This window comes from Gossypium arboreum, chromosome 11, assembly GCF_025698485.1.
Source record: "Gossypium arboreum isolate Shixiya-1 chromosome 11, ASM2569848v2, whole genome shotgun sequence".
Lineage (NCBI taxonomy): Eukaryota > Viridiplantae > Streptophyta > Magnoliopsida > Malvales > Malvaceae > Gossypium > Gossypium arboreum.
Genome location: NC_069080.1, coordinates 56,391,874 through 56,536,052, shown reverse-complemented (window position 1 = coordinate 56,536,052; position 144,179 = coordinate 56,391,874). Strand labels below are relative to the sequence as shown.

Here is a 144,179-nt window from a genome sequence, read left to right as displayed (position 1 = left end):
ACTGTCAATCTTTTTATTTAAGAGTTCTACTTGGTTAGATAGCATAGTAACCGTATCGAGGTTGAAAACACCGGATGCTTTTGTCGGCTTTGTCCTCATAACTTACCACTGATAGTTATTAATGACATCTCCTCAATAAATTTGTAAGCCGCCTCAGGTGTTTTGTTATTCAAAGTTCCACCGGCGGCTGCGTCGATGAGTTGCCTCATTGAGGGGTTCACACCGTTGTAAAACGTCTGAACCTGTAGCCAAAGTGGTAACCCATGGTGAGGGCATCTTCTCAAAAGATCCTTGTATCTCTCTCATGCATCATAGAGTGTTTCTAGATCCATCTGCACAAAGGAAGAAATGTCATTCCTCAACTTAGCCATTTTAGCCGGCGAAAAATATTGAAGTAAAAGCTTTTCGGTCATTTGTTCCCAAGTAGTGATTGACCCTCATGGTAATAATGGCAACCACTGTTTAGCTTTGTTCCTCAATGAAAAGGGAAACAACCGCAGGCGAATGGCATCATCAGAAATGCCATTGATCTTAAAAGTATCGTAAAACTCCAGAAAATTTGTTAAGTGATTGCTTGGATCCTCATCCTGCAAACCATCAAACTGAACAAACTATTGTATCATTTGAATTCTGTTAGGCTTCAGTTCAAAATTATTTGCAACAATAACAGGTCTAACTATACTTGACTCAGTTCCTGTTAAATTAGGTTTAGCATAATCATACATAGTACGTGGAGCAGGATTCTGATTTACTGGATCAACAACAATCGCAGGAGGTTGCAGATTTTCTTGGTTTTTAGTCATCTCCTCAGTTGTGGTTGAAGTATCGTCCTCTTGCTCTTCCTCTGTGTATCTTAGGCTTCGCCTTATTTCTCTTCAGTTTTTACAAACTGTGCGGTTGATCTCACCGTCAAAAAGTAGTGGTCCTGACGGGTTTCTTCTGGTCATAAACTAGAAAAAAACCTGTCAGAAGAAAATAAATGAAAAAATAGAAAATAAAATAAAAATTTAAATTGCAATAAAAGTAAAATGACTAAAGTAATAAAAATCGAGTGTTCCTAATATCTTAGTTCCCCGGCAACGGCACCAAAAACTTGATACGTAATATTCATGACAGGTTTTAAATATTCATAATTAATCATTCTTGAAACTAACTATTATCACGAAGAAGACAAGTGTACCTATCGAACAATAGTATAGCTTTAGCAAGACTAGATTGTCGAACCCAAAGAAACCACAAGTACTAGTAATTACTTCCTTTTTATTATCTAGTCTAAAAATTAAAAGATTTTGTTATCTAAACTAATTACTAAACTAAGAGTGCACAGAAAGAAAATTTGGGAAAATACTTTTTAGAAAATTCAATTGATTAAGACAATACCTAAGGAAAAATCCACCTAGACTTCACTTGTTATTTGACTCTGAATCAGACAATTTATTCATTTGACTTGATCCGTAGAAATCCCAAAGTTATATTATTATATCTCTCGAGACTAATAACGTCTAACCTTAGGTTGAATAATTGAAATCTCTTTCTAATTAACACCCTAGAATTGCATTAACTAGATCTATGGATTCCCTTATTAGGTTTCACCCTAATTCAGCAAAATCTTGTCACCCTATCTTTAGGCGGGCAATCAACTCCACTTAATTATGACAATTTTACTCTTAGACAGAGTCTATTCCTCCTCTGAATAAGAGCATTAACTCGAATCAATATCCTAGAATATTAAAACAAGAATTAAGAACACATAATTAAGAACAAGTCAAATATTTATCATACAATTCAGAAAATTTTAACAAGATCTGTCTTAGGTTTCATTCCCCTTAGGTATTTAGGGGGTTTAGTTCATGATTATAAAAGAAAACATCTCAAAAGCATAAAGATAAAAAAACATAAGAAAACCGAAAACTCCTGAAGGAACTTGGATGGAGATCTTCAGTCTTGATGATGAATTCAGCTTCTGAGATGGATCAATCGGCTTTCCTTGAGTAATTCCTTGGTTTCTACTCTGCGTCCTCTTTCTAAGTGCCTCATCAGGTGTTTAAATAGGCTTTTGAATGCCTAAGAGCCCTAAAAATTGGCCTTTTCTGAATAAGACTATACTTGGGCTCAGCAGGGACAAGCCCGTGTGACACATCCGTGTGCGATTACTCTAGCCCGTGGTAAAGGCTGCTGAATAGGCACGGGCAGGTAGCCTACTCGTGTATGCCGCGCTTCGATCCTACCAAATGGACATGGCCGTGTGACACGCCCATGTGAGGAAGTCCAGGCCGTGTTGATTTCCCATGTGGGTCCATTTTCTCCGTTTTTGGCCCGTTTCACGCTCTTTTTACTCTCCTATGCTCACCTAAGTATAAAACATGAAATTAAAGAATTAGGAGCATCGAATTCACCAAATCTAAGGAGAAATCATATGTAAATGTGCTAAGCATGGGATAAAAAAATGTATAAATAACGGTTTATCAATAGAGCCCTAAAATACTTCCACGGTTATTTCTTTTATCTACATTCGGCAGTAGATAAAGGAAATTAACATTATTTTGGCTTTTATTTTATTTATTATTAACTTTAATTACCTATTTACCTTTTTACCTTTTAAAAACATTAATAATTCCACTAAATGCCACACCACTAACATCCATTATCTCATAAATGGGCTATTTACCACATAAGGACCTTCACTTTTAAGTTCTATAGCTATTTGACACCTTTAGCTTATAGAACACCACTTTTATGCTTTAGGCGATTTAGTTTTTTTTACTGAATTAAGCACTTAAACAATAAAATTTCTTTATGAAATTTTCACACATATATTCTATCATACTTTAAACCTTAATAAAATAATAAAATAAAAATTTTGACTTCAGATTGTGGTCCTGAAACTACTGTTCTAATTAACCTTAAAAACAGGTTGTTACAACTCTCCCCCCTTAGGGATTTTTGTCCCCGAAAATCTTATCAAAGAATAGATTAGTGATTTACTTTCACTAGCCTCATCAATTTTTCACATAACCTCTGATTTCTCAACTTTTCAATCTCACGAGCTAGGATTCTGACCTGTTCTTTGTTATTCGTCATATCAAGATGAATTTCAACTTCTGAAAGAGAAATTATAGACAAAGTATCTTATCTGTATCTTCACATCATATAAATATAAGAAACACATTACGAATCTTCTCAAGTTTTGATGATAATCTCATACAACCCAATGAATCAAGAACTCAAATTCTCTTTATAACTAAATTGAGGAATTCTATTTCTACTGCAATACTTTCACAAATATTTAGCTTTCTAACTAAAATTCAATGCTTTTACGTATCAAATTTTCATATATTTTCTGTTAATCTAAAACTGCTTTTAGACTGTCGAGAATTACTTTCACTTCCTCTTCAGTCTTCTAATCATATCGACCCCACAATTCCTTTAATTATAATTCGATCTAGTACAACAATGTTCAGTAATTGCCACCATACCATGCTCATACAAGGCTATCTTAATGTTTATCTCTTAACTATTATTATACGCAAACTTAACCAACAGTAAATGTCTTTCTTAGTTGCTTTCAATTTGTAAAACACAGTCGTAAAATATATTTTCAAAAATCTAAATCACTTCTCATATTAACTATCACATTGATGATAGTAAACATTGTTACAAAGCAGTTTCATACCCAAAGCTCACAGTAGTTTACTTTAGTAACACAATATAAACCTCTTGTCTCCAATTGAACAATAAAAACTGGCACTTTGTAAAAACTAACCATCTCAGGAGTGTATAACTCAATTAGTTTATCAAGAGAGAAATTCATACATACAAAGATAAAATATGCAGACTTCTTTAAATATTCAATAATAGTTCAAATAACATCCGTCTTTTTTGGTAATAAAAATAATCCCATTACCAAAATTCATAAAAATTCTATTTCATTTCTATTCAGATATCAACACATGCAGTAACAGTTCTAAAAACACTAAATAATCAGCTTTAACTATTAGACATTTGGATACAAAGTTAGAAGTATCACTTTTCATACTCATTCACTAAAACAACTGTGCTAGATAATTATACAAAGTTAGAAGTCTCAGATTATTATACATCTTAATACTCCTCGAACGGACAGATAATTACTACTGTGCTAGATGTCACAATTATTGTAAAATCTCTGGATTTCTCAGTACACAAACTCTATCTCGACACAATGAACAATTTTCGGTTCCAATCTAAAACTTTGAATCAGAAATCAATTTACGTTGTACCCCTTTTAACTTGTAATTAACTGATACACTTCTTAGTCTCACAAATTCACTGATTAAACATCAAGTTAGTTCTTAGCTTAGCCAGTAACCACTCATCATCTGATAAGATTAATCGCATGTTTATCGGTTATAAAACACACAAAGATTTCTGGCTCATAACATCTGAGACTATAATCGTTTGCCCAGGGTGATAATCAATTACTGACTCACAGTCTTTCAACAGTTCAAGCCATCTTTACTGTCTGAAATTCAGATCTTTCAAAAAAATCCAATATTTTAAACTCTTGTGTCTTCAAAAGGTTACATCACTCACCAAACAATTAATGTCGTTAACTATTCAACACAAATACAATGTCAACCATCTCTAATCCTTGTGTCGAATAACTCTTTACCTAATGCAGGCTAAACCAAAACTGATGCTTCGATTAACAATGTCTTCAACTATTTACCACTTTATTAATAAATATCATATCATGCAAACTTCACAAGCGCGGTCTACAAAAACATTTCTCAATAAAACTGTTCTGATGGATCTAATCATGTATCATGTCTTCTAGAATATGAATCCTGCATTGAGAATATTCATCTATTTACCCGTGAATGTTCAAAGTTTATTTCCACCCTGTGGATTGATTCAGATACAAGTAACTCGATTAATCCTTCAAGCAATTAATCCAATCAAACTAGACAACCAAATCGATCTTGACTGTCAAACAATAAGCTTTGAACCATATTGAAGCCCCAACCATTAGATAGATTAAAATCATAGTGCCATAATAAGGCCGATATCTCGACCGTATAGATATATAATGTTCCAGTTATTGATAATGCATTTTGAACATAAGAGAAATTAAAATATGTTTTTCAATAGCAACCAATGCAGAAACACAACCTCTATAAATCTAATAAATATACCACTGTGCTCCCAAGATCAAACCAGAAATTTTAAATCATATTAGATGTAGTCATCTCTGCCAAAAGAATATCTCTTACAGACAATCACATTGAATCATAACAAAACAGAGGTAGCCAAATCTCAAAATGTTAAGCTATACAGAATTTCTGGAAATTACAACCCATATAGAATGATAAAGATCCTGTTGATATCCTAGAAAATTTCCAGAAGGAAGAACAACACTCATAAACACAAAAATCAACAGTGACAAAAGCAATATAATCTTCATGTAAATTCAATAGAACAATAACTAGTAGAAACAGAATACTAGCAATCATATAGATTTTACCATCAACTTTTTATCAACACAATAGAATAGAATACTAGTGAAAAATAGAGCAATGCCAATCATAAACCATATAGACCATAATGCTTTCACCTAACAGAATGTTTAGTTAACGTTCTCATACGATAAGAATTCCTTATGAAATTAAACAATCACATATACTTCTGAGAATGAATGTACACATAGAATGCCCAGAAGAAACCATAGTAACTACCCGACTATAACCACTGTAGTTAGCTATCATTTCAATTCAAACATTATTTGACTATCTATTTCTGACATCACTAATCTCACATTATCTCATCACTAGCAGAAATCAATTCAGAAGAAATTCCAGTTAATACCTGAATACTTTCGTCTCATCGTATTCAACTTTTTCTTTAGCAGTGACATTGTATAATCCAAATGGCCTTCAGAACGATCCAATATCTCTTCTAATACTGTCTCTACTTGCTGACTCATTATCTTATCTGATCACAGTACTAATCCTTCAATCACGAAACTCTGTAATTCCACACTTGTAAGCTTATTTAAACTGTATAATACGGATTTCATTACAATACTTTACCCATGAGGGGGTGAGGGTTGTAAAGCCTAAAATTTTAACTCTCACTTAAACATGTACATCCCACATACTATTATGAACGACCAATTCATTACTAATTCCACATTCTCAAAACATCTAACAATCATTTACTTATGATCACTTTTGTACTAAATACATAGCTCATATGATAATTCAAACCATTAATTCACCATCAAAATATTCACATAACAATTATAGACCAAACATCCCAACTCATATACTCATATAATTATAACATTTATCAATAGCAGAATATCATGCACTCTAATTCATACCTTTATGAGTTTCACCAACACATTTTCACTCAAACATTTGAGTGTAACATTTTGTACTATCAGAATTAGCTCGGTTGGAAAGCATATCTGCCTAATTAAAACAATTCTCGTTAGAATCAAGAGATATCACACTATCACAGCTTAAATATGGCAAGTATAGCTAGACTCATACACGCTACGTTAGTCCTAGAATCGACTAAACCTGGATCTAATACCAAATAAAATGGAACGCCCCTAACCCGTATTCGTCGCCGAAATAGGGTTACGAGGCATTACTGGATAACACACCTCATGCACATACATTTAAGCATACATAATCGAAATCTAATCAAATCTTTCACATTGTCCCTTATAAGATCCTATGTGACCTTACAACATGCTTAGAAGTGCCCCGGGACTAAACTGATAACATTTGCAAACTTTGAGAAACTAAGAAAAACTTTCAATGTATAAGGGTCATGTACCCGTGTGAATAGGCCGTGTGCCTCACACGACCACCAGACACGCTCGTGCCATAGGCCATGTGAAAACAGTGTATACATATTGACTTGGCCACACACCCATATACCAGCCCGTGTGCCATACACGACCAGTAGACATTCCTGGGTGTCTAGGCCGTGCCAAACCTGTAGGGTATACTGACTTTAATTCGAAAGGGTACCCCAGGGGACACATGGCTGTGCAGCATGATCGTGTGTCGCACACGGTTGAGACACACACCCGTGTGGACAAAAATAGGCCATTTGTAAAGCCAATTTGCCACCATTTTTCTCATGCCCATAAAGTAACCAAATATACCATTTCAAATGCATATATAGGCAACCTGTGACAGCCCTAAAGTGACCTTAGTAGGAAAGCAGTTTCGGGACCGCTAAACCGAGTCACTAAATTATTTGAATATGATATTTATTGTCTAAAATAAATGTGTGAAAATTTTAAGCTTCGATTTAGTAAATTGCATGTGAATTTAGTCAATAGGACTTATGTGTGACACTTTTGAAATGTGATAGATCAAAACATAAGGACCTATTAGTGCATGTTGAAAAAGGGGGGACTTGCATGTCAATTCCCCCCCCATCTAGTAGTGGCCGGCCATGACATTAGGGTGGACAAAGGATGATGGGCAAAACATGTCATAGACATGTTGTGTTGGTGCATCATGGGAGGAAACAATAAAATAAAGTTAGTAATAAAGAAATGGAAAAAAAAAAAAGAAGGGAGAAAGAAAATGATGAAAACAAAAGAAAAAAAAAATATGTCCATTCTTTTTTCATTCTTCTTGACCGAAAATTTAAAAGAAAGGAGGGAGGAAATGTTGAAGAGATTCGGCCATGCTTGTAGCTAGGTGAAGGTAAGTTTGATGTTGTGCCATGAGATTCATGCATGTTTTTTTTTTGTTAGCTTGAGTTCTAACTAGCCCATGGTTCAAATCTTTACTATGTCATGGAGATGATATTCGGCTAAGGTGGATTTGTGTTGATGTTATTTGCATGCTAAAAGCGAAGCTTGTAATGATGCATGTGATGGTGGATTGATGACTCTTGAATCTCCTTTTTAGCATCCTTGAGTGAGACATTAAGTTCCTTGTTCAACCATGACCAAAATTGAAATGGTATGGTGTTGTAATGCATTCGGCCATGGTAGGAAGTAGAAGAGAAATATGTTGTTGTTCACGTTATTGGATGAGAAATGGTAGTAAGGTGAAGTGCAAATGCTAGTGTTTGATTTACTAGTGTATATGTATGTATTAGCCAAGTTTTGAACTTGAAACAAAATGGTGTTTAGTCAATACAAGTGACCATACTTGTAGAATGTATTAAGTGTTGCAATCGGCCCCAACATAGACATGTATGTTCGGCCACATGAATGAGTACATGAGTTGATGTGTATGTTCAGCCGTAGGTAGCCTATTGATGGCTTTAGCTTGACTTAGAAAATTCGGCTAAGGGGGAAAATATTAGCTAGTATGTTGAATTCGATTCGTGATTTTGTACATATGTGACTCTAATGTCTAATGTATATATGGGCTAAGTACCTTGAGCTTCTCTTTTGATGTTCGAATGAATTGTATTAAATTGCTTGATGTGATTAAAAATGCATATGATCATTGTGTATTTGAGCTAAAAGGTGGCCATATGACCTATCAAACTTCTTGTCATATTCGGCCATAAGCTAGCAAAATGAGACTTTAATAAGTTAAATTTGTTTGAATTAGCTCAAGAGCTTAGAGGACCACAGTTGGATAAGGGAAAGGAAAAAGTGATCGAATAGCCGTTGAAGCCGTTCGACAACATCCGAAGTAAGTTTTCGAGTAACGGAACTTAGATTATGATTTGATTAGATCATGTTTTAAGCAAATCAAAATCATGCTCTTTGTGTGTGTGGCTATTGAGCCGAAATTGCAAGTGTGATAAGTGCCTTGTGTTAGAGTTTTGCTAACGAAAATGAAATACGAATGTGTCATAATTTATTGATAAATGTGCATGGTTATTCGAATGATGTCCGGGCTAAGTCCCGAAGGCTTTGTGCTAAGTGACTAAATTCGGACTAAGATCCGAAGGCATTTGTGCGAGTTACTAATTCCAGGCTAAGCCCGAAGGCATTGTGCGAGTTACTAAATCCGAATTAAGTCCCGAAGGCATTTGTGCGAGTTGCTATAACCGGGCTATGTCCCGAAGGCATTTGAACGAGTAGCTATATCCGGTTAAATTCCGAAGGTACGTGATTCGGGAATGATTGATCTTGCTGTAAAAATTTGAGCTAATACGCTTGTAGAATCCCAACAATGAGGTATGTTTCGTATGTGCTTTGAATTAGTTGAGCCCTTACAAATAAGTATTCGCTCAGTTGATAAATGAGCTACCGGCCTTTGGCTAAGTTGATCTTTGTGTATGAATATAAGGGTTGGTAATGTGAAGTAAGTATGATATTGAGAATTTGTGCATATGAAATTATCTGTTTAGCTACATGAATGCTATACTTTGGTTGTGTCTAAATTCATAACTCAACTTACTAAGCATTAAATGCTTACTCCGTTTCTTTGATCCTCTGTTTTATAGATTTTGGTTCGTCAGCTATCGGACTCGGGATTTTGAAGTTGAAGTCGCCCACACTATCAAAGCTCCTTTTGGTATACTTTTGGTTGAACTTTGAAATGGCATGTATAGGACTACCCTTCTTGTTATTTGTAACACCCCTAACTCGTGACCGACGTCGGTGTCGGACACGAGGGGTTAACGGCCAAATCCTCTCAAGATACCAACCAATTTGACATTACCAGTCAGGCTGGAAAACTGCATCACCGTCACCTTAAAAATCATATCTCGAGTTTCAAAACTCGGAAACTGTTTTCGTAAATTTTCCCTGAATTTAGACTCATATACCCATCCATGGATTTATTTTTAGAATTTTTGGTTGGGCCAATTGGTACAGTTTATTAGTTAAAATCACCCATGTTACAGGGATCGACTGCTCTGACCTTCGTACGTTACAACTTGAATATCTCTCTGTACAGAGCTTTAATACTGGTGCCGTTTGTTTATAATGAAACTAGACTCAAAATGGAATCTGTACATATAAGGAATGACTCCTAATTCTTTCTGGATAATTTATGGTAAATTTTCAAAGTCGCGACAGGGGACCCAGAAACTGTTCTGGCCCTGTCTCACGAGAACTTTAATATTTTTCAGTATACTGCTCATATGGTCGTTTCGTTTCGTCCATATAAAAATAGATTCATCAAGGTTCAGTTCCATAATTTACTCACTATTTAATTCTACTTCTACTATTTTTAGTGATTTTCAATCTCATCTCACTGCTGCTGTCCGCAACAGTTACTGCAGTAGACTATGCCAATTTCATGAATTTTTCCTTGGCCTTAATCATCCATCATACATGACACAAATTATGGCCACCTTATCAAAATTTGAGTTTCTTAGACTCGTGGCTATAGGTTCTAGCATCCCACTCGACGACCACATAGGCCATTTTCACATGGCTTAAAGTTTACAACCCACAATTCGACAAAATATAATAGCCTATACATGCCAAATGTTCTTCAACAACAAAAACAATACCACAAGATTTCAGCCGGTGTGATGACTCCAACGACGGTCCCGATCATGCAAACAATACGAGTCCGAGAGACCTAAAATGGGTGACAAGAAAAACACCGAGTGAGTTTACAACTCAGTAAGTCATAAGCATTCATCAATCCACTGATAAAGTTACTACTACATGTACAACAAATGAGGCTAGGTACTCGTCCATATCCAATCTATACCATAATACCTCGGACCTTTCGGTCCAATCTCATACCAATTCATACATCCACATTTCATATTCTACACAACAAGATAATCGAAGCATTTTTACACATTAACTCATTTTCCAGCACAACCATACAATTTCAATCATCACATAGATTTAAGGCTTACCAAATTCAACCCCAAGCATGAACGTATTCTCTATTAGTCATGAGCTCGAGGTACTTACCCGATCCGCTGTCCATACTCAATTCAATGGAGACACACCCTCCATGTATATAGAGTACGCACACACAGTGCTTACTACTCGATTTCGCACACTTAGTGCCACGTAATTTAAGCCCGCACACACAAGTGCCATACCCTCCGAGCTCGCACACCCAAAGGTCAGATTTTTCCAGCTTGCACACTTAGTGCTATATATTTCCAGCACGCACACTTAGTGCCATATATTTCCAGCACGCACACTTAGTGCCAATCTCGTCACCATACACACGTATTGCCCAGCACACATAGTGCCGAAAGCAAACTTTCTACACATTCCACTATTTCTTTTACATTCAACAATTATCCTCATTCCATACACATACAATTTCATTTATACATATATATAGCATTCCATTAAACACAATTGCATAGATTTTCCAATCATTTAAGCAATATCAAACATATGTGCTTAATGACTTACCTTGTGTTCGTAAATAATTCCAAGTCGGCTACTCGATGATCTTCGATTTCCCTTGTTGGACGCCTCTCCTTTAGGATCTTGAGCTTAAACAAATAAATTAGCTCATTCAACCGCTTTGGTACATATATTGGTATCCACATTTTAATGATCTTATGACATACGAACGACATAGTAAAATTTTTATCTTACTACCTTACGTTCTTAGCTATTCGCTAATAGCCTTATGCAATTACCATACTATCAATAATCCAATCACATTCATTACTCAAGTATAGTATTTTCACATTCGGCAATAATATTACATACAATAGCCGATTCTTCTTACTTTGTATTTATGCATCTATTTGATCATTAGTTTAGTTCAAACACCCATACACCAAGATTTATCAAGTTTAGCATGAAACATAACCTTAATCCTCAATGACCACTATGGCCGAAAATCCTAGTCAACCCAAAATCACAATTTCTAACACATAATTGTTCATAACACAATTAAAGCATCCTCTCCATTCCAACACTTCAAGACACATACATTTCCCACAAATCTCCAACTTCATATTCGGCCTTAGTGTACATACACAAGCTGATTTTTTCTTCCTATCATCCAACCTAACTATATGAATATTTAACTAGCTCACACTTCACCCATCCACAATCACTCATTTAACACAAAGAAAATAATCAACTCCTTCACTATCTACCATGGCGAATACTTCATGCACCACCCAAATCCAAAATTTTAACATGGGCTAGTTAAAGAACTTAGTAATCAACTTTCATTAAGCTGAAATTTCAAAATCTAACATGAATTACTAACCTTGTTTTGAGCTTAAAGTTGACCAAATCTCCCTCCCCTTTCTTTCTTCAATTCGCTAAGAGAGAACCAAAGGAAATGAAGCTCTCTTTTTTTCTTTCTTTGCTCCATTCACGGCAAATTGGGGGAGGCATCCACACTTTTTTTTTTCTTATTTTATTCCCTTTCTTTTAATTCCTTTCTTTATTTTAGTTTGTCTCCCATAATCCAATTTCTTATTATAATATCTAAGGCAAACAAATATATTGCCCATCATCAATCTAACTTGGCGGCCACCATAAAGAAAATTTGGCAATTTGACATGCAAGTCCAAGCATTTTCTAATATGTATCAATAGGCCACTTTAACATTAGCCTAGCACATTTCTCAATTTCCTCACATAAGTCCTTTCTAATAAATTTCACCTACGAATGACGAAATTAAGGCACGAAATTTTCACATATGTACGTTCATGCACAATAAACATAGAAAATAATAATTAATTATTCTTGTGTCTCGGTTTTGTGGTCCCGAAACCACATCCCGACTATGGTCAATTTTGGGATGTCACAACTCTCCCCACTTAAGAAATTTTCGTCCCGAAAATCTTACCAGTAAATAGGCTCGGTATCGCTCTTTCATAGAGTCCTCAAGTTCCCAAGTGGCTTCTTCAATTCCGTGTTTATGCCACAACACCTTCACTAACGGGATTTTCTTATTGCGCAACTCTTTTACTTCACGCATCATAATGCGAACCGGTTCCTCTTTATAGCTCAAATTAGGCTGAATCTCAATCTCGGATGGAGCAATTATGTGCGATGGATCAGACCTATATCGTCGAAGCATCGAGACATGAAAAACATTGTGAATCTTTTCGAGCTCAGGGGGCAAAATCAAACGATACGCGACTGGACCGACTCGTTCGGATATCTCATATGGACCGATGAACCTCGGACTCAATTTGCCCTTACGGCCAAATCTAAGCACTTTCTTCCAGGGTGAGACTTTGAGAAATACCTTGTCTCCAACGACATTCAATATCTTTTCTTTTCAAATCCGCATACGACTTTTGGCGATCCGGCGACTTTCAAACTTTCACGAATTTCTCGAACTTTTTGCTCGGCATCCTTAACCAAATCAACCCCGAAGATTTTTCCTTCACTAAGTTTAGTCCAGAATAATGGGGTACGGCATTTACGACCGTATAAAGCCTCGTAAGGCGCCATCTTGATACTTGATTGAAAGCTATTGTTGTAAGTGAATTCAACCAAAGGTAAATACCGTTCCCATGCACCACTAAACTCAAGGATGCAACATCTCAACATATCCTCGAGTATTTGAATTATCCGTTCGGATTGACCATCGGTTTGGGGGTGAAAAGCAGTGCTAAAATGCAGTTTGGTACCCAAAGCCTCTTGCAATTTCTTCCAAAACCGCGACGTAAATCTTGGGTCTCTATCCGACACGATAGAAATAGGTACCCCATGCAATCGAACAATTTGGGAGACGTATAATTCTGCCAACTTATCGAGCGAAAAATCCGTGCGGACAGGGATAAAATGAGCAGACTTGGTCAGTCTATCAACAATGACCCAAACCGAGTCTTTCTTATTCTGAGTCAATGGTAACCCAGACACAAAGTCCATTGTTACTCGATCCCATTTCCATTCGGGTATCATGATCGGCTGAAGTAATCCCGATGGCACTTGATGTTCCGCTTTCACTTGTTGACATATCAGACACCTTGAAACAAATTCAGAAATGTCTCGTTTCATACCGGGCCACCAAAATTGGCGTTTCAGGTCATTGTACATTTTAGTACTACCCGGGTGGATTGACATTCGACTACAATGGGCTTCATTTAGAATTATTGAAATAAGTTCCGAATTCTTTGGAACACACAGACGACTTCTGAACCTCAAACAATCGTCATCATCAATTTGAAACTCGATTCCTTGTTCGAACACACTCACCCGCTTTGCAAGCAACTCCTCATCAACTTTTCGAGCTTCCCGAATTTGATGAGCCAACAATGGTTTGGCCTTTAATTCGGCTACTAACACATTGTCGGGTAGAATAGACAAATGTACATTCATCGTCAGAAGTAAACAATGATTTTCGACTTAAGGCATCCGCAACCACATTAGCCTTTCCGGGTGATAATCAATGACGAGTTCATAATCTTTTAACAACTCGAGCCATCGTCTTTGTCACAGATTTAAGTCTCTCTAAGTCATCAAATATTTGAGACTTTTGTGATCCGAATACACATGGCACTTCTCACCAAATAAGTAATGTCGCCATATCTTTAAGGCGAACACGATGGCGACCAATTCGAGATCATGGGTTGGATAATTTTTCTCATGTGGCTTTAATTGTCTCGGCGATAGGCCACAACTCGACCTTCTTGCATCAATACGCAACCTAACCCAAGTAGGGAGGCATCACTATAGATGACAAACTCTTTGCCGATTCGGTCAGTACTAGAACCGGAGCTTTCGTCAAATGGGTTTTCAATTGGTCGAAACTTTTCGACACTTTTCCGTCCATTCAAATTTGACACCTTTTCAAGCGGTTTTGTCATGGGTGTGGCTATCATCGAGAATCCTTTTACAAACCGTCGGTAGTAACCGGCAAGCCCCAAAAAGCTCCTAACTTCGGTAACATTCCTTGGAGGTTTCCAATTGACTATGGCCAAAATTTTGTTCGGGTCCACCCTGACACCCGATGCGGACACCACGTGCCCCAAAAAGCTAACCTCTTTCAACCAAAATTCACATTTACTGAACCTTGCGTACAACTGCTTATCTCGTAAGATTTGCAACACTAGCCTTAGGTGTTCAAAGATATTCGTTTCATCTCTCGAATAGACCAAAATGTCATCGATAAATACAATTACGAACCGATCCAAGTATGGCCTGAAAATTCTATTCATTAAATCCATAAACACCGTAGGGCATTAGTGAGCCCAAACGGCATCACCAAGAATTCAGAGTGACCGTACCTTGTTCTAAAAGCGGTTTTGGGTATGTCCGATTCTCGGACCCTCAACCGATAGTATCCCGACCTCAAATCTATCTTTGAAAACACCGAGGCTCCCTTTAATTGATCAAACAAATCGTCAATTCGTGGCAGCGGATATTTATTCTTTATCGTCACTTTATTGAGTTGACGGTAGTCGATGCACAACCTCATGCTTCCGTCCTTCTTTTTCACAAACAATACTGGTGCGCCCATGGAGAAAAACTCGTCGAGCGAAACCTCTATCCGTCAATTCTTGCAATTGAACCTTCAATTCCTTTAACTCCGTTAATGCCATACGATCACGGAGCTATTGAGATCGGCGTAGTGCGGTACAACCGATGCGAATTCCACTTCTCGAACCGGTGGCAATCCGGCAACTCCTCCGGAAAAACATCTCGAATACTCACAAACCAACGATACCGATTCGAGTTTCTTTTCCGTCTCTTTACTTTCCAACACATACGCAAGGTATGTTTCACACCCTTTTCACATATCTCCGAGCGGTCATAGAAGATATTATCGTGGCACTCCTTTCAAATCGAGAGACTCGACTCGGACTACCTCATTATTTGCACTCCTCAAAACAATGGTTTTCCTTTTGCGATCCACCAACGCATCATGTACGGTCACCAATCCATACCAAGAATAACATCGAATTCATCAAATGGTAGAAGCATCGATCGGTAGGAAAAGCGAGATTCTCGAATTATTAGGGGCATCTCTTGCACACTTTATCAACAGTACGTATTGACCCAAAGGGTTTGACACTCGAATTACGAACTCGAGAGACTCAACGGTAGAGTCTTCTTGGATGCTAAAGTTTCACATACATATGAATGAGTAGAGCGGGGTCAATCAATGCAATCACACTAGTATCAAAGAGAGTAAAAGTACCGGTGATAACGTCGGGGAGGATGCCTCCTCTCGTATGCGCGGATGGCATATGCTCTAGCAGAGCACGGGTCTCGGATCGACAGTACCGTATTAGAGGCTCCTCTCGATTACCACCCCTACCTCCAGAGATTCTCGGGGCCTACCTCCACCGTCGTTCCACTAGGTCTTGCACCTTGCGTCTTATTCCTCTCATCTAGCTCCGTGCAATCTCTAATGAAGTGGTCCTTGAACCGCATCCATAACAGCCTTATTAATGACTTACCCCAACATTCACCTAGGTGTCGTCTTCCACATTGGGGCATTCAGGTCTCTCTTGACGATTATTGCCCACACTAGCTACCAAGTAGCTCTGGAGTCCGTCAATGGTCGGGCTCTAATGGAAATTCTGCGATCGTCCTCGACTTCTGGTGTCCTCCCCGAACCTCTTTACAGCCGAGAACGGAGCTTTACTCGTCGATCTTTTACGGTAATCTCTTGCTTCAAATTCAGCCTTCTTCTTCTCCTTCCCAAATTCTTCCGCTTGCAGTGCTCGTTCGACTAGTGTCACGAACTCCTTTATCTCCAAAATTCCCACTAGTAACTTTAACTCTTCATTCAATCCTTCTTCAAATCTTTTGCACATCGCAACCTCATCAACCACACACTCCTAAGCATACCGACTAAGTCTTACGAACTCATGTTCAGATTCAGAGATCTGATCATCCGCCTTGCTTGAGTTCCAAGAATTCCTTACGCTTCTAATCGATGAACTGTTGACTAATGTATTTCTTTGAAATTGGATTGAAAGAAATCCCAAGTAACTCGTTCATTTGGGACTATGGAAATTAAAGTCCTCCACCAATAGTAAGTCGAGTCTCATAACAAGGATATAGCACACTTAAGACATTCATCGGTGTGCATGACAGTTCATCTAACACTCTAATGGTGTTATCGAGCGAACTTCGGCCCTTTCGGCATCATCAAGAACTATGGCCTTGAACTCCTCGCCCCACGCTTCCTAATCAAGTCCACGGTGGTTTACTCACCTCACAGGATCAAGAATCTGGAGGCATTGCGGGCTCTTGGGGTGGAGTATTTAAATTCGGGAATGGTTGGACAGCCAGATTGGTTCGGGCATATTGCGCGACCCACTCATTCATCATGGTGAAGAAGGCTTGTTTCGCCCCTTCATTTTGATTATTCGCGGATGACTGAGGCTCAACAGGCGGTGTCCCTTGCGCGGGAGCAGCCGCTACACTTTCAACGTCATCCGCCAAGGGTCTCTCTACCCCGGGTTCCATTGCTAATCAAAACAAAAATTTCAACCGTCAGAAGTCATCACATTATTAAGCACTAACAATTTGGCATGTATAGCTAGACTCACACGCGCTATGGTAGTCCTAGAACCGACTAAACCATAGCTCTGATACCAATAAAATTGTAACACCCCTAACTCGTGACCGACGCCGGTGTCGGACACGAGGGGTTAACGGCCAAATCCTCTCAAGATACCAACCAATTTGACATTACCAGTCAGGCTGGAAAACTGCGTCACCGTCGCCTTAAAAATCATATCTCGAGTTTCAAAACTTGGAAACTGTTTTCGTAAATTTTCCCTGAATTTAGACTCATATACCCATCCATGGATTTATTTTTAGAATTTTTGGTTGGGCCAATTGGTACAGTTTATTAGTTAAAGTCACCCATGTTACAGGGATCGACTGCTCTGACCTTCGCGCGTTACAACTTGAATATCTCTCTGTACAGGGCTTTAATACTGGTGCCGTTTGTTTCTAATGAAACTAGACTCAAAATGGAATCTGTACATATAAGGCATGACTCCTAATTCTTTCTGGATTATTTATGGTAAATTTTCAAATTCGCGACAGGGGACCCAGAAACCGTTCTGGCCCTGTCTCACGAGAACTTTAATATTTTTCAGTATACTGCTCATATGGTCGTTTCGTTTCGTCCATATAAAATAGATTCATCAAGGTTCAGTTCCATAATTTACTCACTATTTAATTCTACTTCTACTATTTTTAGTGATTTTTCAATCTCATCTCACTGCTGCTGTCCGCAACAGTTACTGCAGTAGACTATGCCAATTTCATGAATTTTTCCTTGGCCTTAATCATCCATCATACATGACACAAATTATGGCCACCTTATCAAAATTTGAGTTTCTTAGACTCGTGGCTATAGGTTCTAGCATCCCACTCGACGACCACATAGGCCATTTTCACATGGCTTAAAGTTTACAACCCACAATTCGACAAAATATAATAGCCTATACATGCCAAATGTTCTTCAACAACAAAAACAATACCACAAGATTTCAGCCGGTGTGATGACTCCAACGACGGTCCCGATCATGCAAACAATACGAGTCCGAGAGACCTAAAATGGGTGACAAGAAAAACACCGAGTGAGTTTACAACTCAGTAAGTCATAAGCATTCATCAATCCACTGATAAAGTTACTACTACATGTACAACAAATGAGGCTAGGTGCTCGTCCATATCGAATCTATACCATAATACCTCGGACCTTTCGGTCCAATCTCGTACCAATTCATACATCCACATTTCATATTCTACACAACAAGATAATCGAAGCATTTTTACACATTAACTCATTTTCCAGCACAACCATACAATTTCAATCATCACATAGATTTAAGGCTTACCAAATTCAACCCCAAGCATGAACGTATTCTCTATTCGTCATGAGCTCGAGGTACTTACCCGATCCGCTGTCCATACTCAATTCAATGGAGACACACCCTCCATGTATATAGAGTACGCACACACAGTGCTTACTACTCGATTTCGCACACTTAGTGCCACGTAATTTAAGCCCGCACACACAGTGCCATACCCTCCGAGCTCGCACACCCAGTGCCGTATTTTTCCAGCTTGCACACTTAGTGCTATATATTTCCAGCACGCACACTTAGTGCCATATATTTCCAGCACGCACACTTAGTGCCAATCTCGTCACCATACACACGTATTGCCCGCACACATAGTGCCGAAAGCAAACTTTCTACACATTCCACTATTTCTTTTACATTCAACAATTATCCTCATTCCATACACATACAATTTCATTTATACATATATATAGCATTCCATTAAACACAATTGCATAGATTTTCCAATCATTTAAGCAATATCAAACATATGTGCTTAATGACTTACCTTGTGTTCGGTAAATAATTCCAAGTCGGCTACTCGATGATCTTCGATTTCCCCTTGTTGGACGCCTCTCCTTTAGGATCTTGAGCTTAAACAAATAAATTAGCTCATTCAACCGCTTTGGTACATATATTGGTATCCACATTTTAATGATCTTATGACATACGGAACGACATAGTAAAATTTTTATCTTACTACCTTACGTTCTTAGCTATTCGCTAATAGCCTTATGCAATTACCATACTATCAATAATCCAATCACATTCATTACTCAAGTATAGTATTTTCACATTCGGCAATAATATTACATACAATAGCCGATTCTTCTTACTTTGTATTTATGCATCTATTTGATCATTAGTTTAGTTCAAACACCCATACACCAAGATTTATCAAGTTTAGCATGAAACATAACCTTAATCCTCAATGACCACTATGGCGAAAATCCTAGTCAACCCAAAATCACAATTTCTAACACATAATTGTTCATAACACAATTAAAGCATCCTCTCCATTCCAACACTTCAAGACACATACATTTCCCACAAATCTCCAACTTCATATTCGGCCTTAGTGTACATACACAAGCTGATTTTTTCTTCCTATCATCCAACCTAACTATATGAATATTTAACTAGCTCACACTTCACCCATCCACAATCACTCATTTAACACAAAGAAAATAATCAACTCCTTCACTATCTACCATGGCGAATACTTCATGCACCACCCAAATCCAAAATTTTAACATGGGCTAGTTAAAGAACTTAGTAATCAACTTTCGTTAAGCTGAAATTTCAAAATCTAACATGAATTACTAACCTTGTTTTGAGCTTAAAGTTGACCGAAATCTCCCTCCCCTTTCTTTCTTCAATTCGCTAAGAGAGAACCAAAGGAAATGAAGCTCTCTTTTTTTCTTTCTTTGCTCCATTCACGGCAAATTGGGGGAGGCATCCACACACTTTTTTTTCTTATTTTATTCCCCTTTCTTTTTAATTCCTTTCTTTATTTTAGTTTGTCTCCCATAATCCAATTTCTTATTATAATATCTAAGGCAAACAAATTTATTGCCCATCATCAATCTAACTTGGCCGGCCACCATAAGGAAAATTTGGCAATTTGACATGCAAGTCCAAGCATTTTCTAATATGTATCAATAGGCCACTTTAACATTAGCCTAGCACATTTCTCAATTTCCTCACATAAGTCCTTTCTAATAAATTTCATCCACGAATGACGAAATTAAGGCACGAAATTTTCACATATGTACGTTCATGCACAATAAACATAGAAAATAATAATTAATTATTCTTGTGTCTCGGTTTTGTGGTCCCGAAACCACATCCCGACTATGGTCAATTTTGGGATGTCACATTATTGGTCACATACCCCTTTGGTTTTGTATAAATTTGGATAGCCATGTGAAAATGGCTTATATACACTTTGGGCATGGTATTATAATCATTTGTATGTTGATCATTAAGAGGTATGGAAATGTTTGGAAACGGTTAGCCATTGGGATGGTTAATCATGATCATATTTTGTGCTATATATGTAAAAGGGCTAGTTGAATCATGGAAACTATGAAATAGGTAAAGCCTACCTTAAAGACAGATGCTGACAGCTGCAGTGACGTGGATGTAAAAAATCACTAAAAATAGTAGGAATAGAATTAAATAGTGAATAAATTATGTAAACGAACCTTGACGAGTCTATTTTCATAGGAAAGTAACAAAAAGATCATATGAATAGTATGTTAAGAGATATTTAAGTTTTCGTGAGATAGGGCCAGAACAGCTTCTGGAGTCCCTGTTCCGACTTTGGAAATTCATTATAAATTTACCAGAGATAATTAGATGTCATGCCATATATGTACAGATTCATTTTTGAGTCTAGTTTCTGTAGAAATAAAGGCATCAGTATTGAAGCCCTGTACAGGGAGATATCCAAGTTGTAATGCGCAAAGGTCAGTGTAGTCAATCCCTGTAACATGGGGGAATTTAACTAATAAACTGTACTAATTGGCCCAACCAAAAATTCTAGAAAAAATTTTTTATATGCATATATGAGTCTAGTTTCAGGGAAAAATCACAAAACTGATTTTCGAGTTGTGGAGCTCAAGATATGATTTTTAAGGTGACAGTGACACAGTTAGCCGGCTGTCTGGAAATTTTTAAAATGAACTGTGCAAGTAAGTGGATTAAGCCCGTTAACCCCTCGTGTCCGACTCCGGCAACAGTTTCGAGTACGGGGTGTTACAGTTTTATTGGTATCAGAGCTACGGTTTAGTCGATTCTAGGACTTCCGTAATACGTGTGGGTCTAGCTATACATGCCATTTTGTGATTATTTGATAGTGTGGTGATTTCTGACATTTGCAAATATGTTTATTTATAGTAATGGATCCCGATCCCGACCGAGCGGTAGCTGATGATCTTGAGAGTGTAGCGCCTGCTCCCACGCAAGGGACAGCGCCGGCGGACTCTCAACCTATTGCTAGCAATCCGAATGATGAGGCTAGGCAAGCTTTTTATAGTGTGATGAATGATTGGTTCAACCAATACATTCGAACTAATACGGCTGTTCCACAACCTCCATTCCCGACAAACACAGCCCCCGTACCTACAATACCTTTGGTAACTGACCAAATAAGGTCAAATAAGCCCCCAATTGACAGAATCCAAAAACATAGGGCTACCGAATTTAAGGCTACGAACAGCAATGATGCCGAGCAAGCTGAATTTTGGTTGGACAACACTATCCGGGTACTCGATGAGCTATCTTGCACACCCGATGAGTGCCTAAAGTGTACTATCTCCTTGCTACGTGATTCTGCCTACTATTGGTGGAATACGTTGACTTCTGTTGTGCCTAGAGAGCAAGTAACTTGGGAGTTTTTCCAAACCGAGTTTCGGAAAAAGTATATCAGTCAGAGATTTATGGATCAAAAATGGAAGGAATTTCTTGAACTTAAACAAGGTTCCATGTCGGTTCACCGACTATGAACGAAAATTTGTGAGGCTTAGCCATGCATGCACGAGAATGCATTTCCTCGAAGTCGTAATGTGTAAACGTTTGAGGATGGACTAAATGATGATATAAAGCTGTATGTTGGCATCTTGGAAATCGAGAATTTGTGGTACTTGTTGAGCGAGCTTGCAAAGCCGAGGAGCTCAATATGGAGAAAAGAAAAGCTGATATGGGAGCAAAGGAGTTTCAGAAGAGGTCTTGGGAGGCCCTTTCAATGACCATCGAAGAAATTTAGAGAGGATTTGGGGCGATCTAGAGACACATTGGGTTTTCTAGACGAGACCGTGATCGACCCCGTGAGTGCACGAGTCACTTGATCGCCGGTGTTGGAAATGATCGTTGAGACGAGCGAGTGTCGGTATTACTGTAAATGGCACTCGGGAGTGTAGATTCCATGACCGCTCTGTTACAAGTCTTGGTCGGTGACCACTTTATCAAAGATTGCCCGAGATTGTTTGAACAGAATGTAAATCAGAGTGGGAAACCGGGTGCTACCACTGCTCGGGGTAGACCATCTAGGAATACGGGCAATGCTAGTGGCGGTCAGAGAGGATCTAGAGATGCTACCACCAGATCTGAGGCTCGTGCTCCTGCTAGGGCTTATGCCATACGCTCACGCGAGGATGCTTCCTCGCCAGATGTTATTACCGGTACTTTTACTCTCTTTGATACTAATGTGATTGCTTTGATTAACCCTGGTTCTACTCATTCTTATATATGCGAAACCTTAGTATCCAGTAAGACTTTACCTATTGAGTCTACTGAGTTCGTAATTCGGGTGTCAAATCCTTGGGTCATTACGTGCTTGTCAACAAAGTGTGTAAGAAATGTCCCTAGTACTTGAGGTTCCTTTTCGGCGGACTTGATGTTTGTTGCCGTTTGATGAATTTGATGTTATCCTCGGTTTAGATTGGTTGACCGTGCATGATGCTTTTGTGAATTGCAAAAGCAAGACTATTGATTTGAGATGCGCAAATAACGAGATAATCCGGGTTGAGTCTACGGACTTAAAGGGTTGCCAAGCGTAATATCAGCAATGTTGGCCCAAAAATATGTAAGAAAGGGTGCGAAGCATACCTTGCATATGGACTTGATGACAAGGAATTGGAAAAGAAACCCGAATCTGTGCGGTGGTTTGTGAATACCGGATGTTTTTCGAAGAATTACTGGGTTTACCATTGCTCAGAAGTAGAGTTTGGTATTGAGCTTGTACCTAGGACTACGCCAATTTCGATAGCTCAGATCGTATGGCACCAACCGAGTTAAAAGAATTGAAAGCTTCGGTTGCAAGAGTTGACGGATAGAGGTTTCGCTCGACCAAGTTTCTCACCTTGGGTGCACCAGTATTGTTTGTGAAAAAAAGGACGGAACCATGAGGATGTGCATTGACTATCGTCGGTGAATAAAGTGACGATAAAGAATAAATATCTGTTACGCGCATTGATGATTTGTTTGATCAACTAAAGGGAGCCTCGGTGTTTTCAAAGATAGATTTGAGATCGGGTATTACCGATTCATGAATTCGAGATTCGGATATACCCAAACTGCTTTCGAGCGAGATACGACCACTACGAGTTCTTAGTGATGCCGTTTGGGCTCACTAATGCCCTGCGGTATTTATGGATTTGATGAATCGGATCTTGAGACGTATTTGGACCGGTTCGTAGTTGTGTTCATTGACGACATCTTGGTCTATTCAAGAGATGAGACCGAACATCTTTGAGCACCGAGATTAGTATTGCAAATTTTACGGGATAAGCAATTATATGCTAAGTTCATGAAGTGTGAGTTACGGTTAAGAGAGGTTAGCTTCTTGGGTCATGTGGTATCCGTGATCGGGTATTCGAGTTGACCCGAGCAAAATTTTAGCCATACTTAACTGGAAGCCTCAGAAATATTCTTGAAGTTCGACTTTTTGGGACTTGTCGGTTACTACCGACGGTTTGTAAAGGTTTCTCGATGATAGCCACACCCATGACGAAGCTACTTCAAAAGATGTTAAGTTCGAATGGACGGAAAAATGTCGAAAAGTTTTGATCAACTGAAAACTTATTTGTTGAAGCTCAATTTTAGTGCGACTGAATCGGGCAAAGAGTTTGTCATCTATAGTGACACCTCCCTACTTGGGTTAGGTTGCGTATTGATGCAAGAAGGTCGAGTTGTGGCCTATGCGTCGAGACAATTAAAGCCACATGAGAAAAATTATTCGACTCATGATCTCGAATTAGCTGCCATCGTATTCGCCTTGAAAATATGGCGACATTACTTATTTGGTGAGAAGTGCCATGTATTTTCGGATCACAAAAGTCTCAAATATTTGATGACTCAAAGAGACTTGAATCTGCGACAAAGACGTTGGCTCGAGTTGTTAAAAGATTATGAGCTTGTCATTGATTATCACCGGAAAGGCTAATGTGGTTGCGGCGCCTTAAGCCGAAATCACTTTGTTTTACGAGCGATGAATGTACACTTGTCTGTTCTACCCGACAATGTGTTAGTAGCCGAATTAAAGGCCAAACCATTATTAATTCATCAAATTCGCGAAGCTCAAAAAGTCAACGATGAGTTGGTTGCAAAACGGGCTAAATGTGTTCCGAATGTGGAATCGGAGTTTCAAATTGATGATGACGATTGTTTGAGGTACAGAAATCGGTTGTGTGTTCCAAGAAATTCAGAACTCATTTCGATGATTCTGAACGAAGCTCATTGTAGCCGGATGTCAATTCACCCGGGGAGTACGAAAATGTACCACGACCTAAGACGTCAGTTTTGGTGGCATGGTATGAAACGAGACATTTCGATTTTGTTTGAAGTGTTTAATATGTCGCAAGTGAAGGCGGAACATCAAGTGCCTACGGGTTTACTCCAACCGATCATGATACGAATGGAAATGGGATCGAGTAACGATGGATTTTGTATCCGGGTTGCCGTTGTCGGCAAGTAAGAAAGATGCGATTTGGGTCGTTGTTGATAGATTGACTAAGTCGGCTCACTTTATCCCCGTACGCACGGATTTTTCAATGGATAAATTAGCTGAATTATATGTTTCTCAGATTGTGAGATTACACGGGGTACCTATTTTTATCGTGTCGGATAGAGATTCGAGATTCACCTCACGATTTTGGAAGAAATTGCAAGAAGCTTTGGGTACCAAGCTGCATTTTAGCACCACTTTTCATCCACAAACCGATGGTCAATCTGAGCGGATAATTCAGATACTTGAGGATATGTTGAGATGTTGCATCCTCGAGTTTAGTGGTTCATGGGAACGGTATTTACCTTTGATTGAATTCGCTTACAACAATAGTTTTCAGTCAAGTATTAAGATGGCACCTTACGAGGCTTTGTATGGTCAAAAATGCTGTACGCCATTGTTTTGGACCGAGCTCGGTGAAAGTAAAATTTTTGGAGTTGATTTGATTAAAGATGCTGAACGGAAAGTAAAGGTAATCCGTGAAAGTCTCAAGGCGACCACGGATCGTCGAAATCGTATGCGGATTTGAAACGAAAAGACATTGAATATCAGATGGGAGATAAAGTGTTTCTTAAAGTTTCGCCTTGGAAAAAGATACTCGATTTGGCCGTAAGGGCAAGTTAAGCCGAGATTTATTGGGCGTCTGAAATCTCCGAACGAGTTGGTCCGATTAGCGTATAGATTGATTTTGCCCCGAACTTGAAAAGATTCACGACGTCTTTCATGTTTCGATGCTTGACGTTATAGATCCGATCCGTCACACGTGATTAATCCATCAGAAGTTGAAATTCAATCTGACTTGAGTTATGAAGAAGAACCGATTCGTATCCTAGCGCGTGAAGTGAAAGAGTTGCGAAACAAAAGGGTTCCGTTAGTAAAGGTGTTATGGCTCAAACACGGAGTCGAAGAAGCTACTTGGGAAACCGAGAATGCCATGAAAGAACGATACCCAAACTTATTTATCGGTAAGATTTTCGGGGACGAAAATTTCTTAAGTGGGGGAGAGTTGTGACAGCCCTAAAGTGACCCTAGTAGGAAAGCGATTTCGGGACCGCTAAACCGAGTCACTAAATTATTTGAATATGATATTTATTGTCTAAAATAAATGTGTGAAAATTTTAAGCTTCGATTTAGTAAATTGCATGTGAATTTAGTCAATAGGACTTATGTGTGACACTTTTGAAATGTGATAGATCAAAACATAAGGACCTATTAGTGCATGTTGAAAAAGGGGGGACTTGCATGTCAATTCCCCCCCCCCATCTAGTAGTGGCCGGCCATGACATTAGGGTGGACAAAGGATGATGGGCAAAACATGTCATAGACCTGTTGTGTTGGTGCATCATGGGAGGAAACAATAAAATAAAGTTAGTAATAAAGAAATGGAAAAAAAAAAAGGAAGGGAGAAAGAAAATGATGAAAACAAAAGAAAAAAAAAATGTGTCCATTCTTTTTTCATTCTTCTTGACCGAAAATTTAAAAGAAAGAAGGGAGGAAATGTTGAAGAGATTCGGCCATGCTTGTAGCTAGGTGAAGGTAAGTTTGATGTTGTGCCATGAGATTCATGCATGTTTTTTTTTTGTTAGCTTGAGTTCTAACTAGCCCATGGTTCAAATCTTTACTATGTCATGGAGATGATATTCGGCTAAGTGGATTTGTGTTGATGTTATTTGCATGCTAAAAGTGAAGCTTGTAATGATGCATGTGATGGTGGATTGATGACTCTTGAATCTCCTTTTTAGCATCCTTGAGTGAGACATTAAGTTCCTTGTTCAACCATGACCAAAATTGAAATGGTATGGTGTTGTAATGCATTCGGCCATGGTAGGAAGTAGAAGAGAAATATGTTGTTGTTCACGTTATTGGATGAGAAATGGTAGTAAGGTGAAGTGCAAATGCTAGTGTTTGATTTACTAGTGTATATGTGTGTATTAGCCAAGTTTTGAACTTGAAACAAAATGGTGTTTAGTCAATACAAGTGACCATACTTGTAGAATGTATTAAGTGTTGCAATCGGCCCCAACATAGACATGTATGTTCGACCACATGAATGAGTACATGAGTTGATGTGTATGTTCGGCCATAGGTAGCCTATTGATGGCTTTAGCTTGACTTAGAAAATTCGGCTAAGGGGGAAATATTAGCTAGTATGTTGAATTCGATTCGTGATTTCGTACATATGTGACTCTAATGTCTAATGTATATATGGGCTAAGTACCTTGAGCTTCTCTTTTGATGTTCGAATGAATTGTATTAAATTGCTTGATGTGATTAAAAATGCGTATGATCATTGTGTATTTGAGCTAAAAGGTGGCCATATGACCTATCAAACTTCTTGTCATATTCGGCCATAAGCTAGAAAAATGAGACTTTAATAAGTTAAATTTGTTTGAATTAGCTCAAGAGCTTAGAGGACCACAGTTGGATAAGGGAAAGGAAAAAGTGATCGAATAGCCGTTGAAGCCGTTCGACAACATCCGAAGTAAGTTTTCGAGTAACGGAACTTAGATTATGATTTGATTAGATCATGTTTTAAGCAAATCAAAATCATGCTCTTTGTGTGTGTGGCTATTGAGCCGAAATTGCAAGTGTGATAAGTGCCTTGTGTTAGAGTTTTGCTAATGAAAATGAAATACGAATGTGTCATGATTTATTGATAAATGTGCATGGTTATTTGAATGATGTCCGGGCTAAGTCCCGAAGGCTTTGTGCTAAGTGACTAAATCCGAACTAAGATCAGAAGGCATTTGTGCGAGTTACTAATTAGGGCTAAGCCGAAGGCATTGTCGAGTTACTAAATCCGGGTTAAGTCTCGAAGGCATTTGTGCGAGTTACTATAACCGGGCTATGTCCTGAAGGCATTTGAACGAGTAGCTATAACCGGTTAAATTCCGAAGGTACGTGATTCGGGAATGATTGATCTTGCCGTAAAAATTTCAGCTAATACGCTTGTAGAATCCCAACAATGAGGTATGTTTCGTATGTGCTTTGAATTAGTTGAGCCCTTACAAATAAGTATTCGCTCAGTTGATAAATGAGCTACCGGCCTTTGGCTAAGTTGATCTTTGTGTATGAATATAAGGGTTGGTAATGTGAAGTAAGTATGATATTGAGAATTTGTGCATATGAAATTATCTGTTTAGCTACATGAATGCTATACTTTGGTTGTGTCTAAATTCATAACTCAACTTACTAAGCATTAAATGCTTACTCCGTTTCTTTGATCCTCTGTTTTATAGATTTTGGTTCGTCAGCTATTGGACTCGGGATTTTGAAGTTGAAGTCGCCCACACTATCAAAGCTCCTTTTGGTATACTTTTGGTTGAACTTTGAAATGGCATGTATAGGACTACCCTTCTTGTTATTGGTCACATACCCCTTTGGTTTTGTATAAATTTGGATAGCCATGCGAAAATGGCTTATATACACTTTGGGCATGGTATTATAATCATTTGTATGTTGATCATTAAGAGGTATGGAAATGTTTGGAAACGATTAGCCATTGGGATGGTTAATCATGATCATATTTTGTGCTATATATGTAAAAGGGCTAGTTGAATCATGGAAACTATGAAATAGGTAAAGTCTACCTTAAAGACAGATGCTGACAGCTGCAGTGACATGGATGTGAAAAATCACTAAAAATAATAGGAATGGAATTAAATAGTGAATAAATTATGTAAACGAACCTTGACGAGTCTATTTTCGTAGGAAAGTAACGAAACGATCATATGAACAGTATGGTAAGAGATATTTAAGTTTTCGTGAGACAGGGCCAGAACGGCTTCTGGAGTCCCTGTTCCGACTTTGGAAATTCATTATAAATTGACCAGAGATAATTAGAAGTTCTGCTATATATGTACAGATTTCATTTCGAGTCTAGTTTCTGTAGAAACAAACGGCATCAGTATTTAAGCCCTGTACAGGGAGATATCCAAGTCGTAATGCGCAAAGGTTAGTGTAGTCGATCCCTGTAACATGGGGGACTTTAACTAATAAACTGTACTAATTGGCCCAACCAAAAATTCTAGAAAACAATTTGTAGATGCATATATGAGTCTATTTTCAGGGAAAAATCACAAAACTGATTTTTGAGTTGTGGAGCTCAAGATATGATTTTTAAGGTGACAGTGACACAGTTAGCCGGCTGTCTGGAAATTTTTAAAATGAACTGTGCAAGTAAGTGGATTAAGCCCGTTAACCCCTCGTGTCCGACTCCGGCAACGGTCTCGGGTACGGGGTGTTACACAACCAAAACATGCCAATTCATACACATATTATGCCATCTATCCTCAACCATTTGAACTGCTCAATTCCATATTCAAAGCATAACAAATCATTATGCCAAAATCACCAACCTCACTTAACTTTTAAATGTATTTTCATCACCTTACGATCAACTAAATTAGGCCTCTTAAACATGTCAATTCATTATCTATAAATCATACCATACATGCCATTTCTTAAACCATATTATTACCATATTTGCATTCCAAGCCAAAACACAAATACATAACATAAGCCAAATACACATTTTATATCAACCTAAGGCCACATTATAACCATCAACCAAAATCATTAATAAGCCATTTCAAATGACCATATACATTTCTAACAGCCATATGAAAAAGACCATAGCCTATACAAGCCATAAAACCAAGCCACAAGGTGTGAAATACTGAAAATTAATAGCCGGATAGTGTGATACAATCTCCATTGACTGTCAACCCGAGTGAACATCCGAGACACTATAAAACATAGAAAAATAAAAAAAAGTAAGCTTCACAGCTTAGTAAGTTCGTATGTGAGCCTAAAATGATTATAACATTTATATATCAATTCAAAATAGATAAATCATTATCATTTAAAGCAACAATTCATGAGCTAACATCAAATTATTCATATCATCATTCGCAAGTTCTCAAATTCATATAACTCAATATTTAAGTAGTTTTTCTGTACTTACTTGTACTGATACCTTTCTATTTATCACCCATACTCTTATCAAACCTCTCTGGTTTATAAGTGCTTATGATACAAATTCATCGATTTTTAGATGCCATAGTTTGACTATGGTCTTACACATACATTGCCAAGGTCTTACCGTGGTCTTTCTTTCACGTGCCATAACTCGGTTATGGTCTTATTAGTCGATTTCCATAAGTATGTTTAGTTAAAACAACTATTATTCATATCCCACATAACATTCAATAAATACTTAATTATAGTCAAATAAACACATTTTGATATAAAACATACTTATATACAATTCCTTCTTATTTAATATACATAATACAATATGAACTCACCAATTTACTTTCATTCGATTATCATATATACCTGTATTACTTAATTTGATCATACTTTCATTCTCGTCTTGACTATGCCCGTTGAACCACTCAGAATTGTTAAGGATACTCGGTAAGCACATAAGCTCGTACAATGCCATATCCCAGACATGGTCTTACACGTAATCATAATACAATGCCAATGTCCCATACATGGTCTTACATGTAATCACATCTTGGTAACCTAATGTCATGACATTAGTATCCTATACTATTCCTATGGTTCGTACGAGACTTTCAGATATCAAAACTTCATCGAATATTACTCATATTTGCTCGTTTGACATTCATAACAGTTTAATGACAAATAAACATTTATAATTCAATTCAATTTAATAATAAATAAGCATTTATAATACAATTTAAATACGTTTATTAGCATACAAACTTACCTCGTTCGCTATAATGACGAATTAGGTCGAATAATTCGATACTTTGTTTTCCCCTATTCTAAATTCTAATCTCATTTTTCTCAATCTATATAATAAAAAATGTACTTATTTAATCATTAATTCATTCAATTTAACACAATTTATAAATTTTTGCAAAATTACACTTTTGCCTTTATTATTCCATATTTTTGCAATTAAGTCCTTATCATATAAATCACAATTTCATGAAATTAAGCACAAACCCAAGCTAGCCGACGTTTCCATATATTACTATCGACCCATATTTTCAATTATTTTACATTTCAACCCCTCAATTTATACTTTTCACAATTTAATCTTCATTTGACATTTTTACTAAAAATCATTTAACAAAACATATTAATATATCAACAATTATTCATTTTCCATCATCAAATCTCAACGAAATCAAGCTATCATCAATGGAAACTCACAAATTCATCAACAAATTCAGAAATTAAGGTACGGGCTAGCTAAAACATGAAGCAACTATCACAAAAGCATAAAAATCATCAAAAATCGAGCTCGAAACATACCTCAATTAAAGACAACAAGGATAGAACCCTAAAATACTTCCATGGCTATTTCTTTTATCTACATTTGGTGGAAGTTGAAGGAAATTAACATGATTTTGGCTTTTATTTTATTTATTATTAATTTTTATTACCTATTTACCTTTTTACCATTTAAAAACATTAATAATTACACCAAATGCCACACCACTAACATCCACTATCTCATAAATGGGCTATTTACCATATAAGGACCTTCACTTTTAAGTTCTATAGCTATTTGACACCTTTAGCTTATAGAACACAACTTTTACGCTTTACGCTATTTAGTTCATTTTTCCAAATTAACCACTTCAACGATAAAATTTCTTTAAGAAATTTTCACACAAATATTCTATGATACTGTAAACCTTAATAAAATAATAAAATAAATATTTTGACTTCCGATTGTAGTCCCAAAACCACTGTTCTAATTAACCCTAAAAATAGGCTGTTACATATGGAGACTCTTCAAATTCGGGTATGGGAGGATGAAATTGAGAAGGTGACATGTTTTATGTGTTTTATTTTGTCTTTATTAGCCAAATGACCAAAATACCCTTCACTTAAAACTTTAAAATTTCACCCTACCATGTCCATTTTTGTCCAACTTAAAGTAAAATGGTCTAATTACCATTTAAGGACCTCCAATTTAAAATTTCATAGCAGTTAGACACATCTAGCTTCTAGAACATACATTTTACACCTATTACAATTTAGTCTTTTTAGCTAACTTAAGTGCCCAATTGATAAAATTTTCGAACGAAATTTTCTCGAAACAATTTCATGAAACTGTAGACCACAAGAATATAATAAAATAAATCTTTCTATGTCAAATTCGTGGTCCCGAAGCCACTATTCTGATTTGGCCCTAAAATGGGTTGTTGCAACTCTATTGGTATGTTAGGCAAATATTTTAAGCAATGCTGGTTTAGACCATTGGTTAGCATCCAAGAAGGTTATAAGGTATTTTTAGAGGACAAAAGATTACATTCTCACATATCAAAGGTCTAATCAATTAGAGATCATCAGGTATATAGAAGTCCGATTTTGATGGAATATGGATACAAGATTTTGTCACTAAGGTGCAACTTGTGAAAACAAATTGCAATATTTTATTCCAATAACAATAGAGCACATCAAATTCAAAACACATAGAATTTAAGTTCTTAATTATTAAAGTAAAAGTTTAGAGTGGTTAGGTGCCTATAAAGCATATTAGGACAAACTCCATGATTGCGGATCCGCTTACTATGGGACTACACCTAACATTTTATAAGAGCACACTGCTCATATTGGTGTAATATCATTTAAAGATATTTGGTTTTAGTGGGAGTTTGTACTTTTAAATGCTTTTATGTTATAGACATATTTTTAGTTATTTTAGTTTACGGATATTAAGTTTATTTTCTATAGATATAAAGTTTATTTGGTTTATTCACACTCTAGTTTTGGTAAGGCTTAATCTCACTAAGGTTTAAGGAGGACCAGTTGGAAATAGACATGTTTAGATCATATTACATGTAATTTCCATGTTACACATCCACACTTGATCTATGTCATTTGTTTGTGTTAATATATGTGACTAGGGATGGATTTAGTTATGATATATGTAACAAAAGTCGCCTTGGTTCTATGTTAGCATAATTAATGGACGAGATTGTTCGGAATACCTTTTGGATATGATAGTAAAATTTTTGAGCTCATAAGGTTATATAATGACATGTAATTATAGAGTAATTCGTATATATATCTGTGGTCTAAGTGGGAGGTTGTTGGAAAATATGGACATCCCATATATAATAAAGGTGATAACATGTTATTATTTACTATCATGATAAGTTAGCCCAAACTAAAAGTGATCTAATTTGGTTAATGTTGTATTGGGCTTTAATTATTAAATAAAGTATGGGTTAAATATGTGTAGATACTCTAGTAATTAAGTTCTAATCAAGTTCTAATTAATGTTAGGCAAATTAGGAATTAGGGTTGATGTGCCAAAGTTATATATATTAGGTTTATGGTTCCCAAATTACACACAATATAACTTTTCTAATATCCCATCATTAGGAAAGAGAGAGCAAATATTATTTGAATTTCTTGTATGTTAATTTTGAAGATCAAATCTCCAAGATCTAGAAAAACTTCACGGAATTCATGAATTCAGGTCTGCTTCTGTATAGCTAGTTTTATTCTTGATGGTTCGACATGATAGATCCTAGTTTACAGTTCTAATTTTATATTATATATTATTTACGGTTAACCACACACCTACATATGGCTATCTTCCAAACAAAGTTCTCCATCTACTTCTCTGTGATGGTAGCCAGTGCCTCAACTTCCTTCCATTTGGTAAAGTACTCTATGGCCACCACTTTGTACTTTTTTAGGTCACAATTGGTGGGAAAGGTCCTACAATATCCAACCACCAAGTTGTAAAGGGCTAGGAGCTTAATTTGCAAGGGCTCGATTGGTTATCGAGGAACAAATGAGAACTTTTAGCATGGCTCACATTTACCAACAAAATTCAATGCATCTTTCTAAATAGTTGGCTAATAGTAACTCTGCAGGAGGATTTTTTGAGTGAAGGCCCAAGCACCTGTGTGGTGCCCATAGATATTTTCATAAACCTTCCTCATTACATACTCAACCTTAGATTTATCCAAACATCTCAACAACAATTACAACTCTTCTTGTGCAACATTTCGTCAAAGAGAAGGAATTTTGCTGTCTGTCACTGAAGTTTGTCCAACTTTTTAGGATCAGAGAGAGTCTCACCACCTACCAAGAACTTTACCAAAGGGGTTATCCAAGTATCATAGGTATCAACTTTAATAACCTATCTTATCATACTGTAGCTCAGGTGCTCTTTGTATTCAAGCAAAACCTTTCCTCTCTGTGTGATCTCCATTAAAGAGGCAAACCTAGATAAGGAATCAATATGGGTGTTCTCAGCTCGTCGTATCCTGTCTACCTGGACCTTTGAGAACTTCCTCAACAACCTTATTACCAAGCCATAATACATAGCTAAAATGGGTTTTTAGACATTACACTCACCTTAGATTTTATCGGCTACCATTTGGGAATCCGTAAGGTTGTGGAGTTTTTGGACCTTAAATTTCTAAGCCAATTTAGGTCAACTATGACTGCCTCATATTCCATTACATTATTCAAGGTGGAGAAAGCAAATTACAGTCCATATTGCGAACCATTGCTTTCCAAATTAACTAATAATAACTCAAGTTTGGGGCCATTCCTCATAGATGACCAATTACATGATGGGTACATACCTTTTTCTCAACAAGAGGTTCATTGATAGATGATTTTATCAATAGAACATTATTCTTACCAATGGGGTATTCCACCTCAACGAACAACTCAAGGGCCTTGGAGAAAGAGCACTTGGCTATAAATTCAAACAATGCTTATCCCTTGATGGTTTTTCTCATCAAAAATTAAACCCCAAACGTACTAAGTTTGATTCTCCACTTGATCATATGACCTAAAGTATCCGCATTCCCTAAGATATCCAAGAGGGGTTGGTCGGATAGCATTGAGATCAGGTAGGCCTGAAAGTACTTCCAAAGCTTTCTGATCGTGACAATCAATGTGAAAACAATCTTTTCTACTCTTGACTTGTTCACATCTCCCTCTTAGAGGACCCTGCTAAAATAGTACATGGGATGCTACTGCCTATCAACTTTGTTTATTAACACATCTGCCATTATCTCATTGAAGGCTGCTAAATACAAAAAAGCAGATAGTCACCCAGCGAGGAAGATGCTTATAACGAAAGAGGAAGGGTGTTAAAATAATCTTTCAACTATTCAAACAAAGCTTGAAACTTCTCTGACTATTGATACGATGGCTTCAGAGCATTGAAGAAAGGCTGCACTTATCTACCATCTTTGATAAAAATCTATTTAGGGCCACAACTCGACAGATCAAACATTAAATCTCTTTTGTATACTTGAGGGGTTCATCTCTAAAATGGCCTTGAATTTTGGAACGATAGAAATGTGTAAGTGTACACAATCGCAATAAGTAATAAACTGACAAGTAAATGTCAAGTTATCATACCTACAAGGACTGTGAAAGAAAATTATTTATGAATGCAATTAAAAACACTTTGGTGAAGGAAGTAATTAAAAACTAAAATTTAACTAAGTAAAATAAAATAAACATTTTCAATGCATGATTTCAAAAGATGATTTTAATCAAGATGACATACTTGTATTAGATTAATTACATTTCTTAACTTAATATTACTAAAATAATATTCATGTTGTTACGAATAAATTCACGGCAACTTAGTAATTTGCTAACTACTACTCATACGTACCTATTAAATTAACTAATCTCTTAAACAATTTTCAATGCCAATTCAAACAGTTACTCAATTTTCATAAGCACATAAAAGATTAAGTAAGGTAACAATATATACCTATAATGAAATAGTTTAATCACAATAATCTTACAAGTTATGCAAGGCTAATGTACCCGTTTAATACCGTTGCTAATTTAACCCTCAGCTACCTAAGAAGATTAAATATGCACTGATTAAATATTGTGTCAATTAATTACAATTTCAACACGATTTAATAATTAATTCATTACTTACCTTACAATTATATGTTGGAAAATATGGACAACACATATATAATAAGGATAATTACATATTATTTACTATCATGATAGGTTAGCCCAAATTAAAAGTGATCTAATTTGGTTAAATTTTTATTGGGCTTTAATTATGAAATAAAATATGAGTCAAATATGTGAAGATACTCTAGTAATTGAGTTCTAATAAAATTCTAATTAATGATGGGCTAATAAGGAATTAGAACTAATATGACAAGGTTATAAATATTAGGGTTATTGTAACAGCATGATTTTGGGTCTAGTCGGGACAGTGGTTCTAAAACCACTATTCTGAGGCTGGAGAAATTATTTTTAATGTTATTTTATGTGCCATAGAATGATTATACAAGTGCATGAAAATTTTGGTTAATTAATTTTAGCGAATGTGAGCTTAATTACGAAAAAAGAATAAATCGCATCAGGGTCAAAAGTTTTGTTTTGCTAGCCAAATGTGTTAAATAGCTAGATAACCATAATTGAGGGTCTTTAAAGTGCAAATAGACCCTAAATAGGGTACTTGGTCGGCCATAGAGAGAAAGAGTTTGAAAAGTCAAAGTTTGTGGGTATTAGGTAGCTTATTTGGCATTAAAATAAAAAAAAAGAAAAAGATGTTATCTTTTCATCTTTCTTCCTTCCCCACCAAAAATACCAGAAAAATAGGGGTTTTGAAAGCTCAAAATTTCAGCAACTTCCATCCCTTGCAAGTAAGTGATTCTGATGATCATTTTTGTTGATTTTTGTATTTTTGGGACCCTTGTAGCATGAGCTAACTAAGGGGGGGATTATTTTGCAAAATGGTTGAAAGTCTAGGGTTTTTCCATGTGAATCTTTATGTTGTTTTTTGAATTTTTATGAAAGAAAATGAGTCATGGTTGTGTAATAAACAACTTCTGTGAAAGGATTTTCATGAAAAAACCTAAAATGGACCATTTTGTAAAGATGGCAAAATGAGGGATAAGTACGAGTAATAATGAGAATTGTAGGCTGCTGCTAGTATAAAAAGAATTCAGCTAGGCTTGGGTAGTGAGGAAATTCGATAAAAATTGATTTACGAGCCTAAGGGTAAAATCGTAAATTTGTGAAAGTTTAGGGGCAAAATGGTAATTTTTCCAAAGTATAAATTATGAAATGTATTGGTTAATGATGATTAAAATAGTGGATTTCATCATTATAGATCAAGAAAACTGAGATTCGAGCTTAAATCGGAAAGCACGAGGTTATGGACTAAAATAAAATAATTGGCCAAAATTTTTATTCGAGGTAAGTTCATGTGATAATAATAATGCAATGTTATAATTGAATATTAAATGCTTTATTGTTATTATCATATAAATTGTATGACTGATTATACGAATATTTATGATGAAGATTCGACAAGTAAGTACATAAGCAAATAATGTGATGTTGTAACATATTTTAATGCTTTGATAATATGTACATTTAAATGTGTTATTGCTACCATGAAAGAATGAAATGAATGATGAAAGAATAAATGACATTATGAGCAAGTGCATCGACATTGAGTTAGACAAGAAACCTCGTTTGAACCTCAGGAATAGTATAGGATACAAAGTATATGTCATGAGAAATAATGTGGTCTGAACTCATGGGTTGTGTCTGAGTTCATGAGGTAAGTGATATATGCAATGTGGGTCTGGGTACTGGCTATGTGATCAGGCCCATGAGTAACTTATGGAGTGAGCATATCATGTTAATACTTTGGGGTCCGGGTGTTTACTTTGTGTACAGACTCGTGAGTAGCTCAAATGCGAGCATTACATAATATGTGGTAGCTTTAGCTGTATATGTTACGTGCTATGAGTTGGTTCCAGCTGTGTATTTGGCACTATGTGCAAGTTTTCGTGTATCCATTAGTGTTCCTAGTGTTCAATGGGTAATTCAAGGATGGATTTGATGATGGTCCCAATGAGGTATGTCATTGGTGAGAACGAACATGAGTTATGTTATGAATGAGTACAAGTATGTACAAAAACTTAATTGAATATGAAATTCACGAATGGTAAGTCCATGAGTATTGTGAAATGATGTTGTGTTAATTTGGTAGACTGATATATATTTTTATAAATGCATAGATGTCTAATTTAAAAGAAATCGAGGTGTGATGAACTTAGTCATTATCATTTTTGTACTAAAACTGTTCTGGACAGTAGCTGTAGTCCAAATTTGAAAATTTACCAAAATTGTGAAAATTGAATTTGATGCTGAATAAATGACGAAATTAAAGCTTATTGAGTCTAGTTTCACATAGAAGAAATAATGTAAGAAAATGAATATCATATTATGAGATATTTAAATTATTGTGACACAGAGTCAGAATGGTTTCGAAATCCCCTGTTATGATTTGAGAAAATGATTGAAAATTGTAAAAAAAATATTTATGGGCTATAATTTATATGAATAAAATCCTTAGTGAGTCTATTTTCAAGAGAAATAGGCTGAAATGTCATCCAAGTCCCGTATTATGAGATAATTTTTGGTGAAGAAGGGTTGAAACTGTCAGACAGCAAAAAAGAGATAAATTTAAAGAATAAACTGTACTTATTGGCTAGACTAAAATTTTTGAAAATTTAATGGTAAAAAGATATGTAAGTCTAGTTATAGGGAAAATTTGCAGATCTTAATTTGGAGTTCCGTAGCTCCAAATATAAATAAATTAGTAACTATGACTCGAGAAAAACAACATGACTAGAAAATAAGTAAATGTGTAATTATAGTCGTATTACCTTGAGAAGCATGTTGGCATATTGCCTATTATTTTCATAAGGACTTACTAAGCGTAAAGCTTACTCCCTCATTTTCATTTCTTTATTGTTGTCAGGTCGACTCGGGGTTGGAGATCATCGGAGGCAACATCACACTATCAAGTTATTATCGTTAGGGTATTGATAAACCTTAGGTGTATTTGAGTGAGTGGCATGTATAAGGACTTAGTTATTATGATGCATATTCTTTTGATTGGGTCAAGATGTTGGCTTAAATTGATTCATTGTGTTTAGCCATGAGACGTGACTTATATAGGTGAGGGCTTGTAAGTCTATTTAACCAAGCTATGTATTGATGCTATGTGATTATATTTGTTTGATATGAATGGTTATTGTTACGGTATCTGTGCTTGATGAATGTCTAATGACTAAACAAAGTGGTCATAATCAGAGAATAAAAGTGTGATATGGCAATAAGTCAATAATGTTGGAAAATGAAATTGGTGTGGAAGGACTTAGGCAGGCACGCCATTTGTGAATGTGAAATAATGTCATGCAGGGTATAAATGTGCAAGTTATAATCAAAATGACATGTTCAATTGATTGTAAATTTGTGTGTTTAGACTTGGTATAAAATGAGTAAGCAAAACACATGTATGATGATATATGCATGTTACAATTGAGTCTTAATGGAGGATGTTTAATCATTTACTTTATGCTACATTATTTGTGTCTATAATGTATTTAAGTATGTGAGGTATTAATGGTAACAAAACGGCTTGGAAAATAGCATAAGTGCTAGCCATACGGGCAGAGACACGACCATGTGTCTCAACCGTGTAGAGGACATGGCCTAGTAAACGGGTATGTGGTTGGGACGTGTGGTTCAATTTATTTTTCTAACGTCATAGACAGAGAGTTACATGGCCTGAGGACACGGGCGTGTGGCAGACACACGGGCGTGTCCTTGTGTCCACACAGTCGTGTGACCCTATTTCGTGAGAATTTTTCTAAGTTTTCCTAAAACTCTCCAAGTTCTCGGTTTAGTCCCAAACCACCTTTAATGCATATTTAGAGCCTCAATAGCTTGTGCAAAGGACATTATGCATGTAATTGATTGTTTTTAATTTAAATGAAATTTTATGGCCTGATTTCAAGAAATTGTATACGTTTAAGTCCGGTAATGCCTCGAACCCTGTCTCGGCATCAGATACGGGTAGGAGGTGTTATATTTAGTGGCATCAGAGCTATGGTTTAGTCAGTTCTCAAACTAACATAGCATGCATGAGAGTCTAGCTATACATGCCACCAATCTGTGATAGTGTGATGTCTCCGGACGCGATTGAGAATTATCTTATTTAGACAAAGGTACTCTCCAACCGAGCTACACCGACCATGTTCAACGTCAAGCTAAGGTATTCGTTAAAGTACAATTATGATAATCCTAAACTCAGGAAAGTATGAATAAAAGTCCATGATATACATGTGGTAACATGTGAGATGAAAGTTCATGTTACGATGAGTACCTATGCTTGTGTGATGTTCCTATGATATTATGCACTTGACTTGTTTGATTAAGTGATTGTGATGAAAAGAAATTCATAAAGGTATGAATAAATGTTTACAATATCATGTTATGGATAAAAATGTCATTGTCCCAATTGAACATTGAATGTTGATGAATTTCAATAATATCTTTAAAGAAGATAAAGGAATACATTGTGATAAGCTTATCCATGTTTAATCGAAAGTACTATGATATATATGACCAATTTGCTCTAGTCAATGTATGTATTTGAGTAACTCGCCCACCTTATTGATGGAACGAATGTTCGTGTATACTTGTTTGGACAACTGTAATGGGCAAACTCATAAATTGATTGAATTGAGTTACATGATTGTAATGATATATATATATATATATATGGTGATGATGTACAAGATGAAAGTTTAGATTGTGATATGCTTATTCATATTTGTTTGGCATCCATCTGATGTCATGTGTATGACTTGTTTGAATAAATGAAGATGATAAGTAAAGTTGTTTGGAATCCATAGAATGCATGCATAAATACACTTGTTTAAATAAGATAACTAGAAAGTTCGTGTCATACGAATGTGAACAATAATTTTCCTGAAGTGAATAATATGCTTGTGAAAATGTTACTTTGATAAGGAACTAGTGTTATATGTATATGAGTATGAGAAACAAGTTAGGGACCTGACGACCCCACCCCCTTACCAGAGTGGTATTTTGTAAAGGAATTTCATGAGATTCGTATTGAATAAGTTCATAAGTATTAAACCTAAGAGTTCAACTGTAACAACTCGATTTAGAGCCTAGTCGAAATAGTGGTCTTAGGACCACAAATTCAATGTCAAGAAAATTATTTTATTATTATTTTTATCAATTAGCATGTTTTTAATAGTACATGAAAAAAATTTGGTGAGCCAATTTTAGCGTTTAAAAGCCTAATTGAGAAAAAGGACTAAATCGCATAAAGCGCAAAAGTCCTAAATTGATAGCTAAAGGTGTCAAATAGCTAGAGAATAAAAATTGGGGGTCTTTAAAGAGCAATTATACCCTTTCCTAAGAGCTTGGCTGACCATAGGGAACAAATTGGTCAAAAAAGTTAAAGGTTTAGGTGGTTTGGTGACTTAATTGATTAAATAAAAGAAAGATGATATCATCCTACTTCCCCATTTCTTCTCTAGCAATTTTTCAGCTATTTTTGGTGGTTTTGAGCTTAAAAAATTTCAGCAACTTATTACTCTAGCAAGTAAGTGTTTTACATACTTTTTCTTGAAGATTTTTGCACTTTTGAGACCCTTGAAGCATAAGCTTTCAAATGAGGGGTCTATTTTGCAAAATGGTTGAAAGTCTAGGGTTTTTCCATGAGAGTATCTAGGTTTTTTTCTCAAACTTTATGGAAGAATATGAGTCTTGGTTGTGACATAAACAACTTTTGTGGAAGGTGTTAGCATGAAAACACCTAAAGGGACTATTTTGCATAAGTTGTAAAATAAATAATAAATGTATGAAATAGTGGGAATTTAGAGTGGCTCTAAGAGTCAAAGAGGTTTGGCTAGTCTTGAGAAATAAAGAAATTCGATAAAAATCGATTTTCGGGTCGAAGGGTAAAATGGTCATTTTGCAAAAGTCTAGGGACAAAATGGTCATTTAGCTACAAAATGGTCATTTAGCTACAAAATGGTCATTTAGCCCAATTGTGAATTGTTGAGTGCTTAGGTTGATAAAGTGACTTAACAAGTGCATTTTTTTTTATCATAGATCAAGAAATACTATGTCTGAACCTAGACAGGGGGAAATCCAAGCAAATCGACTAAATCGGCTAGTCGCCACATTTTGTAATCTGAGATAAGTTGTATGTAAATAGTACAACTACATAAATAATATACATATTTGAACTGTATTGAAATTATTATAGCATAAATTGCTTGATTGTGGAAATGGGAAAATGTGATGAGAATAGAGATAGTAGAATTCCCAATTGAATCTTAGGATATGAATTGGATATTCATGCCATGACATTTGGGTCACTTGTGTGAGCTAGTGTGAGACATGTCTGGGACATGCATTGACCACATTTTGAGAGCCAATGTAAGACCATGTCTGGGACATGGCATCGACATTGAGACGAGTGCTAGTGTAAGACATGTCTAGGACATGCTTCAGCCTCAAGACGTAAGCTAGTGTAAGACATGTCTGGGACATGCATCAGCTACAAGAGGATAGTCAGTGTAAGACCATGTCTGGGACATGGCATCGACTTGAGATATAAGCCACTGTAAGACCGTGTCTAGGACATGGCATCGGCACCTTACCCTATGATTGAGGCTTATGTAATATCCGGTAGTATTCCGAATGGTTCAACGGTGAATTTATGTTCTTAAACTAATGGGGAAAGTATAACTGTGTTGTGAGTGGTATAGGTACCTAATTGGTATGTACGAGATATGAGCTCAATATTTAATATGTGACTTGTATGGATGGTAATGAGTAAGTTATGCTTATGCCTACCTTGGTGTTATGTGCATGTTGATTATTGATAAATTGTTGTTGTGTACTTACTTATATGCAACTTACTAAGCTATTATGCTTACTCCCTTCCCTTTTCATTTCCTTACAGTGTCACCTAACTAGCTCAAGGATCATCGGAAGTCAGAGATATCAATCACACTATCAACCGAAGTATTCGGTATAGTTGGATTTATATTTTTGAATATGACATGTATAGGAATTAGACTTCATTATTTTGTGTCATTGAGGTTTGGGTTGGAAACCCTTAAATTTGTATTAATCCTTGAATGATGGCTAACATTCATTTTGAATTTATAAAATATACATTATCATGGTTGAATGAATGTCTATTGTGGCTGGTTTGGTTATAGGAATTATGCTTGTTTTGGTATTGGTTGGTATTTGTATAGAACTACATATGTAAGGGTGGCAATGAGGCTTGGTAAATAGCCTTATATTGTCCACACGAGTAGGCACACGGGCGTGTGTCTAGGATGTGTGTGACACATGGTCTACCCTATGGGCATGTGGTCTGGACGTGTGTCCTCTGCATGTAAAAATTTCAAGTCAGTATGTATGGTAGTAAACACACGGGCAGAGACAGGACCGTGTGTCTCAGCCGTGTGAAGGGCACGGTCTTGCACACGGGCGTATGCCTTGGCCGTGTGACCCTTATGAAATGATGACTTCAGAAATAGAATGTCCAGGTTTTTGCACACGGGCTAGGACACGAGCATGTCATGGCCGTGTGAAGGACACGGGCCAGGGACACGGGCATGTGTCAGGCCGTGTGAAAACCCTTGTAGGTGTGCATTTAGAATTTATTCCACACTGGTGGAGAACATGGGCGTGTCCCTATTTTGCTTAGGCCGTGCAAGACACATGGTCCATTAGTACGACCATGTTGGAATGCTCACATGGGCGTATTGCCCCTCCCACACGGGCGTGTGCCTCTGTGTCAAGTGACATTTCTCTACAGTTAAAAAAACCCCGGATTGGTCCCGAATGATTTCTGATGTGTGTTTTGGGCCTCGTAAGCCCATAGTAAGAATATATTGATAAGTTTAAGAAAGCTTTAAATTTTCCAAGCTATGAAGACTCAAATTGTAAGTATGAGTTCAAGTTAAGTAACGCCTCGTATTTTGCCCCGACATAAGATACGGGTATGGGGTGTTACATCAGTTGTAGAATGATTACGAATATGATTAGAGATTGAGATGGGTTAGTGAGTAGAGGCAGAATTAGAATGGTATCTGACTGATCTAAAGAATCTCTCGGATTATGCGATATCACATTTGGTGAAGAAGTTAGCTTCGGTGAATCGATCTATTCAGAAATAGTTGAAGGAATAATATTTAAAAGATAAGTTATCTGAACATGGTTACTATAACTGAACAGATTTTGGCAGTCTCTTCTAGGGCATTCTATGTGAATATTTATTCTCAGAGGTATTCTTGTGGCTATCTATCCTCTAATGAAATTTTATTGTATGGGAATGTTTTCTAATCATGATGTATAGACAAAGGTATTGATAACCTGATTAGTTCATAATCAACACTTCTCTATTTCTCTCTTGCATTCTATTATATTTCACCTATTGGAGCTTTGTAAGAAAATACACATGATGTTATAATTCTGTTTCTTCTAATCGATGTTCAGTTAGATACATATATGGGAAGGTATATTATCCTTATTGCATTTGAAATGGTCTTTGATTAGTATGATAAGCGAACTCTGAATTATTACATGTTGAATCATTCTATTGACTGGAAAAGAGGATTTCTTGAAATGTCATTTATTGGTGATTAAGACTGACTCAGTGGTTTAATCGATATTGGTTACTGTTTGACAAACTAAACAAGGTATTCATATCCAGGAATAAAATTTCATTTCTTTACGGGTCAAAGACGGATAGTCTGAATGAAAAATGTATATCCCCTAGCAGACTGTGATATGATTTAAAGTTGCTATGAATGATAAAGTTATCGCCTTGTGAATGTTGAACAGACTATTACATGTTAGTAAAGTTTAGAATAGACGAGAACATTGTTAACCAGAACATTAGACTTGGTTTAGCCTATATTGGACAAGAGATTCTTGATTTTTCTGTGATGTGTCGTTAAACGGATTGTGATATGTTTTGGGACAAAAAGCAATGTGATAGCTTAATGTATCCGCTGTCATAGAAAGATTTGAGTTTGAGATAGCGTAGATGATCTGAGATTGTTGTTGTATGATCTTTGAGAAAAGGAAAATGTGGTTACAAGTGCTTGAGTAGAAAATCCAAAGCTGATACAGAAGGTCATAAGAAAACTCAAAGGAGTAATGTATTGGTGTTCGAGTTTGGAACTCGACATTTTTGATCTTTGTACTTGAATAAATGAAATGTTATTAGGATTAGAGTTGAATATCAGGTAATGCCAGGACGATTTTCTCCAATGGTGTAATGGAATGAAAATGAGAATGATATTACTATAGATTTCATATCAGGATTATTCCTATCTTTGAAAGAGAAAGGTGTTATATAACTTGTTGTTAAGTAATGGATGAATCTGCAAATCATGTCTGTATGTACTATATTTTTGTTCATCAGACTTATGGAATTAAGTATCATTGAAATTGTTGAATTTCTTAAAATGCTAGTTTTTGTTAATCGGATTGAGATTCGGGATTTATATTGTGAATTATTGAAAAAAAAAGTTAAATGAGGCTTTGAATTTTTAATGATGACTAGAGGTTGAATTAGTAAACTATCGGGCTGTATAAATGATAGAGAACTTAAGGCCATGATGATGGGGCTAGTTGCGCCATTTGGAACCCAAGAGGATTCAAGTATGATGTTTATATATATTTCTATGACGGTATGGATTAGACCCTTATATACATGAATTTTCTGATAGAAGTCGAGATTCGATTAATGCGTCGTATAACACAGAATTGTTCATCACTTTAGTATGAGAAATTAAAGAGCTAAGTATTAAGCATAGCCTGAGTAATAGTTCTTCAGCAATGATTATGAGATATTGGAGTTTATGTGATAACTAAACCACTTTTCTGGTAAGACTTTCAGGGACGAAAATCCCTAAAGGGGGGAGAATTGTAACAGCCTGATTTTAAGCCTAGTCAGGACAGTGGTTTCGGAACCACTATTTTGAGGCTGGAGAAATAATTTTTAATATTATTTTATGTGTCATAGCATGATTATACAAGTGCATGAAAATTTTGGTTAATTAATTTTAGCGAATGTGAGCTTAATTACGAAAAAGGACTAAATCGCATAAAGGTCAAAAGTTTTGTTTTAGCCAAATGTCTTAATTAGATAGAGCACCATAATTGGGGGTCTTTAAAGTGAAAATAGACCCTAAATAGGGTGCTTGGCCATCCATAGAGAGAAAGAGTTTGAAAAGTCAAAGTTTGTGGGTATTAGATAGTTTATTTGGCATTAAACTAAAACAAAAAGAAAAAGATGTTATCTTTTCATCTTTCTTTCTCCCCCACCGAAAATAATAGCAAAATAGGGGTTTTGAAAGCTCATAATTTCAGCAACTTCCATCCCTTGCAAGTAAGTGATTTTGATGATCATTTTTGTTGATTTTTGTATTTTTAAGACCCTTGTAGCATGAGCTAACGAATGGGGGGATTTTTTTTGCAAAATGGTTGAAAGTATAGGGTTTTTCCATGTGAATCTTTATGTTGTTTTTTGAATTTTTATGAAAGAAAATGAGTCATGGTTGTGTAATAAACAACTTCTGTGAAAGGATTTTCATGAAAACACCTAAAATGGACCATTTCGTAAAGATGGCAAAATAAGTTATAAGTAATAGTAATAATGAGAATTGTGGGCTGCTCCTAGTATAAAAAGAATTCAGCTAGGCTTGGGTAGTGAGGAAATTCGATAAAAATCGATTTGTGAGCATAGGGGTAAAATCATAAATTTGTGAAAGTCTAGGGGAAAAATGGTCATTTTCTGAAAGTATAAATTATGAAATGTATTGGTAAATATGATGATTAAAATAGAGAATTTTATCATTGTAGATCAAGAAAACCGAAATTCGAGCTTAAATCAGAAAGCACGAGGTTATGGACTAAAATGGAATAATTGGCTGAAATTTTCATTCGAGGTAAGTTCATGTGATAATAATAATGCAATGGTATAATTGAATATTAAATGCCTTATTTTTATTATCATATAAATTGTATGATTGATTATACATATATTTTTGATGAAGATTCGACAAGTAAGTACATAAGCAAATAATGTGATGTTGTAACATATTTTAATGCTTTGATAATATGTACATTTAAATGTTTTATTGCTATCATGAAAGTATGAAATGAATGATGGAAGAATAAATGACATTATGAGCAAGTGCATCAACATTGAGTTAGACAAGCAACCCCGTTTGAACCTCAAGAATAGTAGAGGATACACGGTGTATGTCATGAGAAATAATGTGGTCTGAACTCATGGGTTGTGTCTGACTTCATGAGAAAAGTGATATATGTAATGTGGGTCTGGGTGCTGACTATGTGATTAGGCCCGTGAGTAACTCGCGGAGCGAGCATATCATGTTAATGCTTTGGGGTTCAGGTGCTAACTTTGTGTACAGACCCATAAGTAACTCAAATGCGAGCATTACATAATATGTGGTAGCTTTAGCTACATACGTTATGCGTTATGACTTGGTTCTAGCTACGTATATGGCACTATGTGCAAGTTTCCGTGTATCTATTAGTGTTCCTAGTGTTCACCGGGTAATTTAAGGAAGGATTTGATGATGGTCCCAATGAGGTAGGTCATTGCTGAGAACGAACTTGAGTTATGTTACGAATGAGTACAGGTATGTACAAAAACTCAATTGAATATGAAATCCACGAATGGTAAGTCCATGAGTATTGTGAAATGATGTTGTTTTAATTTGGTGGACAAAGATAGATGTTTATAAATGCATAGATTTCTAAATTAAAAGAAATGAAGATGTGATAAACTTAGTCATCATTATTTTTGTACTAAAACTGTTTTGGACAGTAGCTGTAGTCCAACTTTGAAAATTCACCAAAAATTTTGGAAATTGAATTTGAGGCTGAATAAAACATGAAATTAAAGACTATTGAGTCTAGTTTCACATAGAAGAAACGATGCAAGAAAATGAATATCAGATTATGAGAGTTGTTTAAATAATTGTGAGACAGAGTCAGAATGGTTTCGAAATCCCTTGTTATGATTTGAGAAAATCATTGAAAATTTTAAAAAAAATAGTTATGGGATATAACTTATATGCTTAAAATCCTTAGTGAGTCTATTTTCACGATAAATAGATGGAAACATCATCTGGGTCATGTATTTTGAGATAATTAATTTTTGATGAAGAGGGGGTGGAACTATCAGATAGCGAAAAGGGGTAAATTTAAAGAATAAAATGTATTTATTGGCTAGACTAAAATTTTTGAAAATTTTATGGTAAAAAGATATGTAAGTCTAGTTTTAGGGAAAATTAGCATATCTTAATTTGGAGTTCCGTAGCTCCAGATATAAATAAATTAGTAACTATGACTCGAGAAAAACAACATGACTAGAAAATAAGTAAATGTGTAATTATAGTCGTATTACCTTGAGAAGCATGTTGGCATATTGCCTATTATTTTCATAAGGACTTACTAAGCGTAAAGCTTACTCCCTCATTTTCATTTCTTTATTGTTGTCAGGTCGGCTCGGGGTTGGAGATCGTCGAAGGCAACATCACACTATCAAGTTATTACCGTTAGGGTATTGATAAACCTTAGGTGTATTTGAGTGAGTGGCATGTATAGGGACTTAGTTATTATGATGCGTATTCTTTTGATTGGGTCAAGATGTTAGCTTAAATTGATTCGTTGTGTTTAGCCATGAGACGTGACTTATATGGGTGAGGGCTTGTAAGCCTATTTAACCAAGCTATGTATTGATGCCTGGCGATGTGGTCATGTGATTATATTTGTTTGATATGAATGGTTAGTGTTACGGTATGGGTGAAGGCTTGTAAGCCTATTTAACCAAGCTATGTATTGATTCTTGGCGATGTGGCCATGTGATTATATTTGTTTGATATGAATGGTTAGTGTTATGGTATGTATGCTTGATGAATGTATGATGACCAAACAAAGTGGTCATAATCAGAGAATAAAAGTGTGATATGACAATAAGTCAATAATGCTGGAAAACGAAATTGGTGTGGAATGACTTAGGCAGGCATGTCATTTGTGAATGTGAAATGATGCATGATATTCGTAACAGGTTTTAAAGATTTATAAATGAAACGTTCTTGAGACTAACTTATTATCATGATTAAGGCAAGTGTACCTATCGAACAGTAGTATAGTTCAGCAAGACCCGATTGACGAACCCAAAGGAACTACGAGTACTAGTATTTACTTCCTTTTTATTATCTAGCCTAAAATTTGAGAGGTTTGGTTGTCTAAACTAATTACTAACTAAGAATGCACAGAAAGAAAAACTTGGGAAAATACTTTTGGGGAAAATTCGATTGATTGAGATAATACCTAAGGACAAATCCACCTAGACTTCACTTGTTATTTAACTCTGAATCAGACAATTTATTCATTTGACTTGATCCGTAGAAATCCCTAAGTTATATTATTATCTCTCTCGAGACTAATAACGTCTAACCCTAGGCTGAATAATTGAAATATCTTTCTAATTAACACCTTAGAATTGCATTAACTCGATCTATGGATTCCCTTATTAGGTTTCACCCTAATCCGGCAAAATCTTGTCACCCTATCTCTAGGTGCGCAATCAACTCCGCTTAATTATGACAAATTTACTGTTAGACAGGGTCTATTTCTCCTTTGAATAAGAGCTTAACTTCAATCAATATCCTGGAATATCAAAACAAGAATTAAGAACATATAATTAAGAACAAGTCAAATATTTATCATACAATTCAGATAATAATAACAATATCTGTCTTAGGTTTCATTCCCCTTAGGTATTTAGGGGTTTAGTTCATACTTATGAAAGAAAACATCTCAAAAGCATAAAGATAACAAAACATAAGAAAACCCAAAACTCCTTAAGGAACTTGAAGGGAGATCTCCAGTCTTGATGATGAATCCGACTCTTGAGATGGATCAATAAACTTTCCTTGAGTAATTCCTTGCTTCCTACTCTGCGTCCCCCTCCGAAGTGCCTCCTCAAGTGTTTAAATAGGCTTTGGAATGCCTAAGAGCCCTCAAAATTGGCCTTTTCTGAATTGGACTAAACTTGGGTTCGGTAGGGACACGCCCGTGTAACACGCCCGTGTGCGATTTTTGAAGGTCGTGGTCAAGGCTATTAATTGGGCAAATACGTGTGATCCACCTGTGTAAGTCGTGCTTTGATCCTACCAAATTGACACGGCCGTGTGACACGCCCGTGTGAGGAAGTCCAGGCCGTGTTGTTTTCCCATGTTGGTCCATTTTTTCCATTTTTCGCCCATTTCTCGCTCTTTTTACTCTCCTATTCTCTCCTAAGTATAAAACATGAAATTAAAGGATTAAGAGCATTGAATTCACCAAATCTAAGGAGAAACCATCCATAAATGCATTAGGCATGGGGTAAAAATATGTATAAATTACGGTTTATCAAATACCACCACACTTAAGCATTTTCTTGTCCTCAAGTAAAACCCTCAACTCACGATCAAAATAAATTCTTCTTAACCTATAATTCCTATTAATAATATCTCAAAATAATCCATGTAACGCCCCAAAAATTGGGACTAGAAATATTGGGTTTGGAGTCCGAGTTCGGGTAGAAGACGGCCCAAATAAATGGGATGATTTAATTATTATTATTATCATTATTATTATAATTATAATTAAGTATGTTTAGTTAGTAATTAAATAAATTACGAAGGGTTTATGGCGTGGGAAAAAGTCCGCAGCTCGGCCCATAGCTTTAGCAAAATTCTTAAATTTTGCCTCTTAAGGGAATCTGGGCAGTAGGTCTTATTAATAATTTGGGTTGAGTTTTAGCACAAACAAGCACCTGGCCCAGTGGCTAAGCATGCTAGGAGTGGCGTGGGAGGCGCCTGGGTTCAAGGCACGGCGCGTGCAAAAGGGTTGTTTTTTTTTAGTGTTCAGGTTGCGGTTAAGATAGGGGTTAAGAGGAGTTGCAAGCATAACCTAGCACAAGAAGCGCCTGTGGCGTAGTGGCAGCAGCTTGATGGGCACGCAGAGAGGGCGCGGGTTCGAGTCCTTGCGAAGGAGAATTTCTCCTTTATTTTTTTAAGTGGATCGGAGCTTCAGCAGGTAAGGTTTATAATTAATTGTGACCCTATATTAGTAAAGAAGGAAGCGTGGTGCAGTGGCCGGCAGCACGGGCGAAGAAGCAAAGGCAGACGGGGGGTTGGGGTTCGAGCCTTACCTCGCGCACGGAAGGTTTGGGTTTTTACTGCTTGCATGGGGAATGAGTTGGAGTCTGATCAGGACTCTCCTGGCAGCATGCTGAAGTGGTACAAGGGGTGGATAAGGATGCTGCTAATCGGTGGAAGAGTTTGAGCTGATCAAGGGATTGGGTAAGGATGAGATAAGGGAGGAAATTTAGGAGCTGCTCAAGGAGCTTGGTGTTGGCCGAATGTTGGACTCTTGAGGAGCAAGAGTTGGCCGGCCAAGGGTCTTTAGTATAGGCAATTCGGCTACGTCTATGTGCCATTTTTTTCCCTTGCCGAATATTATTTCCCTTCTGCCCTCTCTTTCATTCATCTTTTCTTTTTTTTTTTTCTCTCATAGCTGAACCTATACTCTCCCCTCTTTTGCTTCTTTTGTCAATTTCTTTTCTCCATTGATTCCTCAAGTGGCCGAATCTACCATCCTTTTCCTTCTCTTCTTCTCTTCATTTGTTTTCCTTACATCTAGGAGGCCGAATCTTGCTATAGCCGAACCCCTTTCCCTTTTTCTTTAAAAAGCCAAAACCTTCATACCTGTGGTTTAGAAAGCCGAATCTTTGGCTACTTGAACCTATTTCTTTTAACTACAGTAGATCAGGATTAATATCATAGATAAGAGCACTCTTTTGGGCAGAACAACGATTGGTAAGTATTCGAACAACTTTCGCTAGTTACTTATGTTTTAAGGAAAAGCTAGAACCCTTTAAGGGTGGCTAACGTTGGGACTAAGGGCATTGTTGCCTCTTTCTTTTGGTTTTGTATGCGCTAGCATGGACAAGGGGGCGTACAGCGAATGGCTTGAAGGTTAACTCAGTTGGACATCTAGATCTAGTTGATATTTCGGCAGGAAGGTAAGAACTTTAGGGTCTAAGGCAATGTTGGTCGAATATGGTATGGGGGCTAGTACGTGGTTTGTTTTGATATGTAGACTGACATTTTAGTAACTCGATTGTAGGCAACTCGTGTGTTGATATTGCCAACATGTTGTTATAGATCAGGTGTGTAAAACAACACCCACTCATAGACTAGATCGGCAAAAGCCGAAAAGCTGAAATGCCGAAGAGCCGACATTTTGTGAACTTGCGAGCGTGCGAGCGCTCGTGAGATAGATTGTTTGTTAATTTTGGTAATCTCAAGTGGTAAGATTGCAGAGTGCGCAATTTTGTGCACTTTGGTATATTTGGGCTTAATGGACCGAAAACGGGTTAATGGGCCAACAGGCCCAATTCGATAAAAACGCTCGGTAAGTGTTTCTGTTAATATGTTAATGGCCGTACATGCATGGAAACCCTAAAATAGTAAATTTTCCTAAAATACCCCTAAGTTTAAAAATTACCATTATACCCCTAGGCGTAAAGTGACCGTTATACCCCAAGGGTTAATTTTGACAGAGATACATGATATTTTGATTCTGTTTGTGGTATGCCATGACATGTATATCTGTTGCATGGGATATGGGTTATATTGATGGGGGAAGTGTTCTGGTGGCTATGCTACAAATATCTGTTTCTGGTGGCTATGCCACAAATATTTGTTCTGGTGGCTCTGCCACAATATCTGTATCTGGTGACTCTGTCACAATATTTGTTCTGGCAGCCCTGCTGCAAATTCTGTGGCATTTAGCGGATAGGTGGGTCGAGTAGTCTCCCCACATGGTGTAGGGTTGGTACGGGGGTGTATACGGATGGATATGGGTTGGGTTTTTTGCACACATGATATATCTGTTCTGTATCTATTATGGGCCTGTGGGCTTCATTCTAAATTCTGTATAGGGCTAAGGCCCAACCTAATCTGTTTCTGTGGTTTGAAACTAATCTGGACTATGGTTGGGTTACTTTACACACTGAGTTTTCCAAACTCACCCCTTAATTTCATCCATGCAGGAAATCCCCAACCATAGTGGACTTGGAGCCGTGAGGGATTCGAAGTGGCCACATGTTCTGCAGGTTTGGTTTTCTTCATGTGTTTTGATCAGCACTTATTTTCTTTAATTGCTTTGGGTTTTAAGTTGTAATAAGGCCACTTTATTTATTTTTAATTGTTTAAGTATGTTTTGTTAGCTTAGGCATGATATTGATTTAATTGTTGAAGTTGAATAGCTCTAGGGCGTGTTTTAAAAAGGTTACTTGATTTCAAAATATCGCAATAACATGGCAAAGCTTCCGCAATGAAAATGTTTTCAAAATTAATAACCTTTTAAATGGTTTTAAATGAATTGGTTTCCATGAACAAACATTTGGTTAAAGTGCGACAGTGGTTATGTGAATGTCTAGGATTGGATCCGTGGAGAGCTAGGTACTTAAGCAGTCTAATTGACTCACCTCCTCTTTTCTGGCATCCTACTTGGTGCACAGCTTCCATTTACTTTAATCTACAATGAGGTTATTCTTTAAACACTAAGAAAGACTTTAGCTAAAACAGGACTTTTGAGTAACGCTTCAATGTGACACGCTGAACTCGGTCGTAACGTATGGGCCGGGTTTGGGGTGTTACATTTAGTGGTATCTGAGCCAAGTTGCAACAACTCGACTGTGGAATGGGTTTTTAAAAAAAAAAATTAGATTTTCTTCCTACAAATAAATGATTTCAAAGTTTGCACATTCATTTTCTAAAATTTGGTTCTGAGTGGGTGGCACACCGAATCTCCGACCCAAGTCTGTAAGTATCATTCTGAATTTTTCTGAATGTTTCTGAATTATCAGCTATATGCCTATACTGAAACCCTATTATGATACTCTAGTTAGGGTGATTCTGGAATTGTAGGAATTCTGATAAGTAGATTAAGACTGTAGCTAGGCTACGATTCCGAGAAAACCAACCTCTGAATTACTGTCTATTCATAAAACATCTGTAATAATCACTGAAATATTAATATTTAATTGATACATAAAATTTGTAACCAGATAACACGACATGAGTACGAGAGTAGCTTGTGAAAGGTGCCGTGGACGTGGCTGAGGTAGTACACGGGCTGGATCTTCGTCTTCAGGACATATGCCGATAGTAGATGCACCGGTACCACCGACAACAGAAGTGGAGTCTCATGATCGAGGTGCTGGGGATGACGCTCTATCTCAGGCAATGCTTCGTGTTCTGGAAAGGGTTGTCGGGGCAAGTACGGGTAACAAAATTTAAGGCTCTATTTTCAAGCGACTCTGGGCTAATAGAGCGGAGATCTTTAGGGGCGTATCTGGTGTAGCCACGAATGTGGCTGAATATTGGTTAGAGGCCATAAAATGAATTATGGATGATTTGGACTGTTCCATAGAGCATAAACTAAAGGGAGCCATATCATTTCTACGGAATGAGTCTTATCAGTGGTGGCTCACTGTGAGAGATGGGACCCCAGCTGACAGGGTGACTTGGGAGCTGTTTAAGATGGCCTTAATGAGAAAGTATGTTGGGGCGAGTTATGTGGACGCCCGCAGGAAGGAATTTTTGAATCTGGTTCAAGGGGGTAAGACAGTTACTGAGTAGGAGGCTGAGTTTCTGAGGCTGAGTCGGTATGCTGTAGGGATAGTCACTACAGAGTATGAACGTAGTGTGTGGTTTAAGGATGGTCTTAGGGATGAACTTAGGGTGCTGATTGCTCCGCAGAGGGAGCGTGACTTTGCTGCTTTGGTGGAGAAAGCTAAGATAGCTGAGGAGGTGAAGTGTACTGAAAGACAGAATCGTGAAAAGGATCGGAGCCGTTTTTGGAGGGATTCGGGACCCTTGGGTGGTGCAAGTAGGAATGTTAAAAGAGCAAGAGTAGAAGAGCCTGTTCGAGCAGTTCTGGTGAATGTTGTTAGACCACAAGTTTGTGGGGACTATGGTAAGGTACATCTGGGCGAGTGTAGGAAATGTTCTGGTGCTTGTTTCCGGTGCGGATCTATGGAGCATAAAGTCAAGGACTGTCCTCAGAAAATAGATTAGGTTCAAGTTGCGGAACAGAGGGTTTCTCAACCAATGAGAGGTGGACCACAACCACCGAGAGGACGTGGACAAGGTAGGGGCAGTAATGGAAATGGTCGGGGTCGAGGAGCACCTGGCAGACGGGTCGAAAATGCTGAGGCTCGATAGCCAGTGTTGGTGTTTGCAGCTCGTCGTCGAGAGGAGGGTGTTGTACCCGACGTCATAGTTGGTACGTTCTTGATTTCTAGCATCCCGTACACTGTTTTGATAGATATTGGATCTACTCATTCATATGTTGCATGTGCCATATCTGGGTCATTGGGTGTGCATTTTGAGGAGACTGTGAGTGGGGTATCTGTACTAAGTCCTTTAGGCCACTCGGTTAGGTTAGACAAACTGTATAGAGACGTGCCTTTAGAAACTCAAGGAAAGACTTTCTTTGGAGACTTGATGGAGTTACCGTTCGGGGAATTCAACCTCAGTCTTGGCTTAAGTCTTTCCCTGGGCTCTGGTCGTACTTCCCTCCTGTGCTGTGCGAAAAAGGCTTTGATCTTGATAGCTGCTTTATTCCTATCCTTGAAGTCTCGGATGAAAGTTGGGATTTCACGAGAGCATGCTTGACCGTCCTTCGTGTTCTGAGCGACTAAAGGATGTGAGACCGGGTCAGGTGAGATACGAAGTCACTTGGGCAAAGGCATGGTAATGAAAGTGAGGCCGGGTCTCTTGAAATTGGATCGGCAGTCCCTCCAACATATGTTAAGGGAGGAGAATCCTTTTATATCGGTCCGGCTAAGTCTGCTCTTGACTTTCTTACTGTCCTCTTTCTTGCTGAGGGGCTTCCAATTGTGTAATACGAACACAAAGCTCTTCGACCTCCCCGTAAACCTGCTCTGAGGCCAACACATAGTAAGTAGTACCTTGGGTCCCAGTCCCAGTCAAAGGAGTTCCAGTTTCTTGCCTTCTTCCCCCTTGGAGACCAAGGCATAGTTCTTCCTGTGCAACCATAGCAGAGTATACCCTTTTTATGGGATCTGTCCCGGGAAGAAAAGTCTACAGTGCCCTACTGTCTGCCCTTGTTCTAGCAGCTTGAAATGCCTTTCTTCCTGACCCTGGCACTGGCTCCAACTCTGCTTAGTACCTCTGAGGCCAAGTCACTAAATGTTTACTCGGAGGAAAAGCTTGAGAAGGAGGGTCAGGTCAAGAATATCAGGTTCAACTCTCTGCGGTGACATATTAACAACAGTTTATCCCACATAAGCATCTAAGCTGGGGTTGGGTGCCTGCTTTCTCAACTCTCTGCGGTGACATATTAACAACAGTTTATCCCACATAAGCATCTAAGCTGGGGTTGGGTGCCTGCTTTCAGAGCTTTCTATGAGTCCCCTGGAAAAAGAGTCTAAAGTCCTTCTTCACTCTAAGCCGACCCTGGAACAGACATCATAGTTCTTCCTAAGCACAGGGCAACTCTGGATTGTGCTGCTAAGCGAATGGTGTTAAAGACCACAGGGGGTGAGGAGGTTATGGTGATAGGTGAACGAAGGGATTATTTGTTGAATGTGGTGTCAGCGTTGAGAGCCAAGAAGTGGATTCGCAAGGGTTGTGAGACTTATTTGGAATTTGTAAGTCAGTTGGAGACTGAGGGTCTGACGGTGGATAAAGTTAGAACCGTTAAGGAGTTTCAAGATTTTTTTTAGAGGAGCTCCCGGGGTTGCCTCTGAACCGAAAAGTCGAGTTTGGAATTGACTTGTTGCCTAGAATGGCACCAGTGTCTATCGCACCATACAGGATGGCACCGAAGAAGTTAGCGGAGCTAAAAGCACAGATTCAAAAGTTGTTGGATAGAGGCTTTATTAGGCCAAGTGTGTCTCCGTGGGGAGCACCAGTGTTGTTTGTGAAAAAGATGGATGGGACGATGCGAATGTGCATCGATTATCGGCAGTTGAACAAACTGACGATTAAGAATAAGTACCCTCTGCCAAGAATCGACGATCTATTTGACCAACTTAGAGGAGCTTCAGTATTTTCCAAGATTGATTTTCGATCTGGATATCATCAGTTAAGGGTCAAGGAGGTAGATAGTCATAAAACAGCATTCAGGACTAAGTATGGTCATTATGAGTTTCTGGTTATGCTGTGTGGACTGACGAACGCTGCTGCAGCATTCATGAATCTGATGAATTGTGTATTCCAACCATTTTTGGATCGATTTGTAGTCATTTTTATTGATGATATTCTGGTATATTCTAAAAGTGAAGAGAAGCATGATAAACATCTCCGCATTGTACTGCAAGTATTGAGGGAGAGGGAACTCTATGCGAAATTTAGTAAGTGTGAATTCTGGTTGAGGGAGATAACCTTCTTAGATCATGTTGTCTATGCTGAAGGGATCAAAGTGGACCCTCAAAAGATTGAAACGATTCTGGAGTGGAAGTCACCTAGGTCGATGTCAGAAATTCGGAGTTTCTTGGGTTTGGCAGGGTACTACAGAAGGTTTGTGGAAGGTTTTTCTGTGTTGGCAGCACCATTGACAAAGCTTATAATGAAAGGAGTACCATTTGTTTGGACCGAGAAGTAGTAGGAAGCTTTTGAGAAATTGAAGGAAGTTCTGACTGAGGCACCTGTATTAATTCAGCCGGAGTCTAGGAAGGATTTTACTGTGTATAGTGACGCATCACTTGTGGGTTTGGGCTGTGTGTTGATGCAAGAGGGTAAGGTGGTTTCTTATGCATCGCGACAACTTAAGCCTCACGAAGTGCATTAGCCTACTCACGATTTAGAATTCGCAGTGGTAATCTTTGCACTTAAGATTTGGAGACACTATTTGTACGGAGAAAAGTGTGTCATATACACGGATCATAAGAGTCTCAAGTACTTGCTGACTCAGAAGGAGTTGAACCTTAGACAACGAAGATGGATAGAGTTGCTTAAGGATTATGACTGTTCGATTGAGTATCACCCAGGCAAGGCTAATGTGGTAGCCGATGGCCTAAGCCGTAGAGTTGTATCTGATCTGATAGCAATGTTTGCTCGTTTGAGTCTGTATAATGATGGTAGTCTATTGGCTGAGTTGCAAGTAAGTTCAACCTGGGTGGATCAGATTAAGGAAAAGCAGTTGAGGGATGAGTCTTTGGTTGCTCGATTCTAGCAAGTTAGGAAAGGGGAAACTTCTGAGTTTGGGTTGAATAGTGAAGGAGTTTTGTGTTTCCGAGGGAGAGTTTGCGTTTTGAAGGACTCTAATTTAAGGCAGTCAATACTGGGAGAAGCTCATGAAGGACTTTGTGCTATGCATCCTGGAGGGAATATATCGTGACTTGCGAGAATTGTATTGGTGGCCGGGGTTTAAACAAGAAGTAACAGAGTTTGTAGGGAAATGTCTGACATGCCAGCAAGTAAAAGTTCAGCATCAGCTACCTTCCAGACTTTTGCAGCCAGTGAAGATACCACTTTGGAAGTGAGAGAGGGTAACTATGGACTTTGTGAGTGGGCTACCCTTGACACCGACGAAGAAGGACTCGGTTTGGGTGATTGTGGATAGGTTGACCAAGTTTGCTCATTTCATACCTGTCCGCACTGATTATTCACTTCAGAAGTTAGCCAAATTGTACGTGGCAGAGATTATGCGACTTCATGGAGTGCCAGTATCGATTATTTCTGATCGGGATCCTAGGTTCACATCGCAGTTCTGGCAAAAGTTGCATGAGGCGCTGGGAACGCGGTTGACCTTTAGCACGGCTTTCCATCCTCAAACTGATGGTCAGTCGGAAAGGGTTATTCAGATTTTGGAAGACATGTTGAGGGGATACGTTATTGACTTCCGAGGTAGTTGGGAAGATTACTTGCCGTTGGCAGAATTTGCGTATAACAATAGTTATCAGGTGAGTATCCAAATGGCACCATATGAAGCGTTGTATGGACGTAGGTGTCGTACACCTAGTTGTTGGACTGAGTTGGGAAAACGACAAGTTCTTGGACCTGAGTTGGTAGTAGATACTAAAGATAAGGTCAGAATAATCAGAGATCGGTTAAAATAAGCATCTGATAGGCAAAAGTCGTATGTAGGTTTGAAGCGTAAGGAGATTGAGTACGTAGTGGGTGATATGGTCTTCCTGAAGGTTTCTCATTGGAAGAAGATATTAAGGTTTGGTAAAAAGGGCAAGTTGAGTCTGCGGTTCATCGGGCCTTATCAGTTCTTAAGCGAGTAGGTCCAGTGGCTTACCAATTGGAATTACCTCCCGAGTTAGTCAGGATTCACGATGTTTTTCACATCTCCATGTTAAGGCGATATCATTCTGACCCTACCCATGTCATGCCGATTGCAGAGATCGAAGTGCAGCCTGATTTGACTTTTGAGGAAGAGCCTGTGCAGATACTGGATCAGGATGTTAAGGTTCTAAGAAGGAAGTTAGTTCCCTTGGTAAAAGTGCTTTGGCATAATCATGGCAGAGAGGAAGCTACTTGGGAGCCAGAAGAGGCGATGCGACAGCAATACCCTCATTTGTTTGAGTCAGGTAAATTTTGAGGACGAAATGTCTTTAAGGAGGGTAGAATTGTAACGCCCCAAAAATTGGGCCTAGAAATATTGGGTTTGGAGTTTGAGTTCGGGTAGAAGATGGCCCGAATAAATGGGATGATTTAATTATTATTATTATTATTATTAAGTATGTTTAGTTAGTGAATGAATAAATTACGAAGGGTTTATGGTGTGGGAAAAAGTCTGGGGCTCGGCCCATAGCTTTAGCAAAATTCTTAAATTTTGCCTCTTAAGGGAATCTAGGCAGTAGGCCTTATTAATAATTTGGGTTGAGTTTTAGCACAAACAAGCACCTGGCCCAGTGGATAAGCACGCTAGGAGTGGCGTGGGAGGTGCCTGGGTTCAAGGCACGGCACGCATAAAAGGGTTGTTTTTTTTTAGTGTTTAGGTTGCGGTTAGGATAGGGGTTAAGAGGAGTTACGAGCATAACCCAGCACAAGGAGTGCCTGTGGCGCGTGGCAGTAGCGTATTGGGCACGCGGAGAGGGCGCGGGTTCAAGTCTTTGCGAAGGTGAATTTCTCCTTTATTCTTTTTAAGCAGACCGGAGCTTCAGTAGGAAAGGTTTATAATTAATTGTGACCCTATATTAGTAAAGAAGGAAGTGTGGTGCAGTGGCCAGTAGAACGGGTGAAGGAGCAAGAGCGGACGGGGGGCTGGGGTTTGAGCCTCACCTCGCACACGAAAGGTTTAGGTTTTTGCTGCTCCCGTGGGGAAGGAGTTGGAGTCGATCCGGACTCTCTTGGCAGCATGTTGAAGCGGTGCAAGGGGTGGATAAGGATGCTGCTAATCGGTGGAAGAGTTTGAGCTGATCAGGGGATTGGGTAAGGATGAGATAAGGGAGGAAAGTTAGGAGCTGATCAAGGAGCTTGGTGTTGGCCGAATGTTGGACTCTTGAGGGGCAAGAGTTGGCCGACCAAGGGTCTTTAGTATAGGCAATTTGGCTGGGTCTATGTGCCATTTTTTTCCCTTCCCAAATATTATTTCCTTTCTCCCCTCTTTTTCATTCATCTTTTCCTTTTCTTTTTTCTCTCACAGTCGAACCTAGACTCTCCACTCTTTTGCTTCTTGCGTCAATTTCTTTTATCCATTGATTCCTTAAGTGGCCGAATCTTGCTATAGTCGAACCCCTTTCCCTTTTTCTTTAAAAAGCCGAAACCTTCATACCTGTGGTTTAGGAAGCCGAATCTTTGGCTACTTGAACCTGTTTCTTTTAACTATGGTAGATCAGGATTAATATCATAGATAGGAGCACTCTTTTGGGCAGAACAACGATTGGTAAGTATTTGAACAACTTTCGCTAGTTACTTATGTTTTAAGGAAAAGCCGGAACCCCTTAAGGGTGGCTAGCTTTAGGACTAAGGGCATTTTTGCCTCTTTCTTTTGGTTTTTTATGAGCTAGATGGTCAAGGGGGCGTACAACGAAGGGGTTAAAGGTTAACTCAGTTGGAGATCTATATCTAGTCCATATTTCGGCAGGAAGGTAAGAACTTTAGGGTCTAAGGCAATGTTAGCTGAATATGGTAAGGGGCCTAGTACGTGGTTTGTTTTGATATGTAGACTGACGTTTTAGTAACTCGATTGTAGGAAACTTGTGTGTAGATCTCACCAACGTATCGTTACAGATTAGGCGTGTAAAATGACACCCACTCATAGACTAGATCGGCAAAAGCCAAAAAGCCGAAATGCCAAAAAGCCGGCATTTTGTGAACTTGCGAGCGTGCGAGCACTCGTGAGATAGATTGTTTGTTAATTTTGGTAATCTCAAGCGGTAAGATTGCAGAGTGTGCAATTTCGTGCACTTCGGTATATTTGGGCTTAATGGGCCGAAAACAGGTTAATGGACAACGGGCCCAATTCGGTAAAAATGCTCGGTAAGTGTTTCTGTTAATATGTTAATACCTGTATATGCACGGAAACCCTAAAATAGTATATTTTACTAAAATACCCCTAAGTTTAAAAATTACCATTATACCCCTAGGCGCAAAATGACCGTTATACCCCTAGGGTTAATTTTGACTGAGATGGATGATATTCTTATTCTGTTTATGGTATGCCATGACATGTATATTTGTTGCATGGGATATGGGTTATATTAATGGGGGAAGTGTTCTGGTGGCTATGCTACAAATATCTGTTTCTGCTGGCTATGCCACAAATATCTGTTCTGGTAGCTCTGCCACAATATCTATATCTAGTGACTCTGTCACAATATCTGTTCTGGTAGCCCTGCTGCAAATTCTGTGGCGTGTAGCGGATGGGTGGGTCGAGTAGTCTCCCCACATAGTGTAAGGTTGGTACGGAGGTGTATACGGATGGATATGGGTTGGATTTTCTACACACATGATATATCTGTTTTGTATCTGTTATGGGTCTATGGGCTTCATTCTGAATTCCGTATAGGGCTAAGGCCCAACTTAATCTATTTCTGTGGTTTAAACTGATCCGGACTATGGTTGGGTTACTTTACACACTGAGTTTTCCAAACTCACCCATTAATTTCATCCATGTAGGAAATCCCCAACCATAGTGGACTTGGAGCTATGAGGGATTTGGAGTGGCCACATGTTCTGCAAGTTCGGTTTTCTTCATGTGTTTTAATTAGCACTTATTTTCTTTAATTGCTTTGGGTTTTAAGTTGTAATAAGGTCGCTTTATTTATTTTTAATTGTTTAAGTATGTTTTGTTAGCTTAGGCATGATATTGATTTAATCGTTGAAGTTGAATAGCTCTAGGGCATGTTTTAAAAAGGTTACTTGATTTCAAAATATCGCGATAACATGGCAAAGCTTCCGCAATGAAAATGTTTTCAAAATTAATAACCTTTTAAATGGTTTTAAACGAATCAGTTTCCATGAACAAACATTCGGTTAAAGTACGATAGTGGTTGTGTGCATGTCTAGGATTGGATCCGTGGAGAGCTAGGTACTTAAGCAGTCTAATTGACTCACCTCCTCTTTTCTGGCATCCTACCTGGTGCACACCTTCCATTCACTTTAATCTAGAACGAGGTTATTCTTTAAACACTAAGAAAGACTTTAGCTAAAACATGACATTTTAGTAACACTTCAATGTGACACGCCAGATTCGGTCGTAAGGTATGGGCCGGGTTTGGAGTGTTACAATCCATAAGTAATCATACATTGAAAATTGACTGAAAGAACATCAAAGTTTCAAACATTCCAAGTTGAGTATTTTATCATGAAAGCATAGGTGTCTCCCCTCATCTAAGTAATTACGTTTAACTCCAAATATATGTCACATCATCACTAAAGATTCACTCAAATCACTCGAGGTGTTTAAGGACAATACATGAAGCACTCAATAGTCAATAATGAAAAGTCATTACCATAGGCTTGCATGAAAATCAAATCTCCACCACTATATATTAAGATGAACATCAATCAAAAGGTCTTTAAAGGGTTGTAACGTGGCTTTGGTTAAGGGGTGTGGTCACAAGATGAAAGAAAAGGTTAGAATCGAGATTGAATTGAACAATTACCTAACTAGAAAAAGTAATTAAACATCAATTGAGTAGAATTGAGCTTCTTCTCAAAAGATGGAATTTAGAAACTACGACTCAACACTACCGAATTACTACTAATATGTAAGTATGATTTTTTTTTAAGAATAAGTCAAATAAAAAATAGAATAAAACATAGCTAAGCAACTGTTCCAACTCATATCTAGACAAAAATAGGGATCAAATTACTTTAAGAGATTTCAACAATAATGAGTTATGGGTTAATATTAGGGGTAAATCAATGAATGGTTTGTTTGGCTCAAAGGGGGTTCACTAAGGGTTAATTGTGAAGGTAGGCTTTGGTGGAGTGAGTGGGTTAAACCTAAGCACCTTTATCATTTTGACATATCAAATCAAATGGTGTGGTTTTGACATGCATAGTCAAGCAAGTTCTAGAATAATAGTTTAATACTGACGCACTCAAAGCAACAATAAAAGTGAGCATGAAAGAAATGATAGATGCTCTAAAGGCTCAAAATCTCACAAAAATTACGGCTTTTTGATGTTTAAACCTGTGAATTTTAACTCAAGATAATAGCTAAACTTGGGAGAAACAACCTATAAAATTTTTAATTCAAAAGTCAACTTATCATGCTTGATTCTCTAATATCTTAAAGTTTAAACAAACAATGCATGAATGCCTAAGTTTTCATTCAAGACATATCAACAAATATCATAAATTAAACAAAATTTATTCTAATCATGGCACGATAAGATCACATGAGAATAAGACAAATTTCATGGATTTCTAATGATGATATGAAAGACCCCCTACACTTAAGATGTATATTGCCTTCAATGTACAAAGATAGATATATTGAAAAAGAGAGATAAATAATCATAAGATATGGAGAGAGTAAAACTTCCTGAATGATGAATGAACTCCATGAATTGGGGGTTATGGAAAATAATCAGCCAACGCAATGATGAGGGTGAATGAGGATACTCCAGTGGTGGTAGAGGTTGGGTTCCAAAAATGCTGCGCCAAAAGAATATTATGAGTTTCAAGTTGGCTATGGTCGTGGTCGAGCAGCGCATGGTAGTCGTGGAGAACCTTTCCCAGTGGAGTTTCAAGTTCCTGAGTAATAGTGAGAGTTGGAGCTCTTTATAACTATGATAGAATTATGAACTCTTTTAGGAAATATATAAGGAAGGATAAGTACTCATAATGAATTAGCTGAAATTAAAAATTGTAAAATAATAATTACAAAACCTAATAAAAATAAGGTGAAAGAAAAATAAAAAGTAGTCTTAAATGAAAATAAAAGGAACAACATAAAATAATAAATAAAAATTTTTAAACATCTTCATCGCCAAATGGTTCGCGAGGTGGGGGTGGCGATGAGATGTGGAAGTGCTAACAAATCTGCGGTAGAGTAGCATCAATGTTATCGAAGTGCCGAAAACACTGCTGCTCAAATCAAGTAAGGCAATCAGAGATGTTAGCGTATGAAGCCGCCGCATGAACTAGACGATGAGGAGGTGGTGGCTAAGACGGTGGGTCCTCGTGATGTGGAGGGACATCATCAGTAATGTCCTCGGGGTCTTCCTCCTCAGTGGACTGGGCAAGGTAGTACTAAGGAGGGTAGGTTCCTCGGTGCTTCTCGATCATCCTCATATGTAACATGCTCGAGATGCCTTGTAGAGACATCTGGCCGATGATAGTGAGGGAGGATGATTGGGCTGCTGTGTTAAGGAGCCAGAAGTGTCGAGCCAACCGAGTTATGCAGGGGCCAATGGAGATGACCCCCCTCCGATGCCGCTCCGTCTAATGGCGAATGGCAAGGGCAATGAAGTAGACGAGGTCGAAGATGTGCCCATTCGCCATACTCCATAGAAAGTAGGCGTCGTGAGTGTTGACGATGCCAGTGCTCTCTCGCCGGCTTGTCAAAGTGTGTGCCAAGATAGCGTGTAGGTACCTCAAGGAGGAAGAGAGAGTCGATGCCTCGGAGCGGCTGGAATCGTAGGAAGCCGAGCTGGGGACCAAAGCATCGCAACACTTCAAAGGGGAGTAGTGGATGTGGCGATGGAGGGTGTTGAGCTCGTTATCTTTCATGAACTCCTCCATATAAAGGCCCAAAGCAATACCAAACTCGGGCACACTTAACTGGTGGACTAAACCGCTGAGACGAAATTGGACTGTTCCAGGGTCATCGAAGTTGGTCATGACATCTTGAACATGGAAGGTCGAGCAAAGTTCAAGTGTAAGCTCAAGGTACGGTGGCCCGATGATCGCAAAGAAAAGTTCCCATGGATCGGTTGTTAGGAGGGCTCAGACATCGTCAGCCAACTGAACTTGTTCAAGCGCGGTCCAGTCAATGCAGCGGCCCATAACTAAAGGCCAGGCCCGAAGTATCTAAAAAAGTTCCTCTTGATTTCCTGGTGGGAATTGGAGGAAGGGGTGTCAGTTTTTCGAGATGGGACCCGAGGATGACACTGCTCCTTTCCGCTTCTTCGAGGCAGGAATAGAAGTCTTCTTACCACGTGATGATGACATTGTACCTGCGTTGAAAAATTGAAACTCAACCAATATGTCCAAAAAAATAGCACAAAAGCACAATAATAAATATGAAGATTTCATGAGACTTACGTAGTGGATGAAGTAAACAAAACTACTAAATGTATCAAGTTATAGTATTATGAGAATAATGTAATAGGAATATGAATGAATGCATGTGGGACGCATAAATTTCATGAAACTAGGAAAAACAAAAAAAGTAGAGCATAATAGAGTAACTAAAATGACAAAATTCTTATAAACAGGCAAAAGTATTCTATTGTTCTAACTATGAGAATTCATTTAAAATAGGCAAATAGAGCAGAAAAATCATGGAATAAACAAAACATTTGAAGGAGATAGAGAGAAAAGAGTAAACAAGCGTAAAAGGAAGAAGCTTGGGTGTCGGAACCAGTGTTATAGGAGGCGCACGGGCGTGGAGGGTAGGGCGTGTGGAGTTGCAGCTGCTAGGGTTAGGGATTTTTGGGGAGGGAGATGATGAATAGTGAGGGGTTTTATAGATTTTGGGGCACACGAGCGTGTCCTAATTATTGCCCGTGTGTTTTGCGAATTTTGAATTTGGGCGCGTCTGACATTCGGCCCACGCCCGTGTTGGTCGACCGTGTGAATGCACATTGTCGTGTCTTGCTTCGTTCGCTTCTCCCACACCCATGTTAATTTGACAGGTTCACCCATGGTGTCTAGGGTCGTGTCGACTTATCGCTTCCCTTGTTGGAAAAATTGTCCTGTTTTCGCACGGCCTAAGGCACGCCTGTGTGCCTAGCCGTGTGGTATTTAGAGAGCCTATGTACCATGATTCGTTAGTACGTTAGATGTTAAAAACTCAAATTGAAAGAAATTAATACTATTACGACTCGGGTTGCCTCCCGAGAAGTGCTTATTTATAGTCTAAGCTCGACTTACCTCTCTGGTGCGAGATCATGGTGAATCGAGGAGTTTACACTCCTCATCCCTGCTATCGTTTTTATCAATATAAGATTTAAGACGAGTACCATTTACCTTGAATGTGCCAAATTTGGAGTGGTTTACATCCAGCGTACCATATGGAAAAATACTAATTACCGTAAGAGGGGTTTCTTCATTTGGTTCAGAAGTGGCGATTCGAGGACCAGCTACATCTAGTAGTACTTTGTCTCCAACTTTAAGTTGATTTTTGGAGGAATCAAGCTCCTCATGGCGTGGTTTTAGTTTATCATGTTTTCTCAGTTTATGTGTCCGCCATTCATCTAACTCCTCGATTTGTAACCTTCGTTCGTCATGGATGGGTTCTTTATTGTTACTTGGCTTATGTATGTTTTTCGAACCTGTTTTCTGCAAAGAAGGTTGCACTATATGGTTAGTTTTAGCCAAATTATTTGTACAGTCACATTTGATTTTTGATGTGTTATTCGAATTATGGGCTTGAAGGGTGATTGTTTCGTCTCCCACATGAAGTGTGAGTTCACCTGTGCCAATGCCAATAATTGTTCTAGCGGTTGCCAAAAAGGGCCTTCCTAAAATTAAAGGGACATTGCTATCCTCCTCTATGTATATAACAACGAAATCAACTAGGAATATAAATTTGTCGATTTTAACTAGTACATCTTCAATATACCCCTAGGAAATTTGAAAGTTTTATTTGCTAATTGAATGCTCATCCTAGTTTGTTTAGGTTTCCCTAGACCTAGTTGCTTGAACAATTTGTAAGGCATAACATTGATACTATCCCCTAAATCAACCAATGCATTATTAACATCTAAACTACTGATTAAACAAGGAATTGTAAAACTCTCTGGATCTTTTAGTTTGTTGGGCAGCTTGTTCTGTAGAATGGCTGAGCAGACCACGTTCAGCTCCACATGCGGTGCTTCATCTAACGTCCATTTATTTGCTAGAAGCTCTTTTAAAAACTTGATTGCGTTTGGCATCTGCGAGAGGGCTTCAATAAACAGTAAGTTAATATGTAGTTTCTTTATAAGTTTAAGGAATTTACCAAATTGTTTATCTGAGAGGTCTTTCCTTGTCGCATTGGGGTATGCCACTCGAGGTTTATATTCTGTAATCACCGACTTAGGCTCATTGTGGCCTATCTCGTCCTTACCTATGCTTACCATTGTTTCTGGCCTTGGTTCTGCAACTAGCCCTTCCTCATCTTGAATGGAAATCGCATTGAGTTGCTCTCTTGGGGTAGATTCGGTGTTGCTTGGCAGGCTACCTTGTGGTCATTCGAAAATTAACTTGGCGAGCTGTCCAATCTGAGTTTCGAGCCCCTGGATTGATGCTTGTTGATTTCTGAGTGCTGTCTCGGTATTCTAAAAACGAGTTTCTGACACTGAGATGAATTTTGTTAGCATCTCCTCAAGGTTCAATTTTTCCTCTTATTGGTAGGGTGGTTGTTGGAAGCCTGGAAGTGGTAGTCCCTGATTCCCATGGCCTCCCCATGAAAAATTAGGGTGGTTCCTCCAACCTGCATTGTAAGTATTGCTATAAGGATTGTTTTGAGATCGAGGATTGTTACCTATGTAATTTAACTGTTCGTTCTCCATGTTGTGGCCATAAGGTTTGTATTCTGAATTGCTTGATCCGCCTCCACTTGCTTTGCTTGAATTACTAGGTGAACCTGTGAAGAAATAAGGAAACCATCAATTTTCTTATTCAAGAGTTCTACCTGATTAGAGAGCATGGTGACTGTATCGACATTATAAACGCTGGCTGTTTTTGTTCTCTTTGTTCTCATGACTTGCCACTGCTTGTTATTTAGTGACATCTCCTCTATATTCATAGGCATCTTCAGGTGTCTTATTATTGATGGTTCTACCAGCAGCTGCATCAACCATTTGTCGAGTCGAAGGATTCAGGCCATTATGAAAGGTTTAAACCTATAGCCAAAGCGGTAACCCATGGTGAGGGCATCTTCTCAAGAGATCCTTATATCTCTCCCATGCATCGTAGAGTGTTTCTAAATCCATCTACACAAAGGAAGAGAAATCATTATGTAATTTAGCCGTTTTAACAGGCGGAAAATATTTTAGTAAAAACTTTTCGATTATTTGTTCTCAAGTAGTGATTGACCCCCGTGGCAACGGGTTCAACCACTATTTAGCTTTATTTCTTATTGGAAAAGGGAATAACCGAAGACGAACGACATAATCAAAAACTCCATTAATTTTAAATGTATCACATAGTTCCAAAAAGTTTGCCAAGTGAGCGTTGGGATCCTCGTCCTACAAGCTATCAAACTGAAGAAACTGTTCTATCATTTGAATTGTGTTAGGTTTCAGTTCAAAAGTATTTGCATACTACTGACCGATCTAACTATGCTCGATTAGGGCCTGTTAAAGAAGGTTTAGCATAATCATACATAGTGCGCGGAGCAGGATTCTGATTAACAGCAATCACAGTAGGTAGCGAAATTTCTTGGTTTTCAGCCATCTCCTCAGTTGTGGTTGAAGTATTGTTCTCTTTCTCGTCCTTTGTGTATCTTAGGCTTCGCCTTATTTCTCTTCAGTGTCTGCAAACTGTGTGGTAGATCTCACCGTCAAAAAGTAGTAGTCCTAACGGGTTTCTTCTGGTCATAAACTAGAAAAACTTGTTAGAGGAAATAAATGAAGAATTAGAGAAAAAAATAAAAATTTAAATTGCAAAAAAAGTAAAATGGCTAAAGTAATAAAAATCAAGTTTTCCTAATATCCTAGACCTCGGCAACAGCGCCAAAAACATGATACGTGATATTCATAACAGGTTTTAAAGATTTATAAATAAAACGTTCTTGAGACTAACTTATTATCACGATTAAGGCAAGTGTACCTATCGTACAGTAGTATAGTTTAGCAAGACTGGATTGTCGAACCCAAAGGAACTACGAGTACTAGTATTTACTTCCTTTTTATTGTCTAGCCTAAAATTTAAGAGGTTTGGTTGTCTAAACTAATTACTAACTAAGAATGCATAGAAAGAAAAACTTGGGAAAATAGTTTTAGGGAAAATTTGATTGATTGAGATAATACCTAAGGGCAAATCCACCTAGACTTCACTTGTTATTTGACTCTGAATCAGATGATTTATTCATTTGACTTGATCCGTAAAAACCCCTAAGTTATATTATTATCTCTCTCGAGACTAATAACGTCTAAACCTAGGTTGAATAATTGAAATCTCTTTCTAATTAACACCCTAAAATTGCATTAACTTGATCTATGGATTCCCTTATTGGGTTTCACCCTAATCCGGAAAAATCTTGTCACCCTATCTCTAGGCGCGCAATCAACTCTGCTTAATTATGACAAATTTACTCTTAAACAGGGTCTATTTCTCCTCTAAATAAGAGCTTAACTTGAATAAATATCCTGGAATATCAAAACAAGAATTAAGAACACATAACTAAGAATAAGTCAAATATTTATCATACAATTCAAATAATAATAACAAGATCTGTCTTGGGTTTCATTCCCCTTAGGTATTTAAGGGTTTAGTTCATACTTATGAAAGAAAACATCTCAAAAGCATAAAGATAACAAAACATAAGAAAACCCAAAACTCCTGAAGGAACTTGAAGGGAGATCTCCAGTCTTGATGATGAATCTGACTCTTGAGATGGATCAATCGACTTTCCTTGAGTAATTCCTTGCTTCTTACTCTGCGTCCCCCTCCTAAGTTTCTCCTTAAGTGTTTAAATAGGCTTTGGAATGCCTGAGAGCCCTCAAAATTGGCCTTTCTGAATTGGATTAAACTTGGGTTTGGCAGGAACACGCCCGTGTAACATGCCCATGTGCGATTACTGAAGCTCGTGGTCAAGGTTGTTAAATGGGCACGGGCGCGTGATCCACTCGTGTAAGTTGTGCTTCGATCCTGCCAAGTTGACATGGTCGTGTGACACACTTGTGTGAGGAAGTCCAGGCCGTGTTGTTTTCCCATGTGGGTCCATTTTCTCCGTTTTCGGCCCATTTCTCGCTCTTTTTACTCTCCTATGCTCTCTTAAGTATAAAACATGAAATTAAAGGATTAGAAGCATCAAATTCACCAAATCTAAGGAGAAACCATCCATAAATGCGTTAGGCATGGGGGAAAAATATGTATAAATTACGATTTATCATGAAATAATGTCATGCAGGGTATAAATGTGTAAGTGATAATCAAAATGACATGTTCAATTGATTGTAAAATTTGTGTGTTTAGACTTGGTATAAAATGGGTAAGCAAAACACATGTATGATGACATATGAATGTTACAATTGAGTCTTAATGAAGGATGTTTAATCATTTACTTGATGCTACATTATTTGTGTCTATAATGTATTTAAGTATGTGAAGTATTAATGGTAACAAAAAGGATTGGAAAATAGCCTAAGTGCTAGCCACACGGGAAAAGACACGGTCATGTGTCTCAACCGTGTGGAGGACACTGCCTAGCACACGGGCGTGTGGCCAGGCTGTGTGGCTCAATTCGTTTTGCTGACTCATAAATAGAGAGTTACACGGCCTGAGGACACGAGCGTGTCCCTATGTCCACACGGGCGTGTAACCCTGTTTCATGAGAATTTTTCTAAGTTTTCCTAAAACTTGCCAAAGTTCTCAGTTTAGTCCCAAACCGCCTTTAATGCATGTTTAGAGCCTCGGTAGATCGTGTAAGGGACATTATGCATGTGATTGAATGTTTTTAATTTAAATGAAATTTTATGGCCCGATTTCAAGAAATTGTGTATGTTTAAATTCGGTAACGCCTCGAACCCTGTCCCAGCATCGGATACGGGTAAGGGGTCTTACAGTTATGGTCCCCAAATTACACACAAGATATCTTTTCTAATATCCCATCATTAGGAAAGAGAGAGCAAATATTCTCTGAATTTCTTGTGTGCTAATTTGGAAGACCAAATCCCCAAGATTCATAGATTTCAAGGAATTCATGGATTCAGGTACACTTCTGCATTTAATTTTATTCTTTATTTGTTCCTAATGATTTGACATGATAGATTCTGGTCTCAGTTTATTAAATTTTATTTTGGATTTATTTTTCAAATATCACAAGTTGCATTCGAGCCTCGTCATGTTGAATGATTGAGAATGAATTAAATTTTTTATTTTTAAATTAATTTGTAGTTAAGATTGTATAGATTTGAGATATATAGATTTGATGTTATTAAATCTTTTGGATTTTTGAAGTTTTAGGGTGATTGTTTTTATGAATTTTGGCTAAAGACGTTTTAGTTTTAATGAAGTTGATGATTGGATTCAAGTATATATTATTTTGGCTACTCAAATTTGTATTGCACATTCTGCAAGTTGAATGTGAATTAATATGGGTGATTATTATTACTTTTCTTTTTACAAAGTTACTTTGCAAAGTTAAGCAGAATTGCTTCGATGCTTAGTTGGATGATTTGTTGGATTCACATAATTTGGCTTGTTTCAAATTTATCCATATATTATTATATTTTTAGATAAAATTCAACATATTGGTTTTTTTGTAACACCCCAAACCCGAGACCGTCGCCGGTGTCGGACCCGAGGGTTAACAAACCAAGTTCACATGTTTTTGCCCACCAATTTGACATTTCCAGTCAGGCTGGAAAACTGCGTCACTGTCGCCTTAAAAATCATATCTCGAGTTTCAAAACTCGGAAACTGGTTTCGTAAATTTTCCTGAATTTAGACTCATATATCCATCCATGGATTTATTTCTAGGATTTTGGTCGGGCCAATTGGTACAGTTTATTAGTTAAAGTTACCCCTGTTACAGGGATCGACTGCTCTGACCTTCGCGCGGTATAACTTGAATATCTCTCTGCACAGGGCTTTAATGCTGGTGTCGTTTGTTTCTAATGAAACTAGACTCAAAATGGAATCTGTACATATAAGGTATATCTCCTAATTATTTTTGGATAATTTATAGTGAATTTTAAAGTTGCGACAGGGAACCCAGAAACCATTCTGGCCCTGTCTCACAATAGCTTTAATATCTCTTAACCTGTAACTCCTATGACCGTTTCGTTTCTTCCATATGAAAATAGACTCATCAAGGTTCATTTACATAGCTTATTCACTATCTAATTCCATTCCTATGAATTTTGGTGATTTTTCACATTCATGCCACTGCAGCTGGCAGCATCTGTTTTAAGATAGGACTTACCTATTTGGTGGTCTCCATGATTCAACTAGCCTTACCATACATAGGTTCATATATGATCATTTTAACCATGCCAATGGCTGATCATGTGACCAACATTCCCATTTCCAAGCCATAGCCACATCATGACACAAAATATATACATACAACCCACAATTAGTCTAAGTTCATGCTTCCTTTTCGAGCCATTTTCGCACGGCCGTACATACTTACATTACAACATATTTAACAAACAAGGGTAGTCCTATACATGCCATCTCAAGTTCAACCAAAATTTATACCAAAATGGAGGCTTGATAGTGTGGATGACTTCGACTTCAACGATCCCAAATCCGATTGCCTCGAGCGAAATCTAGAAAACTAAGAGCCAAAGCAACGGGTAAGCATTTTTATGCTTAGTAAGTCTCAAGGAATATAATGAACTATAATTTACAGCAATACATTCACATAGCCAAATGCATCATTTCATTAATACACATTCTTACTTCATACTTCATCATTATATAAGTTCAAAGCATCAATCAATTCAATAACTGAAATTCATTAGTCGATTGAGCGAATGTTGCTCAAACACGCCGACTTTACAATGCACATATAACGTACCTTATCCTTTGGGCTTTCCGAGTGTACTAATTAAATTCATTTCAGCAACCAACACTCACCTCCAGCCCAAGATTTCTTCGAATATAACCGGATATAATCACGTGCACAAATGCCTTGGTCTTAGCCGGATAGAATAACTCATACGAATGCCTTGGGCCTTAGCCGGATATAGCCACTAGCACAATTGCCTTGGTCTTAACCGGATATAATTTCCAGCATAATTGTCTTGGGCTTAGCCCGATATCATTCAATTTCTCATGCACACATACATCAATAATCATTGGACATACATATTTCATTTTCGTTACTAAGGCTCAAACACAATTATAATCATTAGCATATTCGCCTTGGGACTTAGCCGGGTGGAATTCAAATACTCATACACACATAATCAATAATCATACACATCCATACTTCATCTCACATAATTCAAGTAAGGTCACTTCTTGAGGACTTACCTCGGATGTTGTCGAACGGCTTTTTCGGCTATTCGATCACCTTTTCCTTCCCTTGTCCAATTGTGGCCCTCTTAGCTCTTGAGCTAATTCAAACAAATTCAATTTATTAAAACCTCATTGTGCTTGCTTATGGCCGAATATGACAAGGATTTTAAATGGTCATATGGCCACTCTTTAGCTTGAATACACAATGGTCATGCACATTTTATACTACATCAAGCAATTCAATACAATTTATTTGAGCATCAAGGAAATGCTAAGGCCTTCAATAGGCTACCCAAGGCGAATATTCATGTACATGTTGAGGTCAATTTTGCACTTAATACCTCACAAAAACAGCATGCAATCTACTAATTGATGCTTTGCACATTGTGGCCCAAAACTTATAATATAGCATCAAGCACTTATATGTGTGCTAGGCCGAATTGTGCTTGCAATTTCACAAGCATTCTTCCACATTTTCTTCTCTAAATCAATATATTCATCACTTAGCTCATAACCAAACATAATGTGCAATCATATATATGCATATATGAGCATGGCGAATTTTCAAGGTGTCCATAGCCATCCAAAACACAAATTTTAACTAACATGCAAGAAGCATGAATCATGCTCAAGAATGCATCATGGCCAAATATGACAATCATGCTCCTTTTCAACTTTAATCATGATAAAACAAAGAGAAAACTCAAAATCTTACTCATGAGTAGAAAATCCATCATTGCATGCATCATCATCAAGCTTCACACTTAGCATGCAATGGCTTTATCACCATAACAACTTTGCCCAAATACCATTTCCATGGCATAACAAAGATTTGAGCCATGGCTAACATGCACATCAAGTTAGTGACCAAGTCATGCATGAAACTCCAAACACAACCTCATACATACCTTAATCTTGGTACAAGTATGGCCAAATCTCCTTCTAGTTCTCTTCTAAACCAAAAATGGAGCAAAATCCTTTCTTCCTCCTTATGATTTTCGCCAAAAGATGAGAAAGGATGAACAAATTTTTTGTTTTCTCTTCTTGGTTGCACGGCAATGGGGAATGCTACTCTCTCACACACATTTTTTTTCATTCTTTTCTTACCCATGCTTATTTGTTTATGATTTCTCCTAATGCCCAACAAAACATGTTTCATGACATGTTTAGCCCATATCTCTTTGTCATGGCCGGCCATCACTTGTAAAAAGGGAATTTGACATGCAAGTCCATTATTTTGCATGCATGCTTTAATTAGTCATCACATATTTCCCTATCGTACTTTCAAAGTTCACTACTAAGTCCTTTCTTATAAATTAGCACCTAATTAATAAAAATCGAGACACGAAATATTTACGCATACCAATTCCACATACAATAAGCACGGAATATAACACTTAATTATTCTTGTGACTCGGTTTCGTGGTCCCAAACCACTCTCCGACTAGGGTCACATTCAGGTGTCACAACTCTCCCCACTCAAGAGATTTTCGTCCCTAAAAGCTTACGGTAAATAGGTTCGGATATCGCTCTCTCATAGAGTTCTCGGTCTCCCAAGTAGCTTCTTCTATCCCGTGCTTGAGCCATAACACTTTCACTAGCGGAACCCGCTTGTTTCGTAACTCTTTCACTTCTCGTGATAGGATACGAATTGGTTCTTCCTCATAACTCATATTAGCTTGAATTTCAATTTCTGATGGACTAATCACGTGCGATGGATCGGATCTATAACGTCGAAGCATCGAAACGTGGAAGACATCGTGAACCTTTTTGAGTTCAGGGGGCAAAATCAAACGATATGCCACTGGACCGACTCGCTCCGATATCTCATATGGCCCAATGAACCTCGGGCTCAACTTGCCCTTACTACCGAACTCGAGTATCTTTTTCCAAGCGATACCTTGAGAAACACTTTATCACCCACCGATACTCGATATCCTTACGCTTCATATCCGCGCACGACTTCTGACGATCGAAGGCTATCTTCAAACTTTCACGGATTACTTTCACTTTCTGCTCAGCATCCCTAATCAAATCCACCGAAAATCTTGCTTTCACCAAGCTCGGTCCAAAACAATGGTGTACGGCATTTACGCCCGCACAAAGCCTCGTAGGTGCCATCTTAATACTCGATTGAAAGTTGTTGTTGTAAGCGAATTCAATCAACGGCAAATACCGTTCCCATGAACCACTAAACTCGAGGACGCAACATCTTAACATATCCTCAAGTATCTCGAATTACCCGCCGGATTGACCATCGGTTTGGGGGTGAAAGGCGGTCTTGAAATGCAACTTGGTACCCAAAGCTTCTTGCAACTTTTTCCAAAACCGCGAGGTAAATCTCGGATCTCTATCCGACACGATAGAAATAGGCACCCGTGTAATTTCACAATCGAGAAACGTACAATTCCGCTAATTTGTCCATTGAAAAATTCAGACGACGGGACAAAGTGGGCCGACTTAGTCAATCGATCTACCACGACCCAAACCGCATCCTTCTTACTTGTCGACAATGGCGGTCCGGATACAAAGTCCATTGTGACTCGATCCCATTTCCACTCGGGTATCGTGATTGGTGAAGTAATCAAGGCACCGATGTTCCGCTTTCACTTGTTGACATATTAAACATCTTGAAACAAAGTCGGAGATGTCTCGCTTCATACCATGCCACCAAAATCGACGTTTCAAATCATTGTACATCTTCGTACTCCCGGGTGGATTGCCATTTGGCTACAATGGGCTTCATTCGAATTATCGAAATGAGTTCCAATTCCTTGGGACACACAGACGACTTTTGAACCTCAAACAATCGTCATCGTCGATTTGAAACTCCGAGTCCTTGTTCGAACACACGCAGCCCGCTTTTGCAACCAACTCGTCGTCGACTTTCGAGCTTCTCGAATTTGGTGTGTCAATAGTGGTTTGGCTTTCAATTCAGCCACTAACACACCGTCGGATCGGATGCACAAGTGCACATTCATCGCTCGTAAAGTGAATAACGATTTACGACTCAAGGCATCCGCAACCACATTCGCCTTTCGGGTGATAATCAATGATCGATCATAATCCTTTAACACTCAAGCCAACGTCTTTGTCGCAGATTTAAGTCTCTTTGGGTCATCAAATATTTGAGACTTTTGTGATCCGAGTATACATGGCACCTTTCACCAAATAAGTAATGTCGCCAAATCTTTAAGGCGAATACGATGGCGGCCAATTCGAGATCATGAGTCGGATAATTTTTCTCATGTGGCTTTAATTGCCTCGACGATAGGCCACAACTCGACCTTCTTGCATTAATACGCAACCTAACCCAAGTAGAGAGGCGTCGCTATAGATAACAAACTCCTTGCGGACTCGGGTTGCACTAGAATTGGGGCTTCATCAAATAAGTTTTGATTGATCGAAGCTTTTTGGCATTTCTCCGTCCATTCGAACTTAACATCCTTTTGGAGTAGCCGTCATCGGCGTGGCTATCGTTGAGAACCCTTTACAAAGCGTCGGTAATAACCGCAAGCCCCAAAAAGCTTGAACCTCAAGAATATTTCTGAGGCTTCCAATTTAGTATGGCTGAAATTTTATTGGTCGACTCGAATACCCGATCTGATACCACATGACCTAAGAAGCTAACCTCTCTTAACCGTAACTCACACTTGCTGAACTTAGCATATAATTGCTTGTCCCGTAAAATTTGCAGCACTAACCGCAGTGTTCAAGATGTTCGGTCTCATTTCTTGAATAGACCAAGATGTCATCAATGAACACGACTACTTAATCGATCCAAATATGGTCTAAAGATTCGATTCATTAAATCCATAAATACCGTAGGGCATTAGTGAGCCCAAACGGCATCACCAGAACTCATAGTGACCATATCTCGCTCAAGGCGGTCTTGGGCACGTCTGAATCTCGGATTCGCAATTGATAGTAGCCCGATCTCAAATCTATTTTCGAGAACACCGAGGCTCCCTTCATTGATCGAACAAGTCATCAATACGTGGCAACGGATATTTGTTCTTTATCGTCGCTTTGTTGTCGACGATAGTCGATGCACAATCGCATGGTTCCATCCTTCTTCTTCACGAACAAAGACCGCGCACCCCAAGGCAAAAACTCGGGCGAGCAAAACCTCTATCCACCAATTCTTGCAACTGAACTTTCAACTCCTTTAATTCCGTTAGTGCCATACGACACGGAGCTATTGAAATTGAGTGGTACGGTACCAATTCGATGCCAAATTCTAATTCCGAACAGTGGTAAACCCGCAATTCTTGGGAAAACATCCGGTATTCACAAACCACGGCACAGATTCGGGTTTCTTCTCGATTCCTTGTCATCGAGTACGACGCAAGGTACGCTTCGCACCCTTTTCTTACATATTTCCGGGCCAACATCGGCGATATTACGGTGGCAACCCCATTAAGTCCGTGGACTCAACCCGAATTATTTCATTATTCGCAAGACCTCAAATCGATAGTCTTGCTCTTGCAATTTACAACCGCATCGTGCATGGTCAACCAATCCAAACCAAGAATAACATCGAACTCATCGAATGGCAAAAGCATTAAGTCTGCCGGAAAACAAGAACCTCGGAACACTAGGGGACTTTTCTTGCACACTTTGTTAACAAGCACGTAATGACCCAAGGGTTTGACACCGAATTACAAACTCGAGAGACTCAATGGGCAAAGTCTTCTTGGATGCTAAGGTTTCACATATATATGAATGAGTAGAACCGGGGTCAATCAAAGCAATTACATTTGTATTGAAAAGAGTGAAAGTACCGGTAATAACATCCGGAGAGGCAAGATCCTCGGCGTGCGCGTATGGCATAAGTCCTAGCGAGAGCACGAGCCTCGGATCGATGGTAGCATCTCTAGATCCTCTCGACCGCCATCGACATTGCCCATATTTCTAGGTGGTCTACCTCGGCGATGGTAGCACCGGGTTTGCACTCGACTTGCATTCTGTTCATGCATCCTCGGGCAATCCTTCATAAAGTGGTCGGCCGATCCACACTTATAGCGAGAGCGATCACGAAACCAATAGCTCCCGAATGCCATTTGCCACAATGTGGACACTCCGCCTCTCTCGGCGATCATTTCCGCCACCGCGATCGAGGTGACTCGTGTGGTCACGGGGTCGATCGCGTCCTCGTCTAGAAAAGCCCAAACGCCTCTAGACCGGCTCGCATCATCTCGAAATCTCTTCGATGCTTGTTGAAGAGATTTTCCGAGGACCTCTTTCGAATTCTCCAATCCCCACATCAGCTTTTTGTTTCTCCTTTCTAAGCTCTTGACTTTACAAGCTCGCTCAACAAGTACTACGAACTCGTATCTCGAGAATGCCAACAAACATCCTTATATCATCATTCAGCCCATCCTCAAGCGTTTGCACATAATAGCTTCGGACGAAATGCATTCTCGCGCATCGACTAAGCCTCACAAACTTTCGTTCAGAGTCGATAGCGGACATAGAACCTTGCTTAAGATCAAGGAACTCCCTCCGCTTTTGGTCGATGAATCTCGATCGATATACTTTTTTGAACTCGGTTAGAAAGAATTCCCAAGTCACTTGCTCTCTAGGCACCACGAAGTCGAGTACTCCACCAATAGTAGGCGGACTCGCGTAGCAAGGAGATGGTACACTTTAAGCACTCATCGGGTGTACAGGATAGCTCATCAAGCACCGGATAGTGTTATCTAACCATAATTCAGCTCGCTCGGCATCATCATCATCCGTAGCCTTAAATTCAGTGGCCCCATGTTTTGAATCCTATCGATTGGGGCTTACCGACCTTATTTGGTCGATCAACGGAGGTATTGTAGGTGCGGGGTTGCATTAAATCGGGAATGGAGGTGGTGGAACAGTACCGTGTTGGTTCAAATGTATTGATTAAACCATTCGTTCATCACACTATAAAAGGCTTGCCTAGCCTCGTCATTAGGATTACTGGCCATAGGTTGAGAGTCCGCCGGTGCTGTCCCTTGCGGGAGCAGGGCCACACTCTCCACATCATCGCTATCGCTTCGGTTGGGATCGGGATCCATTGCTATAAACAAACATGAAGTCAAATTGTCGAATTCATCACACTATCGATTCATCATTTAATGGCATGTATAGCTAGACCCCAAACACATCACGGTAGTCCTAGAATCGACTAAACCGTGGCTCGATACCAATAAAATTGTAACACCCCAAACCCGAGACCATCGCCGGTGTCGGACCCGAGGGTTAACAAACCAAGTTCACATGTTTTTGCCCACCAATTTGACATTTCCAGTCAGGCTGGAAAACTGCGTCACTGTCGCCTTAAAATCATATCTCGAGTTTCAAAACTCGGAAACTGGTTTCGTAAATTTTCCTGAATTTAGACTCATATATCCATCCATGGATTTATTTCTAGGATTTTGGTCGGGCCAATTGGTACAGTTTATTAGTTAAAGTTACCCCTGTTACAGGGATCGACTGCTCTGACCTTCGCGCGGTATAACTTGAATATCTCTCTGCACAGGGCTTTAATGCTGGTGTCGTTTGTTTCTAATGAAACTAGACTCAAAATGGAATCTGTACATATAAGGTATATCTCCTAATTATTTTTGGATAATTTATAGTGAATTTTAAAGTTGCGACAGGGAACCCAGAAACCATTCTGGCCCTGTCTCACAATAGCTTTAATATCTCTTAACCTGTAACTCCTATGACCGTTTCGTTTCTTCCATATGAAAATAGACTCATCAAGGTTCATTTACATAGCTTATTCACTATCTAATTCCATTCCTATGAATTTTGGTGATTTTTCACATTCATGCCACTGCAGCTGGCAGCATCTGTTTTAAGATAGGACTTACCTATTTGGTGGTCTCCATGATTCAACTAGCCTTACCATACATAGGTTCATATATGATCATTTTAACCATGCCAATGGCTGATCATGTGACCAACATTCCCATTTCCAAGCCATAGCCACATCATGACACAAAATATATACATACAACCCACAATTAGTCTAAGTTCATGCTTCCCTTTTCGAGCCATTTTCGCACGGCCGTACATACTTACATTACAACATATTTAACAAACAAGGGTAGTCCTATACATGCCATCTCAAGTTCAACCAAAATTTATACCAAAATGGAGGCTTGATAGTGTGGATGACTTCGACTTCAACGATCCCAAATCCGATTGCCTCGAGCGAAATCTAGAAAACTAAGAGCCAAAGCAACGGGTAAGCATTTTATGCTTAGTAAGTCTCAAGGAATATAATGAACTATAATTTACAGCAATACATTCACATAGCCAAATGCATCATTTCATTAATACACATTCTTACTTCATACTTCATCATTATATAAGTTCGCAAAGCATCAATCAATTCAATAACTGAAATTCATTAGTCGATTGAGCGAATGTTGCTCAAACACGCCGACTTTACAATGCACATATAACGTACCTTATCCTTTGGGCTTTCCGAGTGTACTAATTAAATTCATTTCAGCAACCAACACTCACCTCCAGCCCAAGATTTCTTGAATATAACCGGATATAATCACGTGCACAAATGCCTTGGTCTTAGCCGGATAGAATAACTCATACGAATGCCTTCGGCCTTAGCCGGATATAGCCACTAGCACAATTGCCTTGGTCTTAACCGGATATAATTTCCAGCATAATTGTCTTGGGCTTAGCCCGGATATCATTCAATTTCTCATGCACACATACATCAATAATCATTGGACATACATATTTCATTTTCGTTACTAAGGCTCAAACACAATTATAATCATTAGCATATTCGCCTTGGGACTTAGCCGGGTGGAATTCAAATACTCATACACACATAATCAATAATCATACACATCCATACTTCATCTCACATAATTCAAGTAAGGTCACTTCTTGAGGACTTACCTCGGATGTTGTCGAACGGCTTTTTGGCTATTCGATCACCTTTTCCTTCCCCTTGTCCAATTGTGGCCCTCTTAGCTCTTGAGCTAATTCAAACAAATTCAATTTATTAAAACCTCATTGTGCTTGCTTATGGCCGAATATGACAAGGATTTTAAATGGTCATATGGCCACTCTTTAGCTTGAATACACAATGGTCATGCACATTTTATACTACATCAAGCAATTCAATACAATTTATTTGAGCATCAAGGAAATGCTAAGGCCTTCAATAGGCTACCCAAGGCCGAATATTCATGTACATGTTGAGGTCAATTTTGCACTTAATACCTCACAAAAACAGCATGCAATCTACTAATTGATGCTTTGCACATTGTGGCCCAAAACTTATAATATAGCATCAAGCACTTATATGTGTGCTAGGTCAATTGTGCTTGCAATTTCACAAGCATTCTTCCACATTTTCTTCTCTAAATCAATATATTCATCACTTAGCTCATAACCAAACATAATGTGCAATCATATATATGCATATATGAGCATGGCGAATTTTCAAGGTGTCCATAGCCATCCAAAACACAAATTTTTAACTAACATGCAAGAAGCATGAATCATGCTCAAGAATGCATCATGGCCAAATATGACAATCATGCTCCTTTTCAACTTTAATCATGATAAAACAAAGAGAAAACTCAAAATCTTACTCATGAGTAGAAAATCCATCATTGCATGCATCATCATCAAGCTTCACACTTAGCATGCAATGGCTTTATCACCATAACAACTTTGCCCAAACACCATTTCCATGGCATAACAAAGATTTGAGCCATGGCTAACATGCACATCAAGTTAGTGACCAAGTCATGCATGAAACTCCAAACACAACCTCATACATACCTTAATCTTGGTACAAGTATGGCCAAATCTCCTTCTAGTTCTCTTCTAAACCAAAAATGGAGCAAAATCCCTTTCTTCCTCCTTATGATTTTCGGCCAAAAGATGAGAAAGGATGAACAATTTTTTGTTTTCTCTTCTTGGTTGCACGGCAATGGGGGAATGCTACTCTCTCACACATTTTTTTTCATTCTTTTCTTACCCATGCTTATTTGTTTATGATTTCTCCCTAATGCCCAACAAAACATGTTTCATGACATGTTTAGCCCATATCTCTTTGTCATGGCCGGCCATCACTTGTAAAAAGGGAATTTGACATGCAAGTCCATTATTTTGCATGCATGCTTTAATTAGTCATCACATATTTCCTATCGTACTTTCAAAGTTCACTACTAAGTCCTTTCTTATAAATTAGCACCTAATTAATAAAAATCGAGACACGAAATATTTACGCATACCAATTCCACATACAATAAGCACGGAATATAACACTTAATTATTCTTGTGACTCGGTTTCGTGGTCCCGAAACCACTCTCCGACTAGGGTCACATTCGGGGTGTCACATTTTTTTAGTATATATAGTTGAGTTCCATATAAATTGTATATTTGTGTTATATTTAATCTTGATGTATGTTGTTTTGGAATAAATGTATATACTATTATCTTTTAATTTAATTGAAAGATAAGTTTAAGATAAATATTTTGAAACAAATAAGTTCAGATTTTGGCTTTTAATTAAGGATTTTAATATTTTAAACAGATTAGTTGAAACAAAATGCCGCCAAAGTGACCTATTTTGTGTAGATTAGTTTGTTTGAAATATCAAGATGATTATATGTTTTTGTGATTCATGCATTTATTGATTGACCCAAAGGTCAGTTAATATTTAGTAGAATTTCAACGACATCTGTGGTGATAAATGTGTGACAATTTATAATGTATTTTATGTAAGCAATAAGTTAGTCCAAAGATTAATTAATTGTTTGGCATAATTTATTGTCAATGTTTGATTGCTACAACAACAGTATCGCTTACTGTTAATATTACTGTCTAAAGACTTGGTATTAATGTTGTGTTTCATATCTTGAGATAAGATTAGCTATTATCTTGAATTTATTGTTTACTTATGAATATTGATTTGAGCTTGTTTTTTATTTGTTCTATACTCAACTAGTTCATCTTCTGTTGCCACAATATCTGCTAATATAAATTCTATACCCATGCTTAATGGGACTAATTTTAAGGAATGGAAAAGACACTTACTTACAGTGCTTAGTTGTATAGAGATAGACCTTGCACTAAGGGAAGAACAACTTGCACCTCTCACTGTGGAAAACACCCCTGATGTTAAGAGGGATTTTAAGTCTAATGGTCATGAAACACAACATTCCAGAAGCCTTTAGAGGTATAGAATCTGAAGAGATTACTTAGGCAACGAGTTTCCTTGATGAAATTGAGAAACATTTTGCTAAAAACGATAAGGTTAAGATGACATCACTTCTGACTTCTTTGATGTCTATGAAGTATAAGGGTCAAGGAAACGTAAGGGAGTACATTATGGAGATGTTCCATACTGCTTCAAGACTTAAGGCACTTAAGATCGAGCTTTCTAAGGAATTGCTTATTCTTATGGTTTTGTTATTGCTTCCTTGTAACAGCCTGATTTAGACTCTAATCGGAAATGGTGGTTTCAAGACCACGAATCCGAGTTAAAAAAATATTTAAAAATTATTTTTTGTGTTTATTTTGTGTGAATTTATATCTGTGAAATTTTCGTGATTTAATTTTGTCGTTTAGGTAGCCGATTAAATATAAGGACTTAATCGCGTAAAATAAAATTTAGGTGGTAACTTCTATAAGGGCCGAATTACTAATGGTTTTTTAATTTGGGGTATTTATGTTGAAATTATTCCATTAACATGATGTTTGGACGGTAATGGACATATGTTATATAATTTCATTATTATTTCATTAAGGATAATTAGGTAAATTAGTAATAAGTTAATATATATGTCAATATATCATAAAATAAAACTATGTCTTCTTTATTTATTCTTTTTAATCGAAGCTAAAATAAAGAAAAAGAAAGAAGCCAAGCTAGGGTTCGGCATATATTCAAGCTTAATCAAGGTTTGTTTTTGTTCGATTTTCGATAATTTTTACGTTTTTGAGATCGTTGTTTAGTAATCTTCAAGACACATGCTCTAATTTTTGCTTTTGATGAATATTTTGAGTTGTGCCATTGTTGATAGCTTGTGATTTTTGTTGTTTGATGATGAAATATGAAAGATATGTTTTAGATTAACCTATTTTGTATTGGAGTTTTTGATGATTTTGAGTAATTAGGACTAAATTGCAAAAATAATAATTTGAGGGAGTAAAATGTGAAATATACGGATTGGTATGAGTATGAGTAAAATTCGGCCCAACATGAGTATAAGGAAATTTTGCATATTTTGTTTTTTGTGCGATAGGGACTAAATTGTAAAAATTGTAAATGTCATGGGTAAAATGGTAATTTGCCTATTCATGTGTTTTTGGACTAAATTGAATGAAAATATGTTTGAATGAGCTTAATTTGAATATGTTTAGATCAAGAACCAAAGAAATCAGATTTGGATCGGGGGAAAACAAAAGTCGTCGACTAGCTGCCTTGTTCCTTTTTATAACGTCCGAGGTAAGTTTATAAGCAAATAGACATACTTAATTTTAATTAAATGTAAAGTATATATGCTGATATGAAATATATGAATTAATATGTGCTAATGCCGAATGTGTAAGCATGGTAACTATGTTCATGCAATCGTTTCGACCGAGTTACGACGTCCGAAAGCCCCGTATGAACCTTAGGAACAGTTAGGATACATATGTCATGACATAAGATTTCGATATATGTGTGCGAGTAAGACCATGGCATCGATATGTGATTCTGATATGTGTTTACGAGTAAGACTCTGTCTGGGACAATAGCATCGATATGTGACTACATGTAAAACCACGTCTGGGACGTTGGCATTGTACGACTTGTGTGATTATCCGAGTGTCGTATCCAATTCCGAATGGTTCATCGAGCAAAGGTATAATAAGTTCGAATGTGTAAAATGAGCTATATGCCAGGTAAGAATTAACTTGTCACCTACTTGAGAAAAGGTAAGTAAAAACCTTGGCTATTTGTTACGAATCCTGTAAGTGCAAATTAAGAAAATATGTGCATATGATATGTGTATTTGTTTTGTGAATGAGTAGTAAGCATGTTATGATAGTTCTTATGTATATGTGTTCAAATGATAAGATACATATTCGGTCATATGGTTAATATATGTATATGAAATTATATTAAGCCATATGAGTTTTGTGTTTGTGTATGTGAGCTAGGTATATATTGAATATTTGGCCATGAAGGTTAAATGTCAATATATAAATTTTGGTTATATAAACATTCGGTCAAGGCGATGATATAAATGAAAATAATTTTATATGTTTATATATATACTTAATATGAATATATGTATTTGTAAACGATTGGATCTAAATGTGAATTGATAAAATAATTTGGTTGCGTTTAGTTAATTTGTTAACTCCATTGGGTTATTTATTTGCTTATGACTTACTAAGCTGTGATAGCTTACTCTGTGTGTTGTGTTTACTCTATTTTATAGATTTTGGAGTCAAGTTACAAGCTCAGGGGCTGTCAGCCAAGTTCATCACACTATCTACTATTTTTTTTTTTAGATTTGATATTGAATTGAGTTATAAGCATATATGTGATCTGAATCTTGAATTTCAATTTAACGTGAACATTTGCATGAATAATAGTATGATCAGTAATATCTCAAAATCCTATTGGTATCAGAGCTACAGCTTAGTCGGTTCTAGGACTAACATAGTGTGTGTGAGTCTAGCTATATATGTCATATTATATACTGTGATAGTGTGATGACTTCTAACATCTGAAAATGTGTTTTCATATAGTAAATGGATCCCGGAAGAGCTGTAGCTGATGATGTCGAGAGCGTAGTGCCTGCTCCCACGCAAGGTACAACGTCAGTTGATTCTCAACCGATTTCGAGTAACCAGAAGGGAGAGGCTAGACAAGCCTTTTACCAAATGATGAATGACTAGTTTACTCAGTATATCCAGACTAACCCGGCTGTACTACAACCTCCACCCCTGATTAATCCATCTTTGATGCCTGTTGTACCTCAAGTAAGTGATCCGTTGAGATTATATAAGCCACCTATTGATAAAATCAGAAAACATAGGGCCAAAGAGTTTAAAGCTACTGATGATGATGATGTTGAGCGGGCTGAGTTCTGGCTTGATAATACTATCTGTGTATTTGATGAGCTGTCCTGTACCCCATATGAATGTTTGAAATGTGCCGTATCTTTGCTTCAAGACACAGCATATCACTGGTGGAATACCCTAGTATAAGTGGTTCCGAGAGAGCGGGTAACCTAGGAATTCTTTCTTATTGAGTTCCGTAAGAAATATATCAGCCAGAGATTTATTGATCAGAAGCGAAAAGAATTTCTGGAGCTGAAACAAGGTCGGATGACCGTGACAGAGTATGAGTGGAAATTCGTGAGATTCAGTCGGTATGCCCGAAAGTGTGTTTCTACCGAAGCTATAATGTGTAAAAGATTTGAAGATGGGCTGAATGAAGACATTAAACTGTTAGTTGGCATACTTGAGATAAACGAGTTCGTAGTACTAGTTGAGCGAGCCTGCAAAGCTGAAGAGCTCGGGAAAGAAAAGTGGAAAGCTGATTTTGAAGCTAGAGACTCGCATAAGAGATCATTCAGTAAATCAATCCAGTCGGTACCAAAGAAGTTCCGAGATGAATTCAGCCGTTCAAAAGCCACTTCAGGTTATTCTTGACGGGATCAGAATAGACCATCTATGAGCTCGAGAGCTACCTCAGTAGCGAGTGTGGGGAATGTTAGATCAAATCAACCTGAGTGTAAACACTATGGTAAAGGACATCCCGGTAGTTGCAGCATGATCGGGCCTGTTTTAAATGTGGATCGATAGGTCACTATATTCGAGATTGTCCAGGGTTAGTTGAAGAGAATCCAGTGCAGAACACGAGATTGGGTAATACTGCAGCTCGGGGAAGACCACCTAGAAATGTGGGTAATGCGAGTGGCAGTGAGAGGGGAAATAAAGATACAACAGTCAGATCGGAGGCTAGTGCACTTGCCAGAGCCTATGCTATTCGAGCTCGAGAGGAGGCTTCATCCCCAGATGTTATTACTGGTACATTCATTCTTTATGATACTAATGTAATTGCATTAATTGATCCTAGTTCTACTCATACTTATGTGTGTGAGACATTAGTATTCAGCAAGACTCTACCTGTTGAGTCTACTGAGTCTGTGATTAGAGTGTCAAATTGTAACACCCCCACGCCCAAAACCGTCACTGGAGTCAAGCTTGAGGTGTTACTAAACTTATCTTACCTTTTAAACAACTCTAAACCACTTATTTTAATTTTCGGAATAAACTATTTTTCTGCGTCATGGTTGCTTAAAAATTCATTTCTCGAGTTTCAAACTTGAAATTAAGATCCGTACATTTTTCCTGAAACTAGACTCATATATCTATCTACTTATTTTTTTCTAGAATTTTTTACTTAGCCAATTAGTACAGTTTATTAGTTAAAGTTACCCCTGTTTTAGAATTCAACTGCACTGGCCTCTAGTTACTACGAACCACTTTTCTCTCCGTAAAAAAATAATATGACTATACCGTTTGTTTCTATCAAAACTAGATTCAATAAGGATTCTAACCATATAAAGTACACCACCTAATTATTTTTTTAAACTTTATGGTGAATTTATAAAGTTGGAACAGGGGATCCAGAAATTGCTCTGGCCCTATTTCACCAAAACTCAGATACCCTATAAAATACAAAACCTTTACCTGTTTTGCTTATTCCATATGAAAATAGACACAACGAGCTTTAATTTCATATATTATTCACCATCAACCCATGTCTCTACAATTTATTGTGATTTTTCAAAATTCGTTATTTCTGATACTTGAATCTGTTTTTAAGTTACTTTCACATTTTTCTTAGTTTTCATGTGATAGTTACTACTTAATCATACATACTATTAAACATGTATATCATCAGCCACTCTATTAGCTAATCACTAGCAAGTATTTACACATCATTCATTGATCATATAATATCAAAAGAAACCAAGTTCCTATACATGCCATACACAAAACGAAACATTTAACTATACCAATGTGATTTCTTCGATAGTGTGATCGGGTCTCCGACGTTTCCTTCGATCCCCGAGTGGCTTAATAAAAACTATAAGAAAAAGAAAATAAAGAGAGTAAGCACTAGGCTTAGTAAGCTTACAAGAAAATAAATTACAACATTCAACATAATGAATAATTATACATAATGTCACCTAGCCTCATAAACTTTCTTTACTTCTCATTTTCTACCTTCTTTTTTACTCACTTACCTTCTTTCTTACCTGACCTTTCACTATTCATAAATATAATCTACCTTCCCTTTTGCTGAAAATTCACTGAAATTTAACATGTACAATGACCCGTTGAACCACTTGGAATACTAAGGATACTAGGGTCGTTCCTGTCTATCAATATCCTGCCAATGCCATGTCTTCGACATGGACTTACATGAATTATTCCTGTCTCCAATGCCATATATATATATAATATGGGCTTACATGGCTCATTCCTGTCTCCAAAGCCATATAACTGATATGGACTTACATGGCTCATTTCTGTCCTGTCCTGTCCTGTCAACCCCAATATCCTAACATTCCCAAGGTTCAAACGGGGCTTCCTAATGCTTTTTCTCTATCACTTCGCCTTTAATTCGACTTTAAATATTCAAAGAAAATAAGTATATAAATGCTGGAAATTAACAATAATAATGTAAAATAAAATAATATTGCACTTATTTACTGTAAACTTACCTCGATACAAAATGTGACTAAACTTTACAATTTAGTCCTTTACTTTTTCTTTTCCCCGATCTACTCCCAAATTTTGCTCTTCTTGATCTATAATAGCAAATTTAACCTATTTAATATTCACATTTATCAAAACAGTCCTTGACCCAAACTTTGGAAAAATTACATTTTTGCCCCTAAACTTTCACATATTTGCACTTTTTCCCCAAGGCTCGTAATTTAAACTTCATCATATTTTCTTATGTTTTATGACATGCTGATCATTTTTACCTTCTATGACAACATCAAATTCACACTCTAACATGTACTTATGACTATTAGGTATTTTTACCGATTAAGCCCTTTTACTCGTTTTCACTTAAAACCGAGTAGCACAAGTTGTCTAACATAATTTAAAACCTCATATTCTATCATAAAACATCAAAATAAACACTTTTCACCTATGGGTATTTTCCAAATATGAACCCTAACTTAAATTATTGCTAGCATAAGCTTTATCGAGCTATCGGGACTCCGAAAACGTAAAGAACATTAAAAACGGGGCTTGGAATCACTTACTATGGAGCTTGAAAGCTTGAAACAAACCCTAGCTATGGAGAACCCTTAAAATTTCGTGCTAATGAAGAAGATGATGAATTTTGTGTTATTTTTCCCTTTTTATTTCATTTAATATCCAAATGACCAAAATGCCCTTCCTTATTAAACTTTCAAAAATTCCATCCATGTCCTATTTTGTCCATGAACTTAGAAATTGGTCAAATTGTTATTTAAACCCTCTTAATTAATATTCCAAAGCAATTTCATACTAAAAACTTCTAGAATGCAAGTTTTGCAAATTATTCGATTTAGTCCCTAATCTCAACTTAAGCACTTTATGCATAGAATTTCATCACAAAATTTTCACACAATCATGCAATCATATCATGAACCTCAAAATAATAATAAAATAAATTTTTCTACCTCGGATTTGTGGTTTCGTAACCACTATTCTGTTTAGGCCCTATTTCGAGATGTTACACAAACCCCTTGGGTCGGTGTGTTATGGTTGACAAAGTGTGTAAGAATTGTCCCTTGATGGTTTGAGATTTGTGCTTTCTAACTGATTTGATGTTGCTACCATTTGATGAGTTTGATATAATTTTGGGCATAGACTGGTTGACATTACATGATGCTATTGTGAACTGCAAGAGGAAGACCATTGATCTACGGAGTCAGAATAATGAGGTTATTCAGATTGAATCTAGTGATTTGTATGGTTTACTAGCAGTAATTTCTTCGATGCTAAATCAGAAATATGTGAGAAAAGGGTGTGAAGCTTATTTTACCTACGTGCTTGACAGTAAAGTGGCTGAAAGAAACATTGAATCAGTACCTGTTGTATGTGAGTATCCAAATGTGTTTCCTAAAAAATTATCGGGTTTTCCACCTATTCGGGATGTAGAGTTTGATATTGAGTTAATGCTTGGGATGACTCCGATATCTATAGCTCCGTACTGAATGGCACCTACAGAATTAAAAGAATTGAAAGCTCAGTTGCAAATAGAGGTTTCGCACGACCAAGTTTCTCTCCTTGGGGTGCACCAGTACTATTTGTGAAAAAGAAAGATGGAACTATGAGAATGTGCATTCATTATAGACAGCTTAATAAAGTGACTAAAAAAACTAAGTATCTGTTGCCACGGATTGACGATTTGTTTGACCAACTGAAGCGGGCTACAGTGTTTTCAAAGATAGATTTGAGATCAGGCTACTATCAGTTACGAGTTAAAGACTCCGATATGCCAAAGACTACTTTTAGAATGAGGTACGAACACTATGAGTTTTTAGTTATGTTGTTCGGACTCACTAATGCACCTACTATTTTCATGGATTTGATGAATCGGATCTTCAGACCGCATCTAGACCGGTTTGTGGTTGTGTTTATAGATGACATTTTGATCTACTCTCGTGATGAAACTGACCATGTCGAACACTTGAGACTTGTGTTACAGGCATTGCGAGATAAGCAGTTGTATGCGAAGTTCAGTAAATGTGAGTTTTTGGTAAGCGAAGTCAATTTTCTAGGTCATGTGGTATCAGCATCTGGTATTCGGGTTGATCCAAGTAAAATTTCAACTATACTTAATTGGAAACCTCCTAAGAATGTTTCTAAAGTCCGAAGCTTTCTGGGACTTGCTGGTTATTATATACCGTTCGTGAAGCGTTTCTCTATGATTGCAGCTCTGATGACGAAGCTATTGCAGAATGATGTTAAGTTCAAGTGGTCAGAGAAGTGCCAGAAAAGCTTTGATCAGTTGAAAGCCCTTTTAACCGAAGCTCCAATATTAGTTCAGCCAGAATCGGGTAAATAATTTGTTATTTATAGTGACGTATCTTTAAATGGTTTGGGTTGTGTTTTGATGTAGAAAGGTAAGGTTATACCTTATGCCTCGAGACAGTTGAAACCACATGAAAAGAACTATCCGACACATGACCTAGAATTGACAGCTATTGTGTTCGCATTGAAATTTGGTGTCATTATCTGTTTGGTGAGAAATGTCATGTTTATTCTAATCATTAAAGCCTGAAATACTTGATGACTCAGAAAGATCTAAATTTGAGACAACGCTGATGGTTGGAATTGCTAACAGACTATGAGCCTGTAATTGACTATCACCCCAGAAAGGCTAATGCTATTGCTGATGCTTTAAGCCAAAAATCATTGTTTGCTTTACGTGCAATGAATACGCATATGGCCATGTCTTATGATGGTTTGATAGTGGCTGAATTAAAAGCAAGATCGTTATTCATTCAACAAATTTGTGATGCCCAGAAGGTTCATAATAAGTTGATCACAAACTGAGTTCAGTGTGAAATAGATGCTAATTCAGAATTCAGAGTTAATGCTGATGATTGTTTGAGATTTAGAAATTGAATATGCGTTCTGAAGAATTTAGAGTTGATTCAAATGATTTTGTTGGAGCCCATAATAGTTGGTTATCTATTCATCCAGGTAGTATAAAGATGTATAATGATCTGAAACAGCTTTATTGGTGGCATGGTATGGAATGAGACATTTCTGACTTTGTTGCAAGATGTTTAGTCTATCAACAAGTAAAAGCCGAGCATTAGGTACCTTCAGGATTACTTCAGCTGATTATGATACCTGATTGGAAGTGGGACAGAGTCACGATGGATTTTGTATCTAGCTTACCGTTGACACCGAGCAAAAAAGATGCAATATAGGTTGTTGTAGATAGATTGACTAAATTGACTCATTTTGTTCTGATACTTACAGACTACTTGCTGGATAAGCTAGCTGAATTGTATGTTTCTCAAATTTTGAGATTACATGGTGTGCCTATATCTATTGTTTCAGATAGAGATCCGAGGTTTACATCGCAGTTTTGGAAGAAACTGCAAGATGCACTAGGTACAAAATTACATTTCAGTACTGCTTTCCATCCGCAAACAGATGGGCAGTCTGAGCGAATCATTCGAATACTTAAGGATATGTTGAGATGTTGCATTCTCAAGTTTAAAGGTACATGGGAACGATACCTACCTCTGATTGAATTTATGTATAATAACAGCTTTCAATCGAGTATCAAAATGGCACCTTATGAAGCTTTGTACGGTCGTAAATGTCGTACACCATTGTACTGGACTGAGCTCAGTGAAAATAAGATACACGGGGTTGACTTGATTAGAGAAACTGAGCAGAAAGTGAAAGTCATCCGTGAAAGTTTAAAAGCAGCATCAGATCGTTAGAAATGATATGCGGACTTGAAACGTAAAAATATAGAGTTTTAGGTCAGAGATAAAGTCTTCTTGAAAGTCTTACCATGGAAGAAAATACTCAGATTTGGTCGTAAAGGTAAATTAAGTTCGAGATTCATTGGACCGTATGAAATTATATAGCGTATTGGGCTAGTTGCTTACAGATTATCGTCGCCACCTGAGTTAGTAAACATCCACAACGTATTCCATGTTTCGATGCTCTGTAGATATCGGTCTGACCCTTCACATGTGATTAGTCCGACTGAGGTTGAGATTAAGCCCTATATGACATAGACGAAGAATCAATTCGTATTCTGGCTTGTGAGATTAAAGAGTTGCGGAATAAGAAAATTTCATTAGTTAAAGTACTGTGGCATAAACACTGGGTTGAAGAACCAACGTGGGAGCCAGAAGATGCAATGAGAGAACGCTATCCAAACCTATTCACCGGTAAGATTTTCGGGGACAAAGATCACTAAGGGGGGAGAGTTGTAACAGCCCGATTTAGACCCTAATCGAAATAGTGGTTTTAGGACCACAAATTTGAGTCAAAAAATATTTAAAAATTATATTTTGTATTTATTTTGTGTGAATTTATATCTATGAAATTTTCGTGATTTAATTTTGTCGTTTAGGTATTCGAATAAATATAAGGACTTAATCGCATAAAATAAAAATTAGGTGGTAACTTGTATAAGGGCCGAATTACTAATGGTTTTCTAATTTGGGGTATTTATGTTGAAATTATTTCACTAACATGATGTTTGGACAGTAATGGACATATGTTATATAATTTCATTATTATTTCATTAAGGATAATTAGGTAAATTAGTAATAAGTTAATATATATGTTAATATATCATAAAATCAAACTATGTCTTCTTTATTCATTCTTTTTAACCATAGCTAAAACAAAGAAAAAGAAAGAATCCAAGCTAGGGTTCGGCATATATTCAAGCTCAATCAAGGTTCGTTTCTGTTTAGTTTTTATAATTTTTACGTTTTTGAGATCGTTACTTAGTAATCTTTAAGACCGATGCTCTAATTTTTTATTTTGATGAATATTTTGAGTTGTGCCATTACTGATAGCTTGTGATTTTTGTTGTTTGATGATGAAATATGAAAAATATGTTTTAGATTAACCTATTTTGTATTGGAGTTTTTGATGATTTTGAGTAATTAGGACTAAATTGCAAATATAATAATTTGAGGGACTAAAATGTGAAATAAATGAAATATATGGATTGGTATGAGTATGGGTAAAATTCGGCTCAACATGAGTATAAGGAAATTTTGCATATTTTGTGTTTTGTGCAATAGGGACTAAATTGTAAAAATTATAAATGTCAAGGGTAAAATGATAATTTGACCATTTATGTGTTTTTGGACTAAATTTAATGAAAGTCTATTTGAGTGAGCTTAATTTGAATATGTTTAGATCAAGAACCAAAGAAATCGGATTTGGATCGAGGGAAAACGAAAGTCGTCGACTAGCTGCCCTATTCTGTTTTATAATGTTCGAGGTAAGTTTATAAGGAAATAGACGTACTTAATTTTAATTAAATGTAAAGTATATATGCTGATATGAAATATATGAATTAATATGTGCTAATGCCAAATGTGTAAGCATGGTAACTATGTTCATACAATCGTTTCGACCGAGTTACGACGTTCGAAAGCCCCGTATGAACCTTAAGAATAGTTAGGATACATATGCCATGACATAAGATTCCGATATATGTGTGTGAGTAAGACCATGGCATCAATATGTGATTCTAATATGTGTTTAAGAGTAAGACCCTGTCTGGGACAGTGGCATCGATATGTGACTACATGTAAGACCACGTCTGGGACATTGGCATTGTACGACTTGTGTGATTATCTGAGTGTCCTATCCAATTCCGAATGGTTCATCGGGCAAAGGTATAATAAGTTCAAATGCGTAAAACGAGCTATATGTCAGGTAGGAATTAACTTGTCACCTATTTAAGAAAAGGTAAGTAAAAACCTTGGCTATTTGTTACGAATCCTGTAAGTGAAAATTAAGAAAATATGTATATATGATATGTGTATTTGTTTTGTGAATGAGTAGTAAGCATGTTATGATAGTTCTTATGTATATGTGTTCAAATGATAAGAAACATATTCGGTCAAATGGTTAATATATGTATATGAAATTATATTAAGCCATATGAGTTTTTTGTTTGTGTATGTGAACTAGGTATATAATGAATATTTGGCCGTGAAGGTTAAATGTCAATATATAATTTTGGTTATATAAACATTCGGTCAAGGCGATGATATAAATGAAAATAATTTTATATGTTTATATATATACTTAATACGAATATATGTATTTATAAATGATTGGATCTAAATGTGAATTGATAAAATAATTTGGTTCTGTTTAGTTAATTTGTTAACTCCATTGGGTTATTTATTTGCTTATGACTTACTAAGCTGTGATAGCTTACTCTGTGCGTTGTGTTTACTCTGTTTTATAGATTTTGGAGTCAAGCTATAAGCTCAGGGACCATCAGCCAAGTTCATCACACTATCTACTTTTTTGGTACCTTGTAAGCTAAACTTAAATTATGGCATGTGTAGGCTGGCTTTAGGATTAATTATTTTGAAAATGTTTGTATATTAGCCATGAAAAAATGGCTTAACTACCTTGCTTGATTTTGGTTTCGGTTTAGTTATAGTTTAAGTCTATTTTGGGTCAAGATGTTGTATGCTATGAACATTATAAGTGGTGCTATGTGATTGTATATTAAGGTTGGTTTGTGACTTAGTAAGTGACATGGTAGAATCAATCATAAGCATGTTAAATTAGTTTGGATGTGGTTAAGTTAAGATGAAGTTTACATATGTGAATTTTCTTTTTATGCTTCGGCTTAGGCTTGTATGTGCATAGATATAATACTTAGTGAGCTTAGATTTAAGTATTACCATTCGGTGATGAAAGGTAACAAGTATTAAATACATTTTGAAATCATTTTGGTTAATTATTTGGCATGTTCGCAGAAGTTAAGTGTGGCCTTAAAATTTTGGATAAATGAGTATTAGTTACAAATATATATATTGATAGTAGGTATGGCCCTGTTATATAGCACCAATGATGCATATGTGATTTTTATTTAAATTATGTACTATGAATTCTTTTAGTTTATATAGGAGAGTATACAAAGGTTGTTATTTGTGATTTAATGGCAGCTTGATAATATAATGAATTTTACATGATTTGATCTTAAATTATCATTAGGGTTCTTTAAAGGGTTTATGCTAAATGGTAAAATGTGTTTGAGCTCTATAACATATGTTGCGTTCCTTATGTGATGGTGATTTATTAAACTGAAATTATGACTTGCCTTATAGTTTTATTCGGTTAAGTTTAGTTATACCTACTTACATGTTTATATATATTTAATGGGTGTATTAGATAACCTTAATGTATGACCTATGAACAACATAATAATTAATAAAGTAATGCCACATAAATAAATAAAAAGGAAGGTAATGACATTTGTTTTAACTAATGTAAAATTTGTGCATACTCGCGACATTTATAATGCAAGTCTAATATTCAATAATGAAGTTATGGATGTGTTCCATGTTCTGTATATGTATAAAATGTTTAACTTATATATATTTTTTGGGTTATACATTATTTATCCTGCGTTGTGCATGTTAATTTTTTTTTAGATTTGATATTGAATTGAGTTATAAGCATATATGTGATCTGAATCTTGAATTGCAATTTATAGTGAACATTTGTATGAATAATAGTATGATCGGAAATATCTCATAATGCTAATTCAGCGACGGATATAGGCTAAGGGTGTTACATTCCTATGTAGTTTAATGAATTTAAAATTAGTTATGACTGTCAGAAGGAGAAATGGACCTTAAATGAGCTCATTTCTCATTATGTGTAAGAGGAAGAAAGGTCCAAGCGTGATAAGTCTGAAAGTGCTCATTTGGCCAATGCCCCTAAAGACAAGGGCAAGAAAAGAAAATATCAAAATGAAGCTATTAAGGGTCCAGCTCAAAAGAAAAAAATAGTAAGCTACAGAGAGTTGCTTCTTTTGTAACAAGTCTGGACACGTGAAGAAAGATTGTACCAAATATCATGCTTGGCATGCAAAGAAAGGTATAATTCTCAATTTGGTATGTTTTGAGATTAATTTAGCTTCAGCACCTAGAAACACTTGGTGGATATATTTTGGTGCTACTACTCATATAAGTGTTTATATGCAAGGTTGTCTGAATTACCAAAAGCCAAGTGATGGTGAAAGACACATCTTCGTGAGCGATGGAAAATCAGTAGAAGTGGAAGGATTGGGTATTTTAGGTGGTTATTAGGAACTGGTTTTTATTTGGATTTAAAATAAACTTTTATTGTACTGTCATTTAAATGGAATTTAGTTTCTATTTCTTCATTGGACAAATTTGGATATTATTGTTCATTTGGAAACAATCAATTTATTTTTTCTTTAAATTCAAATGTTGTTGGAATTGGTTATTTAAATACTTATGACAACCTTTATTTGTTAGAAATAGTTGCATCCTATAATGAAACCTTGCATGTGGAATCACGTGGTATTAAATGCAAATCATATAATGAAAATTCAGCATCATTATGGCACAAGTGCTTAGGTCATATCTCAAAAGTTAGAGTTAAACGCCTTGTGTCTGATGGTATTTTAGAGTCCCTTGACTTTATAGACTTTGACGTCTGTGTCGATTGCATTAAGGAAAAACAAACCAAAACTAAGAAATTGGGTGCCAACAGATTTCCGAATGTCTTAAAATTAATTCATAAAGATATTTGTGGGCCATTCCCTACGGCATCCTGGAATGGTCAACAATATTTCATAACATTCATAGATGATTACTCATGTGATAGGTACCTATATCTCATTCATGAGAAATCTCAGTCTCTGGACATGTTCAAATCTTATAAACTTGAAGTTGAGAATCAACTCAACAAAAGGATTAAAAACATCAGATCTGATCGTGGTGGTAAGTACTACGGTAGATATGATGGCTCAGGTGTACAATGTCTAGGACCATTTGTGAAATTCCTAGAGGAATGCAGTATTGTCCCACAATACAGCATGCACCAGGATCAGCTAGTATGAATAGTGTAGTTTAAAAATGAAGCAGGACCCTTAAGGATATGGTAAGGAGAATGATTGCTTATTTTACCTTACCTTAGTCCCTTTAAGGAGAAGCATTAAGGAGAGCAACTTACATTCTGAATAGAGTACCCAATAAATCATTTGCAAAAACACCTTATGAGCTTTAGACAGGTCAAAAACCTAGTCTAAAGCACTTTCACATTTGGGGATGTCCAGCTGAGGCAAGGCCTTATAGGCCACATGAAAAGAAATTGGACTCCAAAATAGTGAGCAACTACTTTATTGGTTATTCTGAGCGATCTAGGGGCTATACATTTTATGATCCCATAATAAGGAATATTTTTGAGACAAGAACTGTAACATTTTTTGAAGATGTTTAGTTTAGGGGGAGAAAGAAGGTTAGAGACATTACTTTTGATGAGGAATTGGATTTTAACTCAGTTCCTACTATCAATTTTGACGATGTTTAGGTTTTCACACCTATCATTGATCAAGAAGTGAATCTAGAACCTTAACAAGACAATGTTGAACAACTCCCCATTCAAGATGAGGCAGTTGTTCCAAAAGAACAAACTCAACAACCTCAAGAACAAGTGGCATTAAGGAGGTCTACAAGAGAAAGGAGAAATGCTATTCTGGATGATTATGTTGTATTTCTCCAAGAACATGAGGATGATAATGGAATGATGAAAGATGATCCAATCAACTTTCATCAGGCCATGAAAAGTTCTAATTCTCAAAAGTTCTAATTCCCATTACCTAAAGGTGCAAACCAATTGGTTGTAAATGGATATTTAAAACCAAGAGGGATGCAATTGGTTGTATTTCATCAGGCATGTCTTGTAACTAAAGGATATACTCAGAAAGAAGGCATTGATTTTACAAAGACTTTCTCTCTAATTTTATTGAAAGACTCTTTTAGGATAATCATAGTGCTTGTTGCTTATTTTGATCTTAAGTTACATCAATCAGATGGATGTTAAGACTGCGTTTCTTAATGGTGAGACTGAAGAAACAATTTATATGGTGCAACCAGAAAATTCTGAGTCGGAAGACTCTGTAACACCCCAAACTCGACCCAGACGTTATGGCCGAATCTGATGTGCCACATTAAAGTTAAAAACCCATGTTTCGTTTTAGTGCTTTAAAAATTGACTTTTGTTAAGCTAACAAAGTGAATGGGAGCTGGGCACCACGTAGGAATCCGTAACAGAGGAGGTGAGCCATGAAGGCTGCTTAAGTACCAAGCTCTTCTACTGGATCCACTCCTAGACATGCCCACAACCATTGCCACACTTGGTTAAATCGAGTTGTAATTTATTTAAGTTGAAATCTTTGATAAATCGGATAATCGTGGTGCGGTGTTATTTTGAAAACAATTATCATTTTGAAAACACGTCCTAAGTCTAGCCCATTTATTAACAAATAGATTAAAGTTATTAAAAATAAAATAATCCTAGAAAAATAATTAAAATGGCCTTATTACAACCCAAAACCAAACAATAATATTAATAAGATAAAACTTATAAAGAAATAAATCGACTACTTATTGCAATTAAAAGAAAGTAAAGCGATGAGTGTGGCCATCTCCGAGTCCCTCGCAGCTCCAAACCATCTAAGCTTAGGGATTACCTGCACAGTTAGAAACGGGGTGAGTTTACGAAAACTTAGTGTGTAATCCCAATAACAAACAAACAGTGAAAATACAATATCAGTACAATCTGGGCCAAAGCCCTATTTAGTCTTGACATATACTGGGCCGAAGCCTTTCGTTTAACGGTTACTGGGCTGAAGCCTTTTCATAAATCATATCATTGGGCCGAAGCCTTTTCATAAATCATTTCACTAGGCCGAAGCCTTTACTGTAAACGGTATGGCCCATAGGCCTATTTCAATATCACATGTAATGTCACTGGATGTATGCAAGCCCTTTTCAATATCATATGAAATACCAATGAATGTATGCAAGCCCATTTGGGGATACTACTTGACCCACCATCCACTACTCTCCACCCATACCAACCAACACACCATGTGGGGAATGATTCAACCCACCCAACCAACACACCACTGGCAGCATAGCTGCTTTATCATATATCTGGAGGCCTAACCTCTTTTAATAACTGGGGCAAAGCCTTTTCGGTAAACTGAGGCAAAGCCCTTTTCAATAAACTGGGGCATAAGCCCTTTTCGGTAAACTGGGACATAAGCCCTTTTCAATAAACTGGAGCATAAGCCCTTTTGCACTTCCTCCATCCATATAAAAACCCAACCCAATGCAACATGTCATGTATGCAGAATGCCATGCCCATATTTGAATTAAACAATCACATTCAAGTCATTCATATCACCAACATATATTCACAATCAAATCCGTCAACCACACAGTCCAAGTCAGTCACTTGCCCACAAGGGCAAAACAGCCATTTTTCACATTATAAGGGTATTTTTGTAATTTTACCAAATATCAGGGTTTTCCATGTTCATTACAATTATCAATATTTCCAAGTGTTTAAACAATGATCTTTAACCCACTTTATCAAATTCGGGCTTTTGGGCCCAAAACCCCTAATGGGCCCCACGAATGTTGATTTAGCCTACTTAACCCAAATTTTACAACAATAATAACCGTGTTAACTGCAACTTTTCCAAATTCCATTTTCTATCAATTCTACCCAAATGGGTTCGAAAGCCCATTGGGCCCAATTTTAGCCCATTGAGGCCCAACTTACCATCGTGCACAAAATTGAGTTATTACCTGTTCCATCGATCCAAACACTGATCTTATCGTATTTATTGCATCTATACCCAAACGCAACATTACAAGTTCCCGAAATACCGATATTTTAGCATTTCGGCTTCTCAGCAAATATTAATCTAAGCTATTACGAGGGTTAGTACACACCTGTTACGGGTTGAAGTTGAAACGTTTCCAAAATCAATCGCCTACGATAACCACCACCTGTCACTCAAACTTAACTAATCCAATATCAATATATGTAAATCCTAAGCACATCAGTCATACAGAACATAAGGGCATATTCATCATTTTACAATATAGGGGTATTACGGTCACTTTACCCTACAGGGGCTTTATGGTCTTTTTACCTAATAGGGATATTTTAGTCATTTCATCCTACAAGGGTGTTTTGGTAAATCTAAAAACTAAGGGTATTTCAGTAATTTTGTAAACCAATGGTATTTCTATAATTTTTAGAAAGTCAAGGGTATTTTTGTAACTTTGTAAATCAGGGGTATTTTGGTAATTTTACAAATTGAAGGTATTTCGGTAATTTCACAAACCAGTGGTATTTTGGTAATTTTACAAACTAGGGGTATTTTGGTAATTTTACAAGTCGAAGGAATTTCAGTAATTTTACAAATCGAGGGTATTTTAGTATTTTTACAAACTAAGGGTATTTCGGTAATTTTAGTAAACTAAAGTATTCTAAACAGGGATAACAATACGAATGGGTCTAAAGCCTATTCTCGGCCCAAATGGGCCCACACGCTCGTATGGCCCTTTTAGCCCAAATCTAGCCACAAATATGAAATTCACCTAGCCTAGTCCAATATTTACTACACAATCAAACAACTTATCCAATTGGGCCCGTAGGCCCATTGGGCCCACATGACCCCTTTTGGCCCATCGCGGCCCGAAGTAGCCATCCTACAGCTAGAGTAGCGAGAAAATACACACCTGATAGGAGACTGGAGTTAATCCACGCTCCGAGCACTCTTAGCCGACGCCCAACCCAAACGAGCACGCCATAAAGCGAAAGGGATCAACCAAGAAAGGTACCTTTGCTCCCCTCATGGTTCCCTCTATTTAAAGCCAGCTTTGTATCCACTCTTATGTTAGCTTCCCGATGTGGGATCCCTCCAACATCAGAGTTTAAATTTAACACCAACTCTTGCCACCCCTTGTTAGCAAAATAAATGCTCCTTGCTTGCCATGGGATTCGAACCCATGCCTCCCCTCAAATGCTCCACACGCTTCTTGCCACTAAGCCACAAGACTTTTTGTGTCATATTTTATCCCCAATTAATTATAAGGTCTAAAGGCCAAAGTCCAGGTTCCCTTAAAGAAAAACAAAATAAATTGCAAGAGCCAAGACTTGAACCCAGGCTCCCATACAACCTTAATGACGCCACAACCACTAGACTACATGCTTCCTTGTGTCATTTATTTACCACAATAATTTAAAAGGCCCTCATCCAAGCATCCAGGTTTTTTTCACTTAATACCAAAATTTTTGCTAAAGCCCAAGTTTGAACCCAAGATTTCTCCAACACTTCTCAAAGCCATTAACCACTAAAGCAAACATTTAATTGTTTCATTTCATTGCACAATTAAATACCTATATACAACCTCCTTACGGACCCCCACTCAAGGCCCAATACTTCTAAGCCCAAATTTGGGGTGTTACAAACTCAAAGAATATGGTTTGAAAATTGACAAAATCTATCTATGGACTCAAACAAGCTTCCCATCAATGGTACACAAGTTTCATCAAATAATTATTTCGTTCAGTTTTAGGATGAATATTGTTGATGATTGTGTGTATCAAAAATTTAATGGGAGTAAGTACATATTTCTAGTTTTACATGTTAATGACATTTTGCTTGCCGCTAATGATATAGGCTTGTTGCACGAAACCAAGAGGTTTTTATCTAAGTATTTTGAGATGAAAGATCTTGGGAATACCTCTTTTGTTTTAGGAATTCAGATACATTGAGACCTATCTTGAGGTATTCTTAGATTATCATAAAAGAGCTATATCAATAAAGTACTCAAAATGTTTGGCATGCAAAGTTGTAGACTAGGTGACAACCCTATCGCTAAAGGAGACAAATTTATTCTTACTCAATGGCATAAAAGTATCCTTGAAATTCAAGAAATGCAAAAGATTCCCTATGCATCAGTTGTTAGGAGTTTAATGTATGCTCAAGGATGTACGCTTCTGAATATTGCATACATTGTTGGGATGTTAGGCAGATATGTAAGCAACCTTGGTATATAACATTGGATAGCAGCCAAAAGGGTTATGAGGTATCTTCAGAGAATAAAAGATTACTTGCTTACTTATAAGAGATCAAATCTTTTGGAGGTCATAGGGTATTCTGATTCTGATTTCACACGGTGCCAAAATAGCAGGAAATCTACATTAGGCTATATTTACCTGTTAGTTGAAGGAGCTATATCTTGGAAAAGTGTAAAACAGACACTTGTAGCTTCATCCACTATGGTAGTAGAGTTTATAGCATGTTATGAGGCATCAAACCATGGAATATGGTTGCAGAACTTTGTCACAGGATTGCATATTTTGGAGAATGTAGAAAGGCCACTCAAATTATTTTGTGACAATAAATCAACAGTGCTGTATTCCAATAATAATAGGAGTTCATCTAAGTCAAAACATATTGACATAAAGTTCCTAGCTGTGAAATAAAGAGTGCAAAATTGTTAAATATCCATAGAACACATTGTGGAAAACTCCATGATAGCAGATCTACTCACAAAAGGTTTACCACCCAAGGTCTTTCATGAGCACACTGCTCACATGGGTGTTACATTATTTTAGGATATCATGATTTAGCGGTTGTATCGCTTTGAATAACTTATCTTTGTTTCTGTAAATCCTGACACAAATGTGTATATGCTTCAATGGTTAAGTGTTCTGGGTGTGTGTATAAGGTCTTAGGTTGAAGTCCCGTATTTGCAAATTCTGTTATTTTTTATCCTAGCCTTATCCCTGCTAGGTAGGCTTAGGTAATATTCTTTGTAAACCCATATCAGAATGATTCTGTGGTTCGAGTGGTAAGGAGTTAGCCTACTAGAGGTCATGTGTTCGAATCCCTGCATGAGCGTGGGTGATAATTTTTTGCTTCGGTTGTCTGAGAGTGTTTGCTTGGAGTTAGAATTTTGATGTAATTGAGAGTTAGTGGGATAATGGGGGTTGAGATTTAGTAGGATGTTAGTCAAATTATTTGATTTTATTTGATTTGTTTTCTCTTTTCTGCCAAAATTTTTGTTTAATTTTGACAAATTTTCAAACTCTCAAGTTTTCTTTCTTCTTTTCTTCTCCATCTATTTTCTGCCCCTTTCTTTTTTTTTTTTGGTTGGGGTTTCTTTTATTCTTGTGTTGTTCGAACGAATTGTGGAGGGGGATATTGATTTGTTGTTAGGTATTCTATAATTAGTGTTTTATTCTATTAATCTCCTTGTTTGTCTCATAAACTTCTGTTGGGTAGAGTACGTTTGTTATTAACCGAATGTGAGATTAATTGTTAGTGTTTTTTGAACGGCTTAGTGGGATCTCAGGAAGCATTTAATTCTTCAACGAGTTAGGTGTTGAGGAGCATCTTTCGTCTAAGGTGAGTACTTCGAATTTAGGGGTTTTTATCTCTTCGATTGTCTCGATTTTTGACGTGGTATCCTTAATGAAATTATAGGTTCTGGTGGTCTGGGAATTGCATTTGCTCTGAAAAAAAACCAAGTGTGTACCCTAAACATGAAAAATCGAGGTATGGTAAAAGCCAAAAAAGGGTACTATCGATGCCACACTAGCGTATGCCAGGCCGTCTGCGAGACACGGCCATGTGAATGTCGTAGGTGTGGCCGTGTGCGAGACACGGCCATGCGATGGCGAATGTTTGGCTGTGTGGGCTACACTGGCTAGGTTAAGTTGGGCGTGTCGGCCACACGGGCATGCCACATGGCCATGTGGGTTTTGGGCCAGGTCATGTGGGCCACACGGGCAAGGCCAATTTGGGCATGTAGGCCACAAGAGCAAGGGCAATCTGGGTGTGTAGGCCACATGGGTAAGGCCAATCTGGGCTTGCAGGCCACACGGTCATGTGGGCCCAAAATTCTAAAAATTTCCCTAGGGTCGTACGGGTTGTGTAGTAGCCCGATTTTGGGCCTAGTCAGAATAGTGGTTTTGAAACCACTGTTCCGAGGTAGGATAAATTATTTTTAATATTATTTTATGTGTCATAGCATGATTATATAAGTGCTTGAGAATTTTGGTGAATTAATTTTAGCAATTGTGAGCTTAATTACAAAAAAGGACTAAATGGCATAAGGGGCAAAAGTTTTGTTTTGCTAGCCAAATGTGTTAAATAACTAGAGAATCATAATTGAAGGTCTTTAAAGTGCAAGTAGACCCTTAAATATAGGCTGCCGGCCATAAAGACAAAGATAAGATAATTTTCAAAGTTAGGTGGAATTTGGTGGCTTATTTGACTAAAAATAAAATAAAATAAAGAGGTAATGATATCATCTTCTTCTCATCTCTTTCTCCACCAAAAATACCAGCAAAGAGGGTGTTTTTGAAGCTTTAAAATTTCAGCCCTCTTACAAGTAAGTAATTTTCATAGCCATTCTTGGTATTTTTTGTACCTTTGGGACCCTTGTAGCATGAGTTAACTAATGAGGGGACCATTTTGCAAAATAGTTGAAAGTCTAGGGTTTTCCCATAAGAGTATTTATGTTGTTTGCTGAATTTTTATGAAAGAAAATGAGTCTTGGTTGTGTAATAAACAACTTTTGTGAAAGGAGTTTGCATGAAAACACTTAAACAGGGCCATTTTGTAAAGTTGTAAAATAAGTTGTAAATGTGTGAAATAATTGAAATTGTGAGTTGCTATAGTTATAAAAAGAATTTGGCTAGGCTTGACAAAGGAGGGAATTTGATAAAAATCGATTTACGAGCCTAATGGAAAAATCATAATTTTTGTAAAGTCTAAGGGAAAAACGGTCATTTTGTCAATGTGAATTATAGAATGTTCTAATTAATGTAATAATTGAATGAGTGAATTTCATCATGTTAGATCAAGAAAATCGAGATTTGGGCTTAAATTGGAAAGTACAAGATTATGGACTAAAATGGAGTAATTGGCCGAAATTGTATTCGAGGTAAGTCCGTGTGATTAAATAATTATGATATCCATGTTATTGTTAATATACTTGAAATCTATCTTGCTATGATTGTATTGAATTTTATGTTGAAGATATTGTACATGAGAAAGTGATGCCAAATGTTAATAATGTGATGATTGAATGCATTGGAAGTTTGATGGAATATGATATTCCATTAAAACGAGTAAGTTGGGTGTAAATAATGCGACTACACGGTTATTATGTGTGATTAAATTGATATATTATAAATTGTTTGATTGTGACTATGAGTAATGGTATAATGAGACTTATCATGATAAACTCCCAGTTGAACCTTAGGAATAGATTGGATAATCATGCCATAACATTTGGGTGATATGTGTGCTAGTGTATGACATGTTTGGGACATGCATCGGCCACATTATGAAAGCCAGTGTAAGACATGTCTGGGACATGCATCGGCCTCTAGATATGCAAGATAGTGTAAGACCTGTCTGGGACATGGCATCGACACCGATAGATGAGAGCCAGTGTAAGACCTATCTGGGACATGGCATTGGCCTCGATATATGAAAGTCAGTGTAAGACTTGTCTGGAACATGACATCCAGTTAGATATGTGAGCTAGTGTAAGACCATGTTTGGAACATGGCATCGGCATCGTACTCTATGTTTGAGGCTTAGTGATTATCCTGTGGTATTCTAAATGGTTCAACGGGAATTTTATGATTTAAGTCGAAATGACAAAGCTTATGGCTATGTTGTGAGTGGTACAGGTACTTACATGAAATTGATAAGATGTGAATTCAATTCATGTTGTATGATTAATAAGGAATGAATTTGAGCATGTTGAGTAACACAGGTATGTATGCCAAACTCATGAAAAATGATTTTGGTTTATGATGCATATTTGGTGAACATATAAATAGGTAAGTCATGCCTATGAGAATGATTTTGTGATGACCTTGTGATTATAGTCTATCCTTATGATGTATAAACGTGTATTTTTACCAAGGTGGTGAAAATGAATTAATAAGGTGTGATAAACTTAGTATCATTAATTTACACTAAAACAGTTTTGGAGAGCAGCAACAGCAGTCCAACTTTGAAAATCCACCAAAAATTATGGACATTGAGTTAGAGGCTGAATAAAATATAAAATTAAATCTTAATGAGTCTAGTTTCACATAAAAGAAATGGTGTAAGAAAAGGAGTTTCATATTATGAAATATTTAAATTGTTGTGAGACAGAGTCAAAAAGATTTTGAAATCCCCTGTTCTGATTTAAGAAAATCATTTAAAATTGTACAAAAATAGTTATGGGTTCTAATTTATATGCTAAGAATTCTTAATGAGGCTATTTTCAAGAGAAATAGATAGGTCATCCGAGTCTCGTATTATGGGATAATTAATTTTTATTAAAAGGGTTGTATTATCTTGAGAAGCAAGTTGATAAATTGCTTATTATTTTTATACGGTCTTACTAAGCTATAAAGCTTACCCTCTCTTTACCATTTCTTTAGTGTTGTCAGGTTAGCTCGAGGTTAGAGATCGTCAGAGGCAGCATCATACTATCAAGCTATCACCATTGGAGCATTGATACATATGTTAGCGTTTTCAAGTGAGTGGCATGTATAGGGGCTCAGTTTTATGATATGAGTTTTTGTGGTTAGCCAAATGTATTGGCCTATATCGAGTTATTTGTATATGGCCATGAAGTGTGACTCATATTGATTATGGTCTGTGAACTTATCTATCTATGCTATGTTCTAATGCTTGTGCTTTATGGTTGGTGTTATGAATTATGTGCATGATGAATGCTTTATGACATATTGAAATGGTCATAGCCATGAATTAAATGTGAAATATGGAAATAAGATGATGATTATGAAAAATTGGTAAAAGTGGTCATTAAATGACAAGGCTAATGAATAGGTATTGTTGTGTCTTGACTTGATATTATATGAGTATGTGAAATGTGTGAACAATAACATGTTAATGTTATGAATATGTCTTAATATGGGATGCTAAATCATTAAAATGATGTCACGATATGTGTCCTTGGTGGGTATAAAGATGTAAAGGATTAAGGTAACATAAAGGCTTGGAAAATAGCCTAAGTGTTGGCCACACGGGTTGAGACACAACTGTGTGGGGGACACGGCCTTAGCACACGAGCGTGTGGCTTGGCCCTGTGGTTTAATTTAGTTGCTGACGTTAGAGTTAGAGAGTTACACGGCCAGAGGACAGGGGCATGTCGAAGGCACACGACCGTGTGACCTTGTGTCATGGGAAAATTTTCTAAGTTTTCCTGAAACTTCTCAAAGTTCTTGGTTTAGTCCCGAATCAATCCTGATGTATGTTTTGGGCTTCGTAGACCCAAATAAGGGACGACATGCATGTGTTTGAAAAGTTTTGAATTAAAAGAAATTTTATGGCCCGATTTTTGCATGTATGTGTATGTTTAAGTCCGGTAATGCCTCGTACCTTTTCCCAGCGTCGACACGGGTAAAGGGTGTTACAGGTCATTCCAGTCGGCTGTGGGCTTGCCGTAGGATTGGTAAAGACTAACCAAACCCTATTTTATGTGATCTGATACTCTAATAGTCTGATCTGAGTAGGAAACTGATATGTATGTTTGACTGGACTGTTAAGTATGTATTTATCTGTATACAAGAATATTAAGCATGTTTATTTTTACATTTGTATTCTTTATCTATGTTTGGGGTAGGATTTGTATATGTGGAGGAAGTGATTTGTACGGCAGGCAATCTTTCACCTATATTCTGGCAGCTTGACTGCATATTATCTGTTATGTGTCGCATCGACACTATATGGTGTGTAGGGATGGGTGGCTGTTTTTAACCCCACATGGTGTGATGGGATGGACGAAATTGGTGTGCAGATGATGGGGGTAGGATTCTGTTCGTTTGATTTGTTATATGATTCTGATATTTGTTTCTGTTATGGACTTAGGTCCGAATTTGTATCTGACTGTATATGAAATTGTAACAGCTCGTTTTTAGTCAAATCAAAATGGTGGTTTTGGGACCACAGATCTGAGGTAAAAAGAATATTATTTTAATATTATTTAAAGTGTTCACAGCATGATAACATGTATGTGTGGAAGTTTCGTGAAGAAATTTTATCATTTGAATGCTTAATTTGATAAAAAAGGACTAAATCGCGTAAAGTGTAAAATGCATGTTCTATTAGTTTAAGGTGTCACATAGCTTTGGTTTTTAAATATGTGGCCTTAAATGGTAATTAAACCATTTGAAAGGTGAGTGGACAATTATGGACCACCATGAAGTGATTTATATGTTTATATATTAAGGTTAAAAATGTAATTTGCTAAATAAAGGTTATTATAATAAAACAAAGTAAAAAATTTACTTCATTTTTATGCTTCCTATCGATTTTTAAAGAAGAAAAGAAGCTAAATTTTGGGGTTTTAACATTTAGTCATGAAATTATCTAATTGTAAGTTCGTTTTTGCTTCGTTTTTAATGATTTCTATATTTTTGTGATTGTTGCAACTAGTACTAGCTAGCCTAGGAGCTATTTCGCAAAACTGTTAAAGATTTTGAAAGTTGTCATTATTGATAATATGTGTTCTTTGTTGTTTGATGATGAAATATGAAATCTTGTTGTTAGATTTACATATTTCTTAAAGTGATTTTTAGTGAAAATGTAAAATAGGGATTAAATTGAGAAATGTGTAAAGTTAGTGGTTAAAATGTTAAATAAATGAAAATTATGGGCTTCTAGGGGCATAATGGTAATTCGGCTAGGATGGGTTTATTGTGAATTTCATTAATTTGTGATTTTATGAAATAAGGACTAAATTGTAAAAAATGTGAAATATGTGGGGAAAAAGTGTAAATGTGTTTTGAAGTGTGTTTTGGACTAAATTAAATGAATAGATGATTAAATAAGTTAATTTTAAATATATTTAGATCAATAAAGGAGAAATAGGGATTTGGATCGGGGAAAAGATAAAGTTATCGACTAATCGACTCAATTCGTCGTTTTAACATCCGTGGTAAGTTCGTATGTTATAATTTCATTTTAAATGTATTTGATATGCTTTGATATAACATGAACTGTGATCATGTGATTACTCGCAAGTTTGGAAATGATTCAAAGATGATTCAACAGTTGGAATCCTGGTTGAACCTTAGGAATAGTTTAGGATGCTAGTGACATGTCATTAGGTATACTTTGAGTTGGCTTCGGGCTATGGTATTAGCACCTCGGGTGCAAGATTTACTGATTTGGCTTCAGACCATGCATATCGGCTGATTTGGCTTCGGTCCATGATATCAGAATTTTGGATAAGTTACCCTTATTTGGCTTCTGGCCATGGTATAGGTACTTATTGTGTGAGACCCTTGAGTATTCGATTTCTATTCCGAATGATTCAATGGGTAAATGAATGATGTGGTTGAGTATGAGATTGGTACGAGATGGTACAGGTATGTACAATCATGAATTGAGGTTTGGAAGCTATGGAATTAATAAGTCTTTGATAAGTTATGTGAATGATCATTTGATAAATTTGAGATTTAATAGAATTGTTGTATATTGTTTTCTATTATTTGAATGATTAATGAATGGTGATAGTTGCTTATTGTTAACATACGAGCTTACTAAGCTATATATCTTACTTTGTTGCTTTTCCTTGTTTTATAGTGATTTCAAAGCTAGCTCGAATTCAGGGATCATTGGAGACTATATCACACTATCCACTGTCATTTTGGTACTTTTGAAACTATGTTTTGGGTCATATGGCATGTATAGGAACTTTAAGTCATTTTGGTTATGTTTCTGTTATGATATTGGCCATATGGTTTGGTATTGTAAATGTTTATGTTTTGGCATGTTTATCTGGGCATATGTGATGGCTTATTTTGGTTTGTTTAGTATGCTTGAATAATGTACATATAATTATAGTTATGTCTTGTGAATTGAGTTGGTTGATGGTTATGTGATGATTGTTTATAATAGGTACTATGAATGGTAAATTAATGAATTGTGGTTATTTGGTATGCTTGTGAAGTTAGGTCAAATAATGCATATTTGATAATGGTCATCCTGATGATTTGAGAAGACAAGGTTTGATGTGAATTAAGATAGCATATTCTGGTACTTATATGCCTTGAATTGGTTAGTACTAAAATGGTAGGATTTAGGCTTGGTTTGGTTATTTTGGATTGTATATTGTGCCATGGTTTGGTATCATTTGTGTAGGTGAATATGTGTACCAAATGGGGTGGAAAAATGGCTTGGTAAATAGCCTATATTTTTGTCAACACGGGTAGAGACACGGGCGTGTGTCTCAGTCATGTGTGACACACGATCATATTACACGGCCGTGTGTCCCCTGATGTTGAAATTACAATCAAGTCAGTATGCTCTACACGACCTCACACATGGGCGTGTGACTTGGCCGTGTTGCATAAGTCAGTATACCCTACAAGTTTGACATGGCCTAGCACACGGGCGTGTATGGCCATTTTTAGGGCACACAGGCTAGCCACACAGGCGTGTGTGTTGGTTATGTGACTCAAGTCAGTAAGCTCACCTGTTTAGACGTACAGGGTAGGACACAGGCTGAGACATAGCCTTGTGCTTCCATTTCGAATGTTCACACGGCCTGTGACACGGGTGTGTCTGGTGGCTGTGTGAGACACACGGCTTGGCCACATGGGCATGTGTCCCCTATTTTAAGAAAATTTTCTAAGTTTCGTGAAAGTTTCATAAGTTATCGAACTAAAGTATGTTTAGGGCCTCGTAGGCTCGTATTAGGGACAAATTGATTGAGTTTGAATGATGAATGTATGAAATGATATTATGTATGTGAAACATTTATGTAATTGTGTTGCAAGTCTGGTAAGGCTCTGTAATCCTATTTTGGCGTTGAATACAGGCGAGAGGTGCTACAAAAATTTTGTGCATGTTGCATGACTATCTTCGTTGGGTTACGCACTGAGTTTACAAAAACTCATATCTGTTTGTCTGTTCTATTCAGGTAATCCTCAGGCATAGGCGGGTTGGTACGACAAGGGCTGAACGGTGACCACTTGATGGAAATTTTTTTAATTATTATTATTATTATTATTAGCGGTTTTACTGAAATTTTTGATTTTTGTGAGAGTTTTGTAATTTTTGGAGTCTCTAAACTTTTCGGACAGTTTGGTTTGAATTTCTGGGTTTGATTGTGTTATGATTTCTAAACTACAATGATTAGACAAAATACTGATTTTAAGCGAAAAAATGTTATTTCTAAAAACACGAGCATGGCTTTGTTTTGAACGATTTTCAAACTTCCGCTACGAAATAATTGGTTAACTTTAAAGAACAACTTGTAATGGTTTCAGTAATATATATAAATGAATATGTTTTATAAGACTTGGACGTTGTACCAAACAAGTAAACATTATTTTTTTTCGAAGTATCATCGATTTCAAAACCCTTCTTCATAACACTCCTTGATTCGGCCATAACGTCTAGGCTAGGTTTGGGGTGTTGCAGTGGGAGTTTATATATTATTTGTTTTACATTTGTTTTTAGAAATTTATGCATTTGGTTATTTTCTGATCAGAAATGAACTATTCAATTTATTCACTCTGTTTATTATTTTGATACTGACCTCACTTAAGTTTAAAGAGGACCGGTTGGAAATAGACATGTTTAGATCATATTGCATGTAATTTCCATGCTACACATCCATACTTGATCTATGTCATTTGTTTGTGTTAATATACATGATTAGGGTTGAATTTAGTTACGATATATATAACGAAAGTAGCCTTGGTTCTATGTTAGCATAATTATTAGACGAGATTGTTCAGAATACCTTTTGGATATAATAGTAAAATTTTTTAGCTCATAAGTTTATATGATGACATGTAATTATAGAATAATTAGTATATATGTGGTCCAATTGGGAGATTGTTGGAAATCATGGACATCACATATATTATAAGGATACTTACATATTATTATTTACTATCATGATAGGTTAGCTCAAATTAAAAGTGATCTAATTTGGTTAAAGTTTTCTTGGGATTTTATTATTAAATAAAGTATGAGTCAAATATGTGTATATATTCTAGTAATTGAGTTCTAATCAAATTCTAATGTAACACCCCAAACCCGGCCCAGACGTTATTGTCGAATCTGCGATTGTCACATTGAAGTGAGTTTTGAAAAACGACGTTCTGTTTGAGAAGTTCGTAATGTAGTAAAACCTTTAAAGTATCTCATTCGTTGAAGAAAACTCTAGTAGGTTTGTGAATGTGTAATCATTTTAGGTTGATAATACACTTTAAAACATTGTATGTTGCAGAAGCTTTAGAAATATTTTGTAAAGGCGTGGTGTTTTGAAAACATTTATCTTTTCAAAATTAGCGTCCTACTACTAACAGATATAAATCAAGTAAATAACCCTAAATTAAAGTAAAATTTAAAGAGGCCTTATTACATAACAAATAACCAATTAAAAAAGCTTAAAGAATTAAAGTTTAGAACAGCAACAAATACAATTGTGTGGCCTCCATTGAGTCCCTCGCAGCACCGACCCACCTAAGGATTACCTGCACAGGAAAGCAGAAGGGTGAGTTATGAAAACTCAGTGTGAATTCCCTTAACAAAATCAGACAAGTATAGTTTGGTCCTAAGCCCATTTCAGTGGCAGTCAGTATCAGTGTGGGCCTTAGCCCATAGCAGTAGCAGTATCAATGTGGTCCTTAACCCATTATAGTAACAATATCAGTAATGCAACAGAAATCATACCCATCCATCCTCTATACTCAACTCCGTCCAGTCCTACACTCTTGGGGATAAAATCGACCCACCAATCCCTACACTCTAAATATAGCACCAGTTACGACACTAAGCAGTAATTGCAACAGAGCTGCCAGTTTCGTACACTTCATCCAAGTATATCAAACACACCCTCATGCAACGTGTCATGTCATAATATAATACGTGTATCCAAAATGTCATGCTCGATAACAGTCAAACATATCATAGGAGTATATCAGTCATTTTACCTCTTAAGGGTATAATAGTCAATTCATCAGTATGGGGTCTAAATGTACTTTCGACCCAACATTAGGTCCACAGTCGTCTCGGGCGACTCGTGTAACCTTAACAATCAAACAGAGAATACGAGCTTAAAGCTCATGACACGGCCCATGTGGGCCCATATGGTCGTGTGGCCCAATAAGACCAAAACGGCCATGGCTGTGCATACCACACAGCCTGGTTCAATAATCTCCACACATCCGTGTGGTTTACCCGAGTGGACCCACGACCTTGTGGGGCCCACACAACCTATTTCAGCCAACGTGGCCCTGAACGGTCTAAGCCCATGAAATTGATCAAGGTGGCCTCTATGATCAAAAGCTCACGTTTACGCGTTCAAACCACCACACAAGCGAGCATACACGTGTGTAGCGTCACTGGTCGTACTTTTTCAGCTTTTGCCGATTTACACTTAAAGCAGTGTGATTACACACCTGTTTGCAAAAAGAGCACAATCCCCAAGAACACCAACCTAGAATCAAACACGGCCCAATGTCAGTCCTTAAACCATTAGGGTTAAATGCCTTCTTACAAGCACTTAATCCTCAATAATAGACGTTACCTACCTTGTTTAAGTAAGTACAGTTTACTCCCCCTTTAAACCAGTGATCTCAATTGACTTCCAAAACCTTGACAGAATCTGCATTGCATCCTAGTCTTATTAACTTTCACCATGAACGAAAATAACTATGACCAAAATTTTAAAACTTACCACCACATAAACTAGGAATGGATGATAGAAGTAATTGGCCTAAGCCCACAAAAGATCTGAATTCACAAGATAAACGAGGCACAACTGAATGATTGTACCCTAATCAGAAGAGATTAATACCGGAAGGTGTTAGATGAAACTATTTGTATGACCGAAAGAGAGGAAGAATTACCACTTACCCACATAAGTCGAAAAAAAATAGCCCAGAACCGAAAGAGTAGAAGGAGAAGTATTCGACTTGATCCCTAGTTGCAATGAAGAAAGAGTTGTGAGGGAAATAGAAAACAAGATATTTAGCCAAGGAACAATAACCGATTAGGAGAGAAATAGAGAAGAGAATCGGCCTAAACTAAGAGTAAGCAACCAAAAGAATAGAAGGGGAACAAGGTATTAGGCTACAACAGTTAAGATGAAGAGAGGGAAAAAGTAAAAAACACTCGATTCCCAAAAGCACAATTGAGAAAGAGGAGAAAAGAGAGAGTTCAGCCTGAAGGAGAAAGAATCAATAGCAGAAACAGTTGCCAAACTCAAAGTAGGAAAAATTGCACGATACCCTAAAGGAAAAACCAACACAATCGGTCAACAAGCAAAAGAAACCCCAAAAGCACACAGAAACCGAAACATTAGCGAGAGCCAAACTCAGCCAAAATTTTGTGTGCCCATAATCCCAAATTCGGCACAACTCCTTCTTTCCCCTCAACTCCCCATGATTTCCCCCCTAAATCTCTCTCCACTCATTCAAATCGAACACTCCTCTATCCACCTCCCAAATCTCCTCCTAAAATCCCTTCTACCTTCCCACTACTCAGACTTTTAATTGAATACAAACTCTAGCTGCCCAGCTCAGTAAAAAAATTAATCCCTTTGCACATGCAAGGCTTTGACCTCAAGTCTCCTAGTAGAAGTAACACGTCACTATCCCCTGAACCAACAAACTTTTTATGACACCTCCTAACCATATTTATTAAAAACCCTACTCTCAAGAGACAGGGTTTATTCAAACAAAAACAAAATTTTGTACAAGCCAAAGCTTGAACTCAGGACTTTTCCAGCACTCCTCAAGACACTCAACCACTGAAGCAGGCATGAGTTTATGCAACACAACATACAAAAATAAATACTTAAATTTTTGGGGCATTACAACTCTACCCCTTAAAAGACAATTTTGGCCTCGAAATTTACCTAGTCAAAATAGATGAGGGTATTGTTGTCGCATTGGCTTCTTAGGTTCCCACGTGGCTTCCTCAGAACTGTGATTATGCCATAATACCTTAACCAATGGAACTGAATTCCTCCTCAAAACCTTCACATCACGGTCTAAAATTTGTACCGGCTTTTCCTGAAAGGTCAGATCTGGCCTAACCTCAATCTCCTGAGTCGAAATGATGTGAGCAGGATCAGAACTATATCACTTCAACATAGAGATGTGGAACACATCATGAATTTGGTCCAACTCTGGAGGTAACTCAAGTTTATAGGCAACCGGTCCCATACGTTTCAATATACGGTACGGCCGAATGAACCTAAGGCTCAACTTGCCCATCTAACCAAACCTTAGTACCTTCTTCCATGGCGAGACCTTAAAAACACCAAGTCCCCCACCGAATACTCAATCTCCTTACGCTTCAGATCCGCATATGACTTCTATCTGTTAGATGCCACCTTCAATCAATCCTGAATCAATTTAACTTTATCTTCAATGTCGAAAATTAGTTCAGGACCCAAAACATGCCACTCACCAAACTCAGTCCAACATGTAGGAGTACAACACCTACGACCATATAATGCCCTGTAAAGTGCCATCTTTATGCTAGATTGTTAGCTATTGTTGTATGCAAACTCTACCTAAAGCAAGTAATCCTCCCAACTGCCCCAGAAGTCAATCACACAACTCCTTAACATGTCCTCCAGTATCTGAATCACCCTCTCTAACTGACTGTCTGTCTGAGGATGGAATGCAGTACTGAAGTCCAACCTTGTACCCAATGCCTCATGCAACATCTTCTAGAACCGAGAGTGAAACGAGGATCTCTATAAGATATTATGAAAATCGGTACCCCATGCAGTCGCACTATCTCAGACACATACAATTTAGCCAGCTTCTGTAATGAGTAATCAGTAGAATAGGTATAAAATGGGCAGATTTAATCAATCAATCTACGATGACCCATACTGAATCCTTATTTGTAAGCATTAAGGGCAACCCACTAACGAATTCCATAGTTACTCTCTCCCATTTCCAAAGCGGAATCTTAACTGGCTGAAGCAACCCTGAAGGCAACTGATGCTCCGCCTTAACCTACTGGCAAGTCAGACATTTACCCATAAAATTGGTAACTTCACGCTTAAGACTTGGCCACCAATATAACTCCCGAAGGTCTCAGTGCATCTTATTCCTGCCAGGATGCATAGCGTAAGTGTGACAGCCCAAAATTGACCCTAGTCGGGAAGTGGTTTCGGGACCGCTAAACCGAGTCACCGAAATGTTTGAACGTAATATTTATTGTCTGGAATATGTAATTATGAATGTGTGAAAATTTCAAGCTTCGATTTAGTCGATTGCATGTGAATTCAGCTATTAGGAGGAAGTTTGGCCATACTTGTGTCAAGATTAAGGTAAGGTTGATGTTGTGCCATGAGACTCATGCATGTTTTTTTTTGTTAGCTTGAGTTCTAATTAACCCATGGTTCAAATCCTTGCTATGTCATGGGGATGATATTCAGCCAAGGTGGATTTTGTGTTAATGCCTTTGCATGCTAAACATGAAGCTTGCTAATGATGCATGTGAAGGTGGATTGATGGCTCTTGGACTTTATTTTTAGCGTTTTTGAGTGAGGTATTAAGTTCTTTGTTCAACCATGACCAAAATTATAGTGTTGTGATGTATTCGGCCATAGTACATCCATAAGTATGATTTATGCTCATTGCATGATAAGTAAGATTTGTGTTTTGGATTTATGCTCATGTTTAGTATAATCAACTTGAGATTGGCTCTTGCACATATGTATACATATATGTTTGCACATGATGCATTAGTATGATATATATACTATCTCAAGGTATATATTTACATATGATGATGTTTGGTTATGAAGTAAATGATTGATGCGCATTGAGTTACGATATGTAATCGTTAGTTAGTAAAATGTATGCTGTTTTTTTTTGTGGTATTAAGTGTATAATTGGCCTCAACATGGACATGCATATTCGGCCACATGAGAGGAATTGGTGTGCATGCATTCGGTTAGAGGCAAGCATATTGATGCCTATTCTTGGCTTAGAAAATTCGGTTAAGGAGAGTACTAACTAATGTGTTGAGTTGATTCATGATTTCTGTACATATGTGACTTTAATGTCTAATGAAAATATGTGGGCTAAGTACCTTGAATTCCTCTTCGATGCTCAAATGATTAAATCAATTTATTTGTTAAATTAAGCTCAAGAGCAAAGGGGAGCTAAATCCGATAAAGGGAAGGAAAAAGTGGTCGAATAGCCATCGGAATCATTCGACAACATCCGAGGTAAGTCTTCGAGTAATGACCCTACTTGAATTATATTCAAATGATTTGTCATATTATGGCGGACAGCCGAATGTGCGTAGGGACTAAGTTATAAAGTCAATTGAAATCATGCTCTTTGTGTGTGGCTATTGAGCCGAAATTGGAAAGGTTTGATAAATGTTTTGTGTTTGAGCCTTAGTAACGAGAATGAAATATGGATGTGTCGTGATTATTGATATATGTGTACATGAGCATTTGAATGATACCCGGGCGAAGTCCCGAAGGCATTTATGATAGTGATTATATCCGGGCTAAGTCCCAAAGGCATTTATGCTAGTTATTATATCCGGGCTAAGACCAAGGCATTCGTATGAAGTTGTTATATCCGGCTAAGACCAAGGCATTTGTGCAAGTTACCAAATCCGGTTAAGACCAAGGCAATTGTGCTTGTGGTTATATCCGGCTAAATTCTGAAGAAGCTCGGTTGAAGGTGAGCGTTTTGGTGCTGTAATAAATTCAATTAATACGCTCGAAAAACCCATACGATAAGGTATGTTTACATGTGCATCGGAAAAGTCGATTCGTTTGAAATAGTGTTCGTTCGATCGACTAACGAACTTTCGGCTCTTAGATAGGTTGATACCTTGTGTGTGTATATGTTGATGAAGTGTGAAGTAAGTACGATTATGAGAATGTGTATTACTAAAGTGATTCATTTAGCTATGTGAATGTAATACTTTAGGCAAAGCTGATTTCATTACTTGAGACTTACTAAGCATTAAAATGCTTACCCCGTTGCTTTGGCTCTTTGTTTTATAGATTTTGCTCGTTAGCTATCGGATTCGGGATCATTGAAGTCGAAGTCATCCACACTATCAAAGCCCCCTTTTTGGTACAAATTTTGGTTGAACTTTGAAATGGCATGTATAGGACTACCCTTTTGTCGTAGGTCATGTACCTTTCGGTTTTGTGTAAACTTGGATAGCCATGCGAAAATGGCTTATATACATTTTTAGCATAGTACTATAATTGTTTGTATGTTGATCATTATGAGGTATGGAATTGTTTTGAACGATTAGCCATTGGAATGGTTAATCATGATCACACTTTGTGCTATGTATGCAAAAAGGGCCAATGGAATCATGGAAATTATGAAATAGGTAAAGTCTACCTTAAAGACAGATGCTGTCAGCAGCAGTGGTGTGGATGTGAAAAATCACTAAAAATAGCATAAATGGAATAAATTAGTGAATAAATTATGTAAATGAACCTTGATGAATGTACTTTCATATGGAAGAAACGAAACGGTCATATGAGTTGTATGTTAAGAGATATTTAGGTTTTCGTGAGACAGGGCCAGAACGGTTTCTGGATCCCCTGTTCCGACTTTGGAAATTCATTTTAAATTAACCAGGTATAATTAGGAGTCATGCCATACATGTATAGATTCCTCTTTGAGTCTAGTTTCTATAGAAGCAAACGGAATCAGTATTGAAGCCCTGTACAGAGAGATATTAAAGTTGTAACGCGCGAAGGTCAGTGTAGTCGACCCTTGTCACATGGGAGACTTTAACTAATAAACTGTACTAATTGGTCCGACCAAAAATTCTAGAAAAAAATATGTAGATGGAAATATGAGTCTAATTTCAGGGAAAAATTACTAAACTGATTTTCAAGCTTTGAAACTCAAGATATGATTTTTAAAGTGACAGTGATGCAGTAACCAGCTTGTCTGGAAATTTTTAAATGGACTGTGAAAATGATTAAATTAAGTTGTGTGCACCTTGTATTCGACTCCGGTAACGGACTAGGGTACGGGGTGTTACAATTTTATTGGTATCAGAGCTACGGTTTAGTCGATTCTAGGACTACCGTAATGCGTTTGGGTCTAGCTATACATGCCATTTTATGTGATTATTTGATAGTGTGGTGATTTCTGACGTTTGAATTTGTGTTTATTTATAGTAATGGATCCCGATCCTAACCGAAAGCGATAGTGATGATGTGGAGAGTGTGGCGCTGCTCCCAAGACAAGGGACAGCGCCGGCGGACTCTCAACCTGTTGCTAGCAATCCAAATGATGAGGCTAGGCAAGCTTTCTATAGCGTGATGAATGATTGGTTCAACCAATACATTCGAACTAACACGGCTGTTCCACAACCTCCGTTCCCGGCTAATACAACCCCCGCACCTACGATGCCTCCAGTAACTGACCAAATAAAGTCGAATAAGCCCTCAGTTGACAGAATCCGAAAACATAGGGCTACTAAATTTAAAGCTACGGATAGCGACGATGCCGAGCAAGCTGAATTTTGGTTGGACAACACTATCCGGGTACTCGATGAGCTATCTTGTACACCCGATGAATGCCTAAAGTGTACTATCTCCTTGCTACGTGATTCTGCCTACTATTGGTGGAGCACTCTGACTTTTGTTGTGCCCCGAGAGCAAGTAACTTGGGAGTTTTTCCAAACTGAGTTTCGGAAAAAGTATATCAGTCAAAGATTTGTTGATCAAAAACGGAAGGAATTTCTTGAGCTTAAGCAAGGTTCTATGTCAGTTACTGATTACGAGCGAAAATTTGTTAGACTTAGTAGATACGCTCGGGAATGTATTTCGTCCGAGGCTACCATGTGTAAATGCTTCGAGGATGGGCTGAATGAAGATATAAAAATGTTCGTTGGCATTCTTGAAATACGAGAGTTCGTAGTACTTGTCGAGCGAGCTTGTAAAGCCGAAGAGCTTAGAAAAGAAAAACAAAAAGTTGATGTGGGAACTGGAGAGTTTCGTAAAAGATCCTCGGGAAAGTCTCTTCTACAGGCATCAAAGAAATTTCGTGATGATGTGGGCCGGCTAGAGGCACTTCGGGCCTTTTTAGACAAGATCGTGATTGACCCCCTGTGGGTACACGAGGCACTTTCGCCGATGTGTTGGGAATGAACGTCGAGACGAGCTGAGTGTCGACATTGTGGCAAATGGCATTCGGAAGTTGTAGATTCCGTGACCGCTCTGTTACAAGTGCGGATCAGTTGACCACTTCATTAAAGATTGCCCGAGGTTGTCTGAACAGAATGTAGATCAGAGTGGGAAACCGGGTGCTACCACTGCTCGAGAGAGACCATCTAGAAATACGGGCAATGCTAGTGGTGGTCAGAGAGGATCTAGAGATGCTACAACCAGATCCGAGGCTCGCGCTCTGCTAGGGCTTATGCTATACGCCGACGTGAGGATGCTTCCTCACGGATGTTATTACCGGTACTTTCACTCTCTTTGATACTAATGTGATTGCTTTGATTGACCCCGGTTCTACTCATTCTTATATATGCGAAACCTTAGCATCCAAGAAGACTTTACCTATTGAGTCATCGAGTTCGTAATTCGGGTGTCAAATCCCTTGGGTCGTTATGTGCTTGTCGACAAAGTGTGCAAGAAATGCCCCTAGTAATTCGAGGTTCTGCTTTTCCGGCGGACTTGATGCTTTTGCCGTTCGATGAATTTGATGTTATTCTTGGATTGGATTGGTTGACCGTGCATGATGCGGTTGTGAATTGCAAAAGCAAGACTATTGATTTGAGGTGCGCAAATAACGAAATGATCCGAGTTGAGTCTACGGACTTGAAGGGGTTGCCAGCTGTAATATCATCAATGTTGGCCCAGAAATGTGTAAGAAAAGGGTGCGAAGCATACCTTGTGTATGTACTTGATGATAAGGAGTTAGAAATAGGACCCGAATTTGTGCCGGTGGTTTGTGAATACCCGGATGTTTTTCCCGAAGAATTACCGGGTTTGCCACCTGTTCGGAGATAGAGTTTGGTATTGAGCTTGTACCGGGACCACACCGATTTCGATAGCTCCGTGTCGTATGGCACCAACGGAATTAAAGGAGTTGAAAGCTCGGTTGCAAGAGTTGGTGGATAGAGGTTTTGCTCGCTTGAGTTTTTCACCTTGGGGTGCACTAGTGTTGTTTGTGAAAAGAAGGACGGAACCATGAGGTTGTGCATCGACTATCGTCGACAACAAAGTGACAATAAAGAACAAATATCCGTTACAGCGTATCGGTGATTTGTTCGATCAATGAAGGAGCCTCACCGTTCTCAAAAATAGATTTGAGATCGGGCTATTATCGCCATGAATCCGAGATTCGGACATACCCAAAACTGCCTTCTGAACGAGATATGGTCACTACGAGTTCTTAGTGATGCCGTTTGGGCTCACTAATGCCCCTGCGGTATTTATGGATTTGATGAATCGGATCTTCAGACCGTATTTGGATCGGTTCGTAGTTGTGTTCATTGATGACATCTTGGTCTATTCAAGAGATGAGACCGAACATGCGAGCACCGAGATTAGTGTTGCAAATATTACGGGATAAGCAGTTATATGCTAAGTTCAGCAAGTGTGAGTTCTGGTTAAGAGAGGTTAGCTTCTTGGGTCATGTGGTATCTGCATCGGTTATTCGAGTCGATTCGAGTAAAATTTCAGCCATACTTAACCGGAAGCCTCAGAAATATTACCGAGGTTCGAGCTTTTGGGACTTGCTTGGTTACTACCGACGGTTTGTAAAAGGATTCTCGATGATAGCCACACCCATGACGAAACTGCTTCAGAAAGATATCAAGTTCGAATGGACGGAAAAGTGTCAGAAAAGTTTCGATCAATTGAAAACTCATTTGACGGAAGCTCCAGTATTAGTGCAGCCCGAATCTGGCAAAGAGTTTGTCATCTATAGTGACGCCTCCCTACTTGGGTTGGGCTGCGTATTGATGCAAGAAGGTCGAGTTGTGGCCTATGCGTCGAGACAAGTAAAGCCACATGAGAAAAATTATCCGACCCATGATCTCGAATTGGCCGCCATCGTATTCGCCTTAAAGATATGGTGACATTACTTATTTGGTGAGAAGTGCCATGTGTATTCGGATCACAAAAGTCTCAAATATTTGATGACTCAAAGACACTTAAATCTGCGACAAAGACGTTGGCTCGAGTTGTTAAAAGATTATGAGCTTGTCATTGATTATCACCCGGGAAAGGCTAATGTGGTTGCGGACGCCTTAAGCTGGAAATCACTGTTTGCTTTATGAGCGATGAATGTACACTTGTCTATTCTACCCGACAATGTGTTAGTAGCCGAATTAAAGGCCAAACCATCATTGATTCGTCAAATTCGTGAAGCTCAGAAAGTCGACAATAAGTTGGTTGCAAGACGGGCTGAATGTGTTCCGAATGTGGAATCAGAGTTTCAAGTTGATGATGACGATTGTTTGAGGTTCAGAAATCGTTTGTGTATTCCAAGAAATTCAAAACTTATTTCGATAATTCTGAACGAAGCCTATTGTAGCCGAATGGCAATCCACCCGGGAAGTACGAAGATGTACAACGATGTGAAACGTCGGTTTTGGTGGCATGGTATGAAACGAGACATCTCTGACTTTGTTTCGAGATGTTTAATATGTCAACAAGTGAAAGCGGAACATCAAGTGCCTTGAGGATTACTTCACCGATTACGATACCCAGTGGAAATGGGATCGAGTCACAATGGACTTTGTGTCCGGACTACCATTGTCAGCAAGTAAAAAGGATGCGATTTGGGTTGTTGTTGATAGACTGACTAAGTCGGCTCACTTTATCCCCGTAAGTATGGACTCTTCATTGGATAAACTTGCTGAATTGTATATTTCTCAGATTGTGAGATTACACGGGGTACCTATTTCTATTGTATCGGATAGAGATCCGAGATTCACCTCGCGATTTTGGAAGAAATTGCAAGAAGCCTTGGGCACCAAGTTGCATTTAGCACCGCTTTTCACCCCAAACCGATGGTCAATCCGGCGGATAATTCAGATACTTGAGGATATGTTGAGATGTTGCATCCTCGAGTTCGATGGTTCATGGGAACGGCATTTACCTTTGATTGAATTCGCTTACAACAATAGTTTTCAATCAAGTATTAAAATGGCGCCTTACGAGGCCTTGTACGGGCGTAAATGCCGTACACCATTGTTTTGGACCGAGCTCAGTGAAAGCAAAATTTTCGGAGTGGATTTGATTAAAGATGCTGAATGAAAGTAAAAGTAATCCGTGAAAGTCGAAGATAGCCTCCGATCGTCGTAAATCGTCTGCGGATCTGAAATGAAAAGACATTGAGTATCGTGGGAGATAAAGTGTTTCTTAAAGTTTCGCTTGGAAAAAGATACTCAGATTTGGCCGTAAAGGCAAATTGAGTCCGAGGTTCATCGGGCCATATGAGATATCCGAACGAGTCGGTCCAGTTGCGTATCGCTTGATTTTGCCTCCTGAACTTGAAAAGATTCACGACGTCTTTCATGTTTCGATGCTTCGACGTTATAGATCTGATCCATCGCACGTAATTAGTCCATTAGAGGTTGAAATTCAAGCCGATATGAGTTATGAAGAAGAACCGATTCGTATCCTAGCACGTGAAGTGAAAGAGTTGCGAAACAAAAGGGTTCCACTAGTGAAAGTGTTATGGCTCAAACACGGGATAGAAGAAGCTACTTGGGAACCCGAGAACTCTATGAAAGAGCGTTACCCAAACCTATTTACCGGTAAGATTTTCGGGGACGAAAATTTCTTAAGTGGGGGAGAGTTGTGACAGCCCAAAATTGACCCTAGTCGGGAAGTAGTTTCGGGACCGCTAAACCGAGTCACCGAAATGTTTGAACGTAATATTTATTGTCTAGAATATGTAATTATGAATGTGTGAAAATTTCAAGCTTCGATTTAGTCGATTGCATGTGAATTCAGCTATTAGGAGGAAGTTTGGCCATACTTGTGTCAAGATTAAGGTAAGGTTGATGTTGTGCCATGAGACTCATGCATGTTTTTTTTTTGTTAGCTTGAGTTCTAATTAACCCATGGTTCAAATCCTTGCTATGTCATGGGGATGATATTCACACAAGGTGGATTTTGTGTTAATGCCTTTGCATGCTAAACATGAAGCTTGCTAATGATGCATGTGAAGGTGGATTGATGGCTCTTGGACTTTATTTTTAGCGTTTTTGAGTGAGGTATTAAGTTCTTTGTTCAACCATGACCAAAATTATAGTGTTGTGATGTATTCGGCCATAGTACATCCATAAGTATGATTTATGCTCATTGCATGATAAGTAAGATTTGTGTTTTGGATTTATGCTCATGTTTAGTATAATCAACTTGAGATTCGGCTCTTGCACATATGTATACATATATGTTTGCACATGATGCATTAGTATGATATATATACTATCTCAAGGTATATATTTACATATGATGATGTTTCGGTTATGAAGTAAATGATTGATGCGCATTGAGTTACGATATGTAATGCGTTAGTTAGTAAAATGTATGCTGTTTTTTTTTTGTGGTATTAAGTGTATAATTGGCCTCAACATGGACATGCATATTCGGCCACATGAGGGGAATTGGTGTGCATGCATTTGGTTAGAGGCAAGCATATTGATGCCTATTCTTGGCTTAGAAAATTCGGTTAAGGAGAGTACTAACTAATGTGTTGAGTTGATTCATGATTTCTGTACATATGTGACTTTAATGTCTAATGAAAATATGTGGGCTAAGTACCTTGAATTCCTCTTCGATGCTCAAATGATTAAATGAATTTATTTGTTAAATTAAGCTCAAGAGCAAAGGGGAGCTAAATCCGATAAAGGGAAGGAAAAAGTGATCGAATAGCCATCGGAATCATTCGACAACATCCGAGGTAAGTCTTCGAGTAATGACCCTACTTGAATTATATTGAAATGATTTGTCATATTATGGCGGACAGCAGAATGTGCGTAGGGACTAAGTTATAAAGTCAATTGAAATCATGCTCTTTGTGTGTTGCTATTGAGCCGAAATTGGAAATGTTTGATAAATGTTTTGTGTTTGAGCCTTAGTAACGAGAATGAAATATGGATGTGTCGTGATTATTGATATATGTGTACATGAGCATTTGGATGATACCCGGGCGAAGTCCCGAAGGCATTTATGCTAGTGATTATATCCGGGCTAAGTCCCGAAGGCATTTATGCTAGTGATTATATCCGGGCTAAGACCAAGGCATTCATGCGAAGTTGTTATATCCGGCTAAGACCAAGGCATTTGTGCAAGTTACCAAATCGGGTTAAGACCCGAAGGCAATTGTGCTTGTGGTTATATCCGGCTAAATTCCAAAGAAGCTCGGTTGAAGGTGAGCGTTTTGGTGCTGTAATAAATTCAATTAATACGCTCGAAAAACCCATACGATAAGGTATGTTTACATGTGCATCAGAAAAGTCGATTCGTTTGAAATAGTGTTCGTTCGATCGACTAACGAACTTTCGGCTCTTAGATAGGTTGATACCTTGTGTGTGTATATGCTGATGAAGTGTGAAGTAAGTACGATTATGAGAATGTGTATTACTAAAGTGATTCATTTAGCTATGTGAATGTAATACTTTAGTCAAAGCTGATTTCATTACTTGAGACTTACTAAGCATTAAAATGCTTACCCCGTTGCTTTGGCTCTTTGTTTTATAGATTTTGCTCGTTAGCTATCGGATTCGGGATCATTGAAGTCGAAGTCATCCACACTATCAAAGCCCCCTTTTTGGTACAAATTTTGGTTGAACTTTGAAATGGCATGTATAGGACTACCCTTTTGTCGTAGGTCATGTACCTTTCGGTTTTGTGTAAACTTGGATAGCCATGCGAAAATGGCTTATATACGTTTTTAGCATAGTACTATAATCGTTTGTATGTTGATCATTATGAGGTATGGAATTGTTTTGAACGATTAGCCATTGGAATAGTTAATCATGATCACACTTTGTGCTATGTATGCAAAAAGGGCCAATGGAATCATGGAAATTATGAAATAGGTAAAGTCTACCTTAAAGGCAGATGCTGTCAGCAGCAGTGGTGTGGCTGTGAAAAATCACTGAAAATAGCAGGAATGGAATAAATTAGTGAATAAATTATGTAAATGAACCTTGATGAATTTACTTTCATATGGAAGAAATGAAACGGTCATATGAGTTGTATGTTAAGAGATATTTAGGTTTTCGTGAGACAGGGCCAGAACAGTTTCTGGATCCCCTGTTCCGACTTTGGAAATTCATTGTAAATTAACCAGGGATAATTAGGAGTCATTCCATATATTTATAGATTTATCTTTGAGTCTAGTTTCTATAGAAACAAACGGCATCAGTATTGAAGCCCTGTACAGAGAGATATTCAAGTTATAACGCGTGAAGGTTAGTGTAGTCGACCCTTGTCACATGGGAGACTTTAACTAATAAACTGTACTAATTGGCCCAACCAAAAATTCTAGAAAAAATTATGTAGATGGAAATATGAGTATAATGTCAGGGAAAAATTACAAAACTGATTTTCGAGCTTTGAAACTCAAGATATGATTTTTAAAGTGACAGTGACGCAGTAACCAGCTTGTCTGGAAATTTTTAAATGGACTGTGAAAATGATTAAATTAAGTTGTGTGCACCTTGTATTCGACTCCGGTAACGGACTCGGGTACGGGGTGTTACAGTAAGGACTACTATGCACCTCTTGCAGTATAGACTGCCTCAGGTCAATATCCTTCGATGCACAAAATCTCCCCGGAAACAAAGTACCCCTTCGCTATTCTGTCCAAAGTCTGAAGTTTCCCCACTCTCTATTTGTCAAAATCGAAGACCCAATGACTCATCCTCCAACTGTTTACCCTTAATCTTCACAATCCACCTTGGTTTAACCTAGAGTTCTACCAACAAACTACCATCGTCAAACAAACTGAGACAAGCAAACATCTCCCTCAGATTAGTCCTATCCCTATGGCTCAGTGCGTCGGCCACCACATTGGCTCTACTAGGATGGTATTCAATCGAACAGTCATAATCTTTAAGTAGCTTAACCCATCTACGTTGCGTAAGGTTTTGCTTCTTCTGAGTGAGGAGATACTTGAGGCTCTTTTGATCCGTGTAAATGATACATTTCTCACCGTACACGTAATGCCTCAAAAATTTTAGTGCGAATACCACCGTAGCCAACTCCAAGTCATGTGTCAGATAGTTCACCTATGCGTCTTAAGCTGACGAGACGCATAAGCCACAACCTTGCCTTGTTTCATCAACACACAACCCAACCCAATGTGTGATGCATCGCTGTATACAGTAAATTCTTTTCCAGGTTCTGGCTAAATCAAAATAGAGGCCTCTGTCAGAACTTTCTTAAGCCTCTCAAAACTTTCTTACTGCTTATTAGTCTAGTCAAACGATACACATTTACACAACAACTTAGTCAGAGGTGCAGCACTCAATGAAAACCCCTCCACAAACCGTCTATAATACCCTGCCAGACCCAGAAAATTTCGAATCTCAAATACCGACTTAGGCCACTTCCATTCCAGAACAGTTTCAATTTTTCGAGGATCAACCCTAATGATCAACCTTAATCCCCTCAGTAGATACCACATGTCCTAGAAAAGTTACCTCTTGTAGCCAGAATTCACACATGCTAAATTTAGAATACAGTTGTTTCTCTCTCAGAATCTATAGAACAATTCAGAGATGTGCATCATGTTCATCTTCAGTTCTCGAATACACCAAAATATCATCTATAAACACCACTATGAATCGATCCAGATAGGGCTGGAACACTCAGTTTATCAGACCATGAAAGCCGCTGGTGCATTCGCCAGTCCAAGTAGCATCACTAGGAACTCATAATGCCCATATCGAGTCCTAAATGATGTCTTGTAAACATCAATCTCCTTGACCCTCAGTTGATGGTACCCTAATAAGAGATCAATCTTAGAGAAGACCGAAGCTCCTCAGAATTGGTAAAATAGATCATCTATCCATGGTAGGGGTACTTATTCTTAATGGTCAGTTTGTTCAGTTGCCAATAATCGATGCACATACGCATGGTTCCATCCTTCTTTTCACAAATAAAATCGGTGCCCCTACGGAGACATACTAGGGTGGATGAACCCTCGATCTAGTAACTTTTGAATCTAAGATTTAAGCTCTACAAGCTCATTCAGTGCTATTCTATAAGGGGCGATAGATACTAGAGCTATACCAGGCAGGAGCTCAATCCCAAACTCTACTTCGTGGTTTGGAGGTAACCCAGGTAGCTTCTTGGGAAAGACATCCAAAAAGTCCTTAACTATTCTGATATCTTTAACAGACGAAACCTTAAAACTAGAAGCACTGACATCGGCTAGATACGCCTTACAACCCTTATGAACCATATTCTCAACCCTAAGTGTAGAAACCACATTTGAAAGATAATTCCGACACTCCCCAATCATAACTACCTCGTCATCCTCCGCAGATTTCACTACCTCTAGCTTAGTAGCACAATCCAAATTCACTTGATGCTTAACCAGCCAGTCCATGCCCAGTATCAAGTCAAATTCTCCTAAAGGAAGTTCCATTAAATCTGCCAAAAAGATCCTTCCTTGAACCTCCAAAGATACATCCTTAAACAATTTATTCATTCTCACTGACTGGCCTAATGGATTTAATACGGTAACCTCACTCCTAGTGTTTTCAAACATCACACCCATAGTCTCAGATACAGTGCATGCTATACAAGAGTGCATAGATCCAATATCAATCAATGCATTACAAGGTATATTATGAATGAAGAACGTACTTGTAATAACATCTAGGGTGTTTCTGTCCTCTCGGTGATGCACAGCATAAACCAGTGCCGACTACTTCACCTCGGTATGACTAGCACCACTAATCGGTGCTCCCCATCCACGACCCGTACCATTTCCATCTCTGGCCTAACCACGACCTCTCGGTGGCTACTAAACTCCTCTCTGCGGTTGAGCAGTACCCATACCAATAGCTTGCATCTGATTAGGCCTCTGTGGACAACCTCTGATACGGTGCTCTATAGATTTGCACCTCAAACATGCCCCTAACCTTTTCCAGCACTCACCCTGATGGTGTTAGATGAAACTATTAGTGTGACCAAAAAAGAGGAACAATTACCACTTACCCATATAAGTCGAAAAATAATAGCCCAGAACCAAAAGAGTAGAAGGAGAATTATTCGACTTGATCCCTAGTTGCAATGAAGAAAGAGTTGTGAGGGAAATAGAAAACAAGATATTTAGCCAAGGAACAATAACCAATTGGGAGAGAAATAGAGAAGAGAATTGACCTAAACCAAGAGCAAGCAACCGAAAGAATACAAGTGGAATAGGGTATTCGTCTACAACAGTTAAGATGAAGAAAAGGAAAAAGTAAGAAGCACTCGGTTCCAAAAACACTATTGAGAAAGAGGGGAAAAGAGAGGGTTCGGCCAGAAGGAGAAAGAATCAATAGCAAAAAAAAATTGCCAAAATCAAAGTAGGAAAAACTTGAGAGACCCCAAAGGAAAAACCAACACAATTGGCCACAAAGCAAAAGAAACCCCAAAAGCATACAGAAACTGAAACTTGAGAGAGAGCCAAACTCATCCAAAATTCTGTGTGCACACAGTCCCAAATTCGGCACAGCTCCTTCTCTCCCCTCAACTCCCTATGATTTCCTGCCCAAATCTCTCCACACTCATTCAAATCGAACACTCCTTTATCCACCTCCCAAATCTCCTCCTAAAATCCCTCTAACCTTCCCACTACTCAGACTTTTAATGGAACACAAACTCTAGCCACCTAGCTCAGCAAAAAAATTAATCCCTTTGCGCATGCAGGGATTCAAACTCAGGTCTGCTAGTAGAAGTAACATGCCACTATCCCCTGAACCAGCAAACTTTTATGACACCTCCTAACCATATTTATTAAAGAACCCTACTGTCAAGAGACAGGGTTTATTCAAACAAAAACAAAATTTTGTACAAGCCAAAGCTTGAACTCAGGACTTCTCCAACACTCCTCAAGACACTCAACCACTAAAGTAGGCATGAGTTTATGCAACATGGCATACAAAAATAAATACTTAAATTTTTGGCGTGTTACAACTAATGAATGATGGGCTAATTAGAAATTAGAACTAATATGAGAAGGTTATAAACATTAGTGTTATGGTCCCCAAATTACACACAAGGTACCTTTTCTAATTTTCCATACTTAAGAAAGAGAGAGCTAATATTCTCTAAATTTCTTATGTGCTAATTTGGAAGATCAAATCCCCAAAATATGTAAATTTTAAGGAATTCATGGATTTAGGTACACTTCTGCATCTAGTTTTATTCTTGATTTGTTCTTGATGATTTGACATGATAGATTCTGGTTTATAGTTTATTAAGTTTTGTTTTATATTTATTTTACAAATCTAACATTATAATGCAAGAATAACTTAATCACGATTTTATTTAATCAAACAATTTACCAAGACTTATAACAACACAAACATAATTTTAATAACTTAAGTGGACGAAATGAAATCAACCTAACACGAATTAAATTTAAGCAATATTAATTAAATTCAACATATCAACATAACAAGTATTCACAGATGTGTTCATAACAAAAAAAAAAATTTAAAGGATAGAGAACTAGAATCAAATCTAGTGTTTATTTGAAGCTTGACTAGTCTTCTCCACTCCTCCTTCTCTGCTTGTTCTTCTTGAACCGAGGCTTCTATAAGCACTTGAATGCTGCTACCAATGGTGGTTTAAGGCATCTTTACCAAGAGGGGAAATTGGAAAGGGAATGGAAGGGAAAAATGGAGAACAAAGGAAGGGTTTTGAAGAGAGAAATTGAGAGAGAAGTGTGAAGAGTGAAGGGGTGAGAGGTGTGTTTGAAATGAGCAGCCAATGGGGCTATTTATAGGTTGGATAGGCTGCTAAAAAAAGAAAAAAAATCAGCAGCCATTAACTCCCCTTATGGTCGGCCACACATGTGGCAAGTTTAAAGCTTTCAAACTTGCTAAATTTCGCTAGGGGCAAATCTAGAAAAGCTTGATAAGTGGAGGGGTTTGAATGCAATTTCAAGGAAACTTCAAGGGCTATTTTGCAAGCAAAATAATTAGCTAAATAAGCTGATTAGGTCAGCATATGGGACGATTTTAGGCAGCCCATTGCTCGATTGGATCGATCATCTCAGTTTAGCACAACTAGGCCTCCTTTCATAATTTAATTAATAATAATTATTTAACCCAAAATAAATTGGATTATAATTAAAATTAGTTATATTATGAATTAATATTCGCCTCGGGTTCTGAGCCAATTTTTGCCCTTTGTGCGAATCTGTCAAAAATAAATCAAAATAAATTAAAATTTATTATAAAATTAATTAAAATTCAATATGTTAATTGTTTAAGTACAATTTAATTATTTTATATTTTTCGACAAGAATTACTCTGAAACTGCATGAATTTGAGTTTAAAAGGGCACACACACACACACACACACACACACACACACACATATATATATATATATATTTGTGTTTCCAATTTTCTCTAGGTTGGCCTTGATTCCCTGATTGTTGATCATAAACCTAAAAAATTTTCCTGCTCAAACCCCGAAGGTACAATTGGTTGGATTTAGTTTCATACTATACCTCTAAATCACTGTGAATATGTCTTGGAAATCATTAACATGCTACTAGCTGCTGGTACTCTTTTCCAGCATGTCATTGACATAAACCTCCATGCATTTCCCAATCAGGTTCTTGAACATCCTGTTAACAAACTGCTGATAAGTAGCCCTTATGTTCTTCAAATCGAAGGGCATAACCTTGTACCAAAAGAGCCCATCTTCAATAATAAATGTAGTCTTCTCCTGGTCTTCTTTAGCCAAAAATATTTAATTTTACTTGCAAAAGGCATCCATAAAGCTCATATTGTAACACACGTAACTCGTGTCCATCGGAGCATTACCAAAAAATTTTAACTTAAAACATTCAATTACAATCATTTATAAAAAGCATCATATTCCATTCAAACACATGCATAACGTCCCTTTTTCAAGCCCTCGACGCCTTAGAAGCACTTTAGAAATGATTTGGGACTAAATCGAAAACATTTAAAACTTCATGGAAAAAGATGGAAAAATTCACAATGTAGAGGCCACACGTCTGAGACACATGCCCGTGTCTCAGGCCATGTGGACATTCGAAATAGGCCATTTTCAAGCCATTTCGTTCATTCAAATTCTGTAACATCCCTAACCCGTATCCGTCGCCAGAAAGGGGTTACGAGGTATTACCAGACGAAACATAACTTCCGAATAATCATATGCATAATTTTATTGAAACTCTTAAAACAGATAATTATTAATATAAATAAAACTAAATTAATCTCTTTGCAAATCATATTGTGGTACTTTCTAAACACATAATCAGATTTAGAATTCATAAGCAATAAACACCTAACATATCATTTTATCACATTGCATTTGTTCATACCATAAATATAATATAATACTACAATCTATAAACACATATAAAAGACATAATAAATAAAGATATTCAAACACATCTCATTTTTGGCAAGTTCCATTTGGCACCATTTAGAAAATAACAAACTTAATTCCTTATAAATTAAAGTACTATTCATTTAGTCACTTTACAAAATCTCAGCCGAATATAGTAATGCATATTTCAATGTCCACTTTTAACTTACTAAATCCCCTTGCAAGCGTATATTCTTACATAGAGCTAATTCCAAACATTATACAAAATTTTGATATCACATTAAGGACGTTACAACTATGTATTTGCAATGTAACAAACTTCATATTCAAGACCAATTCAACAAATACGTATTCAACTAAGCACATACAATTATATATAAATCAACCTATCACTTCATATACTTATATGTAAATATATATAAATACATAATTCTTATCCATTTCTTTACTTAATGAAAGAATTTTAATAAGCTAACACATCCAATTTATATAAATATCATGTCTTAAACATATATCTCTTTACGCACAATAATTATTAATAAACTAACATAATTTGAAAACACACAACAAAGCATCCAAATTTACTATTCTAATGGTCAAAACCCAAATACAATTGCCGAATATAAACAAGTTAAATTCGTATGCTTTAAAATACATATAGGAATTATACTTTTTCCAAATCACAAGACCGTATTAAGTCATTTTATATTCGGCTATTCAATGAAAGTACACTATGAATCAAATTTTATACCTATATTATAAAACCAAAGTTTTAGCCATATATGCACAAAATTTCATTTCTCAATAAAACCAAATACAAGACATATTTGAATCAATAAACAAGACATATTTGAATCAATAAACTCATGAGTAAAATATCAAACATAACCATACTTATATATACCAAAACCAAATCAACCAAAACCACAACCAAACATAATCATCAAGCCAAAGCATAAATTCTAAGATTAACAAGATGGATAAGCCATTTTCGAATGGCTTAATACATATATATACAGCTTCAACCATATTCTAAAAGTAGTATAGCCTATACATGCCATAGGTCTCTAATTCAACTTTTAAAAGTACCAAAAGCAATCGATAGTGTGATAGACTTCGCTGACGATCCTCGAGCCTGCTAATATTAACTCAATAACAATAATAATTTAATAAGACATAACCAAACCATACATGTAAATTCAAATATCCACATATAACTAAACATGAATTAAGTTTTGTCCAAATATGCATTCCTTCTTTATCCAAAATCATCTTTCATACACAATATCAATAAAAATTTCACTTGACCGAATACATATTATCATAATATATTTATACAATTCACATTTCCTTGGTCATAATTTCACATTCAATTACCATATAGACAAATGCACATATAATCTTTGTCATAAGTATGAAATTCACATTTCGATATCATACATATATATATATATCATTAAACCGAATATGACCAATCATATACTTAAACATATGGTTTTGTCCACTTCGTTCGTGGCTCAATTCTTAATTCAAATATTATCTCAATGGCATTGATAATTCATTAAGGCATAACCAAGCCATAATTATGAAATTTAATTATGAAACATTTATCTATACATAAATTATAACATTTCCAAACACATATTGATTCATTAACATATTTAATATCATATCACATAGACCTTATTTTGCCGAATATATATACTTCCCTATAAACACGTTTAAGGTTCACATTTCAAATACCTACTAATCGAATACACATAAATCCTTTAATATCAATATGAATTTCACATTTCAATTTATTTCTCATGTAACCTTAGGCCGAATATAAGTTCAAAAATCAAACATTAATATCACATACTTATACATTAATCCACATATAGTTTTCATATACACAATCACTACCATTAATGTCATTTATAACATGTATTCACATATCAAATAATCAACTTAACTTATTTCAAAGGTAATAAATTGTCACATACCTGTTCACTTTAACTTGTTTCCACATTCATTCGTAACTTATCCTTGCCCGTTGAACCATTAAGAATTAAAAAGGATACTCGGATTATAACACATATCGTATGTCGAAACCATTTTTAAGTTAGAAAAAACAGGGATCAACTTTAAAACAAGGTATGGAGTTGCCACCAATCCTTTTTGTTTAGGTGTGATCAGATCACCTAATAAAACATTTTATTAAAATATCAATTTTGGCCTACGAAATTTGAGAAAACGGGTTCGGGAGTCGGTTACGTATGAGGAAGGATTAGCACCCTTGTTACGCCCAGAATTGGTACCAAATTGATTAAATAATGTCCTTATGTCTAAAATTTAAAAAATATTTTGAAATACGATTTCTTTTTAAACAGTTGAAAAACTCAAATTGGACTTTAAAATTCTCTTGTTTCGAAGGAATACAATATCACATCCAGTACGTCAGGACATGGCCTTTTAAACCCTCGAAACCAAAATCGACTCTGGATCTTTAACAATTCAGGTGTTAAAAATTACAAAAGGATATTCGGATATTTGGTCCAACGAAAAATCGAAACCCAACATGTTAGGGCACAATTCCTCGAATTTTTAAACATGGAATATTGGCTTGTTTTGAAGTTAAGAAAACATGGACGAAATTTTAAAAGGATATTTTGTTATTTGGTCAAACAAAAAAATCGAAACCCAGCACATTAGGACACGATTTCTCAATTTTCCAAACACTAAACATTGCCTTGTTCTAGAAAAGTTCCTTTCGTCATAAGTTAACATAGAAAGAATTGGTGATTAAATGATAATTGATTGGACTAAAATGTTTAAATGACCACTCATAATAAAAGATTTCAACATGCATGTGAATAATGACATATTATTTTTTCAAAACATATTACCAAAGCATTAACGTATCATGGTGTTGGAAAGCATAAATAATCGAATATGAGCAACATACAAGCAATGAATTTAAATTGTGACCCATAAAACAAATAATCATACACTATTCTAACATTTACGCTAACAAATTTTAAGAGATATTAAACAATATATTTATGATCTATAATAAACATAAGGCAAAATAAAAAGATAAATAGAATCTAAATAATAATGAATAAATTTAAAACAAATGATGTGAGAAAGTAGTTCTAAGAATCAACAATAGAAAACAATTTAAAACGAATGATATATAAAATATTTAAATATATATATATATATATATATATATATATATAAAAGTGTGAAAATAATGTTGAAACACTTCAAAATAAATAAGTAGAATCTAAAAATAAAGTATTTAAAATAATTTAATCATAAAATAAATCATAAGAATAAGAACCATAATAAATCATATGTAACATAGTAATATATAGATTAATTTTAAAATAAACATTATGCAAGTGAAGAAATAAGTAATATACAAAACAAGATATATCAATATGTCAATCTAAATATATAGTATACATAAAATACAAATAATTTAATATAAATAACATAAATAATAATATAAATTACAAGTAGTTTAATAATGATATATAAAAATACAAATAGTTTAATACACAAGTCTTCACAACAAAGAATATATATAAAGGAAAATTTTAAATAAATAAATTACATAATAAAAAATTCAAAAATGTACAAAAGAAAATAATAAAAAGAAACTAAAACAATGAGAGATCAATAAAATAATATGTTAAGAGTAATATATTAAAAAATGAATAATAAATAATTCATAAAGAATACAAAAATATAAACTAAAAAACTTAATTGGAATAAAAACAAAGTTAGAAGAATAATTTATAAATAAATCAAATTGTTAAAACAGAATCAAGGACCGAAATTAAACGCGCGCAGACGATCGAGGATTAAAAAGACAAATGGACCAATATTCCAAAATGAAACGTTTCAACGTGGACTGAAATGAGTATTCATGCAAATTCTAGGGATAATTTAAAAGAATAAAAGAAAACATAAATAGGGATCGATTCAATGGCTCAATAAAGAAAGGGGACCACGCAAGCAAATCAACCATTTAAGGTGAAAAGGAGTAGATCCAGACCACAAAGCGGGTCAACAAGCGGATCCCCCCCTTTTCCAAATGGCGCCGTATGGATATGTTATAAAGTTAAATATTCCCTTTTAAAAAAATATTTGTGCTGCAAAATAAAAGAAACAAAAGGGGCCAATTCTCTCTAAGGCAGTTATAGGGTTTTGTTGGGCTCCGTCGGTTACCCTTCCCCTTGGCAAAGGTAACCAGCATTGGTGGTGGTCGGAACGTCACCCAAAACCCGACATAAATCCCCCGTTTCACATAAAAATGGATTTAGGGCCCCAAACCAAACACTTCCGACCTTTGGCTCTCTCAGTCGACGCTTTAACTGGATCCCCGTAGATCTGTTAGCTTTTGGACAGAGAAGTAGAGACCGAAGAGATCAATGCTAGATTCAAGTAAAATATTCCCTCTCCTCGTATATTTTATGATAGTCTCAAATGGAAAAACCAAAGAAAACAAAAGCAAAATCCAAAACAGAATAATAAAGGTGATGATGAATAAATGAACCACATCTTTTATTCTCAGCTTTCGATTACTCTCTTAATTTGTATCTGTATTGTATTTCTATGAAAAAAAGATCCCCATTTACATTCGATTCCATTCGGTTTTATAGCCGAAAAATAAAAATAAAAAAATAAGAAATACAAATTTCCTTGCTGTTATTTATTGCTATTTGTTGTCCATTGCTTGTTTGCTGTTTTCATTTGTTAGTCTATTGCAGGTACAGCTGGAGGGTGGCACGTGTGGAGGCCATTTTGGATGTGGAGCGTGAAGCCACTGGTGGCTGCTTGCGACGTGAGGGGAGATGGGGCTAGGGTTTGCTGCAAGCATGGTTTAGGCTTTTGGCTTAAGGTTTAGTCTTCTTTTGGGCCTATTTGTAAAATTTGGGGCTTAATTTTATTATTAGGTATTGGGTTATGTTTCACTTTAATTTGGGTTTAATGTAATGGGCTAAGGGGTTAAGTTTATTGGGTCATGGACTGTTTTCTTATTTTTTTTATTTTATTATTTTTTGTTTTGGTTTTTACATTTGGTTTATAAGTCTAAAGGCCCGGGCGAAACGGGCCTTCTATAGCTGCCCCTCTTTGCTCATTATCGTGTAACGAGAATGGAGCAAAGACTTTAAAAGGATCGATTTTGCCCGGTCTTGCTGAACCTCGACTTCTTTGGTGCTCCACTTCTTCAAGTAGTCTTACAGCAACTTTAGGAAGATAAGGTTTGTGACTTCAACCTGCTCCACTGCATCTTCAGGGAGATAAGGATTATGGCTTTGATCTGCTCCACTGGAACTTTAGGGAGATAAAATCTGCCATCTTTAGTCTGCTCCATTGCAACTTTAGGGAGATAAGACTTGCTATCTTTAGTCTGCTCCACTGCAAATTCAAGGAGATAAGATTACTACTTCAACCTGCTTCACTGCAACTTCAGGGAGATAAGGTTTTCAATCTTCAGTTTGCTTCCTTGCTACATCAGGAATATAAGACTACAATCTTTGGCCTGCTCCCTTGCTACTTTAGGGAGATAAGGCTAGTGGTTAAAATCTACTTCCCTACTACCTCGGGAAGATAAGATTCGCCATCTTCAATCTACTTCACTACCGCTTAGGGAGATAAGATCATCAATCCTCAGTCTGCTTCCTTGCTACCTCAGGAAGATAAGACTAGTCTTCAACCTGCTCTATTGCTACCTCAGAGAGATAAGGCTGGTGGCTAAAATCTGCTCCCCTGCTACCCCGAGAAGATAAGATTCGCCATCCTCGATCTACTCTACTACTGCTTAGGGAGATAGGATCTTCAATCTCAGTCTGCTTCCTTGCTACCTCAAGAAGATAAGACTTCAATTCAGCCTGCTCCCTTTCTACCTTAGGAAGATAAGGCTGGTGGCTAAAATCTGCTCCCCTGCTACCTTGGGAAGATGAGATTCACCATCTTTGATCTACTCCACTACTATTTAGGGAGATAAGATCTTCATCATTAGTCTGCTTCCTTGTTACCTAAGTAATATAAGACTACAATCTTCAACATGCTCTCTTGCTACTTCAGAGAGATAAGACTAGTGGCTAAAATCTGCTCCCCTGCTACCTCGAAAAGATAAGATTTACAATCTTCAATCTGCTCCACTGCTGCTTAGGGAGATAAGATCTTCAATATTCAGTTTGCTTCTTTGCTACCTCAGGAAGATAAGACTACGATCTTCAACCTACTCTCTTGCTACCTCAGAGAGATAAGGCTGGTGGCTAAAATCTGCTCCCCTGCTACATCGAAAAGATAAGATTCGCCATCTTCAATCTACTCCACTACTATCTCAGGGAGATGAGATCTGTGAATTCACCGATATTGCTACACCGTCCTCTAGAGACATGATCTGTAGAATCAATTTCATGTATCTATGCTTATGTCAAATAATTAGGATGCTATGATCAAAATGAATCAAATGCTCCTATCTAGATGTGTTATGAATGATATATGAATGCAGAAATGAGAATGATCCTTTTTTAAATGCTTAAGGTATCATCGCTCGTTGTTCATCAGGCCATTATCACTAATGTATTGTGCTACCATCTTGTTCGGGTGGTATTCTTGGCAGAAAACCCAAAGAAACAATCACATTCTACACTGCAAGCTTGCCCTATTGTAATTTTAGAGTCCCTTCCATTGTAACTTCTGGGAAGTAAAGTTTGTACCTCTCACCGCCATTTTTAGGCTAGTAACATTTGTTTTCTTCCATTCCTGTTGCTGTAACTCAGAGGTATAAGATTTGTATCATCTTCAATCAATTTGATCTGTTCAATATTCCCCGGGTATTATGACTAGATGTGTATGCTGGATATCTACATGAATATAGAATACCATTTTTCCTTTTCTTAAGAATAATCCCATTGCTCGCTCTTCGTCGGGATTATAACATCGATGTATTCTTTTTGGTTCAACCAATATCTTTGACAGAAAATGGAACTAATCTCAATTTGGGCTTAAATATTTCTAACCTGTGTGCTTGGTGTGTTCTAAACAATAGTCCCGTTTCAGGTTCTTGTATTATTTAAAAACTTCCAAAGTTAATTATTTCAATGCAAAATGTTTGAAAAAGATCATAAAAATGGACCAGAAAAAAATTAATTAGGAGTATAGCTCGAAGCAAGTAAGTTAATCAAGGATAGCAAATGCAATTAGGAAGGAAATTTATTGGGATGTATCTTGGAAAGAATAAGGTAATCAAAAATTCAAAATGGGTAAAATGGAAAACTAGGTGCCCCAAATATCACAGCTTGAGCTTCTCTGTACCAACTTCTTGATAACCATTTTGATCTCAATCTTTGTTTAGGGGATCTAGAGTACTTTGTTAACGCCCCAAGACGTAGCATACTTTTTCATTGTTAATTCAGGCATAACAAGACTACTTTGTGCCCCACTTTAATCCAAATTTAAGCTGCCCTTTGCGGGTTTTCAACTCAAATCCCTTTTGGTCTCAAGGCGCCCTTTGCGGGTTTTCGCCTTGGCCTCTCCTTTTTCTTTCTTCTTTTTTTGTTGATTGATTTTTTATTATATTTTTTTATTTTTCCTTTTTTCTTTCTTTTTTTTATTTTTATTTATTTATTTTTTAAGGTCTCAAGGCGCCCTTTGCTAGTTTTCACCTTAGCCTCTCCCCTTTTTGGTAAAACACTTTCTTGACTGGATTTTGAATTCCTCGGATTGGGCAAATCCTTTCGGTCAATATCAATGCTCTTCCAGAACCGACCTTCTTTACTACATAAAGTCCCTCCCAGTTTGGCATATTTTCTTATTTGAAATCATTTTGTATAAGAAGGATCTTCTTCAATATCAAGTTCCCATCGTGGAATTTCTAGGATAAACCTCTCTGTCATAAACCCATATCATCTGACTATGACGGACATCCTTCAAATTCAACTAATCATATCGAGATTGGATTCATTCTGCCTCTTCCAACTTCAGCTCTAACAAGACTCAGAGAAAAGGAATCTCGTCTCTATCCCATAGATCAATCTATTGCCCCGGTGAAGGTCCTGGCTAACGTTCAATAAGCATAGAGGGTAAATGGTAACTTCTTTATGCCAATCTTTACAGGTCTCAGTCACCTTTCACTATGACCTTTGTTTTATTATTTTTATTCTTCTTTTTTATTTTTATATATATTTTTTGTACTTTTGTTTTGTTTTTTTGGCTGCTTTTGTTGCATTGTGATATGATGTCTGATCTTTGAACAGACTGCAAGCTTTTGACATTGTGCAGTTGTATGATGCTTTCTGACATTCCTTGTCGGCACCTTTTTTTTTTCTTTTTCTTTTTTTTTTGAATGATGACTATCAACTTTGTAACATTGGCATATGAAGTGACATTCACCCTCTTCGTGAAGTTATTGACGACTGCTGAAATTAATCGATGTATATTAGATGAGAATGGCCTAATAAGATCCATGACTCACATAGAGAAAGTTTGTGAAGAAATGAATGAAGCACATGAATCTTGTCTCCCTAAATACAGCCTAGCTGATACAATCCCCTTCCATGGTGAATCAACTGTACCCAAATCTCATGATTAGCGTGACTACCGTGAAACCATTAACATGTGTCTTTCTGACACCTGTATAGACATTTTTTAGCATCCACAAGTCTTAGTATCCCAGGTACATCTTGACATGATTATGCAAAAACATCTTTGAATTTTTGGAATAACTCAATGACAATTCGGTTTGTCTTTATGGTGACCCAGGCTCTGATCTTTGCCTCTTGCTCACAATGTCCACTGACTCTTCGTAGAGTAGGATCTTATTCTACCATCCTTAACAAATCAAGAAATAAGTTACAATATCTATCATCTTCAAAGTCCTGATATCCGTTTAAACACATATCCCACCCCAAAAAGGAGTCAGTTACAACGTTGCTAATGTCGTTGATATTTGAGGACCTATTGTAGGTACGAAGGCAGATTCCAAAGAGTAAATGATTCTAAGAATGACTATTTGTATGGTATGATCATGAATGAAAGAATATTTGAAAGAAAGTTCAAAGAACAACAGAATCCATAAATAGAAAGAATAAAGGGATATTTGCTCAAAAAGATGCATTTTATTGAAATAAAGATTCTAGACACAAGCCTATTTCACGAAAGAATTCCCATTGCTTCTAGGCTTAAAGCAACAAGCGTGTTTTGAATATTACTCTAGATTAGCTCTAAAAATACAGGGATATCTTCCACAGTCTCATTGTTCAAAACACCCAAGTATACAAGGGTTTGGAAACTTTTATTCCTCGATTCCCTCTTTGAATATGTTATTCAGATGCCCTGATATTCCTTCTAGGCTTTTAATTTGTTCAAGGCATCGCCACTCTCTTTCTCTCACTTTCAAATATTGTATTTACTTCAATGTCAGAGCGATTAGGTTATGAGGAATCGTCGAACTTCACAATTCCCATTTCAATGAGCCTTTCGACTAACTTTTTAAATGTAGTACAATTTTTGATGGAGTATCCCGTTATTCCCGTGTGGTACTCGCATTGAGCATTCTCATTATACCATTTTAGGAACGGAGGTTGCACGGTTCTGAGTAAAACTAAGACACCACATGCACATCAAAAAAATTCTGATACAACTCCTTGTATGACATTGGGATGGGTGTAAACTTTGGCCTTGAGTTGAATTCTTGCCTTGAAGAGCCTTGATAACTAGTGGTTACAACCCTTGGCTGGCCTATAAGGCATGCTCACGATGTTCAGTTCATTTTCCTTGTTTCTCGGGGTTGACTTTTTAGTGCTTTCTCCCACATCTATCCTCCCACTTCTTACTGCATTTTCAATCATCTCATCGAACATTACTATATCTGAAAAGCTCAAAGTAGCACTTCCCAACATATGGTTAATGAACGGAGCTTTTAAAGTATTGATGAAAAGCATCATGGTCTCCTTTTCCAGAAGAGGCGGCTGAACCTA

General features: G+C 37.2%; 1 protein-coding gene and 2 non-coding genes across 3 annotated transcripts; all 3 read left to right on the top strand.

Moving 5' to 3' along the window:
* Positions 1–258: 258 nt before the first annotated feature.
* LOC128284648 (small nucleolar RNA R71) lies at positions 259–365 on the top strand. Its single transcript, XR_008275070.1, has one exon. It is a non-coding gene; the product is annotated as a small nucleolar RNA R71 (small nucleolar RNA).
* Positions 366–56,336: 55,971 nt separating this feature from the next.
* Positions 56,337–139,050, top strand: LOC128283871 (uncharacterized). Its single transcript, XM_053021287.1, has 6 exons — positions 56,337–56,455; positions 56,705–56,903; positions 57,302–57,378; positions 57,496–57,735; positions 59,524–59,646; positions 138,957–139,050. The coding sequence occupies exons 1-6, from the start codon at positions 56,337–56,339 to the stop codon at positions 139,048–139,050; spliced, it is 852 nt and encodes a 283-aa protein (XP_052877247.1).
* Positions 68,689–68,794, top strand: LOC128284983 (small nucleolar RNA R71). Its single transcript, XR_008275399.1, has one exon. It is a non-coding gene; the product is annotated as a small nucleolar RNA R71 (small nucleolar RNA).
* Positions 139,051–144,179: the final 5,129 nt, after the last annotated feature.

Bases quoted from the DNA above. Each gene is read 5' to 3' on its own strand.
- LOC128283871 (XM_053021287.1), top strand. From the start codon at position 56,337: ATGCCTTTCTTCCTGACCCTGGCACTGGCTCCAACTCTGCTTAGTACC. The intron at 57,736-59,523 runs GTTTGTGGAAGG...CTCCATGTTAAG, and splicing joins TTGGCAGGGTACTACAGAAG to GCGATATCATTCTGACCCTA. The intron at 59,647-138,956 runs GTTAGTTCCCTT...AGTCTATTGCAG, and splicing joins GTTAAGGTTCTAAGAAGGAA to GTACAGCTGGAGGGTGGCAC.